This window comes from Pararge aegeria, chromosome 4, assembly GCF_905163445.1.
Source record: "Pararge aegeria chromosome 4, ilParAegt1.1, whole genome shotgun sequence".
Classification (NCBI taxonomy): Eukaryota; Metazoa; Arthropoda; class Insecta; order Lepidoptera; family Nymphalidae; genus Pararge; species Pararge aegeria.
The window spans coordinates 16502378-16646556 of record NC_053183.1 but is presented as its reverse complement, the minus strand read 5'-3'; the positions used below and the strand labels follow the sequence as shown (position 1 = coordinate 16646556).

Genomic DNA, 144179 nt, shown 5'->3' with positions numbered 1-144179 from the left:
GTTTATTTTGTTACCTAATTTTAAGATTTTTTTTTATATAGTTTAAGTTGTCAATGTCAAGTTTTTTGTGTAACTCCTACTTTATATGTTAAAGGATTTTATTTATATTATTTTATTTACATCTAACTAATTATTACAAATGAATCCTGCGTATTAATCGGATCCTTTATTGTTTGTGATAAATTTTATCACTTTTAGATGCTGATAAAAAATGACAACATCAATCATCATCGTATCATCCAATTACAGGCCAACTACAGAGCGCGGGCCTCCTCTCAGAATGAGTAGGGTTTAGACCGTAGTCCACTAATATTGGTAAACTTTACACACCGATGTTTCCCTACACCGTTGAAACACGTGATATTTAATTGTTTAAAACGCGCATAACTCTGAAAAGTTAGCGTGTAGGGAATCGAACTCGGTCCCCAGAAATAGATGCCACTTTTACACCCACTACGCTCCATCGCTTCCATTTCATCGTTTTTAAATATGTTTCAATAAAATTTAATGAAATGTAGATCAAGCACAGCACACTTATTTACTGCCATGAATTGCTTTGCTTTCAGATTTACCTACTTAAAAGAAGTTTGATTAGTCCAGGCTACGCCACTATTTAAAAGTATTGCACTAAGAAAGAAAGCTGATTCTTCAATTATTAACAGAGACTTAATCCTAAATAAGTAACGTGTAATCTAAGGAGATTCCTAGACATATATCAACCGTGCACCAATAGTTATCACCTTAGAGTTGGTGTAACGTTTTTTTTTTACAGGAATCGGCTAAATTTAAAAAAATCCGTATTTAATCTTGTAATTTTTTCTGTAGATAGAATAATAATTGCGTTCATTTATTTGTTGAGACTATAAAGTGATTTTAAATTTAGTGATTAGCTTAAAATGAAGAAAAAACGTTTGAATATATGAATGATAAATATTTTTTTCCCTAATTAAGTGTCATACACTTAGTTTAATCGTAGTGTCAAATTTATCATGTCTGCTTCTACTCGACACTACAGTACAGTCATGACGTTGCTAAAAATATATGAAACATGATTAAAGTTGAAAAACTTTCATTACTGTCTCAAAATAGAACACAGTATCTATTCGGTAGGAAATTCTTGTTTAAATTATTGATAAATGAAGTTTTAATAAATCTCTCAACCTTCTTTTTTTCTATTTGACTCACTAAGAGGTCGAAAAGCGGAGCCTTTACAATTGGACAAAAAGTGGATAAAAACCTAACCGTGGGTAGGACGACGACTTCACTTTCGGGAGGCTAGTTCGAATCCTAGCACGCACCTTGTCTAAGTTACGTGAGTTTCAAGCAATTAAAATATCACATGCTACAACGATGAAGGAAAACATCGCGAGGAAACCTGCATGCCTGGGAGTAACCTGCTGCCTCCATAATGGCATAATCCTCAAAGGTGTGTGGAGTCCACCAATCCGCACTGGGCCAGCGTGGTGGACTGCGGCCTTAAACCCTTCTTAATGTTAGAGGAGACCCGTGTTCGTGGGCAATGGGTTGATATGATGATGATATTGATGCAGTCTACGGAGGTAACGGGCTAACCTATTAGCGGTCTGTTAGCGGTATGGCAATAACATTTTATCCAATACCTCTAATCGATTTCTACGCGACGTAGTACCGGAACACTAAGTCTCTTAGCGGCACGTCTTTGTCGATAGGTAATTGGCCATGGCCGCCTCGCACCAGCCAAAAACAAATTATTGGGAGGGTTTAATAAAGCGATTTAAAGAAATAAACCTAATTTAAAAGCTGGTGATGAAACTTAGTTATCTACGTTCTAGTTTCACCAGCCTAAAAATGTCCCACAGCTGGGCACTGCACCCCATACCGCCCCAATTGGGCTATTAGTATAAGTCGTTTTTAATAGTATCATTGTATAAACATCAGTTATTAATACGTAGATGAAAGTAAAACCTACCATACCTATTTTAATAATCTCGCCATCCCATCTCCATCCATTGAAATGCAACCCATTTAAATCAAAACCAATCTGAAAATTCAATTAACTTAATAACACCGTTCATACCTTTTCAGATTTTGCCGCTCGATCCCCGATAACAACACACAGATCACCTTTAAATATCTATTTATATTTTTAAATGTAGGTTATAAGTCCGAAATAGTTTTTATTAATTTTTAAATTTAATTATAACACACTATCACTGCGTAACTTTTTATTTGCGCGGCACAGAACGTTCGAATTTAGAATATGAAAGTTCGCACATCGACCGCGCGGGACATATAATACGTCCGTTCCGGGGCGACAGTCGCCGATGAATGAACCGCGCACCTGTTGTGCCTAGCTTTACTGAAACTGAAACGCTGTAAAGGTCTGTACTGGCGTTTTCTTGAACTTTAACGATGAGGGATATGTTTTTTTGTAGGTAGTGATCAAATTCAGTACGCTTATTATGACATATGGTATTTTAACTCGATGTAAAAAAACACGTCGCTCGATGCTTCGTTGCTGCGACGAAGAATATAAATTTATTTCAAATAGACTCGAACATGTCTGTCTTGGTTGAGATACCTACGATTTGTAAAACAGCTTGCAATTGTAACTAACCAACATTCTCGATTATTTTTAATTGAAATACAAGTAGGTCGGTTGTTAAGTGGTGAAAGCCTAGGATCTAGTAAGTATATATAACATGTTTTAACGGTAAATGAAAACATCCTTGGGAAACCTGCATGCCTGAGAGTTCTCCATAATGTTCTCAAGTGTCCGTACCTAAAACCCTTCTCATTCTGAGAGTAGACTATAGACGGTAGTGGGTAGATGACGATGATGGTGAAAAGCTGATGAAATATGTGTTTTATTAATAATTATTAAATATAATATTGTAGCCTGAAGTTGATGAACAATCTATTTACTATTTATAAAATGAATATATTTAATTTTCGATCTGTAGATTTCGGTTTTTTTTTAATTGTGTAAAATATTTAATATGTATAATGTATACATCATTTTGGACAACATTATTTATTAAGGAAAAAACGGTACTATTACACATAAGAGCAGTTTTATTTCACATATACCAATGAAGTTCCCACAACTTAGTCGAGAGCTAGTGACTCAGAGTTTATTAATTTGGGGCATATTATAACGTCGTTTTTTTAACCAACTACAAGGTAAATAATAGGTATGAATTTGACGGCTTGTAGGAATCGGATATATCTTGGGAGAAGGGTCCTCGACCCTTTGATACTTTGGCTTAAACTCCAACATCAAACGAATTAAGTGGTTCTTCATAAGAGGCAGAAGGAGGCAAGTGTTCAAAAGATGCGATGAGGGCCAAATTTTTTTTTTTATTACGCAGATGATTTTTATAATTTGTATGTTATTGACGGAACTAAGCGATGTTTTAGAGCTAGCATGGGTAAAATAGCATCCTTTCCATGCGTCCGTCTGTCAGAACGATGTAACTTCTAAATTAGCATAGTAACTTTAATTTCATCACTTGCTTTAATGGTGATGGAAAACATCGTGAGGAAACCTACATGCTTGAGAGTTCTCTGTAACGTTGTCAAAGGCATGCGAAGTCTACCTATACGAACTTGCCAAGCATGGTGGACTAAATGGTGGACTCTACTAAACCCATCTCGTTCTGATAGGACATCCGGGCCCTGTAGTAGACCGGATTAGTTTCTTAAAAATGATGATGATGATTAGAATAAAGCGTTATTTTGGTATTATTGGTCATTAAAAAAAAATCCTCGACACTTGTCTTTGTGAGGCGTATGTTTTTTTTTACAGTAAGGTTTCACAATACACCACGGAGTAGGCAGTGTTCATAACTTAAGATTTATGTTAAGTATTTACCTGAATGAGTGGTGACGTTAAAGCCCGCCAACCGGCATTCGGGGAGCTTGGTGGGTTTAAGCTCTTAATCTTTCTTAGCTATGAGAGAACAGGCCAATGCCTAGCTGTGGGACATTAAAAGGGCATTGATAGTGTTTATGACGCTTAGATTGTAAAAGTAAAACCGTATCAAAAAACGAAGTAGGTACTAAAAGTGTTGGGGTATAAAAATATTTTTATTTATTTTCATCACGGACAGCAGAGACGCGGTACACGCAAGCCAGTGTAATGTCACTATTAAATCCCTTAGGGGATTTCGGAATGATGAGGGTGTGATTTTTCCATCATAAATGTCATAAAATAAAATATTAAGAGATGTTAGTTGACATTCGAGCTAGAAAAACCGTAGTGGCAAATCCGTAGTTTTAGGCCTGGATGATAGACTTCACACGCTTTTGAGAACTTTTTCTTTTCTTTTCTTTAATTGATTGATTAAAAAGAAAAGTGCATGCCGGTGATAGACCTCAGTCACCCTGAGACTCCCAGTTATTTTGTTAAATTCAACCGCATCAAAAGCAAAAGAATAAATTTTTCTTTTGTATGGAACCGCAAGGTCGGTTCATTTGTAGAGGATTAGTGCTGTTTTCAGCCGTTCGCCCCAGAAGAAAGGGTAATATGTTCCGAGAAAAAAGTCTGTATCAATGTTGGTAATTTTTTGAAGAAATATGTCTTAAGTTTTAACTTTTTAACTGAGATGGTTATTTTTGAAGTTATACTTCTTTTGGCGCGTTAGGGAGAAATGATGAGAGTAAATTTTTGCAATGCGCTAACACACCGTCACAAAAAACCGACACCCTGAAATTAGCTATAAGGTTTGACAGTGTACACTTTGAATTGTCAAAGTCTGCGGGCTCATTCTGGTGATATAATTGATTCAATTGTACAAAAATCTCAAATTTTAATGTTGAGTGGTTTTCCGATAACTAACTCAATAACTAGTGTTCCACGTTTAATTATGTCAATTTCTTAAATTATGTAGAAATACATTTTTTGTGATATTTAAAAAAACATTATTTAACTAGATAGTGCGTTATAATAAACTTTCAATGTATGAAAAATCTTTTTTCTATTGTTAGTTACAAACGTAGAATAAGGCGAAACGTAACATTTTTGAAAAGATTTTTATTTTGTTACGTCAAAGTATAACTTCTAACGAGTGTATATAAGAACCCACAATTTTTTTTTATTGTATTTGGACATAACACTTCCCTAAATTCATATTCCAAGACCTTAAAGATCATGTAAATCTTTTTGCAATAAAAAAAAAAAACTACTTTTTACTACAAGTGTTACACAGTGAGGCTAGTATTTCATGCGAACATTTAAACCAGTTTAAAAAAATTGTCACAATGGCTGGATATAACCAGATATTAACTTATTCAAAAAAGTTTCGCCTACGGAAATGAAGCGGAAATCTTTTGTATTACTACAGAGGCCTGCGTAAATTAACTTATTTCATTGCAAACGTAGATATAAGACAAGACAAACGCAATGTCAATGTATGTGTATAATGTAATTGTATACAATTTTACAATAAATTACCGATTGATATCTTGGGGATGTCACAAGAAGTTCAAAGTTTGTATTAAGCGAAAGCTTATAGAAAATTCCTATTATAGTATAAAGGATTACGTATACGATAAAAAAGCTTGGGTGTAAACAATTGCTCTAACCAGGTTGCTTCTTAAATATTTTCTAATGACAATGTGAGATGGTGATAACAAAAAGAACACCCGGCTAAGTTTGTTGTGGGCTTCTTCTTAGACCAGGGCGCGATTGGAACCCTCATAGCTTTAGTTTTAAGTTTACGATTGTAGTTATCGCCATCACTACTTACTGATATGTACACATTTTGTATATAATAACGCATCAAAAGTGCCATCTATGTGCCTATTTGAATAAAGAAATATTTGACTTTGACTTTGAATATATGTGCGAGTTTATGCTAATCTCTGAACACTCAATGTTGCTTTGTTTATAGCCGGTGGGCTCCCACATATCATGCGGTGGTGTTCAATCAAATTTTACATTATATGGGAAAAAGTTGAATGAATGAATGAATGAATATACTTTTATTGTACACTACATACACATATAGAAAAATTGTACATACACAAATATACCTATATGTATGTATACATAAATACTATAGACCTATACAATGAATATCAATAATACATAAATATACAATATTATCGAACCCCAAACGAAACAGAAGGAAATAGGCATGACTAAAATAAATAAATAAATAACCTTACCTCCATGCCCTAGTAGGTAACATCTGATAATAACTGTTACGCTAGCTTAGCACACGGACCCACGTTCACGTAACATGGTACTAACCACGCTACTATAATCTATACTGATAATAAAACTGTAACTGGAAGATTTCTGTACATTTAATATATTTTGAAAATTTTGACCGGGGGATGCTTTATAATCGATACTGAGCCCAAAACAGTTTTTTATATAATTTTTGTTTGTCTGTCTGTCCGGGCATCACGTGAAAGGACTGAACGGATTTAAATAAATTTTGGTATAGTGGTAGCTGATATACCGGGTCAACATATAGGATATCCCGATAAAAAATAAGTTCCCTCCGGGAAATGGGATGAAATTTTTTATCAATTTTACTTCATAGCTCCGTTAAATTTCGACTGATTTTTGAAATTCTTTTTTTATTTGAAAGTGTATTTTTTATATTAAGCATGTGCAGTCTAATTTTAATGAAGATCTGATAAATATTGTCGGAGATACAGGACATAACTCATCATAGATAACAGCAAGTCGCGAGGCATATGGGACAATGATCGAATGCATGCGTATCATCTTACTAAATACTAATATTATAAATGCGAAAGAAATAAAGTAATATAAATATAAAGTTTGATTATATACATGCAAATTCATTTTTAAAATATTCAAATTGAACCTATCGCTTAGAAGTTACGACGGGTATAGAATAACACGTACGGCCGCGAATAACATAGTTTGGAAATAAAACAGGCCCACCTGGTAGGTAGCGCTGCAATTAGTTTCTAGGTTTTTTTTAAATATTAAAAGAATTTGGTGCAGACGAAGTTGCGCGGGTCAGCTAGTGTTTATATATAAAAGATGCAGTATGTTAAAAACTAAACTAAGGTTCATTTTTTATTCCTCTACAAGTTAGCCCTTGACAGTAATCTTACGTGGTAATAAGTGACGATGCAGTTTAAGTTGGTAGCAGCGGGCTAACCGGTTAGGGAATATGGTGGTCATACCCCCAATCGATTTCAACGCGAAATCGCGTTGAACCCTAAATCGCTTGGCAGCACGTCTTTGTCGGTAGGACTGTAACTCGCCACAGCCAAAGACCAGACCGGAGAAAATTCAGAAATTATAAATTCCCAAATTGCGGCCGGGAATCGAATCTAGGACCTCCTGCTTAAAGTCACAGCGCTCACATTTGCGCCAGAGAGGTCGACATAATGCTGATATTAAATTTATTAACATTTTTGTTCTCTAGATGTGTTGTTCTTCTTGTGTCGGTAATTTTCGTGTTATCATTAATAACCTATAACCGGTCTACTAAAAGGGTGCGGGTGTCCTCTCAGAATGATAAGGGGTTAGGCCGTAGACCAGACTCATTGTCGCATGTCTCTGTTTAACACAATTTAATCTCATATTTTATCATAATAAATGCAGCTGTTTTGCTTACTAAATCTGAGCTCCGAAGCTGGTTTGCATAAAATTAAGTGTGCATTTAATGTAGCCTTAGAATTAATTCACACGAGGCGAATTATAAATTAAGGCTACACCGCCCAATAAACCACCTAAAAGGATATATTATACCAAAGGTTTCAGCTATATTCTTTAACTAGTCGTTCCTCAGTGTCAAATAAATGTTGTAAGGTAATGTCAGAACGGCCATAACTACTTAACTAACATCAAAAGATTGTCATGATCGTACAGATTCTTGTATGGATTGATATTTCATGCCTAAAAATGAATGATCATTGTATGTTATTATTCTATCCAATAATATATTTTCTATCTAATAACGTGGACCAGTATATTTCTAAAACGTAATAATTCAGTTTGACGGGCCGTTAGAAAAGCGCACGCGGATGTAACATTCATTATTTCAGGCTGAAATCTTATTATTTCTGTAATAAAAAGCTTTCTAATTTCGAAAGAGTTATTAAAATCGATTTATCCATCAATTAGTACAGATTAAAGATACTTTTATTACTAAAACTAGCACTTAGTATCGAATTTATCAGTTCAGAATTTCCGTTTTACCTTTTCCGCGAAAGTAGTTTAGGTAATTTTTGCAAATTCAAATTCAAATTCAAATTCATTTATTTCAAGAAGGGCTTCTTTATAAGCACTTTTGAAACGTCAAGTATGTATGTTTGTAGTGACTCTACCACCGGTTCGGAAAGCAGATTCTACTGAGAAGAGCCGGCAAGAAACTCAGTAGTTGCTCTTTTCCACCATCAACATTTACAATCATTTTTCTATCTTGCGGGAGATGAAAGCGAGGCTTGCTGCTTCCAATCTACCTTGTCATTGAGGAATTCATCAAATGTATACTAACCTCGCTGTACTAGATTTACACATTTTTTAAATGTATGCATTGGTAGGTCAAGAATTTCCTTATGAATGTTGTAAAAGCGTATACTCAACCCCACAAAGGAGTTCTGCACCTTTCGCAGACGATATGCAGATAACATAACACTAATTTATGACCGTTTCTGGTAAGTCGATTGTTAATTTCAGCTTTTTGTTTATAAAGAGTAATATTTTGTCTCACAAAGACATATCTATATATATAAAAGAAAGTTGTGTTAGTTACACCATTTATAACTCTAGAACGGCTGGACCAATTTTCATGATATTTGATTTTTTAGGTTCCTCTTAGACCGGAATAGGGTAATAAGTATTAAAATATAACATTCAGTAAGAAAAAACGATCTGCAGAACGAAGTTCGCCGGTACAGCTAATATCATTATAAATATATTGCCAAGCTACTGTTGTACTTCTATACGTTGAAACAATGTGTTAGAAGTCATAACATTAAATCGATGCATTTATTAATCACAATGGTGCTTGGAAGCAGGTCACTCCAGATTAATCTTTCACAAGATAGAATAATGTTAATCGTTGATGGTAGAAAAGCGAGACTAAAGAGTTTCTTGCCGGCTTCTGCTCCTTTCAAACCTATGATAGTGCCCGACAGACGTGAAAGAAATGCATTTGAATTTGAGCACGACAGATGAATATTTAACTTATCTTTTTCTTTGTAACATGTCTATTATTTCTAATATCATAAAAAAATATTTTTTGTTTCTATACTTACCCTCGTTCTAATGATTGTTTCTTGTTATGGAAGATCAGTTTCTTCTCGGCTCCAGCCGTTCCAGCGTTTACAGTAATTTTATTTACCCTAATCAACTTTTTTTTAAATTAATATTAAGGTTTCGTGAGTATCAACCGATTGACGTTCTCTACTGTGCATTGTATGATACTTATACTTTAAGGTTTTCACCGTTAAGTAATACAGGGATTATTTCCTATACAAATTCTGTAGGTAAATGTTTTGAGGTAACCAACACAAAGCTAGCAGGCGCTCGCTACGAGCCTTAACTTTGACTCTCAAAGTGAATGGACCGTGAGTTGGAGATAGGGAATTCAAGTACACATTGTTCTGACTTTGGAATGTTGGTCACAATGTTTGTGTATACTTAATGTTTATAAGTATTTAGTTTGATACGTTCTTCACTAACACTGTCAAACAAAAAATCTCGTGGGATAGGTATTATAGTTTTTTGAGTATTGAAGATAATTAAAATCATCTTTTAATTCATTCATTTATAAATAAATTCGTTCATCCAACATTGGTTAATTCGTTTACTGTGGTGGGTTAATGTATCGTTAGATATGTTTAATTATTATCATTTTTAAGCCTCAGAAACTTAAGCCATATTCCATTGCTTGATATTTATTTTCACCGTGAAGTGCAGTAAAGTGAAGTGAAGTGAACTGAACTGAAGTGAGCTGAGCTGAGCTGAACGGAGCTGAGCTGCGCTGCGCTGAGCTGAGCTGAGCTGAGGGATTTTATCATCATTAATGCATTACCGGCCCACTGCAGGTCACGGTTTTGGACACTTGGCCAAGCTGTTGACCTGTTGTATTATCATCATCATCATCATCACATCAATCCATTTCCCACTACAGACTACGGGTCTCTTCCCACGATGAAGGGGTTAAGGCCGTTATCCACCACGCTGGCCAGTTCGGATTGGTGGACTCCACACACCTTTGAGAACATTATAGATCTCCCAGGCATGCAGGTTTGCTCACGATGTTTTCCTTCACCGTTGAAGGAAGTAATATTTTTACTACTCAAACTATTGTTATATTATTACTATTGTTGTATTGTAACGATGACAAAATCATTAAAAGGGCAAGAAGGCATTGACCTAAAGTTCAGTGTGATCGGGATCGTGAGTAAAAAAATACAATCCTATCGTCGCTAAGGGGGTTCTATTTCTTTATTTCATTACTAGCGGTCCCTTGCGACTTTGTCCGCGTATAAGTCAACCTTTAAAAATATGCTTTCGCGGTATTTTTCTTATAATTTTTAAAGGGTCAGAACCTTGTCAGCTGCATGCAGCGGAAGCTCTCCAAATGAAGAAAAACCTCGATTTTGAAATATTCTTATTTGGTGTTATGAATAATGTTACAAAATTGAGCTTAGCGTTATGATATAAAGCTTATAACGTTCCTCGATGATTGAGCAGGTTGCTCTCTTTCACTATCATTTTACAATTATACCTTGTGAGACTTGTGAGAGATAAGAGCGGAGCGACCTGCTTGCAAGCAGCCTTCGTTACGTTTAACATATTTAATTTTACATTAGCAAGGAAAGTTACTGAAAATTGCAGAAACACTTTCCAAATTTTAACGTTTAATGATTTTCTGCTGTAAAATGTATGCGATAAACCACCGCGAAGGTAATTTATTCAGAACATTACCTATTTCCCTGACTACCGGCTTTGTATTCCGCATCCAAGTTGCGAACAGAAACTGATGTAATCGGTATGACTCTATAGTAAGTGCATACGTCATAGGTCTAATCAATATCATATTACTGAGCATAGGTCTCTTAAAGGAAATAAATGACATATTTATTTACCACTACGAGTTAATCCTTGACTGCCAGGTAAGTGAATATGCAGTCCAAGACGGTACGCCGGCCTGTTAGGTAAATAAATAAATCTACTACGAGAATACACACATCACACACAAAGTAAGCGTAGCTTGTGGTTTGGGTACTAAGATGGCTGCTGAAAATTTTTATGAATAATATACATAAATCATCATCATATCGACCCATTATCGGCCCACTACAGGGCACAGGTCTCCTCCCACAATGAGTAGAGGTTAAGGCAGTAGTCCACCACGCTGGTCCAGTACGGATTGGTGGACTCCACATACCTTTGAGAACATTATGTAGAATGCAGGTTTCCTCACGATGTTTTCCTTCACCGTCCAAGGAAGTGTAATTTTTTATTACTTAAATCGCAAATAACTTAGAAAAGAACTCCCCCCCCCGGAAAGTGAAGTCGACATCCTACCCAATGCGCTATCACCGCTGCAATATACATAATTAGTTATGTACAGTTTAACACCCAGACACTGAAAAACATTAATTATTGCGATCATCACACAAATTTTTTCTGCTTGTAGGAATTGAACCTACAGCCTTGAACTCAGAAAGCAGGGTCGCTGCCCACTGCCAATCGGCCGTCAAACCACTTGACATGACAGCTTGATGACAGTTTCATCAAACCCATACCTTTAATCGGTTTCTATGCGATATCGTACCGGTACTCTTGGTAGCCTCCCACCATACCAAACCGGAGAAAATTCTGAATCTCTGCCGGGTGTCATATCCTGGACTTCCAATTGCCACAGCGCTTCACACTGCATCAGGGAGATCGTCAAAATAAATGTGCATGGGTTTGATAAAGCTGTCATTCCCCTAACAGGTCAGCGTACCTAGAACAGCTTCTTTACTAGCAGGTGAGATTGTATCAAGGACAAACTGATGTAGTTAAAAAAAGCTGCCAACGAGCGATTTAGCGCTCAGTGCGTATAAACCTTTTAGGGGTATTGGTTCAATTTAACTGCCTCACTAAATACCACAAATTCACAATATCATACAATTGCGTTACCAACTTGCATACGGAACCCAGCACCGGTAGTTAAGGAAGTCAGTAACGTTCGGATATTACCTCCGAGGTAATTTATCGTGCTACGTCGAGCCCTGCGCCGCATACTGGCCTCAATAGATAGCGATAATAGCTTTCTGAAAGCAACCATTTGTGTATTGGCCTTTTAAGAACAGTCTTGGAATTTGTTTTTGTTTACCTCCGTTTTCTATATTCGATCTATCTGTAATCTGATAATAATATTTTGACGGCTTCGTCTTCGTCATCGTCTTTGAAATGTTTGTGTGATGAACATTAATGTTTTTCAGTGTCTGGATGTTTATTTGTATATTATAAGTATTTATGTATATTATTCATAAAAAATTTTCATCAGCCATCTTAGTACCCATAACACAAGCTACGATTACTTTGGGGCTAATTGGCGATGTGTGTAGTGTCATAGTATATTATTTATATATAACGCTGCAGAGTTAAACAAACAATTGTTTACTTGAACGCGATGATCTCAGTAACTATGGGATTAACCTTTTTAAAAAATAATTTCAGTGTTGGACAGCCCATTTATCGAGAAAGGCAAAATATATCATCACGCTATGACCAATAGGAGCAGAGCACCAATGAAGAATGTTTTAAAATCAGGTTTTTTTTCTCCTTTTGAGAGTTTACGCTGCGTGCAATGCGTAAACGGTTAAAATTTCGATAAAATCATGTATGATATAAAGTTGTTTCCGCGGCAATACTACTAAAAAACGGAAGTTGCTTGTTATATGTTACAGAGACAAGCTGTTGTCCGCGACTTCGTCCGCTTTTGGTATCTTCGTATCAAATACGTAGTTAAAAAGCGTCTCACTGTTCTGATCTGTCAAAATACTAGATAGTAAAGTTTCTGACCACACTCACAAAATGTTGGTATATTCATTAAAAACATCTCCAATATTAACTGATTAGTTTTACCTGAGCCATTCGTATATCCAACCAAAACAATACGACCTATGCAATAATCGTTGTCGGAATAATAAAGAAAACGTCGCACACGAGTAGTTTAGCAATAATCGTAAAACTTGTATGAAGAAACCGCTAGTGGCTAAAGTTTGCATGGGTTTTCTATATCAACATAATAAAGTGCGAACGAGGGAGTGAGTGGACGCCTTCCGTATAGTAACGATTAGGTGGAAAAATAGTTTTTATTGAGGCTGGTGGTATAATGGGAAATGCTAACTTTAATTTCGTGTCAACTCCACTAATATTAACTCTTATTGTGATCTAGTACTGTTTGATAATGTAATATAATGCAGAATATGGGGCTTAGTAAAAGTGGTTTCCATTTATAACACTTGTTCTATATTCGTGCAGAGTTTTCAAATATTTTATATAAAATAAATGCCCGTCATTGCATTGTTTTTATTTTTAAACGGGCTCTAGACATTTTCTCGACGGGTAATACACAAGGACAAAATTTTTATTTTCTTCCACAGTTTTATCCATTCTTAGAGCATCCGGGGCGTCCGGGGGAAAATAATATCCAGATACATTTAAACAGGGGTAAACTTCTCCATTTTCCTGTTTGTATGATTTGGCATGAGGACTAGCACTTTTTATCCGTATATAGGGTTTTGTCTCTAGGCCTATGAGCTACGTACTGATACAGCTTAATATGAGGATCACAAAACAAACAAATATATTATTTTAAATATTGGTTTGGTATTGTAAGTTGTGGGCAAAATATTATAGGTGTTGATGTATTTATTCACTTCATTGCACAGCCAAAAAGGTTTACAAAAGGCGGACTTTATAATACATTTTCTACCAGCCAACCTTTGCACGTTATAGAAAAACGAGTGAGGCTGCAGTCGGAAGTTTCGATTACACCTTATCTCGTTTGTCTTTGTCAAGAAGAAATTTTAGGAAGTAAAAAAGATACGTGTATATTTATATCTGAACATGTGTTCCAAATTTAAATAAAGGCGTGTAACGAAGAAGAGAAAAAAAACTAAATACATAAAATAGCAAGATATAATATCAACTGAGAATTGGTACTGATAATAATATGATAATGATGATTAGTCAAACTCAAAAATATCTATATTCAAGTAGGCCATAGGTGGCACTTTTGATGCGCACATGAGAATTACACGTTAGTGAGATGATGGCGATAACCATATTCGTAAACTTAAAACTAAAGCTACGAGAGTACCAAACGCGCGCTGGTCTAAAAAAGAAGCCCAAAAAAAACTTAGCCGGATGTTGTTTTTTTGTTATAACCATCTCACATTATCATTTAAAATTATTAGAAGAGCAACCTGGTTAGAGCAATAATAAGCAACCTGGTTAGAGCAATAATATATTGAATACGGATGGACTTCACACAAAGATAATAAGAACCGAAAGATTACATGCATTATCTCTTTGAAGCTTAGAAGATGAGGCCGTATTTGAAACTCAAATGTTATTTAGGTACATCTTAAGTTACCGATTGGAGCAATCAATTGATTTGAGTTCAACAACTAGGTCACATAATACTCGGTAACCAATACATCACTTACCAATGTTACAGACATTAATTGATTGCAAATGTAACGAACAAAGTTACAAAAAAAGTAGTAATGTGATAAATTTCGTTATTTTATATTAAATTACTAGCGTACCCAGCCCGCTTCGCCGGGCTAGATTTTGCTTTATTTCTCTCCGTATTCATTCTCTTCTATTCTCTTCTCGAGCGGGTGAAAATCATTATCTACAACCATGTACACCCAACAATGGAATATCATCCTAGTAAATAAAAGCTGTATTTGACAGTTCAAAAATAGGAGTGATCTGATTGTCACCAAACTTTACAGGATTACTCGCCAAGTCAATCCGAAGATTCCCTGAAAGTTTCATTGAAATCGGTCCAGCCGTTTCGGAGCATATACGGAACATACCCAAACACTTTCTCTTTTATATATATATATATACATTTATGTATTCGTGAAAGTCATGAACTAGGATTCATGCGAAGAAATCCGTTATTCTTATGTTTCAAAATAGTTATGTTCATGTTAAATGTTTCTTTCACGTAGCAGCTTTCGCATTATTGACAGCCGACTGGCGCAGTGGGCAGCGACCCTGCTTTCTGAGTCCAAGGCCGTGGGTGCGATTCCCACAACTGGAAAATGGTTGTGTGATGAACATGAATGTTTTTCAGTGTGTGTTTCAATGGGTGTTTATCTATATGTTATAAGTATTTATGTATATTATTCATAAAAATATTCTTCAGTCATCTTAGTACCCATACCACAAGCTACTTTTACTTTGGGGCTAGTTGGCGATGTGTGTATTTTCGTAGTATATTTATTTATTTATTTACTTATTTATTTATTTATTTATTTATTAAAATACCAGGAAATCAGGAATATAGTAGGTACGTAGCATCGAGTTCTCTTTCGAGGGAGCTACTCCTACTATAGCTAAAGCATACATACAGTTTATATTTTCGATCATCGGTGTCATTGCTTTTATTTTGGGTAAAAAGTCTTGGAAATAACCATATAACTCTGAAATATAATGCCATGTCGCGTATCGAACTTGTTCCTTCTGTAAAGAAAGCTAAAGTCTTACCTACTTGGCAGTCACGGTGAATTCAAATAAAAAATTGAAGCTGCTAGATTTATCCATGCAAAATGAGTTCGGTTTGGAATAAATAAATAAACAGGAAGTCATTTAATCAGTTATATATATTTGACGTTGTTTTTATTTTTGAATATTACTTTCTTTTTTTTTCTTCTACAATTTTACTTGTTTACTTTATACTGTTAAATACGGTGTTTGTGTTAGTTTTATTTGCTCATTTTTACATTTTATTTCATTTTTTTTTTCAATTTTTTATTAAAAATTAACTCTTGTTATAGTAATAAAACAACGGGCGACGCGGTTGTTTGCTCAGTTTGATACTGGAGCAGACTGAAAATCAGCGCCGAGCATTGTTGCTAATGCACATCATAAGGCTGAGTTTGCCGCCATTTGCCATATTGTTAATATTAATTGATAAACATTTTGTTAAAAATCTTGTATTAACAATAGTTTATGGCAATAAATGATTTTTATTATTATTTAACTTATATCTTTAAACGAGCAATTCTTGTATATATATAATTGGAATCTCGGAATCGGCTCCAACGATTTTCATGAAATTTAGTATACAGGGGGTTTCGGGGGCGATAAATCGATCTAGCTAGGATCATTTTTTAGAAAATGTAATTTTTTTCGTGTTTTATCGATAAATATATACCTATATATAATTGGAATATCGGAATCGGCTCCAACGATTTTCATGAAATTTAGTAGACATTAACCGTAACCCCCGTTGCGGGGGCGATAAATCGATCTAGCTAGGATTCATTTATATTGGACATACGACTATTTTTTTACTCGACTCATTCGCGGACGAAGTCGCGCGGGTCCGCTAGTTATTATTAAATGAGAGAAACGTGAATACGTATCTATTTTCAAGTTAGAAGATGCATTAAGTACAATGTAGAGCGAACTTAGTACCGGACAATATATAGAGATTAGCATAGGAAGTGGCCTACCGTTTTAATATCCTACCCGTTCCGGGCGAGCTGGAATATTAAAACTTACTTGGATTTTATAACAGATGGTATAAAATTTGTAAAATCAGAGTTCCATGTATGGGAGATATAAAATTTTGTTTTCCTTTTTCGCAAGATTAACGATTTATTAGGTAAGATGAAAGTCTTTAAGAAATATGGGTAAAAATAAGATCTCATATACGATTTGACAGAAGGTATCTATGGAGCCAACGTACTAAAACAATTAATAATCCTCATCAGAGCTATGCAGTACTGGGCCTTAGCTTGTGTCAAGAAATTATCCTATTCAAAATGGTTCGAACCTGCTTTCTTTGAACTCTGAATTTCCAAAATCCTCAAGTCCATCTCTGCACCATAAATCGACCGGCTTCTATGTCGTTTAAGTCAGATAACCACCATCTCACAATAATGCAAAAAAAATGGTTGTCTGTAAAGTCGGCTTACTGACGATAGTTGAACGTGACAACGTCATTAGAAAAAAATGATGGAATGGTTGCATTTTTCAAAAGAAAATTTTAATTTTATTTGTTTGATAGATATTATCGTTGCTATAAAAAATTGACACTATTCACTTTTCACTGCACTTCATCCTTGCCGAAAACATGTAAATGTATTATTGTATAGAAGCTGTCAACGCGGACGCATCGCTCACTCAAGTAGGAGAGAGACAGATGTCGAACGCGGAGGCCGACTGTGCCTCTTTGTCGCTCGTTACGCGCTCTCGCTTGCACTTCAAGCCTTGAATGGAACGTCTCCGACTGAGGTAACGCCGCATACGTCATGTTTTTTCGTGCGTGCAGCCGGCTCCATCGAATTATAAGACGTTGTCACGTCAAAAAAAATTGCAGGACTCCAATTTCACGATGTGGTTAGTAATGATGGAGTCTAAGATAGTTACAGGGTAGCCTATTAGGGGTACTGGTATTATTATTAAACCAAAAGGTGCCCCTAATCACGGTTCTATGCAACATCGTTTTGAGTTAACCACTATCATAATTTCTACTGAAAGAAAACAGATACAGCCCTAACATCATTATTAGGTAGGTATCGCTTAGCGTAGGTACTATGCGCGTGTTGGTCTTTTATCTTCCATAGTATTGTTATAAGTAAACTCTTGGAATGTTTTGAATTAGTTTGTATGGAAAAATAAATATATTTCTTTTGATTTAATATTTTTACAGAGTGTTTCCTTATGAAATATACTTATGCGCCCTTCAACGGTATTTCGTAATTCGGTTACACTTTATATATAACGCACAAGTTAGCCCGCTACCATCTTAGACTGCACATTACTCAACTAATAAAAAAAGAAGTAAAAGGAAAAATATCTATCTTTGCAAGATTTTTTTAATGGTAATAATTGACGGACCAAGCAGTTGGCGCACCTGATGGTAAGTGGAAAAACATCGCCCATAAATAGAGTAACACTTCACAAGGTCTGCAAGGAACAAGTCCTGCAACATGCCGCCCTGTGTACCATTTGAGGCTAAGTCTCAATGTCTGTAATTACACCGACACCCACGCTCTTCAGACTAGAACACATCATTGCAACAATTATTTTTTTTACGCCATTTTTACTTTATTGGCACACCACTACACAGTTAGGAAAATAAAGGACGAATAGAGAGAAACACAAACACTGGAGTAGAATACAAAAGGCGGCCTTATCGCTTAGAAGCGATCTCCGCCAGGCAACCTTAGGATTAGGACAACAAGAGCGAGAACAAATAGGTGGTGTAAAATTATTATAAACCTACATTCGAATAACTACATACGAAGAATGCTGCTTTGAGGCAGAAAATAGCATGGCGATAGTCTTTTCCCGGAAGAACTCTGTCACAAAAACCTCAACTACTAAAATTTACAGTTCTTTTGTTGACGTCATATGTGAAGCGTTTTCGCACATGGTTACGCAGTATCCCATCCAGAATATAACAACAAGTAATAACTTCGGCAATGTATCTAAAGCCTTTGTGAACAGAACATTTCAGTGGCTGTAATCAGATAAGCGGGCGCAACGTCTCTTCAGGAAACTTAATGGAGAGGCAAAATAGTTTTTCGATAATGAATGCTGGAAGTGAAATTTTACGGAAACGCCATTTTTGTTATAAACGGACAATAATTATAATTGCAAGCATTAAAGCATCGGGTAATGTTTAAGGGCCATTAGGTTTAGTGCCTTTATTTACCATAATATGAACATATTTAAGTGGAACATGCGCGAAATATTTATTATATATGCTCGAGCTATTGATGATGTAAAACTGTTGAGTTTTTAAAACAAGGGCTGGTTTCCCGGGCTAAAATCCTATGTCCGCCAAACATTCAGTAATAGGTACAAACACACTTTTCTATAACTATGCGGGAATCTTACGCAGTACCTTAAGTGCCTTTATTAATAATCTTGGCATAACGTCGAAACAATTAAGCAGTGTTTTGTTGCACTTTAACTGACAGGATGTTTTAAATATCAGTGCGTGATAACATATTGCAACGCTATTCAAACGTTATGCCACGCTTATAAATAAGGCTCTAAGAGTTTGCTCATACGTTTGACGTCTATGTTACGTCACTGATGACCAAAAAAATCGGATTCTATCTCCGGCGGGTAGGGAATTTATAATTTCTGCATTTTCTCTTGACTGGTTTGGTGGGACACTTCACTTCGCCGTGGCTAGTTACCACCAGTGGCGTGCATAGAAGGTTCGCACAGGTTATGCAGATAATATAAAATAAAGAAAATCTCTAGTACGAGTTATAAAAACTAAAGGGTAGGCATTTTTTACAATGCCGATCCCTGAGTGTTGTATAACTCGTACTCGATTATTTTTTATTGTAGTTATATTATCTACTCACTTAGTGCATACCCTGTTCACCCTCAATGCACGCCACTGGTTACCACCCCATCGAAAAAGACGTGCCGCCAAGCGATTTGGCGTTCCGGTACGATATCGCGTGGAAACCGATTAGAAGTATGGGTTTTTTAATAAATGCCTCCATCTAATACATTACCTTGCTACCATTTTAAACTGCATCATAACCTACCATCAGGTAAGATAGCAATACAGGATAGTAATAAACAAAAACAGTACCCAGCATATCGTACTCCTTTACATTCAACTCGTAGGACCTACTTTAAAGTGCGGTACACCCATCCAGTTACGAAATTCGATCAATATTGCTTAACCAACGTAACGTTTCGATTTGCGATATTGCTACTGGCCCCCACCACCTAGGTAATACGATCTATAAGGTGTAAATCGAAAATGTGTGCGCCTAGTTTCCTCGCAGCGAGAAACGTGCACTCCACAATCCAATTTGGATATTAATCCTTTGGGAATACACTTAGATACGATCGAATACAACCTACTTTAAGCCTTATGGCTATCATGTTACTGATCATTATCGCTAGCTCTTTAATGCATGCACTAAGATGAGATAGTTTACAGTTTATTTTACTAGTAGGGACGCAATTATAGTAGATAAACTACCAGTCTATCAATACCTGTAGGTACATGCACAAGTATTAAAATTATACTTGTTATTTTAACTTACGAGGTAGACTTAGATGTGTGCCCAATTTTACAAATCAGAGGTACCAAAAAAAAAAATTGGTGTCTAAGAAACACCCTGTATAATATTAAGCATAAAAACCCTGCGACTGATCTGGCGCGGCAATATCCGGGAGCAATATATTTACTACCAAATAAAATATTCTATGGAAAACATTATTAATTCATCAGCTATTTGAGTCCGTCTGTTTTTTTTATCTGGGTATAGAAATCGGATGAAATAATCTTTGTATTAGGTAGCCCATTTATTGAGAAAGCTAAGACCTGTAAGTAGTTGACTCTTGTGAAACTGGGAGGCACGGCTAGTATCTTTAATTACAATTATAACCATGCATATTTTATAGTCAAGTATTTTTTTATATAGCTATATTTGACGTTATAAGATTTAAATTCAAAATTCAAAGGCCTAGTAGGTCGGCCTACTTTATAGGCACTTTTGAAACGTCAAGTATGTCTGTTTATGGTGATTCTACCACCGGTTCTGCAAGCAGATTCAGCCGAGAAGAGCCGACAAGAAACTCAGTAGTTGCTCTTTTGTGACATCTACATTTACAATCATTTTCCTATCTTGTGGGATATGAGAGCGAAGGTGGCTACATCAAATCTACTTGTGCCTTGTCATTATTCTAGAACCCTTTATTCTGGAACACTTGGTGGCAGAAATAAGCATAGCGGTAGTACTTCCCGGGATAAGCTCTGACACTTAAAGCTCTACCGCTAGTATACCAAATAAAACTTGGCTCGCAATCGCCTAATTGAATATAACGGAATCATTTTATTCATTCATTCATTGACGTATCATTTCCCCTCTTTAAATACTAACTTGGTGACAGCATGACCACCTCGAGAGTAGATATACCCTATCAAACAATAAAATAGTCTTTCAATTAGTCTTTAATCGATGGACAAATGATTGGGAAACATCCATATCCCTATCCCTACTAATATTATAAATGTGAATGTGAGTTTGTTTGTTACGCTTTCACGCAAAAACTACCAAACTGATCATCAAGAAATTTTGTACACATATTTCTGAAGGTATTAGAAGTAATATAGGATGCTTCTTATCCCGAAATTAAGCTCAGTTCTCTTGGGAGAGGGGACGAAAGTGTTTGACGATGTAACATCAGGTTTAGATATCCTAAAAACATAAAGTGCTGCCACTTTTATGAGGCACATGTCTTTTGAAAAACAAAAACAAAAGCGGACGAAGTCGCGAGCAACAGCTAATAATAATTTTCCGGAATTTCAATGAATTAAACATATTTTAGCTAATTTATATTCTTTGTTGAACTTTGTGGCGTTGCAGGGGGTAATCTCGGGATATTTTTGTGTTGAATCGTCCATTTATAGAGGAAGGATACAGGCTATATATAGTCTAGCATCACGCTACAACCAATAGGAGCGGAGCATCAATGAAAAAAATCTTGCGAAAACATATTCCTTTTGAGAGTTATGGGTTAGCGGTAAAGTTACTCCAAAATAACGTATTGCTCAACTCTAAAAGTTATAAAAAAAAACAATCCAGGACAGTACATTATTTCCATCTTTAAAGGTTGACTCTAACGCGGACAAAGTCGCAGAGGACCTCTAGTAGTGAATATGAAATGCACAATTCATACAGTAAAATTCACATTTCAGCAACATCTGCACAGCAATCGCTAAACATTAAACAATGCATAGTGGAATTTAAAGTGGCAAGCTGGCGCCGTTAATTCCTTTGAGATTCAAAGTTGAGGTCCTCTCGTGTACACAAACTAGCTTTGAGCGCGGCCTCAACGGAACGTTTGGGAAGAAACTGCTATACTTAGTATGAATATTGTTCGGAAGGTACTCCTTGATTTAAAATCTAGATTTGCTTGACCAGCCTCTAATATTTATTTATTTATTTTTCTTTAATTGGAAAACCAACAGTTATAGATACTAAATAGTTAACAAATTGATTGACTTAAAACTAATAATTGGTTTCCACAGATAAGTCTAACCCAGCAAAAACGCAGCAAACTATAACTAAGTATTAAGTTTACCTAGCATGTAACAGTTTATCTACTAAGTTGCGACGTACACTGTTCATATTACCATAAAATAAGTCAATTTCGGGGTCATTGTGAACAGAATTAAGAAGGCGAGAGACACGGAAAATCTATTCTTAGTTTTAGTTATTTCATTTAAAAAAAAAAAACTTTTCTATGATTAATTTTCTATAATTTTCTATAATCATATAGTTAAAAACAAACGGAACCCTCATTTAGCCATTATTGCATGCACGTCATTGTGTCTAAAAATGTGTCTAAAAACAATGAAAACGCCTTCACAATTGCGGAATGTTGCTAGCCCAAAAACATTTCCCATTTTCCCCATTTTATAGTAAACGCTTTTATAGTGAACATTAAAGGTTATACTTACTCAAGTGCTGATGGTATTGTAGTTACTAAACGCCTGTTCGAGGAACTCTACTAAAGTGGAGTGGTTTTTGATGCTTCAATATTAGTCGTATACATGGTTTCTGGGTTTAATTAATTGTGTGCTTTTAACATGCTTTATTATTTTTTTATATTCTTAAGAGTAAAAAAAATACAGGATAGTTATAAGGCTACAAATAAATAATTTTTGTTTGTTAAGACAGAAATCAATACCCATCACATATAAAAAACGATCGTCCTTTGTTACTTTGGCTGCTTTCCTAGTTGAAGAGCGAAACATAATGTTATGCAAATACGAGTTGCTTTAAGCTCAAGTATTTCCTTGAAATTCAATTAAAGACAACGTTTAAAACAGCTATCCAATCGGAATGTTGTGTTTATACAAAGAAGAGTCAAAGACTAAAGTATTTCACAAAAGAAATCCATTTCCCATACATTTGTAATGAATCTAATATTATTAAGATCTAGAGCGATATTGAGAGAAAAAAACCTTTTTGGGTATGGCTCTCAGAGCAGCGGAAACTACATGTCAATTCCGTAAAGTTTATTCACAATTCGGCAAAGTGCAATCTTTTGGTTTTTTAAAACTACCTATAAAAAAAGCCTTTGACCTCCTTCTGAGTACAGCCCAAAATACTAAACGTAAAAATTTGAAAAGTTTAAAAGAATATTCTTGGTATATGTATATATTTAGTAGGCCCTAGCGGAAAAAAAAAATATTTTCAAACGATATGAAACTAATATCTATAAAACTTGGTATTTGAATTGTAAATAAATAGTTTTTCTGAAAACGTTTATCAAGATATTTTTAGAAAGTAAGCAATAAAACAGCGATTTCAACTTTCAGTTAAAAATAAAAAAGGGTTTTAGAGTTTTTTTGAAGTTTCATTCTATAGGCTAATGAGCTCATTTGCCGCTCGCCAGCTTCTCTTGAGAGCCGGCGGGTAGCTGTTGGGCTAGCTACCCGTCACTACCCAAGCCTCTCTACGGTCTGAGGGGGGGTTCAAGCTGTCCTGATCCCCTCCTCGCTAGCGCGGGAGCCTCAACATTCGGTTGGAGTGGTGACATGCCGTGGTGGTTTTTAGTTCGGGTATACCCCCTTTAGAGGGGGGAGTACCACATATTTCAGCATTGCAACAATATACTGCTTCGCGGCAGAAATAAGCATGGTGGCAGTTCTCCGGACGAGCTCTCCGAAAGCGTTACTACTACTGAACGATATTCACAGCTGACAGAGATGTTTTAGTTTCCATTTATATGACTTTCAATCTCGAGTAAAATGTGTCAAAAAAATATATATATCTACCGCTTATTTCGTGGCCGCACTCTAGTAAGATATGCAAAGTAGCGATAATGCCTTTGAATCGTTTTTCAAAGCCATCGCGATCTTCGAGGGCCATAAAGCGCTCGGATATTCATGAGCAATGTTTAATTTGATCCACTTACGCATTACATTTATAAAGTGTTTCACGGAAAGCCTTGTAGTCATTATTTCCAAGGACTAAGAAGCACTTTGGGGTCTTATAGAGCAGACACCGAACTTTTCATTTCATCATCAAAATCATGATCAATTAAAGCTACATGTTGGGCAACCTTCTTTCTTAATGGAGAGAGGGATATTGAGCTGAGACCACGACGACGCTTTGAAGAGGGTTGGAGGTATTCCGAGAATCAGTAGATTAGCTGTTTTAATGGTGAACTTGTTTGTAGCCTGGTAGTTCGAATCCCAGCAAGCTCATCTAACTTTTGTAAGTTGTGTTCGTTTAAATAATTAAAATATCACTTGCCAGTCACTAGCTTCAACCTATTTTTATATATATATTTCTTGTGTGCGTGTGTATGTCACTGAACTCCTCCTAAACGGCTGGACCGATTTGAATGAATTTTTTGGTATACGTTTGGGTGGCACCCTGGATGGTTTAGATTCACAAATCAGCCCCACAGATGGCGCTGGGGTCCGCTTGTTATATAATAAAGGACTACCTAATCCATAAAAACCTTTCGTGTGAATTATTGCTCTTACCAGGTTGCTCATCTAATAATTTGAATGACAAAGTGAGATAGTGATGACAAAAAAACAGCCGGCTAAGTTTGTGGTGGGCGTCTGTTTAGACCAGTAACTTAACCTCGTAGGATTTAGTTTTAAATTATATATCATATAGAATTTGATTATCGCCATCATCTCATGCCGTGTACACATTTCTCATGTAATGTACGCATCAAAGGTGCCATCTATGGGCCTACTTGAACAAAGATATTTTTGTCTTTTGCTTTTGACTTTGACAACGGTGAAAGAAAACATCGTCAGGAAAACTGCATGCCTGAGAGTTCTGCATAATGTTTTCAAAGGCGTGTGAAGTCTAAAAATGTGACAGTGTACATTGGTGGACTAAAAGGCACGCGTGGTGGACTAAGGCCTAAACCCTTCTCAACGTAGTAGGAGACCCTGCTGGCAGTACCCGCTGGGCTGGGAATGGGTTGATATAAAGATTTTGTTTGACTGCAGATCACGAGCTCCTGGGTTCCATCTCGGAGTCGAGCCAATAAATACTGTTGGGTTATTCTATTAATAAATTCTCAGTACCAAGCCCTGAGTTTGAAAATCAGCGATGATTCACCCCCGTGCATCGGGGAACGAGTTGAGTGGTCTGTCCTGCGTCTTATCTCTTTCTTATCAGATCGGCAGGGTAATAACGTCTCGCACGACAGGCTTGCGACCGGCGTAAACTTTGCAATCTTTGCTGTAAAACGTCATTTTTGTATTTTGTTTTATGCAAAAGTTTGACAGCAATTATCACGAAATTTACGCCTGTCGCAAGCCTGTTATGAGATACGTAATCACCCTGAGGATCTGACGTCCCATCGGACTTCGAGAGTAAGGCAATAGAGCGTGCATACCAGTTTGTTCAAACTCTAGTGAACTATAGTATTTCCCATGTAGCTGGGAAAACTCTGTGTAGATTGACCACTGCGGCCGAAATTTCTCAAATCAAGTTGTTTAAGTAACCCTAGGTTCAAGACACTGTCATACACCTTTCAAGTGATATATGTTCTGAGCTTCTCAAGTATACAAGAGAAAACATGTGCCAAGTATCGAGATATTAAGGTGTTGATGATGTATGTTTTTTGACCTAACTGGCACAGTGGTGACTGCTGTGGTTTTATGAGTAAATATATAAATATAAATAAATATACTACGATAATACACACATCGCCATCTAGCACCAAAGTAAGCGTAGCTTGTGTTATGGGTACTAAGATGCCTGATAAATATTTTTATGAATAATATACATAAATACTTAGAAAATGCTTATAAACACCCAGACACTGAAAAACATTCATGCTCATCACACAAACATTATCCAGTAGTGGGAATCGAACCCAAGGCCTTGGGCTCCGAAAGCAGGGTCGCTGCAAACGGCGCCAATCGGCCGTCAATGAGTGGAGGTCCTGTGTTTGATCCCGGACAGGGACAATTTACGAATTCATTATTCCTGATTTTTCTGGGAGCAAGTTGGGAGCCTAAAAGGTAAGGAGGGACAAGTGGTAACTATCCACGTTCGACCGGATAGTTACCACTTTACCGAGAAATACGTGCCATCAAGCGATTTATAGTCTTGTACAATGCCTTATAGAAACCGTTTAGGAGTACGGGCTTAATATAACTACTAAACTCTCAACACGTTAGCCCGCTAGCGTGTTATTCTGCACCACCTGGTAAGATAGCAGTCAAGGGCTAACTCATAGAGGAATAAAAAAAGTATTTGTATAAAAACAGAAGCTTCCAAAGTTAGAATGAAACTAAAAGGCATACTAAAAATGGGCCAGCCTGCTTTTAATTTCGTATCAATCCACTATTGTGATAAACATGATAATTTCTCGATACAAAGCTGAACCTCTTCGCAACGTACGTTCAATCAAGACTGCCATTGATGAGCTCTTGTCACGCTATTATAGAAAGAGATAGCAATAAAATTGCATAAGCTAGACAAGGATATATTATGCCAGGAAGGAGGGGAATGAAAATAATGGCGGCAGTGCGAGTTGTCGATTATATTTATGGTTCCGTTTTTATATTATTGCGTAGGAAAATGTTAATGTATTTATATGTCCCAAAACCATAATAAAGTTACTCGAGTATGTCGTAAGCCAAATATAAATTGTATAATTCATTTTCTATTCTGTATCTACAATTGATATATCTTCTAATGATAAAATGTAGGCTTTTAATACATAAACATAACAAGACAGACTTTTAATACTTGAGCGTACACGCAGATTATTCCATAAACGTTAGTCCTATTCGAGAAGCGTAGTGAGTTTAAACCTCATGTTTAATGTTTAAATCCCATGACCCTTGGGACGTAAAAAAACTTTTTTCTTGCATGTATTTTTTTATGATGGCAATAATTAATGATTTTTTGGTCTGAGACCAAGCAAACGGCCTACCTTATAGTATGCAGGGAACAAATCCTGAAAAATGCCGCCCTGTGTTCATTAACCTGAGGCCTGTGCCTGTAATAACCTGTTTTTTATATTTATCAATACTATTTTTTTATTTGTGTAGTCTGGTTTATGTATTAGTATGTAGATATTCGTATGTATGTACTAAATAGTGTACCCCACCTATATGTTTTCTTTTTAGTTTCCTAATCCTAAGGTTGCCTGGCAGAGATCGCTACTTAGCGATAAGGCTGCCTTTTGTATCCTGCTTCATTCTTCATGTGTTTGTTCTTTTTTTTTTGTCTCGTTTTTGTGAGTGGTGTACAAATAAAGAGTATAAATAAATAAATAAATAATAACACTGGAAACCACGCCTTTCATACCGGAACACAGCAATGCGACTTGGCAGTAGAAATAAGTAGGAGGTATTAATTCCCCGGACGAGCTCTGTCCCAAAAAGCTCTACTACTACTACTAAACTATAATTCCATTATGGTATATTACTGTGTTGCCAGTGATGACCTATGGTTCCGAAACATGGTCGCTAACTATGGGCCTTATAAGAAGGCTCAGAGTCACTCAGCGGGCGATGGAGAGAGCTCGGAGCAGGGGCGTGCACTTCATACATGCACAAAAGCACTGCATACCCAAATTATTTTATAAACCTCGTATTGGAGGGCAATTTTTCCATTTTATGCCATGTATGACTACTTTATGCATACCCTGGTCAAAAACCCTGTGCACGCCACTGGCTCGGAGTATCTCTACGTGATAAAATCAGAAATGTGGAGATCCGTAGGAGAACCAGAGTTACCGACATAGCTCAACGAGTCGCGAAGCTGAAGTGGCAATGGGCGGGGCACATAGTTCGGAGGAGGGATGGACGTTGGGGTCTCAAGGTGCTGGAATGGCAGCCCCGTACTGGTAAACGCAGCGTTGGTCGACTCCCGACGAGGTGGAAGGACGACATTAGGCGCGTCGCAGGTAGCCGCTGGATTGAAGCGGCACGAAACCGTGGAATTTGGAACTCCCTACAAAAGACCTATGTCCAGCAGTGGACTTGATGATGATGACTGTGGATATCGTATAATTCCTCATTACGTATAATTTACGTTCCCTACTTTTGCCATTTTTTTGTATAAAAAATATTCTTTTGAATATTATTTTGTTGAAAGTTAATTTTTTTAATACAGCAATCTCAGCCACTTTATATCTTATTATCTCACACTATAGGTTATCCTAAATCTCAACTCTTACAGGTACATTTCGTGGATGCAGCTGAACTAACTTGTAGTTGAGCTACATCCACGGATTAGAAGCAGACATTATTTTCAGTGATATACAATTAACGTTAAACTTCACTTCGTCCATCAAAAACATAAAAGTACAAATTTAGAGCCAAGTTTAATGGGAAGAATATGGGCAGTTATCGACATCACTGACAAAATAATTGCTATGGAATTGCTATTTCAATAAGTCGTAAAAATTTCTAACTCCAACCTATATATACAATGGCTATACGACTACCAAGCTGAACGACAAATATTAACTTTCTAGGTCATCTCAAGGTAAGTTAAGTATATGCTTGGTCAAATATGTCAGTCAATATAAAAAACTGGCAATTTAACGTTACAACGTCAATAATCATTGGAGAATCTGTATTCATGAAATTTTCTCAGGAATCTAGTTAATGGAAAGGAGTTTCAATAAGAAAACTAAATTAAAAGTGCTTAAGGCAAAAGTGGCCGTAATGGTTAGTGTAATATAACACACGATTACTGCGTCCCCAGTTTTGGAACTTGGCTGGCACACTCCCGCGTGTCTTGATTTGCGTTGCGTTCCGACATGGTAACAACAATAAATATATTTATGAGTGCTAATGAGGTTTTGGAAGATAAAGTAAGGCAAAAAAGGTACATATATAAGACCCATAGACGCATTTTGCAATATTTTTGCTTAACATTTGTGCATTGTTAAATAAATATATGGTAAGGTTTGTAGGGTTTCAGAGCAAAAAGTGCATAGAAGATCTCTGTGGTTTGGTGTACAAAAATTAACGAATTTTTTTACATTGCAGATTTTCCTGATTTTCGCAAATTATAAGAAATTGAGCTTAATGTTCATTGTACAACGATAAATTAATCGAGGTACGTTATAAATTAGATGAGCAGAAAGTCATACTATTTCTTTCATTCACGGAACCATAATAAGGAAAAAGTATGGTAAAATAAACGACTACTATTTCTCCACCCGATAGTAGTAGTACTCGCTTCAGAGCTTTGAAATTTTACGGTTAGTAATAAAATAACAAGGTAATAGCTAAGTTATTGGCAATAAGTTAAATCGTTCCAGAGCGATTTTAATCCTTACGTCATTAACAATAAGGTGAATTTTTCCAAACCTGAATTGTTAATACATGCAAAATGCACTACGAGGAATAATGAGGGATATAAGCCTTTATAAAACATAGGTACTTTACTTTATTTCTAGAATTAATGAGAGTTGGAATATTTATATAGAAATCGTAGAGCTAAATGGAGTCGCAACTTTACTATTTGTCGTTAAATTCCTACAAGATATTCTTCATCATGATGATGACGATGCTTCCGGTGTTCTTGCAAGACACAGAGTGCTACCAACATCTAAGTATCCTAATTTAAAAGATGATATGCCAGATCATTTAGAAATGGGCTACTAGGACACTATGAAAAGTATATCTTAAAAGATTCTACAAAATTGTTAAAATTTCACAAGTAACTCATAGTACATTAAAAAAAAAATATCAACCCACTTATAATAACTGAGCATCACAAGCAAGCAATAACTGAACATCTAACTTCAATCTATGTGCATCTGACCGTGAGAGTGAATGAATAACATTTTCTACGACTTTGAATATTTTTCTGTTGCCAAAGAAATCATTAATGTAAACACAGCTGATGGTATGGTTGTCATTGCGTAATTTTTATGAAAAGGATTGAAGTCCACTGCTGGACATACCCGCACAGGTAAACGGTCGCCATTCCAGCTCCTTGGAACCCAACGTCCTCGCTGAGCTATGTCGGTAGCTCTGGTTCTTCTACGGATCTCCTCATCTCTGACTTGATTACGTAGAGATTCTCCCAACATAGCTCTCTCCATCGCCCGATGAGTGACTTTGAACCTTCTTTTTATATCCCATAGTAAGCGACTTACTATGACTGCAAAATATACTATTATATAGTTTTGCAACTCTGACGAACAATCACAAGTTTGCTATTATTCTCCAGAATTCAAACTTCAGTATTTCCGTAGAGTCGAGATATTGCACCGCGTAATTTGATCGCTGTCCTCTGCGACCAACTTGTGCAAGTTAAACAATCAAACTCTGTGGTCTTGTATTCAAATCAAGAGACGTTACAGTTCAGGAGTTTGAGTAGTGGTCTGACTTTAAGGATTTAAGGATTTACATATAATTTTGATATACTACCGAATACTAAACCTATGTTCAGAATAATTTCAATAATTTTAATGTGAGCAGTAGTAGAGTTTTTTGTGACAGCTCGTCCGGGGAAGTAATATCGTCATACTTATTTTCCACCAAGGAGATTTGTTGCGGTATTAGCGGTTCTTATCTAAGGGGCGTGTTTTTAGGTATAATTACAGTCACATAAGTCTTAACACCTACGCCTCAGGTTGATGAATACAGGTATAACACCTTCCTAAGCCTCAAAGTGATTGCCACAGTGTGGAATGTTGCGGAACGTGTTCCTTGTATGCCTTCCAAACAGTGGCGGGCATAGAGGATACCCTCTATGCCCGCCACTGTTATAAAAAAACTGTCTGTGTTATAAAAAAACTTAAGGATAGGCATTGTTAGAGTTATAAAAAGCCTACCCTTAAGTATTTATAACTCTTATTAGAGATTTTCTTCATTTTATGTCATCTGCATACCCTGTGCATACCCTCTATGCACGCCACTGCTTCCAAAGTGTTGCTCTGTTTAAAGGCAATTGTTTTCCGATGCCTCTCCATCTCCTTTTTTTAAAACCTGTAATGAAAAAACCGCATCCGAACGGGCTCAGTAATTAAGTAGACACTTAATTATTTTATATATCCATCTATTTAACATATATACTTTCAAATTAACAAAAAAAAATCAACACATCGTGCTGGGATCTGTGAGGTAGATTTGTAGCAATTGATTACGCTGATATAATTGCTAACATAGTAATAACAGGTTGTATACTAACAAATTAAATTTCAATTACAAAATCTTACTTCAACGACAGATAAATTAAAACAGAATGAGTTACTATGTCAGAAATGCATTTACGCGTATATAGAACCGTGAATAAATAATAAAAATATATATTACAATGCCACAAGCTTTTTGAGCGAGTGAAAGAAGTGGAGTATGGAGAATGGAGTATCTTTAAATTGAAATCCAAGGTAACATGTAATGTGGGGTGCCACATGTTATGTCTGAGGGTGCTAAGGGTTCCGATTCCTCTGAGGATGAGAGAAGCATAAAGGCCGGTGTACTCTGAAAACATCGGTTAGCAATTTCTCTTATTATGGAATATTGTTAACCAATGGCTACTGACTCGACGAAGTGAGGTGTCCAGCAAAGGCCACAGTGGATAGACCCAGGGGGTGGAAGGCTGGTCCAGATATGGCACTAGTGGGCGTGGGTGAACAACCAAAGTTCGCTGTATACGCCGTTCTTGATAGAATGCCGGTAGCAGAAGAGTGTAGCACCTCCACCAGTTAAAAAAGTCTTGCTCCTGGTGTCTTCAGAGGACTATTGGGTATTGGATATTGGTTGTCCATCACCTACAGCACGGTATGTCAGTAAGCTGGCGTTTTGTTGTTCCGGCACACCTCTGACTAGTGAATCTACGAGGCAGATCTGTTTTGGCGGACAGCCGCTTAAAAACTTATTGTGTGCAAAAGCGTTCCCGCAGTTGCGTCCGTCGGTGAAAGAAAAACGTGGAGTTTTAGGCGATAAGATTCCGACCTCTTCTACGCCTCCCGTGGCGCCGCTCTATACCATGAGTATTTCCTTTGGATAAAAGGAAGGCTACATCTAACGTAGTATCCGTTTATACCATATAAACGAAATAGCAATATGATATCTGCTCTACAACGCCATCGCATAAGTGAAAGAATTTATAGCGTTAAAATCATTGTTAAGGTCAGCTTTATGGGGTTTTTGTAAACCCCGCGCCAAGGCCCTGGGGCCCCTGTTAAACTAATTAAGGTGCCCATACCGCCGACCTTAACAAGGATTTTTTCGTTATAAATTCTTTCACTTATCTTCAAAGTAAATATTTGACAGTAGCAATGTTTGGTACAAAATAAGAGCGGAAGTATTTTGAAACATAATATTATAGCATGAAATCTCTTTATTAGGAAACTCTCAAATGAGAGTCACCCATAACTTAAAAAAACACATGAATGATTTTGACTTAAGACTAATGTTACAGTAATTTAGTTGTAAGTGAGTAAATAATTAAAACCTCCTCAAATTTGATTTATGCCAGATATTTTATTAAATCGATTAGCATTTTACCAAAATTTATTAAATCGATTAAGTTTTAAATAATAAATAGTTTTGAAGAAATAATTAATATTATATTAGATTATCAGCCAATATTCATGAAATTGTGCTGGAGGGTATTTTGACATGAAAACAGGAATATAATAGTCTAGATGATGTCACGGTATCTTAGTCGTAGTGATGTCGTACAAAATGCATGTATTGTTGGAAATTCAGTTTTGGGGAGTGCCTTCAACCGTGCTTAGGGACTTGCACTTGAAAGTCCTCTTGATGGTAAAATAGCGGAACAGACTTTAATATAATTCTATACTTAGAAAGTATTAGAACTTAAAATGATCTAAACGATTTTGAATACAGAAAAACTAATCAATTTTATAAATAAGAAAGAATTTTGGTTTCCGCATTTATATCAACTTTGTTGTCCCCTTACTCGTTCCTGGTATAAAAAAGAATCTATAAGTTTACTTAATTACATCAAGATCAGTGGAGTAATTTAAATGAAATTATGACATTTTTTTTAAATGTAAATTTATTTGTTCACCTATAATTAAAATAGCAGATAAGGCGGACCACTTTTGTTTTAGACCTGTTTAAAACCTGTGCCAGAAGATCTCGCTCTTCCATTACAAACACATTTTTATTTCAATTTATTTTTATATTACATTTTTTTTTTTTTACATGCGAATAAAACATGCAGTTGGGTGTAAGTATGTTATGTGTACGGGCATGTAGGTGTAGGTATGTGTGTGTATATATGTGTGTGTGTGTGTGTGTGTGTGTGTGTGTGTGTGTGTGTGTGTGTGTGCGTGCGTGTATGTGTATATGTGTCGTGTGTGTGTATATGTTTGTGATAGTGCTTGAGAGCGTGCGTGTGTATGCGTGAAGCTAATATTTATTACTTAAGTAATAAAACTTATTGTTTAATAAGTGAATAATTACCTTATTGTTTAATAAGTGTATAATTAACACCTGTTTAGCAGTTGCAAAGGATTTCCGTTTTTTCATTTGTCAGTGATTGTAACCAATGAGTAATATTTGTTTTACAATCGTAAGACAAAATAACTTAATGGTTTTGGTGTAATGGTTTTAGTATATATTTATATAGTATTTGGTATTATATATTTACTGCTTTATTAATTATGTTATATATAAGACTGCATTGTTTTTTAAATTATTGTTTACTAGCAAAGGCCGTTTTAGTGATTACTGAACAGACAACAGTTTTATTAGTTCTTTTATTAAGAATACTTCGATCAATACGCAGAGTTTTATGTATTTTAAGAGTTGCATTTAAAACGTATAATTTTCTTACTGATACAGTTGAGTACTGAGACAGTTACTGATTTCATATAATAAGTCTGTTAAGAATCTACATGATTTAAAGTTCATAACTTTCAATAAATAAGCCCTTTTTACTTCATTGAATCTAGTCATAGCGGCACCTCTCCATAAAGGAATACAGAAGGTCATGATTGATTGGAGTAATTAAGGTAAATATAGGTAACAGACACTTACTTCGAACACTTTGTTCGGGGCTTCGCCCGCTATAACATTAAACTTGCACCAAACATCTAAAAAGTACGCTACTTATCTCCGATTATAATGTCGGCCACGGATGAGATAGCCGTCTGCAGTGAACTCTATATTATTTAATCAAAATTGGTATTTTAAAAGTTTTGTCCCTTTATTTTTTTTTATTAATAACTATCAAATTTATACCAAAATGAAGATACCCTGCGTATTCCCCGGCTGTTCTTGTATGGTAAGTACCTTTGGTTTTAAATTATCACTGCACGAATATCTAGTTAACTATATTTAAGAATCTAATTCGGCTTTGTTAAAAAGTAACACAATGAAATGTACAACATGAGAATTTTGACTTATAGTCAAATTTTTATTTTTGCTAAATATTATTATCATTATTCTTCAGTTTAAAGCAATCAAACATATATTTTATCACACTTTTCAGTTTTAATTACAAGTTAAGAGAAAAGATTTAATTTAAAGATTCATTCTAAATTGCACATGCAGGTCTTAAAGCTTGATGGTGTAAGGTGTAAGAAGACTGTTTACTGGTTTGCGCATTTGAAATTCTAACAACCAGAATCAGAAAGCAAAGGAAACTCACATTAATTAATTTATTATAGTGTCATTAAAAATGTTCTTACTAAAAAAAGCACTTTTACACCAAAGAGTATACAAACAATCAGCGTAGAACGTACGTAGAGTACTACGTGTTGTTAGGTAAATACACCTGCTCTGTGGTCAGATCTTCAATCCTCATATAGGTAAATAAAGTGTAGTATTTTAAAAATAAAGTGTAGCTCTTGCCTTTTTTCTCGGTATGTCAGAAGCCGCAGGAGTTACGTGTTGGCCAATATTTATAAATTAAACATCTTAAAAGCGTCGTAGTTTGAACATCAAAAGAAAAATGTGGTGGACCCTGAATTTCAACTATAAGTTACTGTACATTTAATGTTTTATCAATATTAGGATAATTATATTCAGAAATAGAAAATAGACCGCATAGCATAGTAGAATAGCATAGTTATTTTTTGCCTAAGAGTAGCCGATATGTTTTTTAAAGGATTCTAATTGTTATTATTATTTTACTACAGTTCATATTCTGGTTTAGACACGCGGTTTCAGTATAATCTTAGATTTACCACATTTGGTTTACTTTAGTAGAGGTAGTAATTTGAATGTTTTGAATTAGATTATATAAATTAATAATAAATAATTCTTTTACATACGATGAGATATGTAGGCAATTAAATTTATACGTCATTACAATTCAGTCAAAAATAATAATCGGTGAAATCGTTCTTCTAAGAATTAGTGACATTTTGTGTTTTATAATCGCAATCTGAGCGTATCAAATGTAGTTATCGGCATACATTGATAAGCATTAGTAACAGCAAAATATGTAGAGTCGTACATTTTGTTATTTCAACATCCGACATGATAAATAAGTATTTTAAGTTAGAGTATATGTCTGTCTTAATGCACATGTAATCATCTCAAACGAACGGACTAATTTAAATGCAGTTTTCTAATTCAAATTCGAAATGTGACACACAATGTGCAACACATGTAGTGTTATGCAAACTGAAGCTTATAACTATAATAAGAAATTTTATGAAACAAAACCTAAATTCCTATAGTCTAAAACGTAGTGTCAAAACTTTTATATCTTAAAATCCTCGGAACATAATATCATCATATCAAACCCTTACCGGTGTACTACAGGGCACGGGTCTCGGTTAAAACGCACATAACTCTTAAAAACTATCGTGTCATTTTTAGATCTCGGTCCTCCCCAAAGGGATGCCGAAACTTACCCACTAGGGTCTTGGCTATCACCGCTTTACTAAGGCCTACTAAAAAGCTAAATAGCAAACAAAAGAATCACAACGGGCAAATTATCAGCTGCGCGTATATTTTCACACTTATAATACATCTAAGTATAATATGAATGTGGGACGCAGGTCGTTAGTCTCTTCTAATTATGCTCGCGAGCTATTTCGTACAATGTTCCAAAATTTTGAGCTTAATTTGCAAACGCTGAGTCGTGTTTCCAACAGTTTTGTGAATAGTCAATTACCTTATGTGGTACGATGTGTACATACATCGGTACCGGAGCCGATTAAGACTTAACAGTTACAAGCTGGTTGGATAAAACTGACTATTTCAGCATAGTATAATTACTTGTCAGTTAGTTTATGTGTGTGTGTGTGTGCTGGTGCGTGTGCGTGTGGGGCCGTGTGTGTGTGTATGTGTGTGTGTGTGTGTGAGAGAGTGTGTGTGTGCGATGGTGTGTGTGTGGTGTGTGTGTGTGTACCTACACTGTGACATAGTAAATGTAATAATCACTATCAACATCAATCCAAACGATTGACGTCCACTACTGGACATAGCTCTTACGTAGGGAGTTCCACAATTCACAGTTATGGGCCGCTTGTTTCCCGTGGGTGGCTAGTACCAGTCTGCCTCCCAAATTGCTAACCTCATGCAATGTTCGTGGCGCACTCTGCCGTTCAACTGACGAGACTCTGGCAACCAACAAATGGTGGTGTAACCCCTTCGAATTGGCCAGACTCAATAAATAGCACAGACCGGCGTCGGGCTGCAGCGACGCCGGCGCGATCAGTATTATATACTATTATCGAGCAAATCTTTGTATGGATGTAGACGAGCAAGCCAGAGATCTTAGTCCACGACAGCTTCGCTATTCCTTGCTCTGGCAGCGGTTATGGCAACGGCGGGGCAAGGGGTGTCAAGAATCTCCGGAAGAGATTCCGCTGCAAACCCCGACGACTGGACCTGGCAACATTTAAAATAATTAATTTTGACGGCCGACTGGCGCAGTGGGCAGCGACCCTGCTCTCTGAGTCTTCTGAGGTCGTGGGTTCGATTCCCACAACTGGAAAATGTTTGTGTGATGAACATGATTGTTTTTGAGTGTATGGATGTTTATCTGTATATTATAAGTATTTATGTGTATTATATTCCTTAGAACCCATAAAATAAGCTACGCTTACTTTGGGGCTAGATAGCGATGTGTATTGTCGTAGTATATTTATTTATTTAAATTATCATCATCATCAAAATTTTACAAATAATCATATTCTCCTAAATATAAAGTACAAGCTGTTGCCTGCGGCTCCGCACGCTGTTTTCTGATTTTTCATGAAAACTGCGGGAACCGTACAGTCTCCCGGCATAGAAAGCAGCTTATCTAAACCTAGTTAATGTATCTCCATTCCAAAATACAGTAAAATTGATTCAGTAGCTTTTGCATGAAAGAGTTACAAACGTCCATCCATCCATCTATACAAACATTTGCATTTATAATATTTGTAAGATGTAGATCTTACAAATATTATGCTCGGCTGTAATCGCCTATTCCGTACGCACCGTCACTTGAATGGGTCAGGCAGAGTCATGCCGTTTTTGCTACGTGTTGTATCAATTTTCGTGACTTTCGTATTTTTGCGAGGTCTTTGTGTTAAACGATGCATCATTTTCCAGAATTCCGTTAGGCTTAATAACGTAATTACAACTGTGTCCATTGTTCTGCTGATTTGAATCAGTGTTTTCCCATATTTGTGATGGACAACGCGTTTATTTCATATTGTAATCAATTAGCTAGTTAGTTGAGACACTACAGTGTTTATATAAAAATATATTTTTCTGATTTAATATAATTTATAGACAAGTGCTTGGCTCACGCCTCATGGTAAGTGAAATAGCAGACCAATGTAGAACATGTGGAAGATGAGTTGACGTTAGATTTGAACTTTTGTACTTATATTTTCAACTAGTAAACGAGGTAGTTTTGGGACACTCGGGTCTTACAAATAAATGTGGCATATCGGTTTAATGGTTTTGTATGCAGTGTTTTTACACTTTATGACATTTGGAAGGTGCTGTCTATAATTGAAGGCGTAACAAAACACTTCATACGTATATATTTTGACGTTATGTGTCCTTAATAATACGTAAACTCTTTAAGTGATAACTATAGGTGAACGGTTGATGTATGCCTAGGAATCTCTTTAGATTAGGCGTTACTAATTTAGGCATAGCTTAGTCTGTCGTTAGTGAATCGAACATAAATGTCTAAAAAGTACTTCAATGTAGGAATTAGTTTAACTATGTCACGTAAACTCACTAAAAAGAAAAAAAAATCATTAATAAATTAATAGGTTTAGCGACTCTATTCCTTTTTAATCTCAGATAGGGCTCAACAATAAGTGAGTTAACGTTTATCGCGTATGTCCCTCTCGGATGTATGAGCGTAGAGTGGGACGGGTGGATATTGTGATAACACTACTAAATTTCATAATGGTAGTAACATTCGCATTCGGACGCAAGGATACATAAGTGGGGCACACAAATTGGTCGGGAGTGTGAAAAGGATTTGTGAATTTTTTTGGATACATTCGAAGCAGAAAATGGTAAATATTTTATTATTATTCACAGATTTCTGTATGGAACTTAAACACGACGTGATTCAGAATTTGGTTTAGGTAGCACTCTTTGAAAATTCTTTTTTTTCTTTTTAATACCACTACCATCACTTCAGTCGATTGAAGTCCACTGCTGGACATTGGGCTTTTGTAGGGAGTTCCATTGTCTACGGTCCCGGGCCGCTTGTTTCCTGCGGCTCCCAGCGACTCGTTTAATATCTTCTGTCCACCTCGTTGGTGGCCGACCAACGCCGCTTTTTAACAAAGTTTTCAACAATCTCGTGTGATAGAAATAAATTATTGTCTGCGAATATATTGTTAAGGAGGTAGTAGCACGCATAGAAAAAAAATATTTGTCCAAGATGTACTAACCTAAAAATTTCAATATTTTTTTAAATAACTTTAGAAGATACTATAAACAATAAATACATGGAGTAAAATCAAATCATAAAGAAGAATTTTTATTCGATTTTCATATTTTGTATTTATAATCATGCTTAACAAACGAACGATCAAAATACGCATATTTTTTTTCTTACTATGTATCCATACCAAAAGCTATTTAGCATTTTTAAAACATAATATAACATAAAATGTTATATTAATACAATAACTTATTGCTATCATGTTATTAATTTTGGCAATACTGTTAAGAGCACTGCAGAACTCAAATTTTATTGATACAACAATTTGGATATTTTTGCATTGAAATTTTTAGTCGTCTCATCTGAAATAGCACGATTTTATGCAGGAAAAAAAAAGTGTAAACAAGTGCATTTTATTTTATTTAAAGTACTACAGTCTATATCTATATATATCTTGTATATAATTTAAATTTAGAAATAAATAATTAAAATGTAGTTAATGTTTTGTTTTCAAGTTTATCTACATATCCAAAACAAGTTTTTCTTGCGGCATTGGCCAAGTATATAATACACAATAGTCGATTGATAATTTTGTAATCTACTCGTAAATCGAATTCAAGACCTCTTGCTTGGAACAATTTCCGCAGCTTCGCCATAAGAGTTTAATTTAAATACCATAAAATCAAAAGGGCACCAAAGTTAAACATGTGCGACTGCGTATGGTTTTTGTAAGAAGCTTCCCCGAAATGCTAATTAAATTTTTAAAGGCCATGGATACAAATGTCAAGACACGGCGGCGCGGTGATCCCAACAATTCTTTGTTCACGTTCTTTTGTTTGTTACTATTATTAAAACCGATGCTTGTGCAAACATACACTACACAGCTTGGGTTTCAGGGAAATAAAATAATAACTCTTTAACTCCATTTTAATTCAACTGAAATTCTTCCGATATATTGTTTATTATAAGGCGATATTTAATGTCCGGCTGATCCATTCATTATATCAATGTTTAAGCGCCTCGCTTTGAAGTGAAGTAAAAGGACTTGTTTTATTCACTTCCGCAATATGTAGGCATAAAATAAATTCAATAAATAAGTAATGTAAATTTGTAGAATGAATGTAAATAAATGATATTAAGAATCGATCTTATCCAAAATCATCTAATGACACATTGAACTTAGCAGTGCTTTCCTTTCCCTACACTTCCCTTTAGACAAGGAGGGAACTACAAAATAGAATCAGCCGTCTGAAGATTTTTTATTAGATTTAAAATTACCTTAGGGCGTAGATGGACAAAGGGCATCAAACGGGTCGCAGAGAGCTACTAGACAAAATTGTGGAACAAAATCCCTATCCCTACTAATATTATTTATGTGAATGTAAGTTTGTTTGTTACGCTTTCACGCGAAAACTACAAAACCAATCTTCATGAAACTTTTTATACATATTCTTAGAGGTATAAGAGATAAAAAAAAAAATTACGTAAGATAAAAAAATGTTTGTGAAAAAATCTCAAAATCTCATATTATACGACTATAGGTGTAGACTTTGTAGTAGTACGCTGCCTCCCAAAATTACGTGGGCGAAGCCGCGGGGCACGTCTAGTAGTAAATAAAATAATAAAAGTAATCGGAAATTTGTATTTATGTAAAAAATAACAAAATAAAATTTGTTACTTATAAAACAGAAAAAAGTAATTCGCGCATAATATTTTATATTCTTATTGATGCTTATAATATACCTATGCATCCAACTTCCATATAATTGCATATATATAATGTAGGAACTTAGTTAAACGTAATACTATACTTTTTGCAACTACCACTCATTACAAAACTTGTAAAATCACACGTGGGAACTTAGTTAAACGTAATACTATAATTTTTGCAACTACCACTCATTACAAAACGTGTAAAATCACACGTGGGAACTTAGTTAAACGTAATACTATAATTTTTGCAACTACCACTCATTACAAAACTTGTAAAATCACACGTGGGAACTTAGTTAAACGTAATACTATAATTTTTGCAACTACCACTCATTACAAAACTTGTAAAATCACACGTGGGAACTTAGTTAAACGTAATACTATAATTTTTGCAACTACCACTCATTACAAAACTTGTAAAATCACACGTGGGAACTTAGTTAAACGTAATACTATAATTTTTGCAACTACCACTCATTACAAAACTTGTAAAATCACATGTAAAGTCATCAATGGAGAAATTGAGTCAACGGAAAAATTGGAGAGCTTTAATAAGGTTGATAGAGGTTGAAGTGACGTTTGACAGCAGTGATTGCAAGATTTACGCCTGTCGCAAGCCTGTCGCGAGATAAACCCAGCCGAGCAGATCATGGAGCTTTCTATTTCTTTGAATATTTAAAATGTCTTTAAACAAAAACCCTTTTAAATCAATGAGCCACTATTATTTTGTGGTTCAAATTTGAGTGAGTTAGCAGCAACAGTGCCAAAAAAAAAACCCGTCAATAAAAAACAAAGCGAAAAATAAATGCCTGATGAAAATAATATAATCGGAGATTTTTGAATTTTGTAATTATTGTTTTAAATCAGGTTTCTAGTCCATTGTGAGTCAATACAAAAACCTAATTGTATCTTAATGTCAAAGTCAATTAACTAATTTCGACTTCTAGGTTAAGAATAAATGATCAAAACTCATTGCCTATTTAGTACTAGACCAAGGTCAACATGAGACACGAGGTCCCAAGTTAGTTTTCCCGACTCATTGCGGGTCAAAATATTGATACTGCTGCAAACATCTCAGGGGTAAAAAAATTATCGCCGCCTTGGATAACACGTTAAACCGTCATCCTAGATAACGTATATTTATTTAAATTATCTATGTATTTGTATCTTCACATCTGGGTATTTATGTATATCCATTAAAACTCTTGGCACTATACCGTTCTCTTGCTGTAAGTCCTATCTACAAAGGTTGCCTGTAAGAGATTGCTTGCAGCTATAAGGCCGCCTTTGGCTGTCTACATTGTGTACTGTATACTCCTTACTGTTTCTTTTCCTGTATATTAAGCGTGCAATAAAGTGTTGCTTCTTCTTCTTCTAGTTTAATCATCAAAGCCTTTTTGACTTAAAGCCGTCCTCATCGGGAGGTTTCGCCCATAATCACAACGCTGAGCAGACGGTTTGGTGTTTGCAGTAGATGTTAGAAGTGGGACAGACATCGCTACTGCCTTTTCTCAGCTATATTATTTTTAGTCGGTTCGTACTATATCTGTTGAAAGAGGAGAGGTAGTGATAACTGTATTATGTCTATCTACCGTATTCTGTCTACCGTCACCACACGGTATAAGACCGCCAAAGATCTGAATCTCTCTGGCCCGTAGCAATGGAGGCCTGACCTTATAAATGGGGCACGTTAATAGGTTGCGGATAAAATATAATAAGGATGATTTAACAGCTTCCTATAGGCGACTAAACTTCGCACAGTCCTCTTCCCTCTTTTTTTTTCTTTTATTATTCCATTCATAGCTGCTTCCGCTTTATTTGTTCGCGTTTATTACGGATGTTAAAAATCCCTTGGGAACAGATTGCTTTCCTTCAATACAAGGTAGTCTATGGTACTCTAAGCCAAAAATGCCAAAAATCAAGTCGATTAATCGATAGGGCGTAAAGTAAGGAAAAATAAACAAACACTCATTCGCATTTATTATATTAGTATGGATGGGAACCCATTCATAAGCCAACATTAGTAGTTAAATATTAAATACCTAACATTATGTAATTATTATGACGGACGTGAATTTGCAATATTTTTATATATTGCAATACTGTTACTTATTATTATTATTTTGTTATTTAATTTATCTTTTTATATTCTAATAACTGGGTTTATACCTTTCTATAAAGATTATTATTATTATTATTAATATTATTATAATTATTATTAAAGTAAGGCAATACAATGAAGCGGTAATAGCGCATTGGGTAGGAGCTCGATTTAACTTTCGGGGCGCAGAGTTCGGATCCCAGCAAGCATCTCTAACTTTTCTAAGTTGTGTGCGTTTTAGGTAAATTTCACCAGCTGAAGGAAAACATCGTGAGGAAACCTACATAGTGTTCTCAAGGGTGTAGAGTCCACCAATCCGCTCTGGGCCAGCATGGTGGACTAGGGCCTAAACCCTTCTCATTCATTCTCTGTAGTGGGCCGGTAATGGGTTGATGTGAATGAATGAATACTATTAAAGAACACAGATGCGATTCTTATTATTCAGTACAAATACGTTTTTTGGCTACGATTAATACCTGGCCAGGTGAGGACCGGGCCGTAGCCAGGTGATACCCGGGGCCCTTGGCCAGGAAGGTATAAATCGTGTCCCATTAAACAAAGATATAGTGTTATCCGAGCGTATTCTTGGTTAAATATGCTAGTTATATGACCCAATAACAAGTACCCAAGTACACCCGTTTCCTAATATAGCAGATTAGTGCAGTCGTTCCACTTGATCCTTAATTAATATTGCTGGGAACGGCGGCGGTACAGAGCTTAAATACTACTACTTAAATTATACTAGCTGTTGCCCGCAACTTCGTCTGCGTTTGATTTTGTTTTTTGATGTGGCATTAAATTTGGTTGTAGGTCTAAAAAAAATTAAAGTATTCAGTATCGCTAAGCCTTAAATGAGGGGTTTGCTGCTGTCCACAGAGGAGTTCTGTCCTCTATCTCCAAACACAGCGTGGGAAAAATTAAACACATTATAACCTCTATAGTACAAAAATAATTATTTAAATTGGTTATTAATTGTCGCAGTTATGGTGTAAAATCGTCGAACACTTTCATCCTCTCTCCCAAAGAAACCGAGCTTAATTTCGGGATAAAAAGTATTCTATATTACTTCTAAAACTTCCAAGAATGTGTGTACAAAGTTTCATGAGGATCGGTTAAGTAGTTTTTGCGTGAAAGCGTAACAAACAAACTTACATTGACAATTATAAAATTTGTAGGGATAGGGATACTGATAGGGATTTCACTGCAGACGGCTTCACCTATTGTGTCCAACATCCCGGTAAGAAACTTTTGCATCAACTTATATTAATGATACTATACTAATGATAATTATTTATGCATACAGATTACAGACATAAATAATTATCATTAGTTTTTTTTAATACTTACTATAACTTTAAAACAAGAGTGTATAGGCATCTTCAAGGCAAGCGCGCCCCATCTTAGGCTGCATCATCGCTTACCATCAGGTGTGAATGCAGTCAAGCACTAGTCTATATATTTAAAAAAAAAATGCCAGACTAAGCGTTTAAAATATATTCAAATTTAAAAAACCCCCGACTTCTAATATCTTGAAAATCCATTAACTATCATCCCTTTACCGTGTCCATTTTATTTGATACCCATATTGTGGGTGTTTTGAAAAAATATGTAATCCGCCATTTTGTAGCGTCGGCCATCTTGAACCGATTTTCATCAAACATAGCTATACCAATAATGATTCACGATCACGGTCAACGATACCACAGACCGAAAGAGACACACACACACACACGCGCTCGCATACGCACGCACACGCAAACACTCAAACGCACACAAAACACACACACGCACACATACAAACTCACACACACACATACACAAACAAACACACAAATACATGCAAAATCCACACGCAAACACGCATAAACACACGCACACACACACACACACAAACACACACACACACACACACTCACGCATTCACACGAGCAGAAACATTTTTTACTGTTTTAAATTCATATTATTGTACTTATAGCCATGTGAAAGGGTTAACGTAGACACGTCACAAACGTAATGTAGCTACTCGCAGGCATGTTAGGTTCGGTGTAAACAAAGCCTTGAGTTATATTGAAAGTGGCATAGGCCACATAAGGCTTCTTACAGACAGTACAAGTTGTTCGAAATTTGACGTTAGGCCTAATTTTATATTCCTCACGGATACTCTGATATAAAGTAATTCTTGCCTTCCGAACCGATGGTAGACTCACAACAAACAGACTGACTTGACGTTTCAAAAGTGCTTATAAACTAGGCCTACTTTGAATAAATAAATTTTAAATTTTGAATCTTGCATGGAATGCATGTTTTGCTGTGTGGTACAGAAACTAAGAAGAGTAACTGTCCTAACAGCTATTTAAAAATATTCTCGGATAATATAACTATCTTATACAATTATATTAGGTGAACTGCGCAAAATTATATGTAATAAAATGGAATTACAGCGTTATGTACAGCTATAATAGGCGCTAACTTCTAGAAATAAATATTTTTTGTTAACTATGTATATAATGAGGGTTTTAGTCCAGTGGGTAGGACTTCGACTTCACTTTCGGGGGGCTGAGTTCGAATCCCAACCCACACCTTTAACGTTTCTAAGTTATATGCGTTTTAAAATATCACTTGCATCAACGGTGAAGGAAAACATCGTGCGGAAACCTGTATGCTTAAAAGTTCTCCATAATGTTCTCAAAAGTGTGTGGAGTCCACCAATACAAACCGGGCCAGCGTGATGGACTACGGCCTTAACCCCTTCTCATTGTGGGGGGAGACCCGTGTCCTGTAGTGGACTGGTAATGGGTTGATATGATGAAAATGGTGATGATGATATGGATAATATTATTTTGTGACAAGTTGCTATTGGTTACTAATTCGTAAGAAGCCTTATTACTACGTTTGAAGAAACGGTTGGCAAGTTTTGTTTACCCACTTCGAGATCCCACAAATGGAAGAGGAAATGTTAAGTACGCACTTGCCTAAGTGCTTAAGAAAATTGATGTTTTTTATCGTAAAAACATAACCAGTTTCTTTAGCTAATAACAAAGTCGCTAATATTTTTAAAGTAGTTTGATGTCTTGTTTAAATAAAAATCGACAGAAAGGATGACTACCAATCTTTGTCATTTTAAATTTGCCTTATGAAAATAATTTGACAAAATAAAAGGCTTGGAAGGTCACTTCTGTGGGATGCAACTTGTGTTGATACCCTAGCTGCATCACACATCCAGGCCACTTCGTCAATGGTAGGTGCGGCTGCTTCCAGTGCCGAGCAGGCCAAGAGGCGTTAATATGAAAACCTGGATAGCAGCTTCATTTTTGTGCCTTTTGGAGTAGAGACTTTGGGACCGTGGGGTCCGGAGGCAAGAGCCCTTTTCAAAGAATTATCGAAAAGGGTTATCGAGTCTACCGGTGATCCTAGAGCGGGCAGTTACCTTGGCCAACGAATTAGTTTGGCCATCCAAAGGGGCAATGCTGCCAGCATCTTGGGAACTGTGCCTCGCTGCGATGGTTTCGAGGACGTTTTAGATTTTATTTAGTTTTTAAATAGTTTATTTTAGGTTATATTTATAATTTAAATAAACTTAAAATATTTTCCAAAATAAAATATAATTTTCCTACCTTATATCACAAATAATGCTGTCTCGAGATTGTCTAACAGTTTATTCAGAGAATTTATTGAAGTACTAATATTTACAAAAAAATACACTAATCAGCAAGATAACGGGAGAAAGTAACTGTATTTTTTCCTCAACCATAAAACATCTGTGAGATACTTTATGCCAGATTACAATCTAACCCAGTTACTTGACTAATGGGTAACTTATTTTTAACTTAAACTTCTACGTCATAAAATATAATATTTAATTAAATCCGCCAACAGTTATTAGATACATAAAGTGTATTTTATTTTCACTGTTAGTATGTTTCACTGGTTCCAAAGGTTGATGTAAATAATTAGGCCAAATAATCTATTGAGAATTGTTTTGTTGAGTTCATTTTTGTACGGACTAAAATCTAATCGGTATAGATAAACGTCTATTTCACTATCCTGTCCACGATAATATATATTATACACATAAAAATATAACAACTATGTTAAACAAAAACAGAATAATCTAGTTTTATGGTAAAGAAAACGGAGTAAATGCCCAGAATTAAGGTTAGGCTACACTATAGCTTCCCAGTCGCGTCCTCTTTGCAACCAATAATAATATTCTTGATCAAACCAGAGCATCCAGTGATTGGTCGAAAATTCACACATCACAGCGTACGCGTCGTTGGTTGGCTCTAGCTTTAAAATTTAAAAGAATATAGATTCAAATTATAGATTGGTCTTATTCTATCAAAACTATTGGATACAATATGTAATCTAAGTAAACCAAATTGCGTATTATCATTTGTCATTATATGAAACAATTATCTGGTTTGGGAGGCTTCTGCCGTAGCTAGTTATAACTCCACCGACAAAGTCGTGCTGCTAAGCGAATTAGCGTTCCGGTACGATTTCTTTTAGAAGCCGACTAGGGTGAGGAGTTTAATATAACTGCTATACCTCTAACACGTTACCCCGTTGCAATAACCAGCAGTAATCATCACTAACCAGCAGGTGAGATTGGAGTCAAGGGTTGTAGTGGTATTAAAAAAAAAAAAACGATAAGATTGCATTAAATATAATGTACAGAATGCGTAAAGTAGTTGTTACAATTTATCAAAATGCTATTATTCTCAGGTAAACATGATTTCCGAACTTATGCCTTTTTCCCTAACGACTAACAAGGCAATTCCTAAATAAGTAACGCATATACTTAGGAGATACATAGTCTCATATGAACCTTTCTCCAATAGTTATCACCTAAGAGTTGGTGAAACTTTTTTTTCTATAAATCATTAGCCATTCGATTCAGGCGATGCCTAGGAAGTGTAAACAGCAATACTCTCTTAGCATCTTGCTGACATCATAAAGTTAATTCAGTTTTTATTTCGTTGAAATATTCCAACGCCTTTCTACCATCGCACTGCAAGACACCGGGCGGGTTTTCCATCCCTGTGTTGTTAATATCCCAAAAACTCGCAAGAAGCTATTTGCATCTTTTTCTTATACGCAAGGTTTCAACGTTAAATGTGTTTCCTAATTCTTACAACCTGGGTATCTCTAAAACAAGAGTGAATAGGTATCTTCTAGGCAAGCACGTCCCATCTGCACTTTCCATCAGGTGAGCTTGTGGTCAAACGCTAGTCTATTACATTTTTAAAAAGTTTGGGTTTGTCAGTAAAAAACAACTTTTCAAATAAATTTCATTTCATATTCAGCAGATTAATAGTGTTATCAGCCGTCAAGAACGAAAAACAATATAAGAGTCAACGTTAAGGCAAACGTAAATGAAATATCAATTTTTTTATCGAAAACCCATTACTAGAAAAGGCGGAAACGTATCGAGTGCATTAGTCATTGATAAATCTGTTAGGAAGGGCGAGGGGACGTGGGTAACTAGCATTTATATTTCTGCGAAAATGCTCCAGTTATTTCATATTCTTTTTGTGGTTTATCGATCCAGCCAACAAAAATCCAACAAACTTAGATTCATTGCGTCTTTAATAGTACAGTTAATGCTCAACATAAAAACAGAAATAAAAAGTTCCTGGGAACTAGATTTACCAGGTTAGCTCAATGAGTTGTGAAAATGACGAACTAATGATTCTAACTTAATTCTAGTCCTCGTCTTATACCCATTTTCACTACACCTAGGAATCAATCAAATAAAATAAATAAAAATAAATATACTACGACAATACACACATCGCCATTTAGCCCCAAAGTAAGCGTAGCTTGTGTTATAGGTTCTAAGATTACTAATTAATATTTTTATGAATGATATACATAAATACTTAGAATATAAATATAAACACCCAGACACTGAAAAACATTCATGCTCATTACACAAACATTTTCCAGTAGTGGGAATCGAACCCACGGCCTTGGGCTCAGAAAGCAAACGCTGCAAACTGCACCAATCGGCCGTCCCCGGCAATGAAATACAATAGGAAAGTTTTTTTCTATTGACATCGCCTAAATCGCAGTAGGCATTCAATTTAGGTGATGTCAATAGAAAAAAACTATTCACCAACTCTCAGGTGATAACTATTGGTCAAAAGGAGAGGTATTGACGTACCTAGGGATATAAGCTATGAAGCGATAAGGCCGCTAAATTGTAAACGTTGTTTGTAAAAAAAAAAAAAAAATATCTTTATTTTCAAAAGATTACAAAAATCAATTTCTAGTGGTCTCCACAATAGGTAGCCTGTATCGTGGAGACCATGAAAGACTTCTCTTTTAGATTAACATAGGACTAGGATACTTCCTTTTATGATCTAAATATTTATATATTATAAATACCAAGATACAATTAGATATATACATTGATTTAGGGTATAATAAATAAATAAATATAAATATATATATATATATATATATAAATAAAATAAAAACAAAGAAAGTTTTGTTATACTTTTCTTTTTTTATGTACTTTTGTGGTGTGCAATAAAAGTATATTCATTCATGCAAAAAAATTTAAAAGCTAATTTACCTATTTTAATATGCATTGCTTTGTACATCGTAAGTGAAATTTACGACGCATTAGTCTCTTTAGAACTAAAGCGTACCTCTTATTTCTCTAAAATATAGCTAAGATTTTAGGCAACCTCACTTAGTCTATGCAAAAGGAATATAATTAAAACTATTAGCTAATTCGCTACGAAACAAGTTGGGTGCTCAAAAGACTTTAATTACGATTTACTACATTAAAAGTGCTTACTTTATTAGATAAGGCAAGAGCTTCTTTGGCCTTAAACTGTAAACTGTAAACTGCTTTTTTCTTTTGGCCTGGGAGATATTAATATTGACCGTTCTCACTATCGGATTCAAAATCAGGCAGTTGACCACCCCTAACTAAACAGCAAACTTCAGGAAACTCGCTACAGAAGCTTCATCGGTTCCCGTTGTATGCTCTGTTGCCTCTTTATAGAGAGTGTGCTGAAAAGCTTTTTGGAACTTTACCCCTTCTCCTATTATCAGATCTTACCATGCGTCAAAAATCCTACTAACATTAAAAATGTAAAGTGTGGATGTTTGTTACTCAATCACGCAAAAACAGCTGAACGGATTTGAACGAAATTTGACAAGCATGTAGCCTTTGACATGGAAAAGAACAAAAGCTACCTTTTATCCCGATTCCGTAAGTAGTTCCCGAGGGAAAATTGAAAATTGTTTGCGAGCTAAGCTAGAGGCGGGCAGCTTTGAAATATGGTTTGCATGTCACCTATGCTGTGGAAAAGGACATGCATTTTCTATACCGAACACTAATAGTAACCGTGGTAAGATTAAAAATTGTTAACGAGCGAAGCTTTAGAACCAATTCTAAAGTCAACGCAGGTGAAGTCGCGCGCATAAGATAGTGCGTATATAAACGTCTCAAAAGTTCGCACAGCATAAGAAATTAATCTGATGGTGTATAAGTTAAAGGTCGGTAAAAAATTAAATCAGCTCGATATTTTTTTTTATAAAAAAATACTTTCTAAGGGCGTTCAGAGCGTTGTGAGTCTTCATTATGTAAATTCGTAGTCAAGTCTAAAATGGCAATTTATAAATAAAATCATGTCACTCTAAAAAGACGGAAATAACTTTTGATAAAACTGTATGAGTAACTTGTGATAACGATGTTTGTTCCTTGTTATATGATTCTGATTAGCTTTAATCACTTTTTTATGTTGAATTACTTACTCGTAGGTATTGTTCATAAAATTTCGTTATGAATTTGGTAATCGGCTTACGATAATATTAAAAGTGAATCAATGATTTGTATAAGAATTTTTATGATTCTAGATAATTTCCCAATTAAAACGCCACGTTGCTTAGTTAAGTGTATTTTTCAACAACAAATAATTTTCTTTATTTTCAGAGTAAAATCTTCAGATCAAAATCAAGTGATTTCGAAAACGAAGCTTTGGAAGCACACAACGAGTACAGAAAAGAACATGGAACACCACCGCTGGTTTTAAATAAAGAAATTAGTAAAGTAAGTCAAAAATGGGCAGAGGAGTTGGCTAAAAATGATAATATGGCGTATAGTGTAAATCAGACATACGGAGAAAGTATTTATTGTGGCTGGACTCCAGACCCAAATGTTAAAATACGGGCGAAAGATTGCGTCGACAGATGGTACAGTGAAATCAATGACTATTCTTTCGGAAAGGAACCCGACGTATTAAATTGTGGGCATTTCACACAAATCATTTGGAAAGGCACTAGAGAGCTTGGAGTTGGTAACGCTAAAAGTAAATCCGGTAAACTGTATGTTGTCGCCAATTATTATCCTCCGGGCAACTTCAGTGGCCAATTCGTTAAAAATATTCCGCCACCTGGGGCTTTACAATTCCGTTCAACCTCAAGTTACAGTTCTACAAGTACCCCAAGAGAATCTAATAATAATTTGGCACCTCCATCTCCCAATCATAGAAACAGCAAAAATCTAAGTGATTATGCGTCCGACTTGGTCACAATATTCAGGTCAACATCAATATCGGACAATAAGTTTGAAGAGGAATTTCTGCAAGCACATAATGAATACAGAAGTAAACATAAAGTACCACCACTTGAGCTTAGTAAGAAGCTGTGTAAGTATGCTGAAGAATGGGCCAAGACTATAGCTAAAAAGGGCAGAGTAGAGCATCGAGACCAAAACGAATATGGCGAAAACATATTCTACGCTTGGTCTAGTGACCCTAACTTTATACTAACTGGAAGGGCCCCTGTAGATAAATGGTACAGTGAAATAAAGTGCCACACATTTGGGAAAGAGCCTGCTAATTTAGGCTCCGGACATTTTACCCAAGTCGTATGGGAAGACAGCAAAGAAGTCGGCGTGGGCGTTGCCAGAACTAAAGAAGGTCAAGTTTATGTTGTGGCTAATTATTTCCCACCCGGCAACGTAATGGGAAGTTTTGGAAGTAAAGTTCATCCACCTGCTAATTAAAATTTCGAGCCAAGTAAACTGCAACCAAAGACTTTTTACATTCCAAAGAAATAAATTATGTTATTTAATTATTCAGTATTTTTAAACATGTTGCATTTAGACATGAAAAAAGTGATATTGTAGATAAACTATTTAAATATAATTTGATATTACAAAAATAATAATGTAGATAATAAGGTCCGAACCACCCGAGTAGCCCGAAAAGTATACAATAAGACCTCACAACAATGTAAAGAATAATATCAGAAATAATTTAAAAGAGCACGTCAACATTATGAACAAAGACAACTATAAAGTATTATGAAGATTTATAACGTGACTACTCGTAATATTAACTATAAATTTGGGCATAACATATTGTACGTCCTTTGTTTTTAATTGCGGGTTCCATTGGCACTAAAACAGTTTCAATTTGTCTAAATTTGATCTTCTGTCTGTTGAATTCTACTTAACTGCGAAAGAGTTCCCCCAGGGCCCCAAGTCTGCTATTTTACAAGATTTGTCATTATGACACCATTCCATTGTAATCCAATTATCATTGTGCCAAAAGTTCGTAGTCTACTAAATTCACAATGGTCTTACAATTGGATTGTAATTGGATGATAATTGCATTGTGGTAGAAAGGGAATCAGTGTTGCCATTTGCTCAAAATGTGTTTGAGAAGTAAAATTTAAAAAACTACCATTAATTAATAATGTCCAATTAAGCGAATTTTTGATAAGAAATATTTTTAAATGTTATTGATTTGTGTTCTAAAGACGAACTTTGTATCACATTTAGTAAAACAATCGAAGGAATCCAAAAAACAAATATTTTGTGTGCCAAATTTTGTCAAAAATAATTATATTTAATCTGTAACTGTCAAATTGACATTAAATTTCATTGACGTTATTTCGTGCTAGTGAAAATATATAAATTATAATCAAAACAAACAAAATGCTCAACAAAGCAAACTTCGTCGCTGCTTTTGGAGAGTTAGACAGATCAGCCTGGACACTGCGGCTGTACCAATAACGGACGTTGCCCTGCGAAGCGGCATTGGGTTGCGTACCTACGCTCAAATTTTATAAATAAATTCCCACAGAAGAGCGAAAGTAAGTAATGAAATCTTGTACTGTTTAAGCATGATATGAAGTCTAAGTAGGTATCAAATTGGTGTGTTTTTTCAACAGTATCTCTGGTAATTTAATTAAAAAAACACAAAACTATGGGGAGTAATCAAAAAATCAATAAAATTCTTAAATTCTTTATTCATGTACGCATATTACAGGTGCTTATGAACTTGTACTTATCATGGTGGTGCTAACTACATTTTTTAACTTAAAACTAAAGCTAGAAAACAATAGATTAATAGGACAAAACACTATGTTTAACCCTTGGAACACATATACTCATAATATATGCCTTTGTCCACAGTATTTTGACAAGAGCCTGCTGCAGTGCCCAACCTTCAAGCAGACCCTGGTTTACTCGTTGAAGTCTCTGTGAACCAAGTCCTTATGTGATAGAGCTGTCCAACTCGGCTCTAATCGTGAACAAAGTGATTTGCTGTTATCTGTTGAAGAATTCTGTCCTCTATCTATAAGGAACTTCATCAGATAAAATAAATAATTCTTGGAATGAATATAAAAAGGGTAACAATAAAGGTTTGGATTTCAAAATGAAATTTGGTATTTAAAGAAAAAATTATATCCTCCTGCTTTTATTGGAAGCCAGCTGAAGAGTCTTCATTTTTTACATGTATTAATTTGTAAACTAAATTACTGTAAATAAAAATCATTGTTCAGTGTCTTATCTTTATTAACTTGTATTATTTGTCTCCTCATAGATTTATAAAAATAATTTTAATAACACACAAAAGTTAAATGCCTCTTGCAGAAGAATTGCTTTAATTGTGTTGTGGCTTTATATTGTGCCAAACACAACATGCATCTGCAATCTTGCCAGCAGTGATTGGATTATAATGCATACTTGCTCTAAACAATCACCTGAAAAAGATATTTGGAAATAAAACACTTGACCATCAAACTATGTACATGATTTACTACAGTTTTCAATCTAGGAGACCCTAACATGCTATCTAAAGACAGCATTTTATTTACTTTACCTGAGACATTCATCCAATATACTTTTACAGCGCTCTACTGTATTTCATACAGTCACAAGTTTCATGCATAGAGTAGTGTGGTGTCCCCTCTATAGTATTTAAGTTGTGGTCATCATAGTTTTCAACAGAGGAAAAACTCACCTGAAAATCCAACCAATATTAACCTTGACAATTAAAAATCTATATTGGAATTAATTAAAAAAACCTAAAATAAGTAATACCTAAAAAAAACCTCATGCCCCATTATCATTTAATGGAGTTAAGTGTTGGCTGAGTGGGTGACTCTGCCACACATTGGAGTTAAGAGCAGAGCCTGGGTTGCAGGCACAATATATGTATTTAAATCTGAGTCACAGATTGTTAAATAAATTGAAGATTATTGGCTAGATATATCACATAATATTAAAATATGAGTTCAATATTAAAGTTACTATTATAACAGTTAGGGAATAGAATACCTTAGTGTTATAATATTGCCTTTCATGAACATTTGGCCTTATTATTGCCACATGTGTCCCCTCTATGATATCTAAAGTAATTTTTTTCATAGAAGCTGAAAAAGCATTCTTCTTGGTAAAGTACTCAGCATATAACTGGCAAAATATAATTTCTTAACTTAGCCTTAATGGCATCCTTATCACTCTGGACATTTAACACTTTTTATTAAATTTGGTGTTAAGCACCTCCGTTCTTTGTCCCACAGCTCTTGAGGCAGTGATCGGAGAAACATTGTGGGGGACTCTCTGCCCAATCGTTATTTTTTAGAGCCAGATGCATAAAATGCTAGTGCTACCAGTAACTGCAACAGAAATACTAGCATTACAGCCATACCATCATAACATATTCTGAGATATAGGTACTATACCTAATTAAAAAGCAACGAAAATTAAAGTTGTTTTCTTACCTTTGCCTCCGTCAATATTTCTTCATTCCGACGTGGTTTGGGAATGCCTAAGTAGAGCGAACTCCCACACTTGACTAATTACAGTCTGCTTCCCAAGCAACTGCTTTTTTTATAAATTCCGCATCGGGAATATCCTAAAAGTCGTCTACATTGTTTCTTAGCAAGCTGAGGGCTCGACGGCGCCTGCTACGCTCAATCAAATGGTATTGATGAACATAAATAGTCTTAGCCAACTTAAAAATATTCCACCTTAATCTGAATATTATGATCTCACACTCCACAATTTAATTGTAATCAACAATAATATTGCTAAAAGGCAATGACTGCAGAATGGCGTCTCAATTGTCTTACAATGATCAATAGAACTGTCAAAATATTAGCAGACTACCAATTCGTGCGATCATTGAATTGTCATTGTGCAGCAGACTAGCAAATGTTCATTGAAGTGTCAGTGGTCTTCCATCGGAAAATCATAATGACACCATAATGACACCATTGTGTTAGCAGGCTACCAAATATGCCAAAATTGACAATTATGAAGTCACTGATCGATCACTGACACACAATTGTAATAGCAGACTTGGGGCCCAGTTGGATCCGGTGGACAATCAACAACTGTTGTTGGTTTTGTTCAATATGTCCCAGCTCAGATGGTAGCAACTTTTAATAATTGTTTAATGTGTTTTCGACTGCAAGTCCTTTTAAAAGTAAGTTTTATTTTGTTTGTTATGATTTAAAGTTACAATAAATAAAGGCTTTTAAGCAAGCAAGTTTTAAGTTCATTAAAATGTATTTAATAATTTACTACGCTAAGATTGTATTTTTAATTTAGATTCCGATTCAAGTTTCAACAAAAATTACAATATAGTAAAACACTGACCTTTATTTGGTCAACTAGTAGTGGCCACCAGTGATGTAGATAAAGCACGGCATGCTCATCGCTCAAAATTTTCTCACAATGTTCATTTTGTGGACAAAAAACTCCACCACAGAAAACTGCGCCGTATTATTATTTGAAAATATGATCCATTTTTAAAAGACTTAAATATTCCGAGTAATTCATTTTCCTATGCTATTTTTTTTTATTGGTTAGTGCTCTTGGATATTTCAGAATAAAGTTTATTCTTCATTCAATCTACTTCAATAATTTTTCGGAATTTATCACTTCATATATTGAGGTCCAATAACCGGAGTACAAATAACCTGATAAATAAACAGAGGTGCATTAGTCACGTGATGTGTTAATAGAATTTGGGAGACTTTTTCAACACACCCTACCTACTTTCAAATAGGCCTGTTTTTAAAGTGGGGAATTCTCACAGATACAACCCAGGGAGGCGAATTGGTTAAGTTGGACTCATATCGACTAAACATCTCAGTGGTACTACTCGTCGCCTGGTGGCTGGGACACGGCAACGCTTTCGCAGACATCCGTGACTCCACATATCTAGCTGTTTAGGCTCAAGTTAAGGTTGGCACGCATTTAGTATCAGTGTTACCCGTTTCACTATTTAAATTACAATGTAGCATATAGCTCAGGGAACTAGATATTGGGGTACCAAGGTGCTAAAATGGCGCACCGTAAATGTAGCGTTGATCATCCCCTAGCTTCAACGACATCAAGCGTGTCGCTGGGAACCGCTGGAAATAAGTGGCATTTGAGTGGTAGATTTTAGATCTCCCTAAAAATACCTAGCAGACTCAAGCAGTGGAGTGATGATAATGGTGAACGTTGGTAGCTGACGCCTAAGTAAGTTGAATCATTTAATGAAGTTAACTTGAAGAGTTCATTTTGTGAAAAAAATGGTTCATAAATAATGTAAAGTTACAGCCAACCGTAATTAAAGCAGCAGGAAGTTTTTTCAACCAACTTTGAAAAAGGAGGAGGTTTTCAATTCGACTGTATGTTTTTTTTGGTGTGTTTGTTACTCGATTACTCCGCCAATTATAAAAAGATTTTGATAATTAATTTTCTGAGAGTTATACTTCAGAGGTCCCATTTTAATGTAGTGAAGATTTGTTGAGGGCCTGGACCTATATATAATTTGAGTATTTCTCAAACGAACTTAAGCATCTTCCTTCAATAAGCACCATATTATGGTCAAGTGGAACTGATGATGAAGACTAAATATTTTTTTGGGGACTTTTATCCTCGAAGATATGCCAGTCCCAACGTTTTTATTTCTTGCATTTTATTGTTTTACTAATACAGTTTTTTTTGTACTCCTTTCAGTTGGTAGCTTTGCAATTATGTCTTAGCTATAATAGCCAACTTTTTTAAGTCTGTTGAAAATACTATACTTTTAATCAGTTTGAAGATTATAGTCGTACGACTAGTAGCACGGGTTTTTTTTAACTTTAAAATATAAGTATTGAGTCTAATTTTGCTACTGTTCAATTTCATGGTTTGCTAATCCAATTTTACATTAAACAAACGTAGAATCAAACTTAAGTAATATCACGAAACATAAAAGCAATTACCTGAAAATATTTCGCTCAGTGGTATTCAAACTTTAACGTATTAGTGGTAAAGTACAAAATTGCTTGATCCGCAATTGAAAGATCGTTTAAGACATTGTTAGTTGTACGGAAAATGAGAAAAGTCTCTTTAGATGAAAGTTGAAATAATAAAATTACTAAAATGAAGTGTGTTGTATATTTTGTGTGGCTTATCTTTTTGGTAAGTTATATTATGAAAAATATTTAGGATAATGAATATTGCAGCTGAATGGTATTTTTTTTTTTTAATTCTTCAAGTTAGGAAGATGGAAGATTCATTTGAACTTCAATTATACAAGGAACGGCTAAGTGCGAGATGGATTTCCAGTAGAAGGGTTCCATCCCAAGCAGCAATATATAACACTACAAAGTATTAACATAATGATTGTGCAAAATCACCAAAAGTCACGTTTCTTGTATGGAGACCGCGTTTTATTTGTTGTTATAACGGCAAACACACATTTTGACGGCCGATTGGCGATTTCTGAGTCCAAGGCCAAGGTTCGCTCCCACAACTGGAAAAATGATTGTGCGATGAACTGGAATGTTTTTCAGTGTCTGGGTGTTTATATGTATTTTATAAGTATTTTTGTATATTATTCATAAAAAAAATTATTCATCAGTAATCTTAGCACCTATAACACAAGGCACTACGCTTACCCCGTTTTACCACAGAACAGCGAGACACCGAGAGCGGTGGCATCCTGATGTGGTTGATATCCCATCAACACGCATGAAACGTTTTTTTATCCACGTTTCTGATACGTGCCGCTAAGATGTGGAACGCCCTCCCGGTAACTGTGTTTCCTGCCACGTATAATTTAAGTACCTTCAAGGCTAGAGTGAATAGGCTTTTTCTAGGCAAGCGTGCTCCAACCTAGACCTCATCATTGCTTTCTAACGGGCATGATTGTCGTCAAACGCTAGCCTATCGTTAATAAAAAAAAAAAAAAAAACTTTAGGTCTAGATGGCGAGGTGTGTATTCTCGTAGTATATTTACTAGGCTATTACCGCAATTTCTTAGAGCCAATATTTAAATTATAATATTTCGTTAGTTGAAACCCTCTGACTAATAGAGGGCAAAGGGGTCGAAATGATATCGGTAGGGATTGTTTTTAATATTCTTCGATATTGTCGAAAGGGCGATAAAATAAATATTTGATTGCGAGCTTCATATTGGATTATTCTTAGAATATTAAAATTAATATTTATTTTAGAACAATATGTTTCTTTCTCAAACGAAAGTTATACATCCAAGGGATATAAAAAGGTTCATTGAGATGATACAAGTAAGTACATTTTATTCGTAGATACAATTGTATATACTCGTAGTTCTAGATAAGAGGGTTTGATTTCAGAATGTCCCTCGAGGATTCAATTCTTGGTCTATGATAACAAAAATACATGATAACATTGTGCCGTGTGGTGACAGCCGATCAGAATACTGTTGTCACCACCCTGCTTTTCCCACGGAAGGGTATATAACGGAGTACGCAGCAATGTCCTCTGTAGTACAACTTCCATGATCCATCTACTGTGATCTCCAACCCGTCTGCCAAGCGTGGTGATTATGGACCAATCCTCCCGTTAGGAGAGTCTATAGGTCCAGCAGTTGACTGTGACGATAACATAAAAATATTGTCTTTAATCAGAAAACATCCAAAAGAATTCATAAAGGTTTTTAGTTAAAGACCGGATTCACTAACTGTATATCCAAAGAGGCTTATTGAGTTATGCTAACTCCTGTTAAATGTCGCTTCGAGACCAAAAGTTTTAGGCATGAGAGTTTCAGGGTCGACTCGGAGTGCATAATCATGTTAGACGACCGAATCCTATTGTAAACCAAACTAGATTTATGAAATGGTCTAACGTAAATGAACAACAAACTAAAAGCGTCTAAAGTAAAGGAACGTTTTCTATTAGGGCAGCCTAAAGTAATTAAGAAACAATGAGCTTATATTAACTTGTATTTATACAATGCTGGACAAAGGTATTTCCAACCGTACCTTCCACCAGTACATATCAAGTGTCCTGTCGTGATAAAGTTTTGGTAATAAACGGATATTGTAGTTTTTTTGACGAAAATATAACTGTGAATTACAATACCATGCAGATTAATTTAGAAAAGGTTAATCGAGTTATATTTAGCCTCTTTCTTGTTCAATCAATTAAGCATAGTTAAGAGCAATTTCATTGATTGTATGGTCAGTCTGACCTAGCAGTTTTTACCTTCATTCATTCAAATTTGATTTGATTATAAAGTTCGCTGAGGAAATGTAATGACAAATAGAACCTCAACTGAGAGTTTGTTAATATTACTTTAAGGAAGATAATAAGAGAACAAATGTTCATTTCTACGTCCATAAAACATACAACTGATAGTATAATTGTATTCCTTTAGCGTCGGAATTGGAGAGACTGCCTCCTATACAGGTTAAATCTTAGTATAGGGTAGGTACCACGATAGTTCATTTAACTGACAACTAATGTGACTTTTTGTGAACCACTATAATTGTTCTTGTTTCTGTGAATATTAAATCCATAAGAAAAACAATATCATCGAATCCCATTACTTTTAGAGACGTCGCTACGTCACTAGTGACGAAGATATTTTAGATATACCTCAATCTGTAGAAGATCTTCCTGAAGCAGAACCGATACATCCAGGTCATACCTTATTGCGACCTTCAAGAGGAATGTTGAAATCTTCAGTGAAATTTCCCCAGAAGGACACAGGAGACACTGTAGTATATGGAAATCTTAAAAATCTGGGAATAACGTAAGTAGGGGAAATATGATGAACTCTAAAAGCGGATCTATGATCACAAAGCAAAATGAATGAATGAATGAATGAACATTTATTATACAACATAGCTAAAAACAATTTTTAGATGGCACAGATTGATCTCTTCCAGGCTAACAAAGACATAACTTTTACTGGAAAAGAAAAACCTATATTAATACCTACATATTGTATCAAACTTGGTTGATTGGTTAAACAATATTAAATTACAATAAAGATACACCTCAACCCTTCACTTTTACATCTCAGACTTAAGGATTAAATGGTTGTTTTAGATTTGGAAATACGAATCAACGGCTGCTTTATTCAGACTTTAGAAAAACAGACAGTATACTGGTAAGCATATGAATTGAAACCTAATATTAACTATTCTTTAAACACTTTGAGAAGTTAAAATTGATGAAGAGGTATCAAGATTTATTGCTTGATTGATTAATTGCTAAAAAAAATAATGACTTTATATGAAAGAGGTGAAGGATACGTTGTTAACGTCCTTTGGTCAGTCTTTCTATATCTGCACTCTATGGGTTAATTACGAGTATACCAAAAGGTCACAAATTATACATTCAGGCAGTGTAGTGCATCAGGTGTGTTTGCAGAGAACAAAGTTAATAGCTTCTTCGCAATTATTAGGAAAAATATCGCGTCCCTCAAACTTAGGATCGAGAGCAGCTCCAATACTGTTCTGATATTGTTATGAAGGTTATAGTTGACAGGTAGGATAGTGTTTTCAAAGCACACTGGATGACAGCTTTAGTATTTAGTAACATAAGTTATAACTAACATAGATTTTTATTGTGAATTACTAATACATGGACCTTTATAATCAGAAAAAAATGCAATACAATACAATTATACTCTTTCGCAGACATATTTGCTAGAGAAAGCAATACGGAAGATTCAGAATAAGAAACATTCAACTCTTCACGATAGGTTTGTCGATTAATTATTGAAATGTACGTTTTTATTACTTTCATTGCTGCAAAATCTATCGCCTTAGTTTTTTATCTGTTTCATTTTAGTTATGGCGCTATTTTTAACTATGTTGAACTGCCTCGTTAGTCTAGTGCTTAGGATATTCGAATGCCGATCCTAGGGTCAACTCGGTCGGGTCAAGAAATACTATTGGGTTTTTTTATCAAGAAATTCTTAGTACCAACCCCGAGTTTAGATATTGGGGTTGATTCACCCCCGTGCCTCGGAAAGCACGTTAAACAGTCAATTCTGCGCCTGATATCTCTCCTCCGGTCATGTTCGAGCTGCCATCCCATCGGATTATGACGAGTGAGCAAATGGAGAGCGCTCCTGTTTTAGCACACACACTTATGCACTTATAATATCTATTAAAAAATCAATTTATAATATATATTTATATTAAAAAAAAAAGTGTGTGCACTTATATACACGCGGTTATACTTCTTTGGCGAAACAAGATAAAAATCTTTTCAAAAATTTTATCTTTCGCCTTATTCGACGGTTGTAGAAAAAACTACACTAACAATAGAAAAAAGTATATAATACATTTAAAATTTTATTATAACGCATTATTGAGTTATCTCATTATCGGACAACCAAATTTCCCTCAACATTTGAGATTTTTGTACTATTGAATCGATTGAATCACCGAAATGATACTTGACAATTGAAAGTGTACACTGTCAAACCATTTCTTTTTGAAAAACTAAAATGTTGACTGAAGCTAACTTCAGGGTATCGGTTTTTTGTTATGGTATGCGCGCGCATCGTAAAAATGTACTCTCATAATGTATCTCTAACGCGTCAAAAGAACTTCAAAAATTTTAATCTTCCTGCACATTGGCACCGTGGCCGAAATCGGTCGGGGAAACTTTGTTATGAATGAATGAATACATTTTTATTGTACACGAAAGAAAAAGAGGAGTTACAGAGATATAAATACAGAGCAATGAGAGTACAATTTGTTATTTATTTTATTTATTTTATTTAGAATACTTTATTGCACAAACTTAGAAACAATACAAGAAACACACAAGAAAACAAAAAAAAGTTAGTAAAATTAAAAATAATTTAAAGAAAATAATAATAAAAAAAGTTAAATACAGTTGTGTGCAAAGGCGGCCTAATTGCAAAAACAATCTCTTACAGACAACCCTTGGTGAAAGTAATAATAGAAAACAAGAGGGACAGTGCAAACAATGAAACATACACAGACAAAAAAAAAACTACTACTACTACATACTATATAACATACACATATAAGAATTAATAAAATAAACATATATACATATATATATAAGAGAAATGGTAGATCGAGACATATATATATATATATATATATATATATATACATATACATATAATAAACAAATGTATATACCTCATAGTAATACAATCTTTTGTACTAATACTACCTACTCATAAACACACTCTGCTAGGTAATACTTAAACAATCTGCTTTTGAAGATGGGTAGGGATTTGGAATTGCGAATTTCAGAGGGAAGGCTATTCCACAATTTGACGGACTTACTATGACTGTGACTAGCAGGGATATGTAAACGATTGTCAGCACCCGATCTTGGATTTGTTATATTGATATTACCTTCATAAAACTATCCTACTGCCACAATGTTCTCATCTGGCATCGCCAGTTTCAATCAAAGGTTTTAGCGCATCGTCCCTTCTAGTTTATTTACGGCATCGTCCTATGTCCAGAATTGATTTCTACTTTTCCTTTGCCCATCTTCAGGTAACTATTGTGTTATCTATTGTTTCGCTTTCTTTCTATTTTTCCTTGTCATACTTATTTGTAGTCTTTTACGATTTCAACTTTTAGATCTATGTTTTTTGGAATAAGTTGTTACGTAGATTGTTCAATTTCCTTGGTATTGATATTGTACTATAACTATTTCTTTTAATTTAATTAAATATACTCCATCCATAAAATAACTATGTATTATAGAATAAAGCGTGTTTTTATTTATTTTTCAGTAATCCGGTGGTACGTTATAAATAAAACATTTCGTGAAGTAACTTTTATAAAACGATATATTTAAAAATTAAAAAAATCTTTGCAGCGTGACAAAACTAATATTTATATGTATGGTGATCTTGAATTAAATAATCTTGAATAAAGAATCTTGAAAAACCTGTAATTTTTAATTCAAAAGATAAGCATTGAAAACTACAAGGGCCTGGAAATTTGCATAGAGTATTTAACATTATTTTCATCTTCTATTTACTCAAATACATTAAATAAAATTGCTTTTCATTCCAGGTTATTATTGAAATTGACCCTACAAATTTAATGCAAATGGCTAATAACCATTCGTAAGTAAGAATATAAAAGTACATTTATTTGTATAATTTACCGTCGTCATGAATTCTTTCAGTGCCAATGTTACCGTCACTATTTCTTCTTTATCATAAATATCATTTGACGGCCGACTGACGCAGTGGGCAGCGACCCTGCTTTCTGAGTCCAAGGCCGTGGGTTCGATTCCCACAACTGGAAAATGTTTGTGTGATGAGCATTAAGTGTTTTTCAGTGTCTGGGTGTTTATATGCATTTTCTAAGTATTTATGTATATATAATTCATAAAAATATCCATCAGTCATCTTAGTACCCATAACACAAGCTACGCTTACTTTGGGGCTAGGTGGCGATGTGTGTATTGTCGTAGTATATTTATTATTTATTATTAATTACCACCTAATGCAAAGTACGCCAATCATCGGTGTCTCTTTAAAACAGCTAATAACACTAATTGGTGGCATGTTACGTGTGCAGATATCATACATTTTAAGGAAATTTACTATGGCAAACTATGCATACAGATATAGCTAGCTCATCGACGTGAAATTTTGTTTTTCCCAAATAACGCAGGAACCATAGATTTTTCCGTTTTTTTGTTTGTTTTAAGTCTTTATTTCACACACACATCTTAATATATATAAATCTCCTGTCACGATGTTTGTCCGCGATGGACTCCTAAACTACTTAACCGATTTTAAATTAAATTGGCACACCGTGAGCAGTCTGGTCCAACTTAAGAGATAGGATAGCTTAGATCTTTGATTATAGTCGCAATTTTATTTTATTGCAAATTATTTGTCTTTAATTAATTGACAGTCACATGTTATATATATATATATATATATACTACTATACTCATTTAAGGCTTAGCAATACTGAATACTTTTAAAAATAAAATCAAACGCAGACGAAGTCGCGGGCAACAGCTAGTTTTATATAAATTAAACACAAATACAGAAGAAACTTAAAATAATAAAAATAAAATAGAGCGTGCAATGGCGGTCTTATCACTAAAGCGATCTCTTCCAGACAACCTTTGACGTTAGAAAAAAAAAGGCAAAAAGTTGTAGAAGGCTTTGGGTTAAACCAGGGTATAATATATCTTTATTCCAAATTTCAGACAAATGAGATAAGAACTTGCGGAACGATGGACTAACAAACATACTCACATACGTACGAAGATACGCGTTTATAATATTAGACCATTAGGCAGAAACTCTTCAATAAAAAGGGTTGTATGTAAATACAAAACATTAAAATATATTGAAAGCCACATTTCACCAGTAGCTTTTTTAGCTATTGCTTTATGAACAAAAATAAGAGCTGAGGACGTCAGATAATTTTATTGATAACTAAATGTTAAAAAAAACTCACTCATTTGAATCCGGCCCGAGACCGTAAAATATGTACGTCCACTATTGGACATAAATCTTTAGTTTGGTATTTAAACCCCACGGTCTTGTTTGTGTATGCGAAAACGAAATAGACTTATTTTTTTTTTTTATTTTACAGGTTTAAGGAAGAATCAGAAGAGGTAAAGAACTTTTGTGTTATATTGCGGCCAGTATCTATTTATATTGGTCTATTTATATTTACAGATCCAAGTTGAAATTCAATTTGATCATTTTGAATGATAGGCTAAGAGAAAAAAAGGAGTTCTTTCTTGGGAACTTGAAGTACCATAGAACCCGGTTTTGAGTAACTAATCTATATTTCTTTCGGCCTCTCGGTATTTTTTTTTATTTTTTTTATTAGACTACAAGTTAGCCCTAGACGGCAATCTCACCCGCTGGTGAGTGATGATGTAGACTAAGATGGTGGCGGGCTAACCTGTTAGGGAGTATGGCAGTTATGTAAAACCAATACTCCTAATCGGTTTCTACTCGACATCCTACCGTAACACTAAATCGCTTTGCGGCACGTCATTGTCGGTAGGTTGGTAACTAGCCACGCCGAAGCCTCCCAGCAGACTAGACCAGAACAAAATTCAGAAAAATATAAATTCCCAAACTGCCCCTGCCGCGAACCTAACCTAGGGCCTTCCATTTAAATTCACAGCGCTCACTGTTGCGCCAGGAAGGTAGTCATATTTATGAAATATATTTTAAAAAAGTCCTACATTTTTTAAGTAGCACTATCCTTGTAACCAACAACGGGGTAGTTCAGATTTCAAACTTGAGTATATTTTTACAGCAGTTGGATATCGAGAACAACGCCAGCGAAGCCTTAGACGGGTAAGTTTATACGAATTTATGTTCCAGACGGAACGCTTGCAAAGTTTTCCCAACTTTTATTCTCAGGCCAAATACAATAGCACCGCAGATGAATCGATGGAAAACATTTATTTCTTCCAAGGCTTTAACTTTACTTGGTTGCGTGGGATATCCTATTAGAAATTCATTGCACACTGCTGCAATAGTGACGTAGGAACCCTAGTAGCCGCAAACTGTGCAAAGCCACACGTGGCCTGGTCGGGATTCTTATCGAGTGTCGTTGGACAGTCAAGTCAGACCACTCCAGTGGCATTTTGCAATTAATTATGGCTTAAAATGGCCTGCTTTTGTGCCTTGAGCTCAAATACTATTCTTGTCAGTGGTTCTACGTGGTTTGTGTCCCAGACATGACAGTTATTTTATTAGGTGCTTGTCATCTCAGATATTCTAATATCCTATAGTGATTTCCATAGTCTTCAAAGCCTTGATGCTAAGGCTGGTAACAAACGCTAACTCAAGTAATTTAGGAAGCTAGCACACCGAATCTACTGTTACTATACAACGAAACGATAAGACCGCCTTTGCGCATTTTTATTATTCTTGTAGTACTATTTCCAATGTCTATTATCTTTATCCCTTAATTGTGTGCAATAAAAAATGTATCTATCTATCCATATATGTAAGTGTAGTGTGTAGTATAACGCATTGTCCAGCACTAAAATGACCTCGGCGCATTTTGCTAGGTCAACTCGTATGGATAACGTCATTTGAAGTTTCAATACCTACTGAAAGGTTTTGAGCCTTTTCCCCTACTTGCAGCAATGTGAGATTGGAGCGTCTGTCGTGCAATTTATACAGGGCGGACTAATTACTTTCCTTTCGTTTTTACGTCATTTAAAAAATAAATAGTATCCTGTTAAATAAATTCTGTTAAATTATTTATTAATCTATCATTGATTTAATATGTTATTACTGTTATTTATTCAATTTACACATTATACATAAAACAAATACAAACATGGAAATTATTAAATTGAATAATATTAACAATAGTTAGTAGATGTCTTTTACATCACAAAACAGTGTAACATCTAAGTAAAAAACAATCCAATTTTCCATTGACTACTGAATTAGTATAAACTGTGTTTATACTAGTTAGTAGTATTTTCTTTCTGTATTTAGTATTTAGCAGTGAAGTCCGAATCCCATAAAACTTGAAAGGTAAAATGAATAAAAATAAATTACATTTTTATTCTATAACACACCAATACAGAAAACAAAGCTTAGCGTAAAACGGACTGGAACATGATGTTTGCTATATTATTAAAAATCCCTAAAAATTTGCAACGAAAGCATATTTATAAAACGTCTGTTTCAGTATAACCATATTTAATAAAAATCATTGAACTTAATAATTACATAACTTTTTCACTAAAAACATTGAAGTATATAAATTAAACTATAATACTTTTTAATGGTACTAGAATTCTTTGTTTTTTAAAAGTATTAAAAACTGTGTTTGTGCTGTACACAATCATTCCTAGACCACGACACAAGAGATGTCCGTAACTTTTCAGTTCTTACCCAAGTGGGTAAGAACTGAAAAGTCACGGGATGCCCTGCGAGTATAAATGTAGGTAATCGAATTGGTCATTCAATATTTAGTAACGATGCTCAACATTCTACATCGAATACAGATACAAACTCTTGGGATGTATGATATCAGTATTTCTGTTTTCAGCTTGAACGAGGGAAACGAAGATATTATTTCAGTGGGTAAATTGCAAATACTATCGAGTACTTTTTCAAATGTAGAATAATAAAAGAGAGTTATTATTTAGTTTTAATAGATACTCATTTTTGAGTGATAATGTGAGATGGTGAGGACTTAAAGAATACTCTGCTGAGTTTCATAAGTGTTTCTTGTACCGGGACGCATTTAGAAACTTCATAGCATACATTTATTCGCAAAGCATATTCATTTCTCTACATTCGTACCAACTGCAAGTCAGTTTTAATTGGCTTTATATTTCTACAAGAATATTTTGTCGACCTCACTCGTTGAGCAATGAAAGCTGTGGTTTTAAAAAAGGAACGCAAAAGGAAATGAGGTGCCGGGTTCTATTACCGCAGATTGCAATATGGGTGTTTATAATTTCTGAATATTGGTCTAGTCTGCCTCTTCGGCTAGCTACCACCACAACAACTAAGATATGCCACCAAGAGATTTAGAATTCCCGTACGATTATTCGTGAACAACCATTAGGGGTATGGCCATACCCCGCGTTTAGCCGCTACCATGTGAGACTGCATCATCACTTACCAACAGGGATATTCTAAAGTATACCATCTTACAAGCAACAGTTTGCACAGGTTTTTTGACAAGCTGTGCGAACTTAACCAGCGGCATTTATATTCCGTACGCAAAATAGTATGTTTCCGCCCACCCGACGTAAACGGTGCGTACGTAACATTTGCTAAATAGATTCCGTAAAATCCATACTAATATTTTAATGTGTTTGTTTGTTTGTCCTTACTTTACGCCCAACAAAAAAACGACTCTGCATAGAGTTAGTTGAAACACCGGGTACTTTTATCCCCGACAAACGAACGGTTCCTACGGAATTTTTATAACGGCTTTTTTACGAATTCCGTGGGAACCAAAATTAGTATTTTTTTTATTTAAGATATAATACTTTTCTACTTTAAGGTATACTTTACATTTAACATTTAATTAAGGTTTTAGTAAGATTTTGCTAACTATAGTTAATACACCCATCTAATGATATAAAATGTATGTAATATAATGTATAATCTGATATTAATATAAGATTTATATAGTGACTAAATAGTTATGTAAATCTGAAGAACTTTTATATTTTATATCAACTTCAGTGATTTTCAAATACTGAAATGCACACAAAAAATTTGGTACATATTTTTGTGTACATTTAGCATTGCAGAAAATAAAAAAAAACAAATCCGAATAAACGTGGACGATCAACGCGGGCAGCAGCTAGTGAACTATAAATTTGAATTTTGAATTCATTATTATCAGTTACCGGCAACAAGGAGAAGATACGGGCCGAGTAAACAAAGCAAGTTTAGAGACCGGGAATTGTACTCGGAGACAGATACGTCGGATTCGTCTTCGTCTGGGTCCTCGGACTATGATAGGAATCCAGGAAACCCATATAGCGTTTACAAAGATAAATATAAACAGAATTGGATGTGGAATCATTTTGTAAGTGTTCGAAATATTTTTGCAGTAGTAGCATTATATAGTTTTACAAGCAGGAGGTGCCGGGTCGGATTCTTCTACATGCCGTCAAGTAAGAACTAAATAAAATGATACGTCAAGAACAAAAAGGTATAATAAATGCTCTTAAAAGTAATATAACATTATGTTAGTCACCAAAGAATTACTACGGTATTCACTCAAACGCATACATAATTTGTCGCTAAGTCTATAATCTGGATGGAAGGAGAAAATAGCAAGTGATAATATTAAGGGTTCGGTTTTATTTGCTATTTTATTAACGGTATGTATAGTTTATTTTGACTTCAGATGGGCGCAGTGGGCAGTGACATTGATATCTAAGTCCAAGGCTGTGAGTTCGATTCCCACAACTGGAAAATTATCGTATAAGAACATGAATGGTGTTTTTCTGTATAATAGAGTCATCTTAGTACCCATCACACAAGCTACACTTACTTTGGGGCTAGTGTGCGATGTATGTACTGTCGTAGTATATTCGTCTGTGTAGTATAAGTACCTACACTAAAGTCTTCGACCAGTGCTTGTTGCCAGTGATGACCTTGATCTGAAACGTGGTCGCTTACTACGGGCCTCATAAGAAGGATCAGAGTTACTCAGCGGGCGTCAATCGGTTGAATTGATGATAACGATGATCTTACATTAAAATTTTTAAGCTACCATAATTTTATGTCCTTATATTTTATTATTATTTCATATTAGATGGATGGAAATCACATGAACGTAAATCCATACGCCCCACAATTAAACAGCCTTGGCCCTTCCGGAGCGTCGTTGTTTTTTGGAAGGAAATGGTGGTATTACAATCAGGTCAGTAATTATATAACCTCTATATCGTGAGCCTAGTCTTAACTCTAATATTTCACACTTGGATAACTTTAGGTACGTACTGGTGTGGATGTACGTAAAGAGTTAAATAATGTAGACACGGAAAACTTACTCGTAAATATTCTATTAAAAGTTGGAAAACCAAAAGTGCACGCCTCATAATCTCATTCATTACAATAAAATTGAGATTATTTGAAAATTTGTAAAAGTATTAATTAAATAATTACTAAACTACATCTAATTATACCGTTAAAAGTAATACCCTTCTATTCCTCAAAATACTGAAGCCTATAAAAAAAACTCGATAAGTGAAGTATATCGCTCGATATCGTGACCACAAGATACGGGATCTGCAAATACAGACACACGGACGTCCAAGACAGAACGTTTTAAACAACTTTTTAGTTAGTTTAAATAATAAAAACAGATATAAAAATATCATAAGTGTTGAAAATAGTGTTTTTTCTCAATATTTGTCTATTTATATTCACTTATAAAAGCAATAAAGAATAAAAAAGTGACATTTTTAGTTGGAGAATCACTCAGTGTGCGTAAACCCACCTCTACGCTTCGCTTATGAGGCGTGCAATTGTATCACTATTATGTCATCGTAGGGGGTGTCAGCAAGTGGCATAATAACAGACATTTAAGTTAGGCTTCTATAGTAATCACGTATGTGTTGATATAAAATCGCGTATATATAAAGTAGGCAAAACAGTTACCCTTCTACATAAATACTTTCAAAGTTAAGAGTGTGTGTGAGAGTAAATACACAAGTTTAATATTGAAATTTAGTAAAATTTGCAGTTCAATAACTTATGCGTAAATAAACCATATTTAAATCATACTTGTTTTGTTTGTATAGTCCCTGTACAAACATAATAAAGAAAGAAACATTTATTTTTATGCCATAAGCCTTTCTGATTATAATACCTAAAGAAATATATATGTAGGTGATCTTGAAAATCGATGATGTAAGACAACGACTTTTGTTATACGTTCTAGATAGAAATCTACAACGCAAAAATTTTATCAAAGTGAAAGATAAATTCAAAAGAGTTTCTGGAAAAATCTGTAGGTACTTGATGCAACTGAAGTAGCAAAATTTAACCAAGCGGGCGATCCTTGCCTCAGCTCTTTGATGCGTCGCAATTTACCGACATTTGGCATTTGGTCCGAATAGACCGAGATGTGACGATGTGTTTCGTCAGGTACGTTGCGTCAAAATTCTTCTCCAAATCCCGAAAATATGGTAGCGGCATTACTTACAGTTGCCCACGACTTCATCGAAGCTTGTTTAATTCTTTTTCTAATCAATAAAATGAAACAAATGTAAATTATAATAGTATTCGCTTAAATTTTTCGCGAGTATCATTTTCTGGGCTACAATGTCATAAGTTCGTTTACAGGATTTTTGTTAAGTCCCACTACAGAATCTTTCTGTAAAATTGTACTCTGTCAATCTATAGGATATTTGTGTTCAAGGCTTAAGCCAAAAATAATTAAAATCTTTATATATATATTTCTTGTGTGCGTGTGTATGTCACTGAACTCCTCCTAAACGGCCGGACCGATTTAAATTAATTTTTCGGTATGCGTTTGGGTGGTTTAGATTCACAAATCAGCCCGCCAGACGGCGCTGGGGTCCGCTAGTCTATATATATAAAAGAGAAAGTGTGTGGGTATGTTCCGTATAGGCTCCGAAACGGCTGGACCGATTTCAATGAAACTTTCAGGGAATCACTCCTATTTTTGAAGTGTCAAACTGTCAAATACAGCTTTTATTTACTATGATGATATTCTATTGTTGGGTGAACATGGGTGTAGATAATGATCTTCACCCGCTCGAGAAGAGAATAGAAGAGAATGAATACGGAGATAAATAAATGATTTAATATATTATAAGACTTAAATTAAAAATTTAATGATGTAAGTTTATTGTTTAAATAAAATAAAGCAAAATCTAGCCCGGCGAAGCGTGCTGGGTACGCTAGTTATTAAATAATACTCATTATCTTAGTATACTTATCATAGGTTAGACACTCTATCGAACTCAGGGCAGATCCTGAATTTTTATCTGGGAGTTTTCGTGTTCGTTTATTAGTATCCATAAATTAGGATCTTTGTGACGTCATGTGGTGCATAAATCACATTATGATGGAACGAATGCCAGCAAACGTTTATTTCATGTCTCTAAATCCCACTAAACTTCTTCCGCCTACTCTTTTATATAAGAATACAGATCCATGTACAAAGATGCTGTAAGACTAATAAATCCGCTGTGAAAACAAATTTGGGAATAATTTCAATATCAAAGATTGTTTATGTTTAAGTTGCAAAATCTTCTACGCAAACAGTTTTCCAAATGGAAAGATAAATTTTAAAGGCCCTCGGCGAAAGCCCTCCGGCTGAAAACGTCGGTAACTAACTTGTGAATTGTATAATTGCGAAATACCTATTGGATTGTTGTATTTATCGGAGCGTCAGGAACACCAAATCGGATATAAACGACATTTGGAAGGGACTATGAAACCACTAATATAAATTATCACTAATACACGATTTGGAGAATTTATTACAAATTCAAATCTTTATTTATAAAACAAAATTACTGACTGATCTATCCACGTAGGTACAGCTCTAACTGCGGCACGGAAAAGGTTGAAATTTGGTAAACAGTTAGCTTTTATAGTTGAATTAGACGTCCGCTATAAGCGATTGTTGAATATTCGCCCCATTGTTACGTATGTACCGTATCGCAGTGGCGTGCGTATAGGGTATGCACAGGATATGCAGATGGTATAAAATTTAGAAAATCTCCAGTACGAGTTATAAAAACTTAAGGATAGGGATTGGAAGTGTTATAAAAAGTCTACCCTTAAGTATTTATAGATAACTTTTTTTTCATCTTCCTACCCTGGTCTTACCCTCTATGCACGCCACTGCCATATCGCCATCATCTCACTACAATATAAGATTTCTTAATGTAATGTACCTAAGCATCAAAATCCGTCTATGGCACATTTGATTACATCAATATTTATTGTGGTCTTTGGCTTTGACTTTGAAATAATTTACTTAGACGCAAATCAAGTAGAAATTTTGCATCGGTTCCACGGTGCCGGACAAATATCGTAAATCGGCCTGAATGGACAGCGCAGATATGACGTTAATCAATTCCCTGCTGTGTCTAGTCTTGGTAGATTTGTTTGTTAGTCCTTTGTGCACCCGCAATCGATGATACCGCCAATGGCTTGTATACAGGGTTTGCACAGTGTTTGCACTGAGCGGGCAGGGTTTGCATAGTGTTAGCACTAAACGTTAGATATAAAAAAGTAAAATTTAAAACTTTCTGACACAAAATATGAACTTGGATTGATTGACTTGATTGGACTTAAGGAAGTTAATCAGAACCCCTCATCAAGTAGAAAAGAGCTGATGATCTTCAGACGCGTGAACAGATTTTCATGAAATATGACTAAGAACACTCGTGATAAAATTATCCATGGCAAAAAAAAACTAAACGCAAATCGATTCATCCGTTTGGGAGCTACGATACCACAGACAAACACGTTAAACTTATAAAACCCGTCTTTTAGCATCGGGGGTTAAAATAAAAAAAAATCTGAGGGGTAGGTATTGCACGAGGTATAAAAAGCCAACGATTAAGTTTTTATAACTCATACTCATTTTATATCATCTGCTCTCTTACGCCACTTGATACAGAGTAGGTATAGATCAAAGACTGACCATACGCTATATATTTTTAATCGAATTAGAAAAGGAGACGGCTTTGGGCATTAAAAACATCATCAATTGGCAATTCAGTTGTGTTTTTATGTATACGGGCACGGAGTTACATATAGGGGTACATATGGGTATATATGGGTTTATTCCGTTATGCTCCTATTTCAATTTCATATTTATCCGATGAGTATTTCTGGAGACAGACAACAAAAAAAATTACAGTAAAACAACTACGGGGAAATATGCATTGTTTGCGCAATAACACAACATAAAATCACGCCTGTACACTCGAAAAGGTTACGTAGACACGCCGATGTATTCAATATATCAGCGTACAGCGATATTTTAGGATCACAAGCGGACAGACGGATACCGGGGGGTTGGTAAAAGGTTCCGGTTGGCATGCTACGGGTACGGAACCCTAAAAATTTAGTAATTAACTGATAACTGTTTTTTTTGTTTTCAGGATGACTTCCAACCGCTTAGTTAGCGGACTAAAAGTGTAAAGGAAATCGTTTAAATATTTCTTTCTATATTAAATGTGAAAATAAAAAGTGTTCTTAAGCTGTGTGTGTTATTTTGATAATTTGATAATTCTACTGCTTTATATAATTTTTACATTATACGTACAAAATATCCAACTGTATTCGTCTGGTAGAGCATACTGGATTACTGACCACGAGATCCTAGGTCATTCATTGAAGTTTTTAAAGGGACAATAGCTGATCGCCATCTTAACAAGCGTCAACAGGAAGAAGAGTCACAGGGCTTGAAGACAACAAGGGAAGGTGGACGTTGACCTGAGGGAACCTCCTGCGAGGATTTCGGCTTGGCTCGTTGTATCTGTCTTTGGTGGAATTTAAACTAGTACTTAGTCCGAACGCCCCCACGTCCGTGTGACGTCAGACATCGGGGCCCGGGGACTTTGTGCAGGTGATGTGCGCGTGTGTCCTAACTGGGACACATTTTCGGTCCTTAGTCTGATTTACGGGAATGGAAAATAATACTTTTATATCTAAATTTCCTTCTTAAATCAGCACAAGCCCGGACTTAAAAATATTGTCGTGTCAACTGAAAGTATGTTTAGCAGTCAATCCCGGGTATAAGGGCTAATATATTATCGTGATAATAATTGTTAAAACCACATTGGAGCTACGAGGTGGGTCTAAGCTTTTATCCCTCTATCTGATTAACGAAAAGGCAAAAACCTTAATCCACGCAGACAGAATCCCGAGCCATCAGCAATCATCCAATTAAAAGGATCACTAAACTGAAATAAAATGTTAGCCATAAGGTATTTTTTTACACCCCAACATAAAACCGACAGGGTATATTATAAGTTTGACATATAAATGTATATGTGTGTTTGTATGTCATCGTATTTTCCAAACGGATGAACCATTTTTTTTTTGTTTGAAAGGTGATTTTGTTGGAAGTGTTCTTCGCTATATTTGATGAAAATCGGTCCAAGATGGCCGCCATCACAAAATGGCGGATTACATATTTTTTCACAATTCCCTCAATGTGGGATAAATAGAAAGGAATATTGTAGAATAATGTACACGCTCACACATCACATGAATCGAGTGGTAGTTAAAGCAAAATTCAGAGCGCAGCAAATAGCTTTAAAAATTCTAATTCATTTGTCCTGGATTAAAATAAAAGCGCTCATATCCATGCAAGAAAATATGTACCTATATAGCTTAGTAATGTTCTACTGCTGAACACAAGCCCACTTTTTCAAAAAAGAGTACCTTCTTTAAGAGTTAAACTTAAGATTGTTAACTTGGAATACTCAGCATACGTCCGGTGTAATGTCGCGCGGAAACCGATGAGGGATTTTGCTACTTTACTCCCTAACAGGTTAGCCCGCTACCATCTTAGACTGCATCATCACTTACCACCAGGGGAGATTGCAGTCCAGCAAGGGCTAACTTATAGTGAAAAAAAAACATATTCAAAATTTCATCTAAATTTTTATCCAAACCTAATTAATATTTTTTAACTATTACTGCTACAGCCTACAAGTTAGCCCTAGACTGGAAAATCACCTGGTGGGCTAAGCTTTTAGAGTTATGGCAGTTATATCCCTAATCGCTTGGTGACATAGCTTTGTTCGACTGGTTTAATATCTTTATTTTCTCAAAAGAATCCCAAAAATTCGCTTAGTAGAGAAAACTTAAAACTATAACATGTTGTGAGCGTACACTATAGAAGGTACATATAGACCTATAAACTATAGTATCAAAGCATAACAAATAAAAAAAATGCAGCTAAAAATAATGTTCGTATAAGTTTAACAAAGACCATCGTTTACTGGAAACGACTTATACTGACATATTATTTATCAAGTAGAATTTGGATTTGTTCTTAAAAATAAACGTAGATTTGGCTATATTATGAAAATTAAGCTTAATTTGCTATACTCCGCGAAAAGCAGGAGAAGCTTATGTTCATAATATACCCTGACGGTAATAAAAAAAGTTTTCACGTTCACTGGATATTACGTTTGAGCTAAAACCTAAAGAACTTGTAATACCTGGTACCATTCTTTGAGGTTCTTACGAAGCCTAACTATATCCACTAATCATGAAATCCGCAAAAGTTGAACCTTTTCTTTCCGAAGGGAAAATGTCACGAGGATTTATGGAGAAGTTCCGTCACTTTTAATCCGTTTTACAATCAGCACGGAGAGCTATTTTTTTTTCACTACAAGTTAGCCCTTGTCTGCAATCTCACCTGGTGGTAAATGCTGCGCTGAGCATGGAGGCAGATGAAACACCGACTCACGTATTGCTCCAAAGTAGAGGAGTAGCAGAGCAACGCGCAGCATACCTTGGCTCCCCAGCATCACTCCCTGAAGCACTTGGCGACCTGGGCGGCCTGCTAAGCTTCTGGAGTGAGCTCGGCTGGCTAGAGTGACCCAGCAGGGAGCTATACCATTGGCACTGCATACAACGGAAGGTTCCAGCCAACCAAGTACGGAGACCAGCCCAGTGAAAGAAGAAGAAGAAGAAATGAAGAAGAAGAAGAAGAAGGACTAGGCAGGGAACCTTCATAACTGGTCATTGGTTCCATGGCCTGCACATTGTGGTGTAAAATTTTACACTTTTTAATAAAAAAACTGTAATTTTTTACATCGTAAGTATAGTATATATAGTAAGTAGTAATAACTAATTTGGTGGTAGGTTCGCTGTATTTGTTATCCTGGCATTCTAAGTAAAATTAAACGGTATTAAAATATTAAATCATTAAGCATAACCAGCTAAATAAGCTCCGCCTATATAGAAATTAACAGATTAATAGTTGAAAGCCTCTTGAAATGACTGAATAAAAATTCTATGCTCGCTGAAACGTCATACTGGATGGAAATATTTGTGATCTTCCGGATCTTTCCTGCGTCAGATAAATCTAAACTCAACCACGTGTACCGGAATAGATTTTCAGTTTCCTAAACAAATTGAACATGCCACGGCGCTTTGTGTACCCATTGAAGCACTTATACTTCCTGCAAAATAACGTCTTTCTCCTAGGAAACTATTTATTGAACGACAAATGTTTGAAAAGAATCTCCCCTCTAGCATCAAATGGAGAAAGAAGGTCGTAAAATATCATCCTGATTTCGTACTGTAATATTAGAAATGCTATGAATATGAAATGCGACGTTTTTCGGGCCGTTTATAACTTAAAATTGGTATGCTCTTAGAAAGGTCAAAAGTGCTATACGCTCGGGCTACCTCTACATAATTATGTACCATACGTGTTTATGATGGTTCGTAAGACTTTATAAAGATAAAAGGAAATTAATTAATAAATAAACAATAAATAATGTTGTGTAATACAAAAATAAAAATACCAACTTTACGAAATCACAATATCCTTAAAAAAATTATAAATTATAGTCGTACAATTAATATTTTTTTTTATTTTATACATGATTACTACATGACTTTTAAATTACTTTATACCAAAATTTTCTTTAACTGCCATCGACATTTGGTGGTGACGACCACCTTGAATTAAAAATTTGCAATAAGTGTATAATATTTTACTAATCAGGCCCTTTCATTTTAGAGGGAGTTGTGAAAAAATATGTAGTCCACCGTTTTGTGGCAGCTATCATATTGGACTGATTTTTATCAATCATAATAGCTAAGATCACTGCCGGCTAAATCGCCTTTCAAACAAAAAAAAACTAAATCAAATGTATTTATAATAGTATTATAATTGTATTTCCCGACGGGATTTAAATACAATGCCAAAGACAGACTCACACACACACACTTACACGCGCGCACACACACACACACACACACACACGTTTGCGTCGGGGCGGAGGTTAAAAATGAGTCAGGTTTATTTATTGATATTTGAAACGTTCAGGTCAAATGTCAAGATGAAATCTGCTAAACTTTTATCTCGGAATTAATGCTGGAATGTGAAGCCCGCCAGCTTTAATATAAGCGCGTTATGCTCGAACAAAAAACCTCTAGCACATTAGTAAGTGCGGAATAAAATCTAAAGGGCCTTGAAAGGCCAGACTCGTGGATTTGTCAACCGTTTTACTATAATGGTCGCTCTCACGCCTCTATCTTTACAGAAAGGCAAAATCCTAAAACTATAAAAATGCTTCCACAATATTCCGTTTTTAATAAAAATAAATATCCTTTATTTTACCTAGATAATGATGTATATTAACGTTTCACTAAACCAAATCTCATAGGCAAGCTAACGATCACGATTTTTTTCAAAAATAGATAAGTTTTTAAAATAAGTAGGTACATTACAATGAAGATTTTATTAAAGGAATAAAAGAAATAAGGACCTTACTTTTATTTAAAATCTTAATCTTGAATTTGGTTAATACATCTCACATAGAAATATTATTTTGTAGCAGAAAATCCCAAAGTCTTCGAACAGTGCGTGTTGCCAGTGCTGACTTACGGATCTAAAACGTGGTCGCTAACTATCGGCCTCATAGGAAGGCTCAGAGTCACTCAGCGGGCGATCGAAAGAGCTATGCTAGGAGTACCTCTACGTGATAAAATCAGAAATGAGGAGATCCGTAGAAGATCTAGAGTTACCGACATACCTCAAAAAGTCGCGAAGCTGAAGTGGTTATGGGCGGAGCACATCGGTAGAACCGATGGACGTTGGGGTCCCAAGGTGTTGGAAAGGCGCAGCGTTGGTTGTTCCTACCGAGTTGTTCAGACGACATCAAACGCATCGTGGGGAGCCGCTGGACACAAGCGACCCAGGTGATGACGATGATGATGAAGATGATGATGAACAGAAATCCATCCAAAATGTATTTCATCTTTCTGAAAGAAAAATGCGTTAACTGAGTGCTAATAAATTGTCGATAGATTTGTGAGTGCATTTGACAGTAAATAATACGAATAACATCTATCATGGTTGACGACTGAGACGAAAAAACATGATGAATTGAAAGCCATCGACGTTTGTCGAGAATTTGGGATCAAATTTACGGGAGATTTCTATTATTTATCAAAATATTGGAAACCAGCCGACCTTGAATGAACAAAAAAGGCTAAGGCCCTGAGACTTGATAAAATATATTGATAATAAATTTGTGCTTGACCGTGATTTTTACCCGAAAAGTTAGTGAGTTAAGTAGTCTACATGATAGTTTTTTATTATTTTCTTGTTGTTTCAACAGTGGTGGGAGATTTGGCCAATTTCTTATTTCAATTCGTTTCAACAGTTGTCAAATTTCACCTCCTTATAAGTGGGAAAATTTACTTATATAAATGGAGAAGTCAATTAAAAAACGTCAGTCAATCGAAGAATTTGTAACTGCTTGTGAATAGAATTTGTAAACAGTTACAAATTCTAGCCAATGTCATCTCAATAATTTGACATCAAAATAATGTGGACCTAACAAAATGGATCACAAACGTGGACCATTTTGTTTAGCAACCCATTCAATACCCGTCATGTGAACATTCAGTAGCCTTAGAACAAGATTTGCTCGCTCGCAATCGAGAATTCGTTTTCGAGTATAGTAATACTTGAACACGAAGTAAAATGGATAATATTATAATTACGTTAAAGCTCAAATTTGTCTACAATTCTTAAGCTTGGACTTCCGATAAAACGTTTATAAACCGAATTTGCGACATTTTACTTTGATGATGCAGAGTTTAATACTCGAACTCGATTGCGATCGAGAAAATCTTGTACTAAGGCTACAGGCATGTTCCAGATATTCTAGAGTGAAACGTGTAAAAGACCGGAAGAACTGAACGCGAGCACGTGTCGAGGCGCGGGTGGTAAATGGATCGATTCGAAAATTTGACATTTGACAGCTTGACACTTTTACACATTGCACTTTAGAAACGTGTTTTACAAAGAATTTTATTTCATTTTTCGATTCAATTTCTTCTACCTACCAGGTCCGCTACCTTGCGTACGTAGTATTTAAGTGTTTATTTTTATTAACAACATACAAGTTATTTACTAGTGAAATTATCTATATAAAGTACTTACATAGGCTTATTTATTCAACTAACTAAATTATAAAGGTATTTTTTTGTGGAAATAGGAATCGTGACATTATTAAACAAGTTTTTTGTGACACAACTCGTCATCCTGGTTTGCTTAATTCAGGCATTGCTGTATTCCGGTCTTAAAAACGCGGTGGCTGGTGTAATTACAGACACATGCAGTTAACAGCCACGCCCCAGGTTTATGGACAGAGCGCGGCAGTTTGCGGTGTTCCTTGCATGTCCTGCGAAGTACTGCTCTGTTTATAGACAAAGGTTTTCTATTAACCATTAAACACGGTAATTATTACTATAAACAAAACCTTGGAGTCAAAACCTTTAGTGAATCTGTTCCAGCTTATCTTTGAAACAGTTGGATTGGTTTTGATAGAAGTTTGACAGGCAGGTTAAAGATAGGTCACTCATTCCCTCTCCCAAAGCAACCGAGCTTAATATCGGGATAAAAAGTATCGTATATTACTTCTAACACTTCCAAGAATATGTGTACAAAATTTCATGAGGTTCGGTTTAGTAGTTTTTGCGTGAACAAACTTACATTGATATGTATTATATTAGTAAGGAAGTGCTGTCGCGGACTTTTTTTAGTGTCATACATGTTTTTATCGAAACTTTAACCGTTTTGCGCAGCGGACGTTATCAAAAGGAGAAACCCCCGATTTTGGAACATTCTTCAATGGTGCTATGCTCCTTTTGGTCTAAGCGTGATGATACTCGTATATAGCCTTCCTCGATAAATGGGCTATCAACCAATGAAAGAATTTTTCAAATCGGACCTCCTTCCTGAGATCATCGCGTTTAAATGAACAAACTCTTCAGCTTTAAATATTACTAAAAGATAAGCTGCTAGTTTTGTATCACAATAACTAGATAATATATTACTTCAGTAAGTTTTTAAACCTTTTTTTCTCGTTGGGAAATCCTCATGGATACCAACGCGCCACGGGGAGGCACGGTAATTATGTCGGACTCTTACCGACTACATTCCCACGGTGTTCCAACCAGCCGCCTGGTAACTCGACCACGGGAACGCTTTCGCACACAATCGCGATCCAGCTAGCGGCGCCCGCCATTGCAGACCCTCCTCTGAGCCATACAAAAATTATCCTACAATTACCGAAATCGCAACGGGAACACAGGGTGCACAGGGTGTGCCGAGGACGTATCTCCAACGGGTGACGGAATCCCGCATCCATCGTCTTTAAACCTTATCTAAACTATAAGAAGAGCCAGTTTTGAAATTATGAACTTACAGACCGGCTGTTCAATTTTATTATTAATTTTGTATAAACGTACTTCCACAGGGTAGCAATACAAATACGGCAATAGCTATTTCACGGTGTTTGAATAATAATGGCATTCTAAGCAAACGGAAAAGTTTAACTGCTAAGCGTTTTAGTTAGAATGGCTTAGTAATAACAAGCATGCGCTCTGAAAATGGCATCAAATACCAAAGTTTTCTTATTGTTAACAATTGTAAGTAATTGAAACATACACTTTCACTCGTAACATTAGTTCCTACTCGTACCTTTCTAAAAAAAGGAAAACGGAGAGCATATTAAGCCGGTCACCATTTAACTTCTGCGACCAAATTCTCGAAGGTGTTACCACTACTCAGGGTATCGCGGAACAGTTCTTATAAGAGCCGCGTCCATTAACGTAGGTGTTAGGCCTCATATGCCTGTAATTACACCGGCAACCAAGCCCTTCAGATCGCAACACAGCAATGATAGTTGGCGGCAGAAATAAGCATGGTGATAATACTTCCCCGGATGGACCAGCTCTGATCCAAATAGCTTTTCTTGTCGGTACTCCAAATTCAAAAATTCAAATTCAGAATTCATTTGTTTCAAGTAGGCCTAATACCTTTTGAAACGTCAAGTATGTCTGTGTGTAGTGACTCTATCACCGGTTCTGAAGCCAGATTCTACCTACCTATTTTTTTAATATATATGTTTTACATTTACATAAATACATCCATAAGATTTTTTTTTAAATATTATTGATTGTACTTAAAAAATTAAATATGAGTGTGAGCGCGCGCGTGTGTGTATGTGTATGTGTATGAGAGTGTGGGTGTGGGTGAGGGTGAGGGTAAAAGGGGGTATCCTATCCCCCTATTGCCGTGCTTAGCCAGGGATAAAACTAATGTATCCAACCCGTTAGTTTTATCCCTTATCAGGGGATATAATTTTTGTCTCCTGCTACGATTAGGATAGCCGAGTCCCCTTATGGTATCATTCCAGCCCTACTGAACGGAAAAGAATACATAAAATGTTATTGATCCATCCTAATAATCGAGCCCATTAAATTGATCTCTCATGCAGAATAATATAATTGGAACTGAACAATTTCAGAGTGTATTCCAAAGTAATGGCGTCAGCTGGCAACGACAACTCGAACATATTGCTGTAAGAACTTTGTTACCAATTTTCCTCACATATTATCTAATTTGATTTGCATATGCTGCTCTGTACGTCGAATTTAATAACTGGATATACATAGCTTTCAATAAGATAACATATTAGAAATTTCAACAGGATTCGCATGGGAAGATCGAAATAATATATTGAGCCTTTATTATTTTTATTCTTAGAAAACCAGACTGGAAAATGAAGGTTTATACGATCGCATACCTGCAGTAAGTACTTCAATTACAAAAAAAACATAATCATTAATATCTGTTGTCTATAACTTCGTCGAAAATATTTTACGTTAATGGCACGATCTTGTTAAGTATGCATGTAAGACAGGCTCTACGAAACGAAAATTTTTTACTACTATTATATAAGCATTTTTTTTACTTACAATTAAGACGGAAGTTCTTGAAAATTTTGTTTGTTAACAATTGTTTAACTTATTGAAAAATTTACTTTAAATAAAATTTCCAACAGGAATAAATTATTAATAGTGTTCAGAATACACTATATTTTTTTTCAAATAAAAAAAATCAATATCTTAAATAAATTAAGTAACGTGCCGTACTCGCTTGTGACGCCGCGCTTGCAATCTAAAAATTTCGCACGCAGACCTATTCAACGCAGCGTTAAATTAAAATTATAAATAATGGAGATAGAGTTGCGGAGTTCTGGTTTCCGGTTGGAGTTTTTTTATTAGAAATTTCCTCCTCTTTCAGAATCTTTTTTTAAATTTGTTAAATATTAATAGAGTATGAAATATTGGCAAAAACCAGAAATGCCATCTTTAATTGTTTATAACTTTTGTAGATTTTTTTTGTGCTAATACACGCTTTTGGCGCCATTCTGGATCCAATGAGCTATCGCACATAATTTTTAGAGCAGTATCTCTATTTTGTATCATTTTCAACTTGTCAACTAGACTAATAGGCAACGGAGGCGATTTGATAAAGAGTTCTAGAGAGGTCAGAGGCAGTTACCTAATCGATAAACAATGTGGCCGAAATAGAATAGAATACGTTTAATGGTAACGGTAGGTTATTAATACGTGTCATACCTATGTACTCTCCCACCAAACCTGACCATTGAATATTCAGAAATTATAAGTTCTCGGATTCCCCTCATTTTGTTCCTTGTAAACCCAAGGTGGGAATTACGGCTGACGCAATAAATTACTCGGTTAAGGCTTCCCCGATGTTACTTTACCTATTACAGGTTTAATTGTTGAAAGAACAATTTATGAAGGTACATTGCCAAAATCAGGGACCTGTTTTATGACTTTTAAATCTGTACTGCTTCTGAGATCAGATCTTCCAAAACACACTATGTACTCCCGCATTCATCATCATAAGGAAATATGCATCCAAACCTGGACAAATGTTTAGTTTTTCTTCTGTTTCTGGGCTCGTCTCTGTACTTAGTTGGCCGGAATCGTATATTTTACGTGGTGCAGGACATAGATCTTTTTAAACAGCAACAATTATTTCTACAGCTTACAGCCTTAAGCCTCTAATCGATGCTGCTTCTTTCTGGAAGTCGTCGCTCCACCAAGTCCAGGGAGCTTATACTCTGCTAGCCAATTCATGGTCTCCACGTGAAAACCTTTCGACTTTCACTCCTACTCCTCCTACTTTCGACTACGCCCTCTCACACTCAATTATATTCATAATATGTGGAGTCAAGAATACACTTATTACGGCGAACTACAAAGGAATTAATTCGTTTTTGTATGGCTGGTTATTAAGAGTCGCGCACGCAGATAAAACAAATCATGAGATAAAACAAACAAATCTTTCCTCTTTTATAACATTCTTCTTTGTTGCGTTTATTTGTTCATAAGATTGAGTACAGATATGGGTAGAAGAACAAGTATGACACCATGCATAAAATTTTGCGAGAATCCGCATGATAAAGAGTTATGATTTTCAGAGAAGGTTTTACCAGTTCGACCCCCGAGAGTTATCTTCTATAGTAGGGGTGCCATCACAAGCCAGTCATTTGCCAGAAGCGGAACCTCTCCAACCAGGTCACACCTTACTGCGACCAGCGCTGGGTATGCTCAAGTCAGCGCTGAAGTTTCCACATAGAGAGTTGGAAAATGGTGCTGGCGTTTATGGGAATGTTGAGAATTTGGGTTTGAAGTGAGTTTGCGTATTTTTCCAATGATTATAATATGAAGTTGTGATAGCGCATTGACTTCACTTTCGGGGGGCCGAGTTCGGATCCCAGCACACACCTCTAACTTTAAATTTATGTGCGATTGCTTCAACGATGAAGGAAAACGTAGTGAGGAAACTTGCATGAATGAGAGTTCTACATAATGATCTGAAGGGCGTGAGAAGTCCACCTATCTCTACTGAGCCAGCATGGTGGACTAAAGCCTTAACCCCGTGCATGTGATGATGATGATGTTTATATTATTCGACTTACAGGGAGTCACTGGATACAAGCAGCAAAAAACTAAAGCTGGTGAAAATTCATACCACCTACCATAAAAAAAAATCCCTTTTACTAAGCCATCATTGACCCTCTGTCCGTCTATCTATCTGTTAGTTTGCTATATCTCATGAACCCTGATAAACAGAGTTAAAAAGTTTACTGGATTTGTACTGCTGTTGCCACTATTATACAACAATTCATCATCATAATCATATCGACCCATTACCAGTCCTCTACAGGGCACAGGTCTTCTCCTATAATGAGAAGCGATTAAGGCCGTCGTCCACCACGCTGGCTCAGTGCGGAATGGTGGGCTCCACATACCCTTCAGATCGTTATGTAGAACTTTCAGTCATGGAGGTTTCCTCACGATGTTTTCCTTCACCGTCGAAGCAAGCGATATTTTTAATTACTTAAAAAGCACATAACTTAGAAAAGTTAGAGGTGCTGGGATTCGAACTCGGCCCCCCTAAATTGAAGTCAAGCTCCTACCCACTGCGCTATCACCGCTTCCCATACACTTACACACTTACATTTGATACAACAATTAATAAAAACAAAATAAAGTTGAATATTGAAAGAGGTCCTTTTTATAAGAAATGGTTTTTTTTTTCAATCTCAAAAATAATACTGTGTTGTGTTTCATGCACCTTGGTATAGAACTAAGTCAGTTCCATTCCCCTTAACTAGCAATGATATATCCGAAAAAACTAAAACAAATAAATATGCCATATTTTTTATGGCATTTTATGTTTTAAAGTACCAGGGTATTAGAACCCTCAAAAAATAATAATTTTTAAATCTCTCAATAAATAATAATAATTATAAGTCTCTAGAGTGTATTATTGTCAATTTGGATTGAATTCGAAGTTACTATTCAAGAGGAAACCTGCTTCATTAGGCACTAGACATTCTATACATAGTTATTACTTAATTCATACAATTATTAATAAATGTTAATATGCTTCCGTACTGCAGATACGATTCTCTTAATGAGCGGGTAATGTATTCAGGCTTCAGGCGATTCCCTTCGGATTACATTATGGTAAGACTATTTGTACGGTCGAGTGTTTATATTATATTTCTTTTTATTATCACTTTATTTTACCAAGGAACTTTGACCTGTTTGAGACTGTGCAATAGACAGTGGCGTGCATAGAGGGTATGCACAGGATATGCAGATGATACCCTCTATGCACGCCACTGCCAATAGATAAGGGTATATATGCACCACCTACCTATTTCCTGTATTTGTTTTAATCGCCATTGGTTGCCTGGAAGAAATCGCTATGAAGCGATAAGGAGGATTGTACACGTTGTTTTGTTGTACTTTTTTTAAATGTATTTTTGTGGTGTGCAATAAAAGTAATTTCATTCATTCAAAAGTGATTTAAGTCGTTTACGGGATTGATATGTCTTCATCAATAACCTTTAACACTGTTAGACTAAATGCCTTTTCCAACGGGAGGGTTGCCCATGATTATTACGCTGGGCAGATGGTCGTAGCAACACAGAGGACGATGCTTCAAGTTCTCCGTTACATTCCCTTAGTGTCATGGACAACTGTATTCTGATCTGCTGTCCCCACATGGCACCTTTCGGTTTGGAGTTTAAATATGGAACAGATTTTTCCTCGTGGTCATTATCACTAGCAGTGAAAAAATCTGTTCCATATTTAAACATATTATCGATAAATAATAGTTACAATACGCCACATAATCTTGCCAACTGACATTGTAGCACATTGACTTAATATTTTAGCTACTTAAAAGCGTGGTGGATTGAAGCTCTGAAAAAGAAGGTTTTTACCCAGCAGTGGGAATTAAGTAGCACCATGAAATGCATAACTTTCAAACAGTCCGTACCAGGCCAGCGAGTCCACCAATCCGCACTAGGCCAGCGTGGTGGACTACGGCCTAAACCCCTTCTCATTGTAGGAGGAGACCCGTACCCCTGTAGTTGGCTTGTAATGGGTTGATGATGATAATGACGAAATGATTCCTACTTTTGGCAAGGATGTGACAAAAAGCATGATTAGAAAACGTGCCTAATTTTTTTTCAAATATATTATGGACATAGCGTTCTTGTCAAAATGTTGTTCTATACTTCAATCATCACTTTGACGGCCGAGTGGCGCAGTGGGCAGCGACCCTGCTTTCTGAGTCCAAGGCCGTGGGTTCGATTCCCACAACTGGAAAATGTTGGTGTGATGAACATGAATGTTTTTCAGTGTCTGGGTGTTTATCTGTATATTATAAGTATTTATGTGTATTATATTCATAAAAAAATATTCATCAGCTATCTCAGTACCCATAACACAAGCTACGCTTACTTTGGGCTAGATGGCGATGTGTGTGTATTGTCGTAGTATATTTATTTAGTATATTTATCACTATTATGACTGAACAAAATGAAAAAAACTTATAAGTACTTTTTTCATATACTTATTTTTTTTTATCATTTTTAAAGGTAATACCGTCACAGTTGCAAGATAAATACGAAAAGCCAAGGTAAAGCTTGAATCCAAAATCTAATAATGGTTTAAATGTAATTTTACAATTGACTTAACAAATAATTAAAACTTTTAAGGTTCAAATTAGAGTCAGCTGTATTAAATTTGGTAAGAGACTTTTTTGTTTTTCTCTATTTCTGACACGTTAATATTGAAATGTGATTATTTAGTAAACGAGAAAAATCCTTTATACCCAACAATATTTATATACCTATAGAATGTAAGGTTTCTATTTTTAAATTTAAAATAACGTTATTATTTCTGTGTAAAAAGGTTTTAATCATGAATTTTCCATAAAGCAGGTTTAATTTAAATTCAACGTGAACAAACTCTGAATAATAATATTTTCAAAACGTTTCGTTTTGAAAATATTATTAATATACTATAGTAAGGTTAGTACTTTATCGTCTAGTTTTATTATAAATCTTCGAGATATTCTCATTATAGCTTAAACGATTTCGTTTATTATCCTATGTCTATGCATAGGAAAAAAAAGGAACGCAATGAACGACGTCGTAGGATTCTATTGGTCCACGTACGGTTTTTCACGCAGTTGTGGACGCATCTAACAATTTTGCTTTGTTTAACGCCATCTTGACACATCGCATTTACAATAAAACAATACATAAATTTACACACTAAAATAACTAATATAATAAATAAAATAAGCTCGTATCACTCATGAGTTATATATATATATATATATAGATACAATCATAAATATTTATATATATTTACGATATATAAATGCACATATACGAAAAACATAGCATTATTAAATGATTAAGGATTATTATTACTATTATTACTATTCCACAATAATTCCGTTGTCCCCAGGACAGACAGGCAAAGGCGAAAAATGAAATTCTAAAGATATTAAAGAAGTTGAACATCCCCGCGCTCAAAGGGTAAAACTTAATTACGATTCACTTTTGACGCTATTTTCTTTTGAAATTCCTTCATTAGCCCCAGGAATAGAGGGTAATAAGATAAAGGTCTTTATTTTCAGAGTCAAAGTGTTCGTCGCTACTGTAAATGAAAATTATTTTGTAAGTTTTTACAGTTAATACCTACTTCATAATAACATCTTTACACATAAACTGTAACTGGTCGAATTGTGTACATTGAAGACTATACTCGATAATCGTGTTTTTTCATTTTTATCTGTATGTCGTCCGTTCGTCTGTTATTTTATTCATACAAGACACTTATTGTGCATTGGGAAACATATTCTTGGAGGTAATAGAAGTAATATAATTTTTATTCCGAATAAAAAAAGTTTGGCTATTTTACACAATATAAAAAAATTATAGAAATGTTCTTCGTTAACCTTTAGCATATAAATCAACTAACAATGCGATTTCGATTCGTCCTATAACGATTACTATGTTTTGTAAGTGACAGGAGGAACTGAGACTGGTCAGACAGTTCTTTTCATATATTGTTTATGCGAATAGATTTTTTATAAGAATACACAACTTAAAAATTTCAGTACAAAAACAAACGCAGACGAAGTCGCGGGCATCAGCTAGTAATCTATATATAGTAGCAAAAATATTATACATTTGACTGGTATTAGGGAATTTACGAGTAAAAAGCAACTTGGTTCATATCTGCCTTCATGAATGTAGACATGATCTCTAATTCCGATATATTTAATTTATAGGGGAACTCAGGAAAATCGTCGGCAAAAGAATCTTCTTCGTATTTGTAAGTAATCTTTATAAGACCTGTACCTACAGATTAAAATATTAGATAATATCCTACAATCTCACTTGAGCTTTGCACATGGAGCTTCGAATAAAAATAGAAATGAGACAATTTTTTTGACGTGACAACGTCTTATAATTCGATGGAGCCGGCTACACGCACAAAAAAACATGACGCATGCGGCGTTACCTCGCTCTGAGGCGTTCCATTCAAGGCTTGAATGGCAAGCGAGAGCGCGGAACGAGCGACAAAGAGGCACAGTTGGCCTCCGCGTTCGACATCTGGCTCTCTCCTACTTGAGTGAGCGATGCGTCCGCGTGGACAGCTTCTATACAATAATACATTTACATGTTTTCGGCAAGGATGAAGTGCAGTAAAAAGTGAATGTGGTGTCAATTGTTTATAGCAACGATAATATCTATCAAACAAATAAAATTAAAATTTTCTTTTGAAAAATGCAACCATTCCATCAGTATTTTCTTACGACGTTGTCACGTACAACTATCGTCAGTAAGCCGACTTTACAGACAACCAATTTTTTTTTAATCTATCTACATTTAGGCCTTCACTTCATGCTCACCTTGTATTATAGTAAGTGTGATGCTAACGGGCTAACTTGTTCGGGAGTATCGCAGTCTCTAATAATGCTAAATCGCTTGGTGGTACGTCTTTTCGGTAGAATGGTACCTAGCCATAGTCCAAGCCGCCGAGAAAAGTCAAGAGAAAAGTCAGAAATTATGTATTCCAAAACTGCCCCTGGCGGAGATCGAACCTGCGACCAACAGTAGAACAACAGCGCTCACCGATGCGCCGGGACTTCCACTGGTTGAAATAGGTCTTTTGTAAAGAGTTCCAATTACCCGGGTTTGTGTCCCTTTGATTGGATGCCAGCGGCTCCCTGCTACACGCTTGATGTCATCCGTGCACTGCCACTTTAGCTTCGCGACTCTTTGAGCTTATATCGGTAACGCTGGTTCTTCTATGGATCTACGTTTTAGTGCTTAATGTTGGTATCTATTGAGATAATTTACTTTTACTTACAGAAATGAAAATGCACCTAAAGTAAGTCTTAAAAGTTATTTCTATTCGAATGTCAGAATACCGCTTGTCTGTGATCTAACCTGATGATGATTCAAAAGATTCATTGTGACCTATGTACAGCTACACAATTAAAATGATCTTATCGAAATTTAAAATAGGTTGCATTCTGAAGACGCAAAAACTGATGCCGTACAACAAACGGTTCCCGCGCTATTAAAAAAATACGATAAAAACGCAGGCAAAGTCACTGGCTACAGCTAAATAATAATATGTGCCTATCTATTTCCTAAATGAGCCAGTGATGAAGTTACATTAAACCATTAAAACGTATTGCTTTAGGGAAAGGAGATTTTTTCTATCAAATTCTACCCGAGATTGCCGAGATGGCGGAAAAGTTATTTAGATAAGCGTAATTTAGACTTGACGCAGACCAATTGAAAACGATCCAGTCTGTTGATAAGTTGGCGTAAACTTCTCCCTCTTCAATTTTATTTACGTGAAAGATTAAATGGTAATGGAATTAATATGTATATTATGTTTAAAAATTAAAGAAACTAAGATAAAGCCTTCATTTTTTTTTGTTTGTTTGTAAGTTTCTTTATTTTGTCAATAAAATGTAACAAATGTTAAACAATACATATAATAAGTTCTTATTGCTAACGTAATCTAATATTTTTTTGTTGTTCAGGCTAACACACCTTTGTAAACATATACAATGAGTAAATAAAAATACAATAACTTAAACTTAACCTTATCACCTACGCAAAAATAAAAGTAACACTTTTTTACCTTTTATAAACGTGCTGCTCTCGAAGGCAAGCACATTATTCACACTTATTCAAATAAATTTAACTATACTTATAACTTGTACTATCGACAATCTCACATAATACTTATGCGTAGCTACATAGTTTTTAAGTAAAAACAAATTTTGGTATCAATTAAAATATAGCTTACTTTAACAGTACGGGAAAACATCGTAAGGAAACCTACTTGCCTGAGAGTTTCCCGTAACGTTCTCAAAGTCTACCAATCCACCCTTGGCCAGCGTGGTGGAATATATCTAGATCTAATAGAAAAAAAACTTTAAACAACAAAACACAAAAGGAAAAACACAAATAAAACAGTAATTGTACTAAGTGCTTGAGTGCAAAGGCGGCCTTAAAACTAATAGTGACTACGGTCTACGCCCTTCTCCTTCTGAGAGGACACTCGTGTACCTATAATAGGCCGGCAATGGTGTGATGACGTATATATATATACACTTCGAAGAAACATCACTTTTTACCTTAATTTGAATGTTTCTTTCTCACTTGTCCCATTCATCAAAGTGAGATACTCGCCAAAGAGTACGGTCATAATCATAGTCACTTCAACCAATAGACGTACAGGGCTGGGCACACTGTCTTTTGTAGATGGTTCCAAAATCCACGTTCCTAGGCCGCTTTTGCAGCGGCTCCTAGCGACTCGTTTGATGTTTTCTGTCCACCAAGTTGGGGGCCGACAAATGCGTTTACCGGTGCGGGCATTCGTCTATTGGTTCTTCGAGCTATTTGTCACTTGTCGACTCGCTGAGCTATGTCGATAAATTTAGTTCTTCTCTGGAAAGAGACCAAAGAGTATACTTATGTATTTCCTAAACGTTATGATAATGGTGTTTTGAAATTAACCATTTCCTAAATGTTGTTATAACATTGAAACGGGTTTTTAATTAATCACGAGGTGTAAAAGTATAGGATTTAACGCAAGGATAATGCTAACTTCGTCTCGGGTGATCCATAATGCCTCGTTACGCTGGTGATTAATCCTAGTGCCCGTAACGTAAGACATTGCATTACCTCCTTGTTTAAAAATCTACTATTATTTTTCAATTCAGTTGTTACAAGTAGGTACATCTTATTCTTAAACATTTTGACGGCCGATTGGCGCAGTGGGCAGCGACCCTGCTTTCTGAGTCCAAGGCCGTGGGTTCGATTCCCACAACTGGAAAATGTTTGTGTGATGAACATGATTGTTTTTCAGTGTCTGGGTATTTATCTGTATATTATAAGTATTTATATGTATTATATTCATAAAGATATTCAACAGCTATCTTAGTACCCATAACACAAGCTACGCTTACTTTGGGGCTAGGTGGTGATGTGTGTATTGTTGTAGTATATTTATTTATTTATTTATTTTATTTATTTTGGCTGTCTGTGAGCATCACTCATGAGTTATTTGTGTAGGCACGAACTATTAATACAGTGCATTAGGTATGAACGCATGAAATAAATAGCGCTTGCTCTCAGCTGCGACCTGAGGAACATTTATAATATAACTAGCTTTGGCCCGCGACTTCGTCTGCGTGGACAGAATTGAATCCGAAACTTCGCTTGCTGTCCTTTTCCATAGCATAGGTGACATGCATACCAAATTTAATGCTGTCTGATTCGGCTTACCGCGTACACAATTTTCAATTTTCCCTCGGGCACTACTACGGGATAAAAGATCACCTATGTTCTTTTACATGCCAAATTTTATACAAATCTGTTCAGCTTTTTTAGGTTGATTAAGTAACAAACATTCAAACATCCACACTTTCACATTAATAATATTATAGTGGTAGATATAACTGACTAAAGTAAAAGTAGCAATTGTCACAAAAAAGACTGAAGTAGCAAATACACCACAAAGTTTAAAAAGAAACACCCACCAGACCAGAACAGAGAAAATTATCAATTTCCAAATTGATAATTTCAGAATTTTCCGGGGATTGAACCCGGGTCCTCCCGCTTATAAGAACAGCACTTAAAATACATTACGGGCGTAAAAAAAATCTCAGTAGCTAAGTACAACTCGTGCCACGTAATTCGGTCATAAGTTGTCTCCCTATAATCACCACGATGAACAGACAGGTCGGTGATCGCTTTAGATGGTATACATAGTAGCACTGAGAACGCTACTGTCCGTGCTCCGTTATATCCCTTAGTCGCCTCGTACGACACCCATGGTCAGATAAAGAATGGTGACAACAGTATACTGATCCGCCGTCACCACACGATGTTTAATTATGAAAGATATCTTCTGTACTGTTGAGAAACGATCCTAAATTCGTTCATTTATTTTAATCCTCAGCCAATGTTCAAAAATACAATCAAAGAACTATTACGAGCGAGCCAAGATACAGTTCCTGAAATGAACGTACAATTAAAACCTACAATTGCTGAAGATCGGAACCACGTACAATCGGAAAAGAAGAAGAAGGTATCTTGGATGGACGCAATGGTATGTGACCAAAAATTATTATTTTTTTAAATTTTCGTTAATAACCGATTTATTTTCATGTTCTGCGTTTTACCGGTTAAATGATTGAACGAACAGAATTGCCATAGCTTACCGTTCTAATTGAGCGATGGATTTCATAACGTTCAATAAACCTAAATTTATCGGTTTATATATGCCAGTTTAGTCCCTTAGATAAATGCCTAGCCCAGTTCGTGGCGCGTGCGAGTTCTATTTCGCTGTAAAGAACTAAAACGGTACAAATAATACATCTTTTGAAATAGATTTGTGGCGATCTTATAAATCGAGGTTTTAAAATCGAAAAAGCTTAATGTTAGGACTAAAACTCACTGAGATGCCCATAATATGACCACACTTTTGGCTAATTCCAAAGAAAAAGTAAGCAATTTAAGAAAAATTGTGTGCATGGAATAACTAATGACCATCTAAACTTTTGCCGCTCCAGATTACCAACTCGTAGCTGCGCATAGCAGCGCGCGCCGCAAATCACAGAAAGAAATGAAATTTAAGTTTGTAAAACCGGTTTTTTTTAATCGATTGAGTGAAATTGCATAAGAATTGGTTTCTCTGTTAAAAAAAGGAAACCAAATGTTTATCGAAATGACTTTAACACCGGGGTTCACCGGAACCGCTTTGAAATTTTTTTCGGTTTCCGAGCCTTATTTGTTAGTAGGTATATATAAATTCTACCTTTTGACACCCTTTCTCATAGAAGACATAGTTTTGGACTATACACACCATTAACGAGCTAACTAGATCGGAGATACTGGGTAGGGCTCAAACTTTTCGGAGTTATATCTATGCCGATGGGCGTTGGAGTCCTAAGGTGCTGGAATAGAAACCACGCACCGGTAAACGCAGCGTGGTCTACGGATGACATCAAGCGAGCAAACTGTCTCTGGAAGGCATTGAAAAAAGGCGGACCGTGGGTTTTGGATCTCTGTACAAAAGACTTTCGTCCAGAAGTAGATGTCTATCTCTAAAATATATCAGTCAGCTTCGTAAATGCCTGTCTATTTATACTGCTGCACTTGTGATTCCCGATTCTCTCTCATGCTACCAAGCTAAAACTTTGTGTGTGACCAACGCCTCTTTTATCGGGAACTTTTGCCATCATAATAAGTTGCAGGAGCCCATATCTATCATGCCTCAGCACGTGCTCCAGTTATGCAACTCTCCTGACCCCGACGGTAAGCAAAAGATCGCGTTGTTGGTTAACGTTAACTTCCACATTGGATACTTTGTTTTTTTTATGACTTTAAACAGGCGTTAATAGGCTGCAGATGACGGTGATAAATATGATGACATTTCTAAAATTTAGTATACTTCCAGGATAACTTCGACCACATTCAGATAATGCAGGAGGCACCAGAGCTAAACGAGCTGATACCAACGATGGATGACGCTCAGATTAGAAAGTGGTGGTTTTATAATGCGGTAAGTGTACATTTCTGAAAAGGTACTTACCCAAATTCTATAAGTACTTATACCTAATAATAAAAAAGATGACTTTCACAATGATCTGTTAGATCCTGTGAACTCGTGGTAGATCTGATAGCCAGCCCAAAATCGAGAGGGTACTTATCTTGTTTACATGAGGAGTTCCTAACTCGGACTGAATAGCATCACCTGAATCAATAGTATGGAGTTATGTATCAAATACAAGAGCCCAGTAGTAAGTAGCTAGCGTAGCGTAACTAGTAGTAGTACAATAAGTTTAGACATTCCTACATCCACTGTCACCATATTAAGACTGAAGAGACGTAGGATAGCTCAAGCAAATGCTACAAAAATTTAACCAACATACTAATAAGGGACAAAATATTATTATATAACACCTTTGTACATTATGCATACCTACTTGTAATTATTTTATTTCTAATTAGGAAGATTACCAGCCGTTTTCAAGAGAACGTTACAAATAAATGAGTATTTTTTTATATACATGGTTATTTTATTTTAAATTCCTAAATAGTTTTACTTGTTAAATTATAGCGTCATCTATTGTTGATTTGATGAACTACTTCGGGAATTACTTTTGCGTGCCATCTGTTATGTATTGCTGAAACAACGTTAGCAAGCTGTGGAAAGTTAACAAAGAACCTGTAGCATTGATGATGTGCTTCTGAAGAATAAGTATAGATGGCGCTTTTGATCATTGAGTTCCGTTCTCTTCGAAGATCTTCATCAGATCATACCAACTTAACGAGAGAGCGACTATTAACAAAGTCTTAGCCGATAAGTACTTACGAATCTCATTACAGAATGTGGATGGGTATGCAAATTACCTACACCTTTCAAATGATTAGCACTGTAAAAGCATTTTAGATGTGTAAAAATTGCCTGGTGTGAAAATGAAGTGGTGCTAGCCGAGTGACTTTCGGGAGGCCGAGTTCGAATCCCAGCACGCACCTCGAGGTTTTCTAAGTGAAACTTGTTTGAAAATGTCACTTTCTCCAACGGTGGAGGAAAACATCGTAAAGGAACCTGCATGCCTGAGAGTTCTGCATAATTTCAAAGGAGTGAGTAGGTAGTCCACCAATCCGCACTGGGCCAGCGGAATGGATTACGATCTATAGTCTTCTTATTTTAAGTGGAGACCCGTGCCCTGTAGTGGGCCGGTAATAGGCTAATATGATGACTACTTAGAACCAGTAACATATTAAATCGATGCTGCAAACTGATAAAATTGACAAGCTATCCACGAGACAAAAAAACCGGTTAAATCTTCAAATAAATAATCAAAAAAGAGTACCTATAATAAATAATATGGTTGCAACGCCCAAACATGACTTTATAATAACTTACTTTTTAGTTCGATGAAAATACATCTACTTATCAAATTAACCTTGTGATGTATTTTAACTTAATTTACATGAGTAATTAATTAACTGTTTGTATCGTTATCTAAGCTCTACATATAAGAGCATATTAAAATTTGACATACATAATAAAAGAACAAGGTGAAAATTAACGTATACATACAATATTAATAGTCTCGTTATGCTTTTACACTTCCGTACCTACAAAATGTGTCAAAATAAAAAAATCCCCGACGCGATTTCAGTATAGTGTACTTTTTTTTATTATTGTGTTCCTTCCTTTTTTACTCCGACATCCAAGACTGTTTTAGGTCGGTACTATAGTTGGCTTTTTTTTTTTGCCTGTTTATACTAAATGTTTTGGACTAAATACGTATTAGTAGTACACTTATTATAAGTGCAGTGCGTCAAAGTTATTTGTTAATTAAAGTAATGTAAATAACAATAGTTTTCTTTCTTTTTTTTTGTCTCTGTTCTCTTTTCTCTGCTTTTCGCATTTTTTTTTATTTAGCTTAATATATAGTGAACATTATTCTACTTGTCAAGCCCTTTCATTTGATACCCATGTTGAGGGACTTGTGAAAATATATTTCATCCTTTTTTGTAGCGGCGGCCATCTTAGATCGGTTTCATCGAACATAGCACATCGGTTCTTCCGTTCGGAAAATACGCTGCCATAGACATACACATATACAGGGGGGGTCACGGGAATAGGGCCAATAACAAAAAGGCATAAAAATTTATATTTTAGGAGTACAATAATTTTATTTACATTTTTTGGTTGAGAAATATCTACAATTTCAAGTTTTAAAAATTACATCGCGCATATGGTGTCCATCTTGTTCATAGCATGAAGCAAGTCGATCCATGAAGTTATCGTGAACGCGCTGCAACAATGGTTCATCAATTGATGCGATGTTTTCTCTTATTGCATTCTTAAGTTCGTCCAAAGTTCGTGGTTTTGATTCATAAACTCGTGACTTGAGGTTTGAGGTACCCCCAGAGGAAAAAGTCACACACCGTCAAGTCAGGTGGCCTTGGAGGCCACAGCACATCCCCAAAACGTGATACGAGGCGGTCAGGAAACATTTCGCGTAAGACGTTCATTGTAACAGTGGCAATGTGAGGTGGTGCCCCATCTTGTTGAAAACTTGTTGTCTTTGTTGCCTACTTTTGGCCCTATTCCCGTGACCCACCCTGTACACAGAGAGACATCCAACTTATGTCACTCGTCGTTTTTGCGTCGAGGCTTAAAATGGAAATGGAAAGAAACTGTTGAAAATTTAAAGCAATCTAAAATCTAGCCTCGTCAGTTTAGCGGTTAATATGTCTGGCTGCAAACCTCCTCGCCGCACCAATGTCATTGAGCAATTAATGATCATTATTATCATTAGTGATAATTACCTGGACTGTTAACTTAACGTTAGGTAACAGTTTCAAATACCTGTCCTAAATGTCGTTATCTGTCATAATCTTAATATATATAAATCTCCTGTCACGATGTTTGTCCGCGATGGACTCCTAAACTACTTAACCGATTTTAAATTAAATTGGCACACCGTGAGCAGTCTGGTCCAACTTAAGAGATAGGATAGCTTAGGTCTTTAATTATAGTCGCAATTTTATTTTATTGTAAATTATTTGTCTATGATTAATTGACAGTCACAACTCACATGTTATTTTTATATATATACTACTATACTCATTTAAGGCTTAGCGATACTGAATACTTAAAAAACAAAATCAAACGCAGACGAAGTCGCGGGCAACAGCTAGTATATTTATATATTTCCTATTATAATGTTAACGATAACTTGAACAACAAAAAAGCTTGGGTGTGAATTCCTTTAACTTCATAGCTTAATATTAATTTACTGTGAGATGGTGATAACAAAAAAATACTCGGCTAAATTTGTTGTAGGCTCTTCTTAGACCAGGGGGCGTAGAACACTCGTAGTGTTAGGTTTTAGTTGGCGAATGAAGTTATCACCATCACCTTACAATTATGTAAACATACATGTATGAACGCTTCATAAATGCCTGTGATAGGCCTACATGAATAAAGATTTTTTTATTCAAAAACCCAATCGGGTGTATCCGTACACCGGTATTTATCGTTCAGCGGTCGGTATTATGAGTAGGAAAGCTAAATACAAAATATTATGGGTGAGTGGGGGAAGGTCTAGAAAATTATGTTTGTGTTGCAACTAGTACTATTCATAAAACCAGTTCCGCACTTCATTGTTTTGAATTTGAATTTATAAAAAATTCAAAGGTCCCAAATGTACAGAGATAATTCCTGAACCATACAACTCCGTTGGGGGAAATGAAGAAGTGGAGAATGTGGGACTTGCACCACAAAGAACTCTATGTGTCCCTCGACAGACCTATAAGTGATCTGTGAGAGTATGGGATTCACTTGCGTATTCACTCAATTGAGTATTGCGTGTCCCATCGTCACGTCGTCGTCGGCGTAGGCGCTACCGAATCCTCCAGGGAGGCGCGCGCTAAATAACAGGCCGTCTTCTCAGGCCTGTCGTTTTTTAAGTGACAAACCTGTCAGTAAATGCTAAATTGTTTGTCTTATTTTGAGTCAAGGAAACATAATATACATAATTATTTTTATTTAAATTACGCCTAACCTCATACTCTGTAACTGTAATGTATCTCAGACAAATTACCTAGTTTTCTGTTTTTTTCTTAAATAAGAACCGTGCATCGTACTCGGTAAATGGACTCGACTGGATGGGATCCGGATGTATGTGTTGTGTACAATCAACGTATACCTTGAACGTGTAAACTTGCGTAAACCGTTTACGGTACACGGAACTGCTGATAAGTAACGTATTAAGGTGCCCCGAGAGGCAAAGCCATTTACTTACTACTGGAATCTAGCTACTAAGAATTTCTTGTTAAAAATCATTCCTAGTAGGGGCCGAATAAGAATTTCTTGTAACAAATATTCAATATCTACCTATTAACCTAACAATTTGGGCATGGGCGTTCCCAGCTTCTAGTTAAGGTCTGGGCAAGTGAGATTTTTTTAGGAACGTCCGCGGCTGTTTTGTGAAAAAATTTTTAGAGGGCCCTCTATCGATACTGATCGTTTTCACCTGTCTGTTGGACTGTAACACATTTTTTAAGAGAGTTTATACATTTTCTGTGAGATTTCCACATAGGTACGCCCATGAATTTTGGGCCTAATCCGACAATTTAATTGATAGTCATACTGGCATCAATTTTTTTCCTAGACCAACCCTGCAAGCCCATAACACCTGAGCTAAACGTAGCTAATCGTATAACCATGTTAGAAAATGGAAATTTTACAAAAAATAACTGTTAAACTATTGTTATGCACTGTTGTTAATACATCTGTTCTGAAATATGATGATGTCACGATACCTACACTGAATATTGACTGAATCATATACAACTGTGTTTAAAGTATGCAAACGTTATATTTAGTTGACAAATTATAGTCTCTAAAGTTAATCTACATCCACCGCGCCACAAAATAGGCCAGCAAACTGGTCCATCCATATACGTACAGAGTTGAATAAGGCGCTCACATTTAAAAATGAAGAATGGCAGATAATTTATGCCTCTTCCCGACATCCTTTAAAGTCATCGGTTTTTTTTTAAATCCCACTACAATATAACTGGTAAGTAATAATGCAGTTTAAGATTAATTTACTGAAATGGTGATAAAAAAATAAAAGTCGCGTTTGGAACGCTCGTAGCTTAAGAAGAAACATTTTATTGCACATATAACTTACAAGAAAAGAAACAGTAACGAGTATGCAGTAAACAATGTAGACAAGACTTACAGCAAGAGAACGGGATAATGCCAAGATTGTTGATATTATATAGATAAATACCAAAATGTATGGATATGGATATAATTTAAATAAATATACGTAATATATAAATATCAAATATACATAATATATATAAATATATTACATACCTACATAATATTTAGGTTTAAGATGTCGAACGATGTTATCACCTTTACACAATTGTGTAAACATTGCTGCATTAATCCCTTCTCTTTGTGGGAGGAGAGCCGTGCCCTGTACTTAGTTGCCCGGTAATAGGTTGATATGATGATGATATGTATGACCGCTTCAAAAGCGTCTGTGATAGCCCGATGAGAACTTCAAAAGCGCCTGTGATAGCCCAAAATGAATAAAGAATATTTGAATTTGAATGGTAACGGGGTAACCTGTTACGGTATGGCAGTTGTAATAAACTCATACACCTATCAGTGTCTACGCGACATCGTACCGGAACGCTTATTTATTTATTTATTTATTTATACTCTTTATTTGTACACCAATCAGAAAAACGAGACAAAAAAAAAGAACAAACACATGAAGAATGACGCAGGATACAAAAGGCGACCTTATCGCTAAGTAGCGATCTCTGCCAGGCAACCTTAGGATTAGGAAAACTAAAAAGAAAACAAATAGGTGGGGTACACTATTTAGTACAAACATACGAATATCTACATACTAATACATAAACCAGAAAATACTATTGATAAATATAAAAAATAAATATACTAATACTGTCTTAATATACCATAAATACTTAAATATAAGTTTGAGTAGATAAATAAATAATAATAGTCGTCTTTACGAGATAATGAGCCTTAACAGCATTTTTAAATATGCCCAATGACTTCGATTGTCTTATGATCAATGGCTTAATCGCTTAGCGGCACGTTTTTGTCGGTAGGGTGGTAGCTAGCCACGGCCGAGGGCTCCCACAACCACAGCGCTCACTACTGTGCCAGGGAGGTCGCTCCATCTGACTGGAGGGACATCCTACGAAGCACTAACTAGCACACAGTCTCCAGAACTGCAACAAGCCTGGCCTGCCCTTATTCTATGCTATGTCGGTGATTCTGACGACCTTCCTGGCGCAACGGTGAGCGCTGTAACACAAGTAGGGGATTCTCCGTAGTGGCAATTGGGGATTTTATAATTTCTGAATTTTCTCTGGTCTGGTCTTAGCGATTTAGTGTGCGATGTCGCGTAGAAACTGATTAGGGATATGACTACCATACTCCCTGGCAGGTTGGCCCGCTACCATCTTGGACCGCATCATCATCATCAATGTTTTCTTATGTCCCTCAAAGATCAACTCAAAATACACTTCATTGAATGCTAAGTACCTTGGAGTCAGTGGCGTGTATAGAGGTTATGCACAGGGTATGCAGATGATTTAAAATTAAAAAAAATCTCCATTACAAGTTACAAAAAACTTAAGGATAGGCTTTGTAAGAGTTATAGAAAGTCTACCATTAAGTTTTTATAACTCGTACTGGACATTTTCTTTATCATCTACATACCCTGTGCATACCCTCGTCATTGCTTGGAGTTTACTGATGAGGCCAACTATTAAGGTGCTGATAACGAAGTGATGCGTAGTCAAAGGCTGTTCCCAGTATCAAATATAGGTTGGCACTCTAAAGACCAAAGTAAACCTAAAACATTATAAATTCGTTGTCACTGATCGTTGATAAACTTTAGGAATAGGAATTAGGAGTAGAGGACTAATTAAATTATAGACATTCAAGACTGATAACACTCAATATGTCTATGAGCTGCTATAAATATAGTCGATCTAAATAGCAATGATAAAATAACTGGGTTATTTGTACAGAGTATGGAAATGCATTTTGTGATGTAAGTTTTGATACTTATATTATCTTTACATTACAAACATCATCCCTATCAGCCCTGAGATTAGAGAGTGTTTTAGTTAGAGCACAGACCCAACACTCTTCTCTAATACGGATTGGTGGGATTTAAAGATAGCTATCACGTTTAAGTACTGACCTCTATTATTTCCGCACTGGTTGTCCTTATACAAGTTACAACTGAATTTATTTCCCTCATTGCCAACTCTAGAAATGTTTAAGTATTTCTTTTACATCTATTCGTGATGTTTAAGTGATTCTAATTTTAGCTTCTTTTGCTATCGTATTACAGGTTCAAATTCAATTTTGGCCTCTAGCAGACACTTATGAAGCGTTGATACATAATATAGCTCATAAGCATTATATGTACACAGTCTAAGTAATAAATGAATAATTATGAATTAAATATTACCATTTTTTTGAGGTGATATCTACATTTAAAACTAAAGTTTACAATTAAAGTGCCAAATCTGCATTGATGAATGAAGATTACTAAAAGTTTATAGGCAGAGGGCGCTGTGTACAAGTAACAAACTACTTGTCAGTTTTCACCAGTCCGGGGTAATGGGTCAATCACTTGGTATGTCTTGGTATGTAATCTGACCTAACAACCTGACCTGTGGTAACATGTTATATGTATTAACGCTTCATAAGTGCCTATGATAAAGTAAATATGAAATGACTAAAACATTTTTGAATTTAAATTTAGAATTTGAATATGCGTCAAAACTAAAACTTACTTAATATGTTTGAATTGTTTGGTTAAATTTATTTTCTATAATTAATAATTCATTGAGACATGCATTGTTGTGATGTACACAACGATACACTGTTTTATAAATCTAAAAAAGTTACGAAAAGTACAAATTTAACAAAGAGAATTAACAGAGATTTAGTAGAGAAATTTATAAGAGACTAGCTGTTGCCCGCGACTTCGTCTGCGTTTGATTTTGTTTTTAAAGTATTCTGTATCGCTAAGCCTTAAATGAGTATAGTAGTATATATTTATATATAACATGTGACTGTCAATTAATTATAGACAAATAATTTGCAATAAAAAAAATTGCGACTATAATTAAAGATAAGCTATCCTATCTCTTAAGTTGGACCAGACTGCTCACGGTGTACCAATTTAATTTGAAATCGGTTAAGTAGTTTAGGAGTCCATCGCGGACAAACATCGTGACAGGAGATTTATATATATTAAGATTAACTGTTTGTTTGCTTAAAACGTTTGGCGCCCTCTAGACGGAATTAATTGACAATGTACTTCCCCATTGCGGACATATCAAAGAACAGAAGTCTATCTAGTGAGAAAATAAGTTTATGTTAGTGTTTACAACCCGACCGACAGTTTAACGCGGCTAAGGGTGTGGACAACATCCCAAATACCGGTTTTGGCCCGATCCGATAGCCGATAGTTGCTAACCAACCGCTAACTATACATACTACGAAATATCTACATTAACCTGTTATTAGTTTTAAGTCAATCAATCTGTTAACTAGTTAGTATCTACAACTGTTGGTTTTCCAATTAAAGAAAAAAAAAAAAAAAAAAAAAAAAAAAAAAAAAAAAAAAAAAAAAAATAATATGATTAATGGTCATAGCATACCGAGAGACCAGTCAGTCCATTTTACATTTACACAACGCGAGGTAAATTCATACTTAACTCTGCCATGTCAATCAAAAAGGCTACTTGACTTTTCGCTAAAACAGAGTTTTAGACATCTTGCCCTGCGTCTTCAACCTTGGTCGACCTACACATCTTACTCGTGTAAGATGTGTAGGTCGACTATATCTCTCCATTTCCCGTCTCCTTATGGAAGAGTAGATTTCCTTTTGCAGATACACTGACCCCAAGGTTTCAAAGGGGATTTCCCGGAGCGATCTCTTAAAATTGAAATCTGTCTATTTTTTCAACTAGGTACATATGAATTTACGTTGGGCAATGATTCAAAAGGGAAGGAAGCATCAATGGCCGGAATTTCGTGGCATGTACCTCTAACTTGTCCGAGTTACCTATGTACGTTTTTAATATAAAAAATTAAAATATCACTTGCTTTAACGGTGAAGGAAACATCGCGAGGAAACCTGCATGTCTGAGAGTTATCCGTAATGTTCTAAAAGGTATGTGGAGTCTACGAATCCACACTTGGCCAGGTAGACTGCGGCCAAAACCTTTCTCATTTTGAGACGAGACCCGTGCCTTGGAGTAGGACGGTTATTGGTTTTTAATGATGAACGATAAAAATGTTCTCAGTGTGCGCTTGCCGTAATGCGTCCTCAGATAAATAAATTATCTTGTTTTATAGAGATAGCAAGATTATTTCTAAGTGGCTGAGAAAGTGAGCGATCATGATAAACATGGTGTTTGTAACTAAAGAGCAGAATAATGTGTTTATGATAATACTCGATAAATAAAACTAATACAAGACAAGGACGGGTGATTTTTTTCCTCAAAAAAGTTGTATAAAAGACAAAGTAGGTATGCGAAAATTCTATAAATTTTTATTAGCCTCAGCGATTCCAATAATGGTGGTAGTGACTTTGGTTGTTCTATATTTAGTGTACGGCATGTAAGTAAAGTATTTAATTTAATTTAACACGTAAATAAAATACCAAATTGTATAAACTGAGCAGTCAATTTTCTTCCAAGAACTCTATCTTTTCTCAGTGCCAATTAGACTTCTTTCCCATAAAAATTGTTTCGTATTAATTGAGTTAGTAGGAAAATTGTACTACAGTATAAGCCGGTCCTTCTTTTAAAAAATGTAAGCGTTTATGTAAACAGTTTATTTTTAACAATACTTATTTGTATGTATTAATTCTATATTGAATATTCATCTGCCGGTTAGCCCTGAATATTTGTTCTGTTTAATAAACTTATTATTATTGTGGAGTGCTTATTCCAACGTTCTTATTATGACTAAGAATATTTTCTTTGATTTGATGTAGATTATACTTTGTTACTTCCTCGTTCTCTAATAAATCTAGGTAATTATTTCTGTAATAAAGAATGTGCTTATTGATAAATAATGAAATAATATTCCAATGCAGTTATTTTTTGGCTAGTACACAGTTTAATGTAAAATTAATTCTATCTCAGGGTTAAACACATATCCTTTTGCTATCCAAACACAAATACATCTATTTTTAAATCTTTACATAAATCGAATTAGTAAACACATAATAATAATTACATTATAAGCTATGATAATAATAATTACTGTATATATATATTTCTTGTGTGCTTGTGTATGTCACTGAACTCCTTCTAGACGGCTGGACCGATTCAAATGATTTTTTTGGTATACGTTTGGGTGGCACCCTGGATGGTTTAGATTCACAAACTAGCCCGACAGATGGCGCTGGGGTCCGCTAGTAGATGTATAGATTTTAATTTAATTCATTTTTTAAATCTAAATTACAAATTAAGAAGTTATTTGTCAAATTCGCAGATAGTCCGGTGAAGTTAAAAGACTAAAGTACAACTGGATAAAACCAATTATTCAAAGACTAAAACGCGTTTGTAACACTCATATTCATTTGTCCGATTTCATTTTTTAACCGATTTTTTTTTTAATATTTATAGAGTTGAGCCAGCTAATTTAGATGTAAAGCAAAAACTGGTCATAGATCAAGATGGAGGTGCCGATGACGCAATGGCTATATTTATGGCTTTGCTGTATGAAAAATATTATGACGGGTGAGTTAAATGTAGAAAAATCTAATACGAACAAGAGTCAAAAAGTTAGGTAATCAAATTTTTTTTGTACAAATAAAATTATCATAACTCCAATAGTCAGCTAATGAAACCTACAGACAAAGCGTTTTTATTGTATACCAAATTTTTGTAAATACGAGTAACTAAAATTACTTACTACAAATTTTATTAAGGGGTAACTAAGATATATTTTTTCGAGATAAAATTATAATAAACCGATTTCGAAAGTGACTAAAATGTAGGTCATATGAAGAAGAAGACAGCTAACTAAGGAGTTGTTATAAATATAACCAAAATATTATTTAATATAACCTCCAACAGGTTAGCCCGCTACCATCTTAGACTGCATCATCACTTACTAGCAGGTGAGGTAGCAGTCAAGGGCTAACTTTTAGTGGAATAAGAAAAAAAAGAGTGTGTGTACTTATGTACACGCGTTAGAAGTTATGCTTCTTTGGTGTATGGAAAAAAAAAACTAAAATGCAGTAGTGATTAGCGATAAATATTAAAATTAATCAAAAAGATTTTATTTAAACAAAAAAAGTTTTATTAACGTAATAATATTTATTTATTCACACTGTTTGTACGGTTACGAAACACGTTCTAAATATTAATTTACATTTTTGGAATTAAAGGCGTTTGTAGAGACTATCTCACCACACGGAAGGCAGATTCTACCGAGGCAAGAAGATCATAAGTTGTCTGATTCCAACATCAACTTTTTATAATTTAACATTCATTATTCTATCTCGTGAGAGATGAAAGCGGAGCCGGCTGCTTCCAAGTATTCCTCAACCCATTAAGGAAACTCTTAGCAAAACTTTACTTGAATTGTTTTTGCAGCGATGCTTCTTATGCATTTTGAATAAAACACGTTTGGGGACCTACTTGCAAGAATAAATAATCGAATTATTTTGTTTTTAAGTTAATGTAGTTTTAAGGTTTTTTAATATTTTTTATTTATGTTTTTTAGCTCATAACTCTGTCATTTATTAACCGATTTGAAATTATATATATATATTTTTGTTTGAGACGCTATAAGTCCCATGTGGTCCCATTTTCATCAGGTCGAGATCTATTGAAGGGATCCTTGAGAAATTGAGGAATATTATATCGACACCTATAGCGTTTGGAGAATTTTTTTTAATAACATGAGCATTTGCTATCGAATAGCACCATTTGGTCAAGTAAAATTGATGATGAAGACCACGTATGGCCCCAGAAACTAAACAATAATATGTATTATACTGGTTGCATTTTGATTATGGTATATACTAGGTAAGCAATTTGTGCTCATATCAATTAAAGAGCTGATGGTGAAGTGCCGAGAGAACTCTTCAAGCATTACCGCAAAAAAAAAAATATTTTGACAAAAAAAAACGACTATTTAATACAACTAAAAAGCAAGAAGTAAATATTCCCCACAAGATTTTTAAATCTGTGTCAAGTAAAGGAGATTGGAGAAATTATAAATAGCACCTTACAGATTCTCCTGCTTTTCGTGGATATACCTGCTCCACTAGCAAATTGTCATAATACATAATGGAATTTCGTTGAGCCTGCTTCTATCCAGTAAAACGCCTGTAAGAAAATATAGATTGCTGTTTAAAACGCAATAAAACTATACAGCCTTCAATAAAACGTGTTTTGTACTAAAAGTCCAACGCACTGACTACAAAACCTTTAAGGTACTTCCTGGTTACCTAAAAATAAAGGTTCTGCATAATTGACAGATAGTTTTTACTTTAGGTAACATTTAATTTTATTAAATAATAGACTAAACGGTTTTTGCTGATGCGTCTTTTATATTTCTCGTGCTGTTTGTTTGTCCAGTTTAATCTTAAACTGATTCAGTGATACTGCAGTTACTACATCTTTAGGGAAGGTATAAGTGCCTCTAATAAGGTCTACATGAATAAAACATTTTTGAATTTTGAATTATTATGCCTGCTGAAATCCAAGTTTGAGACCTTATACCTCTTAATCTGGGGTTACTCTGTTTTGAAATATTTCCTCAAAATTTAGAATTTCAATGAGATCGGCTCTTTCTCGAACCCAACTCTACTACTTTGTAGGTTTCACCCATATATATATATAGTAGAGTTGGGTTCGAGAAATATATATATATATATATATATATTTAATGATGGGACGCCTGCCATTGTCACGGACTATTCCACCCTACTCCCCATGTTTGAGACATAGTTTTACCGGTGTCCCGACAGCAACCCCCCCCTGAAACCTACCAGTCTCATTGGTGAACCTTACGGTTACCCCTATAGAGAGATTGGCTAGGTCCTCTTCACTTATTCTATCCTTACCTTGAAGTTCCCATCTTACCAGCGCGTAGATGGGGCACTCAGCTATGAAGTGAAAACTGGTTTCTACCTCACCGCACTCTGGACAGGATTTTCTACAATTCTCATTATTGTTAGTTAGGTACTACCATCCACAGTACTGAATATTACCTACCGCGAGAATAATACAGTTTATTTATTTATTCATAAGACAAAACAGCAATGCTTTGTAACAACATGAATAAAAATTTAATAAAGGAAGAATTAAATATGCGGTTCGAGCGTAGATAGCCTATTAGTTAACTTCATCTTAACCTCCATTTCTGGGGGACCGAGTTCTATACCCGGTACTAACTTCTAACTTTTCCGAGTTATGTGTGCTTTATATTAATGCCACATGCTTTAACTAATACGAATATTTTTTTATTACGAACTAATTTAGACGTTTAACGTTTCAGCGGTTGGAATGAAAATTCTTATTCATCATCTTTTAACTTTTTAAGCTCTAAAGTATCTTCGAAAAAAACAAGATTTTTATAAAATAAATAAAACTATCTCTCAGCACGGCTAGCATGGGAAGAAGATAATTATCTGCCCGGGGAAAGGATAAACAATTATCTTCTCCCACAGCTTTATCATCTCTCAGCGCACAAGTGGAAATATATCTATGTATAATATATGTATAATAAAAAACATAAAAAACTTCTCATATTTAATTTTCCTGTGCTTTAACAGGTGAACAGGTTAATCGGGGGATATAATATATTTCCCCTGCCTGTGCTAGCCCTGCAGGTCTAAGTAGGTAATTTATATTTACTAATTCTATTATTTACAGACCTACAGTGGTAGCATTGACAACAACACACGGCAACGTTGGGGAAGAACAAACCTTTAATAATACCCAGAGAATACTCAGCATTGCAGATAGAAGAAACGTATGTAATTTTAATCAACTGCATAAATACATAAAAAAACATTTATATGGATTAACGAGTTTTCGTTTATATATATAAAAAACTGCATTAACAGCGGCTCAAATTCGATGCATTGTTTAATATATATTACGCCATAATAGTTTAGTAATAAAGCCAATAGCTAATTATAGTATTCATAAAAACGAAAAGCTACTCACTACTTTTTGCACAGAACAATACTTTCCGCATAAAATGTGAACCACTTTTAAAGTTAAGAGGGTTCACGAATTCCTATGGTAACAGCAAAAAAGTTATGGCGCTCGATAATATTGTAAAGTAACTCACAAAAATGTATATACGCGCACACACACACACACACACACACACACACACACATGCAAATGCGATGTCAAGACTTTACTAGTAGTTTTTTATTTTTGAAATTATCATCATGAATTCAAATAAAAGGGTGTTATCCTAGTACTTACCACATTTCCATCTGGTCCTATACACTACAAGCTTTCACTACGTTAACAAATGTTATAGGCGGTGAATCCCTTGGCTGCAATCTCACTTGATGGTGAAGTGATGATGCAGTAGTAAAGATGGTAACGGGCTAATCTTTTAGGGGTCTAAACTCTTCTCATTCTGAGAGGATACCCGTGCCCTGTAGTAGCCCGATAATGCGTTGGTAGACCATGTATTTACATGGTGACTCTATATTAATTTATTAAGTAAAACCAGTTATATCAAAAATTTCCTGAAAATATTAAAACAACGATATAAAATATTAAGAATTAATATATATCGCATATTATTTTAATTTGTTTATTTAAAAACAATTTATTGCTAGCAATTTTGCTTCTATGGTATTCCTACCGTTAAACGAATTCGTGTGCAATAAAGTGTAAATCTACCTATAATTATTTTTACTATTGTGTTTTGGTTTTAACCATTAACACGTTCAAGTTATTTTTTTATCTTCTAAAAACCTGTTAATAGTCATTATACTGCCCGTATAATGTATATAGTCATTAAATAGCAATGATTTTAAAATATTAAAATAGTTTAAAACTTGGTTCATCGTCATTATTACTACAACCAACTGACGTTCACTGCTGGACATAGGTATTTTCTAGGGAGTTCCAAAAACCTCCCCACAACTCGATTGATGTCGTCTGTCTACCTCGTTGGGGGCGTACCAACGCTGCGTTTACCTTAGCTGGTAACTATTTTATAATTAAGCTTTTGACTTACCCAAACATGCTATAAGGCTATTGGGATATTAATAAATTCATGGCTCTCAACGTAGAATTTAGTCTGAGAAAACAAACGGCTAAAAAAAATGAACAAGCTAGTAAAAAAAACATTTTCATTCAACAGGTTCCAATCTTCAGAGGTAGTACTAAAGCATTGATCGCCGGCATAGAATCGGACTATTATTTTGGTTATGACGGCCTCGGGGACAACGTGACAGCCTCTTATAAAGCTATTGCTGCTGAAAAAGAACATGCTGTGTTCGCTCTTATACAACTGTCCAAAAAATACAAAGGTAACATGGAATACTATATAGGTTTGTTAAAGATTGGTTTAGTGTTTTTTTTAATTCAAATCTTACCTGCTGGTAAATGATAACGCAGATGAATTAACCCCTTACTCCTTATAGGTTTCTATGTGACAACGTAACGGAACACCTACTAAGGGATTTAGCCTTAGGGGCAAGTCTTTGTCGGTAGGGTTGTAACTTGGCTCCGCTGAAGCCTCGAACCAGACCAGGTCAGAAAAAAATCAGAAATTTTAAATACCAAAATTGACCCGGTCGGTAATCGACCCCGGGAACTCCCACTTAAAACCACACCGCACACCGCTGCGCCAGGAGGTCGCCATCGACCTTAAGGAAAGGCAAAAAAATTATATTGGTAACCAGGACTGAAGGAAAATGGCGGTGTCCAGTCAGTGCCCCGGAGAGCACACTTTCTATCGATATCACTCAAATGTTTTATTGTTATTGTTATTATAATTAAGGATTACGTAATCACATCCCGTTTGGACGCACCCTAAAGTTTTTTATAGTCCATAGGTTGCCAAATTTATGCACAAATACGGATTATACAAATAAGGTGGTCGAAGTCCATTTTTATGCTCTTAATGTCTTTTTTAAACTCAATTTGCATAATCGTTTGGTTGTTTTAATGCTCATATCACATTGAAAAATACAATTCCTAAATTATTGTATTAATAAAATCATTAAATAAATTTAAATTTTTTTCTCATTTTCTACAGTGTCAATTATAAAAAAAAAATTATAAAAAAAATGTTACAATTTATATAATTTTATTATTAATTTGATGGTTTATGTGAACTTTATTTTATTGGATACAAAATATCACTTATTTTTCAATCATATGTGTAAAAATATAGACATTATTATACCGTCTATATTTTTAACTACTTTTTTATGGAGGTCATTATATTTTTTAAATTATTTTCGCAAAAAATAGGATGAAACTCCTAAAAGGATCACTAGGCAAAAATGGCTGATTTATTATTTAATAGCACCTATTATTTTTTAATCTATTTGTTATTTCTTGTCATTTCCAAAGGTAAGCTGACAGTAGTCGCTTTGGGTTCACTCACAAACATTGCATTAGCCATCAGAATCGATCCTGACTTCGTATCAAGACTGTCGCAGCTTTATGTTGCAGCTGGAAACATTTACGGTAAATGTTTTTATTTTAATATTTAATGTTCCGTGCTCAAAGAATGCCTACGGGACCCTAGTTTTGGGTCCCCACTCACAGTTAAACCGTCGCAGCAACCGATTGCACGATGATCGTAGCAATTTATCACTTTGAAACTTCCGTCCACACGCCTACAAATGAGCACGCTTGTGATATCGCTTGCGACCGTTTGTCTCGAGTATGGATCCCTTTACATAAAACGCAGTGTTTATAAGCCAGGTTCAGAGAGAAAAGGGTGACGCTTAAGCCTTCAATTATCTTACATTTACCACTTCAAGGTACTTTTGGCCTATAACTCTTTTAAACCCACATTAGAATGCCAAATTAATAAATCTTTTCATACATTAATTAAATTACGGCTCTTGAGTTATTTATATGCAAAATTCGCCATTTTTTGAAAATAGTCAAGGAAGATATTTTGCTACTTTCTGGTATCTTCATTTTATTACAAAATTTTGTAGCAGTGATAGATTATGGGTGAATGTGTCAGTGAAATATCTAGGCACATAACTTTCGTTGGACTACGCCTTAGATATTTGGGTGGTTGGAATCTCACAAATGAAATGGTTGGTTTATGCTATACTTTATTATCCGTCATCTGAGACAGCAGTGGGATAACAACAGACATAGAAAATATAAAATATAGATCAGTTGTCCTCAGCAATATTATATGACCGAATCAAGATAATAATATTATTATTATTATCTTGATTCGAAAATCATTTATTTGTAAAATATCAAGATATTATTAAACAATATAGCCAGTTTGTAAGGCATTACATTCTACTAAAATAAAAGTGCCAAAATTACTGATAGTTACAGTTGGGACATAATATAATATAACTAAAATTAATAGTATTTTTATATTTATTACAGATCAAGATTTCACCAAACCAGAATTCAATGCAGCCATGGATCCAGAGGCATATCAAATAGTAGTGAACAGTTGCAAACCGGATAAATTAACTATAATACCGTTTTCTCCGATCTTAAAATACCAAAAAATAAGTAACGTACGTACCAACCATCACATACAACCTACTATTTAGACCTAAAAAAGCTGCCTTTTTGGTCCAGTGGTTAGCATGTCTGATCCCGGCTCAGGCCATAAACTATATAAGGATTTGTGTATTTTCTATTAGACAAACATGGATGGCACGGACAACATTCTAGTAGAAGATATTTCCCAGCTGTGCCATTATAAATTTTGTATATGTCACTATTCATATTATTGCAATTTAATCTTGCGCTTATAATGCACTTGGTGACGTAAATTTAGACACCTCTTTCAACAGGACTGTCTTTTTGTGTTACAATGTTAATGGAAATCGGTATCGTTATTGGTGACTGCATAGTTCTACATAGCTCAGAAGACAAGATGGACATTAGACATTAGGGTACCAAAGTGCTGGAATTGCGACCTTTCACAGGTCTGCATAACTTCGGTCTGCTCCCACCAAGGTGGACAGATAACATTCAATGAATCGCTGGTACCATCTGAAAATAAGCTTGGATTTTCGAACTCCTTAAAAAATACCTATGTCCAGGAATGGATGATAATGATAATAGGTGCCTGGCTCACTTAGAGGTCTTATGATTTTCACTTCTGTTCAATGCTTTGTAAAACACGTTCTATAGACAAACTGGAAACTCTAAAGATTCACCATATTTGTATATCCGTCCAACCGTTTGCGGTTTAATTCAGAGTCTAAGAACTAGAAAGCTGTAAGTTTTACTAGAAAGCGGATTATTATTAATCACGTTAACAAACTGGTAAAAAATCATTTTCAATGTTTTCATTCTAGGAGTGGAGAACGGATGTACTAGGTTCCATACGGACTAAAATAATGCGAGCTCAGAACCAGTTTGAACAGATATCAATTAAGAGTACCAGCTTCTGGAGTCTTCTGGACCCATCTGCGATGGCCATAGTTTTAGAAGAATGCACTGTCGTGGAAGAAGCTCTTTACTCTAACAACAGTATTATTTTATGTGGTAAGATTTTTAAATTTTTCAAATTCAAATTCAAATCTTTATTTGCGTGATTGCAGGTTAACAAATTTGATCTTATACTAAAACATAACAAGTTACATGCTACAATCTGCCATTCTATGGCATGCAAATTATAATATCACCTTAATATTAAATAATTTTTTATGATATCTTTTCTTTAGATGTTAATATTTTTTCATTTATTTATTTATTGAAACATCTTTATTGGGTATTATAGGATAAATTAAGAATATTCATATGAAAAAATAGAAGGAAAAAGTGATCTCTTCCAGCTTACCTAAACGATAGAAACATGAGAGGCGGGAAATCGAAATTACAACAAAACAGTACATAAATTTACACACTAAAGTACTTACTATTAATAAGAAATATGATAAATATTAAGAGTATTATATATGTAATATAATTGTAGAATAATTATAAATATTTATATATAATCTTAATATATATAAATCTCCTGTCACGATGTTTGTCCTCAATGGACTCCTAAACTACTTAACCGATTTTAAATTAAATTGGCACACCGTGAGCAGTCTGGTCCAACTTAAGAGATAGGATAGCTTAGATCTTTAATTATAGTCGCAATTTTATTTTATTGCAAATTATTTGTCTATAATTAATTGACAGTCACATGTTATATATATACTACTATACTCATTTAAGGCTTAGCGATACTGAATACTTTAAAAACAATATCAAACGCAGACGAAGTCGCGGGCAATAGCTAGTGTATATATATATATATATATATATATATGCATTTTTATTAGTTTTAAAAGTTTTTATTCAAATGTGTTCAAAGTGTATACTTCAAATGAGAACCGTTTCTATTTTGATATTATTAAGAATTTATTATTTAAACGGCCTCACATACAATTTTCGGGATATTTAATAAAAATCCTGAAATATTACCTGCAATTATTGCAAAAAGTATTATTGCAATAAGTATATAGTATAGTATTAAAACAGAAAGTATGTTTCAAACTATTACTTAATACTTACTATAATAAATAAATAAATAAATATACAACGACAATACACACATCAGTATCTAGATACTGATGTGTGTATTGTCGTTGTATATTACTTTGGGGCTAGCCCAAAGTAAGCGTAGCTTGTGTTATGAGTACTAAGATAACTGATGAATATTTATATGAATAATATGCATACATTCTTAGAATATAGGTACATATAAACACCTAGACCCTGAAAAACATTAATGCTAATCACACAAATATTTTCCAGTTGCGAGAACTAAACCCACGGCTTTGGACTTAGAAAGCAGGGGCATAACACGTGTTTAAAAAAAGATAAACAGACTTCCATGATTTTTTTTTCAAAACCTAGTAGCTATTATAATATCCGTCAATTTAGTTAAGGTTAACAACCGAATCAGGTCTACATTTTGTAGTAGTTATATTTGAGATGATACAATAGACATCCAACCTCGAGCAAAAGCAAATATATATGTGCCTCAACAAAAGTCATCCTCTTAAGATTTTATTTCACATTTTGCAGGTGATTCAAGGGGTATCAACACAAACAAGTTCACAACTTTGGAAGAAGCGAATGCACGAATAATAGTCAAAGTGAAGAAGGAGCCATACAAAAAATTCCTATACAATTTATTTTCCTCAGATTTAGAAGGCAAATACTAAATCTTAGAATTCATTTCTATATCTATTTTGTTTATACCTATAATGATAATTTAATTAATGTTTAGTAGTAATATTTAGGACCCAGACAAGATCAATATATATATAATAAACAAATAGGTATATACTTCTACGACAACCCTTTGGAATTCGATACCTGCGGCTGTTTGGCGGGCTATTATCATTATATAGCTTCAAAAGCGATTTAAACTTTTGTTAACTGTGTGCTCGTTGGTTATTAAGTAATTTTGTAAGTTTATAGCATAAACATATTCTTAAGTAATTTATTAACATGAATAGTTTAAGTAAATAAAGTTACCTTTATTATAAATAACTAGGTAGACCATTTTACTGAGATGGAGAGTAACATAAGTTACTTTCAGTCCTGGACAAACATCAAATTTCCAAGTGGGATTTAAGGGAATAGTCGTTTATTTTTCACGAAAAATAATGATATTCCCACAGAATTTGTTAAAACTCGTTATAAGTGCGGATAAAGAATGCGGGCAACAGCTAGTTCCTTATTTTTTTTTTAATGGTCATAAATGACGGACCAAGCCGATGGCCCATCTGGCAAATGGAGAACTATCGCCTATAAACAGAGAAACACGTCACAAGGAGCACGTCCTGCCACATCTCGCCCTGTGTCAATCAATTTAGGGCTAGGTAGTATGTTAAGCCTCATGTGCCTGTAATAACACGGGCACTCACGTCCTTCGGACCAGAACACAGCATTGTAACAACGCTGCTTAGCGGCAGAAATAAGCATGGCGATATTACCTCCCTGGACGAGCTCTGTTACAAAAAGTTCTACTAACCCTTTCTAAACAAGTTAGCTGCTCACGTGAGTGCAAGCTTAACTAACCTGCGATAACGCTCAGTACAAATTTAGAAACGTCTGTTTACTTTTATTGAATTCGAATTCAGGCTACAGAATATGAGGAAAGGTTTATAACTAGATTAATATAAAGCGGACTCAGCGCCACACCCCGGTGTACCCCAACCTCCAATTTAAACTCATCGCTTATCCCAGCCAAACTTTGTAATGATGCTATGTTTGTTTTGTTCTATTTACTGGCATGAGTTACACTGCAATTACAATTTTAGAATGTTTGCCTTCTAAAATCATTAGCAAAATTATTTAAGTTTCTTAAAAATCATGGACTTTTATTGTAGCGCCTGTTCAATAAACTTCGCACTCTCATTTGCTAAGTTTTAAATCGATATTGCGAAAAGGCGTGTAGATATATAATGAAGGAAAGTCTTCTATAAGGGATACAGTATGTTTGTATTTTTTTAACCTTGGACCAAAATGAGAGACTTTTATTTGAATACTTGAAGATTTATTAATTATATGAAGCTATTACACAAATTAGTATAGAAAACTGTACTTACAGAACGAATATTTCATTTACTGTATGAATTCAGTTTATTTTGAATGCAAGTTTGTTTCGATGTAATGTCAAAATTATTTTCAATAAATTAAACACCTAAAGATTTCAACTTTAAGACTAGAAAAGACTTCATTAAGTGGCGGTGGTAGTAAAATTGCGAAATTATTATGTATAAATGAAATAGATACATAAGAATTTTGTTTTGGAAACTTGTTCTGAGATGGCATTATGATATCAGCTTTTATCTCTATTCTCTACTTAAACGAATAACGTATCGCAATTTATGACTGTGCTTCGTTTTATAGTCATGTTTCACTTGAACAAGTTAATAAAATAACAACAATTTAAAAAGGTACCAGCTTAAATTATTTATATAATAAACTATTAATATACACTACCTTCGGATAACGTATTTCATAGAAGAGAGTTATAAAAATAAATAGAATTAAAAATATTGAGACGTGTTTTAAGACAAAAATTATAAGATTAGAATGTTAAAAAACAATGGTTCCTAATCTCAATATCAGCGTCATCTACCGACTACGAGTGCCTAGCGTGAGATGTTCTACCAAAGTTTACTTATTCGATCGCATGAAAGTTAACTGCGTTTTATAAAGACTCTAAAGAGCGCCATTGAATATTTATTGTATTATAACCAAAATACATCATTAGAAGTAATTTCAACCGTCTAACTGTCATGATTCATTAGACTAGTGACAGAACAGACAGACGGATGGACGGCGGTGTTTTAGTAATAGGGTTCCGTTGTGTCTTTTGGGTACGGAACCCAAAAAGACATCGAAATCGGACAAACCGTTCGGGAGGAGAAAAATTACAAACACACTCACATAGATTATATTCAAAGCGGACATTATTCCTTAATACGTCCCGCCCTGAGGCAATATTTGACAATATGCAGTCTATTATAATTAATAATGAAGTGTGTGTGGGTCTATATAGTCACATTATTTACTAACTACCCTAAATTGTTAGGAATCGTCCTTTAGTCTCCATGTAGGGATCTATTTATAGAGATATACCGATAGCCAACACACGCAACTTGTAGATTTGTATATACCTATTGAACGACTCGCTGCCGTCGGCACCCGTAAGCATGACGCATCGCATTACATTTTCGTCCCTAACGATTATTCATGAAAGTAGACAGTCTGCGATTGCACGCGTTCTTTGTTGTCTTCACCCAAATAATATTTACTTGAACTACAATGCAGTGTCAACGGTATGTACAGAATGTATATTCCTTTATTAGTTTTGTTTTATCAATTAGCTTTGCTTGAGCATGTTATCAAAGTAATTGTTATCAACATCTGCTTTTATTTAGTCAGTGAAAAGCCGGATAACTATTCGTTGTTTTAATAATTCAGTATCAAAATAACTGATATTTAAACTATTAAATATCACTTACAAAATACACCTTTCTAACACATGTTAGAAAGGTGCACAATGTAAGTTATGAAGGCTAGTTACAGTAATGATTTAGTGAACACTAATAATTGAAAATTCCACAGTTTTCTGGGCATTAATTTGGATTGTAAGATTCAGTAGGGTGACCCATAGAGACATAACCGGGTAAACTAAGTGCAGCTGCATAGGCAAAAAATGATTAGATTGTCTACCGACGCTTGTTTATTTTGCGTTATTTCTTAGTTTGATGTCCTACACTTCCTATCGGATCTTGTTATGGGAAAAAACTTCTGATATCTTATTTATTTCATAATGATGAGGGGGCTTAAAAGCACCCAGCACAATTATCTGTCAAAAGATAGTAAAATGAATGTACCGAAAAACGAGCTTGACGTTTTAAAAGTGCTTATAGTAAGTTGTATATAGTAGAAGTAAGTAAGACTATTTTAAATCAATTTTGTTTTTAAATTAGGTTTTTTTACTCTCGGCGTCACTTTTTACTGAAACATTATGTTAAATCATTCCTGGTTAATGCATTTTGAAAAAATTTAATAATTCATAATTCCCTTTTTTATTTTTACTTTATAATTTAATATGATAGTCGAGTTTGATAATTAATGCATTTTCCTAAAACAAGCATAGTATGCTAAATGATAACCCTACCTCAACTAATATAGATCTATGTATGAATATAGACCGCGTCATATTTTGGTTTATTTTAGATGTGGAGTACAATAAGTACATTCTTAGTTGTAGTCTGCACGCAAACCTTTGTGGTTTACATCTGTTAAAATACCCACATGTTAGATTCTGAATAATTTCGGTCAATATAGATCTTCAGAATTCTGACCTTGCTTCGATGACGGTTTTATTTTAAAAAGCTGTCTGTCTTCAAGTCTTCAATAAATTACCTTCATCTATATATTTAACGTATCTTAGTTTCTATAAGTTGCAGTTTGGAATTTGCAGCCCACCCAAGTAAACGTCACATATATGCAATAAAAATGGATTTAAAAATTAAAAACCTGCAATTTTTTAAACATTATTTTCGTTTCTTTGTAGTAGGTAAAACTAAGTGTAAATAAAATTCAAAAAATACATAATAATAGTAGCTATAGGACCTTCCTTAGAGCTAAAGCAAACGTTGTGAGAAAAATTAAGTTTAAAGTAACGTCATGTCAGGTAACAAATATTCACGCCTATTTCATTTTTATAATTTTTATTTAAGAAGTAATTATTTTAATAGCTGACTTCATTATAAATACAAGTTAACAAGTAAACGACAAAAAACTAAACTAGCTCACCCTAAAAGTAATGGCGATCTCACCAAAGAATGTAATAAGTGCTAAAACTGCGTTTATATCCCTCAAAATAAAGTACAAGTCTACTGGCCAAGAGGCAGTACTCGCCGTTTAAGGCTCTGTACAAAACTGACATATCTTATTCTAAATGCACCTATGGCTTAAGTTAAATACTCGCATATCGCAAACTATAACACCAAAAACATTTTACACAATCAAAGTATAGTGGGTTTCTTCTTGGATCAAGATCCGTTTATATACTCAGAGCTTTACTTTGAAACTTTCAAATACCGCGCAAGTAAAATTAGCACAGTTTTTGGAGGTACCTTAAACATCTGTCTGTGTAATTTTATACTAGGAAATCATGTTTTTTTCATTGTGAGATGGTGATAACAAAAAAAAACACCCGGCTAAGTTTGTTGTGGGCTTCTTCTTAGACCAGGACACGTTTGGAACCCTCGTAGCTTTAGTTTTAAGTTTACGAATGTGGTTATCGCCATCATCTCACTACCGTGTAATTCTTATGTACGCATCAAAAGTGCCACCTATGGGGCCTACTTGAATAAAGATATTTTTGAGTTTGACTTTGACTTTGACTTTGACATGATTAATCTGACATTTTTGTTAAATATAAAGGTTCACACAAAATAGATTAATAGATTTTGCGTAATAGGGTAAAACATTGGTAATGTCACATACATAATATTGTTACTTATGAGCTGTCACCAAGAAATATAGACGTCACCATCAAATCACAATTTAAAAAAGATATGATATCTGTTTTTCTATCATCATCATCGTCACCCTTTACCTGCTCACTACAGCGCACGTGTCTTCTCTGACAATGAGAATGGTTTAGGCCGTAGTCCATCACGCTGGCCCAGTGCGTGGGTTGATGGAGTTCACACGTCTTTAAAAACATTATGGAGAACTCTCAGGCATACAGGTTCCTTCACCGACACTAGATTTTTTTTGATTTTATTAATCAGGTGTAACAAGAAAGAAAGAATCTTGGTGTGGCAACACCGCCTATAACAGCTGTTCAAAGATCTCTGTACTTTATTTTGTTATTTTAATTTATTTTGTGTGTTTTTAGTGCCCAAATCCAATTTAATCGCCTAATTTATATAATAAATAGTAGTATATATTAATAGTTTAAGTGTTAAAAGTGCGTAAGAAAAGTTTTCGTCGATGTAAACAAAGTGACAGTTAGGTTAGTAAAACTTGAATTTTAAACTTCTGTTTTGGTGTTTTTAAAGAGTGCTAGTAGCTGTTTTGGCTTTGAAACAACTATTTAGCGCATAAAAAACACATACGTGTATATGCAATTGCCCGTTATCCAAGTGTAACGCTGCAATTGTTATAACAATACACTGCAATACCGAAACCTACCTGTCATTTCGCATTCTTTGGGTGATTACTCCTTGTTTCATTAATTAATTAATTACAAAATGATGACCCGCAGAGCCTTAGCGCGCCAGGAGCAATCCAAATTACAATTGGCCCTGAAAGAATTAAAGGCAAGCAAGGAGCTATGCACCCAATTGAATAATGAAAGAGACGAAAACGAAAAGGAATTATTAGAAGTCCTTGGGAATAATAATAGACTAAAATTAGAACTATCGGATTTGCACATAAAGTATGTAGACATTGTAGAAGAGCGGGATAGACTTCAGTTATTAGTAAATAGGTTTGATGAGTGCCGTGCTGAGTATGAGGAGGCTCTGAGCCAGATTACTACCCTGCAGCGGGAGCTAAGTGATGCCCACCACCAGATCACCGAACTGGAAGATGCAGCCCATAACACAACAGCAATACACACTCAAAGCCTATATGAAGAATTAGTTGATAGGGCCCCGCAGTTGGTTACTGCTGCTGCTGACATGTCTACTGCTAATACCAACTTCTCTAATTTATTGAAAGTCAAATCAGATACAGTAGTCAATCCCTGCAGCAGTAGGAAACTAAAAAAGTATATCAAAGTTAACCGATATATTAAAAAAACACAGAAACTGTTAAAAGTACATAAAAATTCTGTTAAATCTCTGAAACCAAAGAAAGAACGTTTAGAATTATTGAATGAAATTAAAATGTATAGTTCACAGTTAGAAAGTAATAGATTAAGTTATGAATCTGACACACAAATCCTAGAAGCACAAATAGCCAGATTACAGACTTCTTTACGTACACTGGCAGTAAAGTTTGATATGTATCAAAGGCAAATGATATCTGAGTACACACAGACTTCAGATGAATGGCATAAGACAGAACAACCCAGTGGTAAATTAACTTCACTATCTACCCATAGTTTTGATAGTATAGGCAGTCATCCCCAGTTTGTGTCATCAGTGTCATCACCCTCTAATGTGAGAAAGGTGTGTGTCAGGTTAAGTAACTCAATATCACAAAACATAAATAGTCAAACTTTGAACTTTTTGAAAAGGTAATGGATGAAGTGTTATTTAAAATATCAAAGTGTAATAAAAAGTTAATAATATGCGGAGATTTTAATGTAAACATTTTAGAAAATAACTCTTTAAGTATAAAGTTATTGAATTTATTTAAAACTTACAATCTATCAAATATGTTCATGGAGCCCACAAGAATAACTGCTACTAGCGCCACCTGTTTGGATAACATCTTTACAAATATAATTCCTATAAGCAAAAATATTATTAGTAAATTAGACTCTGATCATTGTGGTCAAATTATTCAATTTGAAAATGTGAAGAAAAATGTTTCTAAACGTAAAATAACATTTGTTCCTGTAACATCCAACCGCATAGAGAAAATGAGATATAGCCTAGTAAATGACCTCCCATTCCTACCCTCAGGGGCGACTCCAAATGCAATGTACAGCTCCTTTTTCAATACCTTTAATAGACTATTTCATTCTATATTTACTAGTAAGTCGGTTGTGATTACTGATACATTAAATTTTAGTGAGTGGGCGACAGTTGAACTTCATAAAAATAGGCAAAAGCTGTACGAATTGTATGCTGAACGTCAATTTAACACTGGTGATAAGTTTGGGGATTATGTTAAATTGTTTTCCAAGAATTTTAAACGCGCTTGCCACTTAGAAAAGACGCGATACATCAAAAATAAAATTAAAAATAGCAGCAATGCAATCAAAACTACTTGGAACATAATTAATGAGGAGACGGGAAGAGTAACACCACGAAATATTAACTTTAAACTTAATGTAGATAATAAAGCCTTAACAACAGATTTCGAGGTGGCTACTGCTTTTGAAACCTTCTTTACCAACATTCCCGTCTCCACAACAGAATCATTAAACTCTTCACCAGATATGGCTCTCTCTCTATTGAAGGAAAATGTGCCTGAGTGTAACCATTCTTTTAAATTCACGCATGTTAGTGGCTCTGACGTTATTAAAGCCTTTAAATTATTAATTAATAAAAAAACAAATGATCTGTGGGGCATTTCCGTAAACGTTGTCAAATCATTAATTGATATTGTTGCACCCGACTTAGCCTTAATATTTAATAATTGTATAGATTGTGGTGTGTTTCCTGACTTAATGAAACTTAGTAAAATAGTTCCATTGTTTAAATCGGGTAGTACTTCTGACCCCACTAACTTTAGACCAGTATCCGTACTACCCACTTTCAGTAAAATCTTTGAAAAACTCATTTTAAATCAATTACTTTACCATTTTCATAAGTATAATTTACTTCATATTAAGCAATTTGGTTTCACACGGGGTCGCTCAACAATCGACGCAGGTGTTGAGCTAATACAAAACATATTTGAAGCCTGGGAGGAGTCACGTGATGCACTTGGTGTGTTCTGTGACTTATCTAAGGCGTTTGATTGTGTTCAACACGAAACGTTAGTTAGGAAACTACACCACTATGGAATTCAGGGTGTAGCTCTAGACTTAATGAGTAACTATCTACGCGATAGAATTCAGAAAGTCGACGTGAATGGAAAACGGTCTAATGGATCAGTTATGAAAATAGGTGTCCCACAGGGGTCTATATTAGGACCATTTCTGTTCCTTATTTACATTAATGACCTTCCTTACCTTGCCAAGGATAAACACGGGATAGTTCTGTTTGCCGATGATACATCACTGACTTTTAAAATAAATCGACGTGAACTAGCTTTTGACGACGTAAACAACTCTCTCGCTAAAGTGGTACAGTGGTTTGAAGCTAATAATTTGGTTCTTAACGGAAAAAAAACCAAGTGTATAAAATTCACTTTACCTAATGTTAAACACATGAAAACCACTGTACTACTTAATAATGAGGAACTGAAACTGGAGGATACGACAGTTTTTCTAGGAATAACGTTAGATTCTAAACTTCAATGGGGCCCTCATGTAAATAATTTATCGAACAGGCTTAGTTCTGCTGCCTATGCGGTAAAGAAGATACGCCATATGACCGACGTAGAAACTGCTAGACTGGTATATTTTAGTTACTTTCACAGCATTATGTCATATGGAATTTTACTTTGGGGTAATGCTGCTGATATTAGCACTATTTTCGTGCTGCAGAAGAGGGCTGTTCGTTCTATCTACAAAATGGGTCCGAGAGAGTCATTGAGAGATAAATTTAAAGATTTTAAAATAATGACAGTGTATAGTCAGTACATATTTGAAAATTTAATGTACGTCCATAAAAACATTTCTAAATTTAAGAAAAAATGTGACTGCAATAATTTAAACATTAGAAGTAAGAATAAACTTACAGTGCAATATACTAGGTTACATAAAATTCATAATTCGTTTAAAGGAAATTGCATACAATTTTACAATAAACTACCAATTGACATCTTGGAGATGTCTCTTAAAAAGTTCAAAGTTTGTATTAAACGTAAGCTTATAGAAAAGTCCTATTATAGTATAAAGGACTACGTCAACAATAAAAAAGCTTGGGTGTAAATTATTGCTCTAACCAGGTTGCTCTTCTAATAATTTAAAATGACATTGTGAGATGGCGATAACAAAAAAAAAAAAAAAAACACCCGGCTAAGTTTGTTGTGGGCTTCTTCTTAGACCGGGACGCGTTTGGAACCCTCGTAGCTTTAGTTTTAAGTTTACGAATGTGGTTATCGCCATCATCTCACTACCGTGTAATTCTTATGTACGCATCAAAAGTGCCACCTGTGGGCCTACTTGAATAAAGATATTTTTGACTTTGACTTTGACTTTGATGTTTTCTCAATTAGTTTCAAGTAACTTGCACTGTGTAAACACTCCAGCATTGATATCTTAAACAAAATGATCTTAATACATGTTCCTGGTAGTTAATTGTGTTGTGCAAGACCGATATAACCTAACAAAACCGCGATCAAAATGTATAATATATTATGTTTGTGTTTCGTGATTCTGTGTACCTTCATGTCCATGGATGTTTGTAATTGTGAAACGTAAGTTTAAGTATCTATTGTATTTTGTGTATCTATGTGATCGTTATTATTGTGTATATCTTATAAAGTAGCTTCCTATTTGACATCTTTATTTTGTGAACAGTTTAGTTTTGTTTACTTTTTTAATTAATTATAATGTAGACGTATTTATAAAATACTGCATGAGTTAATACTACATAATAATTATACTATATATATATATATATATATATATATATATATATTTATATTAATATATATACTTCAGTGCTAAGTGATAATCTATGTAATTGTATTGAGATATATTTGGGTTTGCATGATATAATAAATTAAATTGAAAACTCGGAATTTTGTGTCAAAACAGTCTGTCTTTTAATCTCCTAAACATCTAAACCGACTTTCAAGTAACTCTCACAAGCCGTCAGAGTAGATGATTATATTTATTTCGGTAATACAAACTTATAGCAGATGTACTTATTTTTCAAAGTTACGTACGTTTAAGGCAATTAAATTACACTGGTTTTATCTGTGAAGGAAAGCTGCATGCCTGATAGTACTCTATAATGTTCTTAAAGGAGTGCTAATCCCACCAATGCGTTACTGCCCAGCGTGGTGGACTTCTACCTAAGGCCTTCTTATTCTGAGAGGAGACCCGTACTCTGAAGTGGGCAGTGTACCGATGAAGTCGCGGGCATCTGTTAGTAAAGCGTCCGTTGGTACATTGACATGACATTCTTATCAACTGTATCTATTACCTACTTTATAGTCTATTCATATATTATTATTTAGTAATAATTAAGATATAGTCGATTATAAGTTCTATTTGTTTCTAAAATAAAGTGTATATATGAATATCACTTAATTTGGTTTCTAATGATAAAACTACTTAACTTACATTCGTGTGAGTTTAAAATAGATAAGTAATAAACTGATTTTTATAATTTATACAAAAACAAAAAGTGTAAATACAATTATTATTGTATGATGTATTCATCATCATTTTTATTTTACGAACTATACTAAAAATATTATTATTTCAATTATTATTATTTATTACTTATTCTTATTATTTTCTTTGCCTATGGATGTAACGTGGGCGTCAGCAAATTGTTCTTACATTTTATTTACGAACTTAGCCTGAAGTTGTAAGAAAACATCTCATACTTAGACATGCCGACCGATACTAACAGTTGATACTAACAGAACAATCTTGGAGTTGGCTGTTCTATATAGGTCTAACTGAGCCCATTCCGCATAGTCACTTAAAAGTAGAGGGTAAGGAATAGTGGGCAAAGCAACCGCTTAATTCAGTTACGTGATTCCATGTCATTGGTAGTTTATATCCTCTTTATCTCTCACTGCACGGCTAGCATGGGCAGGAGACAATTATATTCCCGGGGAAAGGATAAAAATGTATCTTCTCCCACAGCTTTATCAACTCTCAGAGCACTGGCGCACAAGTGAAAATAACATCCAAATAATATATGTGTAATAATAAACGGGGGCTAACATCTCCTATTCCATGTTCCCGTGCTTTAGCAGGTGGACACATTCATTATATCTCTTGTCAGCGGATATAATCGGGTTATATAACTTTTGTCTCCTGCACATGCTAGCCTATCTGATACCGAAAAAGGTTTTCGTTTTTAAGAAACACCGCAAAAGTTTAGTTCCACCATAGAATTGCGAAAGCTCGAAACAGTCGGCTTCGTTAGGTGGTGGATCGAATCCGAAACGCTGGCGCTCGGGCTTCGGGCACGCGAGCGGATTGCACTGCATTGAGAAATGGCCGGGCGCTCTATTCCCGGCAGGGCGGATGGCTTACGCTGGCTTAGCTTGAAAAACTGTTTATATGGCAAAAGCAAGCCAGCAATCGCTGCCAGCCTCATTGCCACTCAATGCTGTCCTCGTATGAACTTCATCATCAAAATCATCATCGACCCATTACGGTCCCACTACAGCGCGCGGTCTCAGAATTAAGGGTTAAGGCCGAAGTCGACGTATCATATCCGTGGTGGTAGACTTCACACGTCCTTGAGATTATTATGGTGAACTATCTGGCATGCAAGTTTCCTCACGATGTTTTCCTTCACCGTTAATTAAAGTGACATGTAATTGCTTAAATTCAAAACGCATATACGCTCCGAAAAGTTTAGGTGCGTGCCGGGGATGGTACTCGGCCTCCGGAAAGAAAGCGAAAGCCTTACCCACTATGCTGAACCAAGCCTTACTTCAAAAATCTACTGGTGCCTTTGCAAATATTCTCGAGCTAGATTCCCTTGACAATCAGGTGAGACCCATCAGTGGTCTGATTGCATTATTATACTGTAAATCGAGCGGGTTTTATATTGTTTAACAACGGTCTTCTTTTTGCAACGGTCTGCAGGGATACATCGCCGAAAATAATCATAGACAACGACGCAGGCGGGGACGATGCTATGGCAATATTTTTAGCATTGTTATATGAGAAACATTATAACGGGTAAGTTCCAAATTCAAATTCTTTTATTTCAGGAAAGTGGTAAAATTTTTTTTGTATCACTCATGCGGGGAAAGTAGTATCTTGACGCTCGCTTTTGCGGATGAAAAATAACGTTTGCCCATTTTAAAATTTGAGTGCGACAAGTACTTTCCCGGCATGAGTAATACAAAATAGAATGTGCAACAAGTGCGACACCCACTCAAGCGAGTGACCGCACTCGCTTCTCTCGTGCGTTCAACTTCGCTTTCGTGGGCAATCGACAACTTGTCGCACTAGTTGCACAATATACTAATATACTCACCTATATACTCTTACCTGATGATCACTGATTATGCACTGTAAGATGCTAAGAGGCTAACCTATAAGGCGTGTCGTAGTAATACTTAAGGTTCCTATATAGGAACGGTGAATTACTTGATCGCAAATCTTTATCGGTAGGATGGTAGATAGCTACGGTGGCACCAGACTCAACCGGGGAAAAATCTTAAATTATAATATATATTCTTAAATTACCTTTGCCCTAAATCGATTCCGGCACCTCCCATATTATAATATGCTACAGCGCCAAATAAATATAAATCATAATAATTTGATTTAAAAACTTTATTAACATCAAAAGTTGCCCCATAGTTCAGATAAGATGGTATAAGTCCGAAGACCAAAAGAAACATCAGTGAAATCCATGATAATTGCAGAGAGTTGTCTCCTATTATAATATTGTGAGTCAAAAGTAATTAAAATTTGCATAATTAGCAATAAGATTTGAATCTAAAAACCTAGTCTGAGGTGGTAATAGTAATTGTGTGGTCCAAAAATTTATCTCAATTGAGCAAATACTTATCCAGAAAAGTAGGTACATACAAAAAACTGGCGAGTGCGAGTCAATCTCGCACGCCGTATTCCGTACGTAAACTACAAATAGGTTTTCAACAAAAGTTAAATAAACAATAAATCAAATTCTGTTTCAGTTCAAAATTAATCGGTTTAACGACTGGAAACGGGAATACAAATGAAGACAACGTATGTAGAAATAATCAGCGAATACTTAAGGTTGCTAAAAGGCAAGATGTAAGTGTTAAAACATTTTATAAAGAGCTAGCTGCCGCCCGTTACTACATCCGTGTTAGTTTCTGGTTTTAAAAAACCTTCGGGCACTGTTTATCTTCCCAGGATAAAAAGTATACTATAGCTGTCTTCTAAGCTACCTCCATGCAAAATTTAGTCAAGTTCGGTTGATTTGTCAAATTGCCGTCTAAAAAGGAAAGTATATATGTTAAATTAAAATATCGTATGTAACAAAGAGTTACAGTTGTGATGAAAAAATATCTTCGATCTCGGATATATTGTTGGCGTCAATTTACTTACGGTGGTATGAACGAATGTACAGGCTTTTTTGTCTGTTGTCCAAGGAACCCACATGAATACCATACTAACGTCAGTAGACTTCAAAGCCTTAAACACCTGCGCAAGTTTGCCTGTCTGGCTGTATTCTACAAGATACGTTTCGGAGAGTGTGCTCAGGAGCTATTTGATTTGGTTAAACCATCTTCTTTCTACCATTGAACTGCGAGGTACAGAAAGAATCTGCGCCGTTACGTTGTTGAAATATCATCAACACGTACGAAGCGTTTTGCTTCTTCCTTTGTGATCCGCACCGCAAAGGCCTGGAATGCCCTCCCATCTTCCGTCTTCCCCGATACCTATAATTTGGGTACCTTGAGTGGATGAGCATCTTCTAGGCAAGCGCGCTTCATCTTAGGCTGCATCATCACTTACCATCAGGTGTGATTGCAGTCAAGCACTTGTCTATATATTAAAAAAAAATACTTTGGGGACGACGTGGTCCTAAGTTATCAGGGTTTTCAGTCATCATCAACATCATCCTAACTTATCTACCTTGTTATATGTATTCTTATGGTCTGCTTTATTTTTTCTGTGGTCTACAATAAAAGTGTATTTATTGATACAAATTGACTCAACACCACTCAATTAAATCATGTGAGCTTTATGATATGTGTCTTAAAGACAACTCTTTATAGTAATAGTATTAAGTATACTTCCTGTCGAATAGACAACTCATATCAAACAATACTATAAGGCATGTGACATAAAGCTCACAATAACTATTGTGTCCTTTATTTTCAGGTCCCTATATACAGAGGTTGTAAAGAATCGATGGTGATAACTCCTGAGGCCGGTGATTATTACGGCAAAGATGGTTTGGGTGATTCAGACGAGGTTGTCACTGGTTTAGTCGATGCGAAAGAGCTTGGTGCAGTTACAGCTTTAATTGAACTGTCGAAGACGTACGAAGGTATTGATTACTAATAACCTAATAATAGATCCTAAAACAGTCCGAGTAAAGTTCTTCTATCTTAGGACATATGAAATAAAAAAAGCGATGAAAAAATGTAACTAGCAACAACAACGCACCGACAAAAGAACCTTGAACCGGACAGTCAGTCAAAACGATACAATACACTTTATATACTAAAGCATTAAACGCATAATATTTTCGCTTACATGTATCATAAATCTTGGGCATGGAAAATAAGACGAATATTTGTTAAATATGATAAACTAATCCTTTGTTTTAGGTCAACTGAACGTGATAACTCTCGGTACTCTTACAAATGTTGCTATGGCTTTAAATTTAGACCCCAATTTCTTGAATCGATTATCTCAACTATACATTGGTGCTGGACATATTCATGGTAAGTGTATTTATTTTTGTAATACACTTATTTCCTTGTTCGGGAACTATGATGCGCTCGGCCGTAATAATATGAAGATCTTCCTCTGAGCTGGCGTTGTGTTTGCGGACCAAGGTACCACCATTCATCTGGGAGTTATAAGTATGGCACTCACTTCGACAACGTGATGTAGGGTTTTCCATGTACATAAGTTGATTTTTGCCATGGCATCTAGTTTTTGGTATCATGGAGACACCGAAATATTGTTATTTACACAAAATATTATGAAGTTCACAATGTAGTCTAAAGGTAACGAAATCTTCTAACTTATAGATTATATGTCATATTATTCTGTATTATCATGGAATGAATCCTGTAGTTACATATTCATTTATTTCCTTTTTACCAATTTATATAATTTTTCTCTTTTCATTGTTGCCTTCATCTCAAACTTTACTATTCATTCTGTCAGCTGTCACCTTATTCTACTTGTATACATATTATCAGCTTTGATACGATTATTTTATTTTGTATATTTCCTATTACTTTGCATTGCGGGCCATAAAAGCTTTTTTTTTTGTGTTCCAGATGAAGCGACTCCAGATCCAGAGTTCAATGCACAAATGGACGTGGAATCTTACCACGTGGTGATGAAACATGCAACTCCTGATAAAGTGACCGTTTTTCCTTTCTCACAAACAATGCGTTATTTGAATTTTAGTCGAGTAAGTTCTTTCTGAAGTTGACTACTCGCCTGCTTGCTATTATCATCATCTTTAATGTTTTACATCAAGCTATCTAATCGCAAACCTAAGCCTTGCATCATTTAATAGAAATATGCAAGCCTTTGCGCATTTTTATTATTTTTAAATTTATGTTTTCAATTTATATTATCTTTATCCCTTAATTGTGTGCAATAAAGAATTTATCTATCTATCTATCTATGAATGTAGAAATACGGAGAAAAATTAAACTATCATAACCCAGACACAGGTTCCTAAACGTCATCTTCCGATCAGCTGAAGAGATATCGACGTTATTGTCTTTGTAAAGGCTAATTGAGGCTGCTTTATACCTTTGCATCAATTTCGATTGAACTTCTTTAAGGTAAATCATATTGCGTCTGTAGAAGACTGCAAGTAATATAGTAGGCCAATCCTTCATGGAGAGTGAGAATAAGAAGACATCGGTAGCTCCTGGCATTTTAGCATCTTAATGTTTTACAGGAGTGGAGAGAAAACGTATTAGGAGCAATTGATACTGATATAGTCAAAGCACAGAATCGATATGAAAAAGTTTCACTGCAAAGAGGTGATCGGTGGCAAGCTCTCGACCCGGCCACTGTTGCTATTGCCTTGAATCCTGAATTGGTCGAAGAATATAGGTATTCCAAGAACGATATAACATTATGTGGTACGTATTTTTAATATGCTTATTTGTTAAGCTAAGTACCCGGCTAAGTTTGTTGTGGGCTTCTTCTTAGACCAGGACGCGTTTGGAACGCTCGTAGCTTTAGTTTTAAGTTTACGAATGTGGTTATCGCCATCATCTCACTACCGTGTAATTCTTATGTACGCATCAAAAGTGCCACCTATGGACCTACTTGAATAAAGATAGAATAGAATAGAATAGAAAAAACTTTATTGCAACACAACAAAAAAAGGAAAATACAAGGAAAACAGTAATAGTACTTAGTGCTAGGGTGCAAAGGCGGCCTTATCACTAAAAGTGATCTTTTAAAGGCAACCTGAGCGTACGAAGCCGATAAAAGAGTGGATAATGGATGGTGCATAAAGTAAGTTACAAAAAAAAAACAAAAAAAAAAAAAAGAAATGTAATATAAACTTACATGAACATACATACTACATTTACATATTAACTACACAAATACCAACATAAATTTATATATACTATGATAGATATATGTGATATATATTTATGCTATTATAAACTTACATACTACTCAATTACATAGATAAGTAATAATTCTTTAAGCGATGTTTAAACAGGTGAATGGTTTCGGAATGACGTATTTCCCAGGGGAGCGAGTTCCACAGTGTTACAGCTTTAACAGTGAATGACTCGTTATAGCGCTGAGAGCGAGATAAGGGAATCTCAAGCTTGTTGTCATTCGCCGACCGGAGACTGACAAGATGCTGAGAGAAGTAAAAACGCTCTTTAAGGTAAAGCGGAGAGATAGGACTATATAGAAGAGAAAAAAGTAAAGTAAGAATATGGATATTTCGCCTATCATTAACAGTTACCCACTTGAGTTGCTGACGGTAATGAGTAATTTGGTCAAATTTCTTAAGCCCAAAGATAAATCTTATGATTAGATTTTGGAGCCGCTCAAGTTTATTAAGAAGGTACTGGTATACCCCAGGTATATCAGAATAACACGTGTCTGCGTAGTCCACTATAGGAAGTAAAAGAGAGTGGGCCAGACAAATTTTGGTACGAATAGGTAAAAAGCATTTCCACCTTTTAAGCCTACCAATTACAGCGTAGATCTTGCGACTAAGCTCGGATATTTGAGGACCCCAGGAGAGCGTATTATCCATGATAATACCCAAGTTTTTAACAGAACTGATGAACTCAAGTATAGCGCCATCAAAGACTACAGAAGGAAGAGACGAGAAGCTAACTTTAGAGATTTGCTGCCGGCTGCCGATTAAGATGACCTGGGATTTACTAGCATTTATAGACAACCCACACGATTTACTCCATGAACTAATTAAGTTCAGGTCCGAATTCAAACGAGTGATAGCCCCCGATATGTCATCAACAGAGGTTGACGTATAAATCTGCAAGTCATCAGCATAGAGATGGAAAGACAGCGAAAGCAAATCTGTCGATGAGTTTATAAAAATGGAAAAAAGTAGAGGAGAAAGAACACCACCTTGTGGGACACCAGCACTGAGACTGCACCAAGAAGAACACTTACTATCAATACGTACACACTGTTTACGGTCATAGAGGTATGAACGAAACCAATTTAAATCATTACAGGATATATTTATGGAATCAAGAATAGCCAGAAGAATTTCAAAATCTACTGTATTGAAAGCATTAGAGAAATCGAGCAATGCTAAGACTGTTACTTTTTGTTCATCCATACCGCATCTAATATCATCGCAAATTTTAACAAGGGCTGTAGTAGTACTGTGTCCAGGACGAAATCCAGATTGATAGGGACTTAAAATGTTATTTTTCCTAAGAAATAGAGATAGTTGCCCATGAACAATGCGCTCCAGGACTTTTGACAGGAAAGGTAAAATAGAGATAGGCCTATAATGAGAAAAAGATGAAGGTTGGTTAATTTTCGAAATAGGTATGACATGTGCCAGCCGCCACACATTAGGGAAAGAGTAAGAGAAGAGAGAACTATTAAAGATATGGCAAAGTACAGGTAATACACAAGCAAGAGCTAGCATAATCATTTTGCGACTAACACGCGTCATCTAATATTGTTACTGTGGATAAATGTTTGTTAAGGGCATCAGTATCAATATTGAAACCAGATACGGATAATTTATCCGTATCTGGTTAGTTAGCGAGTTCTAAACTAAATTGAATGTGTATTGGGGGCACATAGCTAGAAGGACTTAAGACAATTGGGGTCCCTAGTGCTAAGGAGATGACCCCGCATCGGAAAACACAGTTTAGAAAGACATGCCAAAAAGTGGACAGACGCTTTAAAATAAATTATTATTTATCATTTAGCCCCGAAAACCAAGCAAATCTGCAAGTCACAATATAAAACTTGTATTATAGCTTCTTACTTTCTTTATTTGCTGTAGAATAATATAGCCGCAGTTTTTGGACATTTGTAGTTACTAAGCGTCATTGACAACGTATTACGCTAGTAAATTGCAGAATTGTAAACACCCCTTCACATATCTTGAACAACTCTCAAGCAAACAGGTTTCCTCGCGATGTTTATCCTCACTGTTAAAGCGTTATAATATTCAATTCCTAGAAGGCTCATCGGTGACCTAGTCAATAAAAAACTACAGTTGGAACATCGTCGCAAGGTTGCCTGCCTTTCGGTATTCTATAGGATATATTTCGGAGAGTGTGCTCATTATTTGATCTAGTTTCCCCCTCGTTTTTTTACCATCGAACCGCGAGGCACCGTAAGGATCTGCATCCCTACGTGGTCGATATACCGCGGACGCGTACTAAGCGCTTCGCATCTTCGTTTCTGTCCCCACCGCTAGGATTTGGAATGCCCTTCCATTTTCCCCAGTGCCTACAATATGAGTACCTTCAAATCAAGAGTGAATAGGCATCTTCTAGGCAAGCGCGCTCCACCTTAGGCTGCATCATCGCTTACCATCAAGTGTGATTGCAGTCAAGCGCTCGTCTATAAACATAAAAAAAAACATCAAAATAAACATAACTCCAGAAAGTAAGAAGGTATCAAAGTCAGAAGTCAAAGTCAAAAATATCTTTATTCAAGTAGGCCCACAGGTGGCACTTTTGATGCGTACATAAGAACCACACGGTAGTGAGATGATGGCGATAACCACATTCGTAAACTTAAAACTAAAGCTACGAGGGTTCCAAACGCGTCCTGGTCTAAGAAGAAGCCCACAACAAACTTAGCCGGGTGTTTTTTTTTTTTTGTTATCACCATCTCACAATGTCATTTTAAATTATTAGAAGAGCAACCTGGTTAGAGCAATAATTTACACCCAAGCTTTTTTATCGTTTACGTAGTCCTTTATACTATAATAGGACTTTTCTATAAGCTTGCGTTTAATACAGTACTACAGTACAGTATCGAACTCGGTACTCCCGAAAGTGAGGCCGACGTCTTTGTTAGCTACTAGGCTATCACTGCATTTTAAGATATCTATTATAGCTATAAAAATATATTTATTTACAGGTAGCCAGCGAGGTATCAATACAAACGAATTTGTGAATAAAGAAGATGCTAACGTAAGAATTGCGTATTCTGTAAAAACAGAAAAGTATAGACAATTTCTTTTAGACATTTTTGCCCTCGAATAAGCTAGAATAGAGCTAGAATTCATAAGTTGTAAGAAAACTGTCGATTTCTACTGTAACCTGAAAAAAAAAGTACAAATAAATTCATTTCAGGCGTTCATTGTTTTATTTAAGACTTAAAATACGTTGGGTACATATTTTAAAGAGCAAACATTCCAGACAGCTGGGTTTAATAACTCTGATAAGTATTGATTCCATTGGTATTCTAAAATTCTAAATTCATTTATTTCCATTAGGCATAGTATAATCAATTTTGAAACATCAAGTCTGTCTGTTTATAGTGACTCTTACACCGGTTCGGAAGGCAGATTCTACTGAGAAGAAGCTGGCAAAAAACTAAGTAGTTGCTCTTTTTTAACATCAACTGTTTACATTTTTCATTTTAACATTTATTTTTCTGTCTTGTGAGAGATGAAAGCGGAGCCGGATGCTTCCAAGCCACCTTGCCATTAAGAAATTCATCAATTGTATAGTAACCTTGCTGTAATAAATGTGTTTTAACACATTCTTTAAACTTATGCATAGGTAATCCAAAATTACCTTAGGAATCATAATATAAAAGTGTATACTCAATCCCACAAATGACTTCTGTACCTATCGCAGACGATATGCAGATAACACTAATTTGTGACCATTTCTTGCAAGACCAATGTATTAGAATAGTGCTTGTCGTTACGCATCTCCGAGAAATGGAGATAACTTTGAACGGACAAGGTATAAATATTTTTTCTAAACTATAATATACTTTATATATAAATAACTGGCGTTTATGGTTGGGAAGTTCTCCCGGCGCTTCACCAGCAGGTACTTTATTATCACACGCATAAATTGCTTACCTATTTATACACCATATCGAAAGCGCAATTAGTGTAATGCTTACTATTGTATACTTTTAGTTGGCCATCCTTGGTCTTCCTACAACATTTGAGTTCCCTTTTTCAGCAAATTAAAATAACTGTAACTGCCTATGAGGTGTGGCATATCAAACAGAAAAAGAATCATAAAAATCGGTGTACAATTAGCGGAGTAATCGCGTAACAAATAAACAAAAAAACATACAGTCGAATTCAGAACCTCCTCCTTTTTTTAAGTCGTTTTAAAATACATCACGAGGTACTCACAACATATACTTCAGCCCCATGCAGTGTTCTCAAGACAATAGTTTTACAACGAATCTCTTGAGAGAGGCGACCGTCATTGTGTTTTTAAGTTTGTTCGTTAACCAACAAAAAAGTAGTAGCTAATTTAACAAATTTGTAAATCTCACTAGAAATTTACGCCTTCACAGATAAGCCTCAGAGACAGAAAATAATGTACATCTAAAGCATGTGAAGTATTATTTCGGTTTTCATTCACAAGTAGTATTTTGTTGCTCGGTTTTGCTCGACCTTCAAAATAGATTCCCGCAGGATGACACAGTGATTCCCTCGGCTTTGTCCCGGAAATTACCCTTTGTGATAAATGAGGCATCGGACGTGTGACCCGTTTTATATCAGATAGATAACAATTTTTGCTAGCCCCATATGTAATACGGGTTAAATATCAATCAATGTGACTAGCTAGCTGGACATGAATGGATGTCATGTTAAATCGTGCGCATCGAATGTTACAAGGTTTCCGTTATGAGTAACTAATAGAATATTTAAAAGGTTTGAACCTTTGAAATAATAAATAATAGCAGCACACATTGTTAACCCACGAACCCGCAATCGTGCAGCGTGGTGGGCCTATGTTCTCAAACCGTCGCGTCGCTTTTATCAGAGAAGAGGCCTGTGCCCAGCAGTGGGACGTTTATTGGCTGCGGATGTAATGCATATCTTCAACCGACTAAAAAAAAGGAGGTGGTTATCAATTCAACTGTATGTTTTGTTTTGGTATATTGGTTACGCGATTACTTACTCCGCCAACTATAAACTAATCTTGGTAATTTTTTTGTTTGGTATATCATACCTCAGAGATGGTATTTTGGTGAAGATCTATTGAAGGAATCCTGGATATATCGAGAGAACTCTTCATATGTATTAGCAATTTGAGTATTCTTTAATGTAACCTAAGCATTTTCTTAACACTTTTAAGTCGTTGCCGTGTTAAATATTTTGTAGAAATACTTATTCCTTGCATTTTAGTTGTTTTAAAATGACAATTCTAATTTGTTAAAAAAAAAATAGTTTGACTTTTCGTGTTCGGTCAAAAACAAAAAAAAAACGAACGTGGTTTCGAAGACGTTTTAAATTTTATTTAGTTTTACAAAGTTTATTTTAGGTTATATTTATAAAAGAAATATAATAATTTTCACCAGTAACATAAAAATAAAAAACTATTTGAAAATGTTCAAAGAATACACCTTCGTATGTATTGTCCCACTTGAAAAATTATTAACTTTGAATATACGACGCCCCCATTTTTGCCCCTTTTTGTAATATTGGAGTGTTCAATTCAGTTGAGACAGACGGACGAAGTACCACAGGAGCCCAGGAGGAGAAACCCGAGAAAACTAAATACATAAATTAGGTTTATATGCTTAACTTCACCTAAAATGGTTTCCTGCATAATTTGAAAGCTAATAGAGGTGCAAATGGGATGGAACCTGAGTATTACCTGTTAATATACAGTCGTAGCTCGAGGACGGTCATCTCATCTCATCTGAGGGTAATCGCATTCAATCATTACTTCGTACCAGAGATAAATAGGGCTGCTCAACTCAATTTATCTTTAATTCTCAGTGCTAAAAAAGATCAGCGTAAGTAAAAGCGGTTAGCTTTTTCAGTAAGTCTGTGTTATTGCAACGTTTGAACGGACAGTTTGACAATGCGAATTTTTCAGTCGTCCGAGTTTTGAATTATTATTAGTTTTTAATTAGTTATTCTTATCTAAAATACAAAAATTTTCGGTAAGAAGTTACTTAGAAACCACTTATTTTAACCATTAACCATTTTATCTTGATTTAGAAAAAAGTATATGTACTAAGTTACAAATAATTAAGTTTTCATACATGTAAGTAACCAAATTTTTTTTTACTAAATGATATAGTATAGATTAAGCAGCTATCGCTGGGTGACTATTACTTTCTATAAATACTCGCGTTAACACCAGATTAAAATATTTTAAACCCTTTTTCTTAAGTGTCTACAAGAACAATCCTAAGTACTTCCTATTACAATCCCATCGTTCGCATGTGCCGCCTTATAATAATTTAGTATCAAGTAATAGCAATATTGTATTTTTAACAAAAGGATATTTTTTTTTAAAAATCTAATTATTAAGCACTATTTCACATAGCTATGTGGACATAGCTTTAGGGAAATTATATATATTTAACTTTTTTAAACTTTAATTTTACTTACTTACTTTTTGTTTAATTTAATTCCAAGTTGTGTCCACATACTTTGGGTTGTAGCTTAGAACAAAACTTGTTTTCACGCATCTACCTTTAGTTTTTACATGTTTTGTGCCTAATAACAATTAACAATAAACTATTGCTTGTGTCAAATAGTATAACAGGATAGAATAGACGCATTGCAACGTTGAAACCGACATATTGATTGCAATGTGGAGTTTTTATTCGACAAATTGTTGAATCACTAGGATTCTTAGGAAAGTCAAAGGTATTAAGAAACCACGCATGAAACTTTACCCCAACTTAAATTTTATTTAGAAAATAAAAAGTTATAAAGAGTGTCTAAACAAGAGCTCCATCGTTAGAGGTCAGTTAGCGTTCTGGGATTCGAACTCGGCCCCCCGAAAGTAAATTCTGTCACCCTGGGCTATCACCGCTTCAATTTTGATCGGTTGCTTAGTAAGGGGAGCAAAGAAAGGATAAACAAACACACTTTTGCATTTATAATATTAGTCTGGATAATATAATCAAACTTCTAACGAGACATCCCTAGCATGGAAGGTCATTAATACAACTTCGTGGAGTTAATATTGAGCCATTCAACAATTTTTAGGATTACAACAAAGTACAAATCCTCACTTGTATTAAACTTTAGCTGTCCGCAACTTCGCCGCATTTGTTTTGTTTCGATCCCTTGGGAACCGTGTGTTTTCCTGCGCTTGAAAGTATGTCCAAGTCTGACAGAGCTTTCTTGTAAAGATCGATTCAGGTTTTTTTATAGTAATAATGGATGGAAAAATGAAGCGGTGATAGCGCAGTGGGTAGGAGCTCGACTTCACTTTCGGGGCGCCGAGTTCGAATCCCAGCACGCACCTGTAACTTTCACGGAGATACCACGTACCACCTAATATGGCTCTTTCCATCGCTCGCTGAGTGACTCTGAGATTTCTTATGAGGCCAATAGTTAGCAACCACGTTTCCGATCCGTAAGTCATCACTAGCACCACGCACTTTTCGGAGGCTTTTGTCTTTAGGCACTGATGGATTTTAGACCAAACCAAAAAGGCCTGAATGCGAAATATCCAAAGACCATAAGCAAAGAGCTGCTTTTATAACAGGATCTTATTAGGATATATAAGATATACACTCGGTTTTTCAATTTTAGAGTTTCATATTTCAAGAGTATACGATCTGATATTTCAAGATTGATTATACGATCTCTTAGCTAATTAGGCATGTCTTACAAAGTGGTGCCATGTGCCTGAACCTGAGGCATAAACCTTGAAACTGGAAGCAATGCTGTTTAACGGCAGATATATGCATTTTAGATTTATATTAGTTTTATTTAGTTATTTTTGGATTTAATCCATTTATATATTTCATTTTTACACAAGTTATCTTATCTTCGCAAGGAAATGTAATCGCAAAGCTAGCGTGGTGTGGCCCTAGCTAATTTAAACTCACAACCATCACAACTAATCACAGAATCCAATTAAAATCGAATCACGTTATAAATTAGGCCCATCAAATTGCGATGAAGCCATAATTATTACTGTTCGAAACTTCGCTAATTATTCTTAAGTCACATTATATCGGGTGATAGTAGAATATTGGGGGTAGCTGTTTTGATATTGCGAAACACATGTTTTCTATATTGTAGCTACTGGCTGTGCTCTATTGTTTCATCCACGTGTCCCAAGAAAATATAGACTCACGTATTAATTTAGAAACGGGTTATGTCAAAGGAAATTATGTTTCTGATTTGTTACTTCTCTTCTCATCATCATCATCATCATCATCATCATCATCATCATATCAACCCATTGCCCGTCCACACAGTCTACTACAGGGTTCGGGTCTCCTCCCACAATGAGAAGCGGTTAAGGCCGTAGTCCACCACGCTGCATTAGTGGACTTCACACGCCTTTGAGTGCGTTATAGACTCAGTGGCGATATTACCATACAAGCCGAAAAGCGGTGCTTGCGTTCCAATAAATATCTCTTTTAAATTTGGCTCGACTATTCCGCAATGAAATTCACAAAATAATTAACACTTGATATAAACACAATGTTTTAACTTTTACTCTTTGTTTAAGTTTCTGTAAGCACAACGTTACTCTGGCCGGTAAACTCTGTGGTAGCAACCAGACGAACGCGATAGGAAGCCATTAAGCGCCGCGCCGAAATATCACTATCGTGCTCTTCACGTGTCTTCGTACGCGATCGGATATATCGATAATGCATTCGTATTTATATCAAAATACCCACCAATTCCATGTCATGAACATTGGTTAGTGATCAAATGTTTAATTATTTACCCACTTTATTAAATTACTGTAACACTTAGAGCATGACTAGTTAAATTTGTCCTTTAGGTAACTGGACTTGCTCAAATTCAAAACCCTAGGAACACCACTGGTTATAGAGAACTCTCAGGCATTCAGGTTTTCTCACGATGTTTTCATTCATCGTTGAAGCAAGTGATGTAAATAAAAAAAGTAAGAGGTGCGTGCTGGGGTTCGAACTCGGCCCCCTGACAGTGAACTCGTGAAAGTCCCACTGGGCTATTACCGCTTTATATACCTTAGTTATGCAAATATCTGTAATAATGACTTTTAAATACAATTATTCTTACTTTAATTATGCATTCCGTCTTTATGAACCTACCTCTATTGTACTATACCTACTTTGAAAACCTTTTCAACGATTGTTAAATGTTTAACTAACGCACACCCATTTACCTATCTCGCTTTCAAACTAATTGGTAAATAAGTTCACTGAATAAATTTCTGTTTCATAAATTGAAATTGAATTATTCATTGAGTTCATTATTTCTTTTCAATGCTCATAGAAAAAGGATAAGACTTGGACAAACTTAGTAGTTGTAGCACGTCGAGATTAGAAATTCAATCAAGTATGTAATTGTCTTAGCGTTGAGCTGAAGGACACTGAAGTTTTGTTGGTCCAGTCGTTAGCACGTTCAAATACGGATCACGAAGTCCTGGGTTCGAATCCGAGTAGGCCAAATAATTTGTTGTATCAATAGAATGCTGGTAATCACACTATTCTTGTTATCATATGGCATTCATCCAACTAAAACATGGGGCATAGTAGGGTTCTGTGGAGTCGCGGATGATAGTGACGAATTTATTTTTACAGGCATTTTGCATGAGTTTTCTATTGAAAAGAACCAAAACATATTATCAGGTTCCCTTTAGATAATAAAAATCGACGCGAGCTACGACTTTATTAACATACTTTCATTAACGACGGCCGAATGGTGCAGTGGGCAGTGACCCTGCTTTCAGAGTCTGTAGCTGAGGGTGTTTATGTGATGGACATGAATGTTTTCCAGCATCAGGGTATCCCTTAGGGTCTTGGGGTTTCCCGCGACTTCGTCTGCGTTTGATTTTGTTTTTTTGATGGGGGAATTAAAGTATTCATTATCGGTAAGCCTTAAATGAGGGGTTTGCTGCTGTCCGCTTAGGAGTTCTGTCCTCTATCTCCAACCACAGTTTGGGCGAAATTATATTACTTCTAACACTTCCAAGAACATTTGTACAAAGTTTCATGAGGATCGGTTAATTAGTTTTTGCGTGAAAGCGTAACAAACCAACTTACATTGACATTTATAATATTAGTAGGGATTCAAAAAAATATTCATCAGTCATCTTAGTACCGATAAGAAAACTACGCTTACTTTGGAGCTAGACGGCTATGTGTGTACTGTAGAAGTATATTTATAAAGAGTGGTTTGATACATTACCTGGTAACCACTCAATTATATGTTAGCTTTATTGTGTGGCATTATAATTTAGCAGCAGTACAGCTTTTTGAGCCAGAGCTCGTCCACGGAAGTTATTGCACCATACTTATTCCGGCTGCCAAGCAGCATGGCTTATGTGGTTGATATTCCATCAACACGCACGAAACGTTTTTTATCCACGTTTCTGATACGTGCCGCTAAGATGTGGAACGCCCTCCCGGCAACTGTGTTTCCTGCCACGTATAATTTGAGTACCTTCAAGGCTAGAGTGAATAGGCTTTTTCTAGGCAAGCGTGCTCCAACCTAGACCTCATCATTGCTTTCTAACGGGCATGATTGTCGTCAAACGCTGGCCTATCGTTAATAATTAAAAAAAAAAATGGCTGTGTTTTAGTCTGAAGGGTGTGGTGAGTTTATGGATGTGTTTGCTGGTGTATTTATAGGCACTTAAGGATTAAAACCTACGCCTCAAGTTGATTGATACAGGGCCACACTTTGTAGCTCGTGTTCTTTGCATGCCCTGCAAAGTGCTGCGCTATTTTTATCGATACTTTTGTACATACCATCAGGTTGACCTTACTCACCACTAAGTTGCTTAGTCCGTCAATTATTACTACGAAAAACTCAACAAAACCGAAAACGCAAAAAAAATATCTAGTTTCGGACGCCATCTTGGATTTGGGATTTTTCATGGTGTTCTTAATCTCTTTCCATTTATATCCGTCTTGGGGTTTAAAATAATATGTAACCAGGTATTATGTATCGGTAAGTTTTATTGGTTTTTTTATTACACTACAAGTAAGCCCTTGGGATCTGACTGCTATATCAAGTGGTGGTAGGTGATAATGCTGTCTAAGATGGTAGCGGGCTAACCTGAGTAAGTTAGTCCGGAACACTAAATAGGCACGTCTTTGTCGGTAGGGTAACTAGCCATGGCGGAAGCCTCCCACCAGCCCAGACCAGAGAAAATTCTCCCCTACCGGGAATCGAATCCGGGGTCTCCTACTTAAATTCACATCGCTCACCGCTACGCCAGGGAAGTCGTCAAAACTTCTGATTTGCAAGAATCAATACTACACCTAATTGTATTATCATGAAAACCGAAGGTTTATTAAACCCAATTTCACATAAATCGCCAACATGACGGTAATGCAATTTAAATTTTAAGATTCGACCCACACTATGGTTAGCAAGGCATTGCCAATAAAACCTAAAGAATTTCGTTATTATATATAGCCTATATTTTTATTATATATATACTATATATAATAAATATAGCCTGGAGGCTTTGGCCGTGGCTGGTTACCACCCTATCGACAAAGATGTGCCGCTAAACTATATACAGATTTGCCTTCTACCATCTCAGACTGCATCATCAATTACTAAAAAAAAAGTTACCTGAGGGATCTCAGCCTAAAGGAATTCTGTACCTTTTGCATGCGATATTCAGATATCACGTAAGTTTTTATTATTGTATATTGTAATACTCAGGCCAAAAACCTTTTGAAAGCTCCTTTCGAAAAATAAAATATTTATAGCCGCATTCATTTGTTTCGCAGAATAAATGTGAACTCCAGACGATAGACTTGTATAAACTATTCAAAGACTTTAACCAATTGAGTTGGAATTCAAATTAACAATTCGAAACTGTTCCAGGAATATGCCAAAGAAATTGTCTTGAGACCGAATTCGCTTTCAAGCATCTCAGTAATTCACTACTTACTATCGTTATTAAAGTGGAAGCAAACATTTTTATAGTTACCTACTACCACAGAATTAAGAACACGCAGAAACCGTGTACACGTCAAAAACCACTCCACTTTAGTAGTGTTTCTTGGTAAGTAACTTCATTAATTTAGCAGTTGGCAGTAATTATTTTACCTATAATGTTTAAAACGTTTACCATAAAATTGGGAAAATGGGAAAAGTTTGTCAGCTAGCAACATATCCCGGTTGTGAAGTGAGACGTGCTCGGGGCGTATTCTTGGTTTTGGGCACAATGCACTGCATAAGCGTTGCAGGATTTCACTTGCAGCTGTTTCTTCTGCCTGAGGTT

The 144179-nt window shown here is 35.3% G+C and overlaps 4 protein-coding genes and 2 long non-coding RNA genes across 10 annotated transcripts; 5 read left to right on the top strand and 1 right to left on the bottom strand.

Moving 5' to 3' along the window:
- The first annotated feature begins 37819 nt into the window (after positions 1–37819).
- Positions 37820–52320, top strand: LOC120637708 (protein PRY1-like). 2 transcript variants are annotated; one of them, XM_039909666.1, is made up of 2 exons: positions 37820–37920; positions 50784–52320. In XM_039909666.1, the coding sequence occupies exons 1-2, from the start codon at positions 37918–37920 to the stop codon at positions 51855–51857; spliced, it is 1077 nt and encodes a 358-aa protein (XP_039765600.1). In that variant the 5' UTR covers positions 37820–37917; the 3' UTR covers positions 51858–52320. The 2 variants fall into 2 exon arrangements, with proteins under 2 accessions (XP_039765600.1, XP_039765599.1); XM_039909665.1 differs by lacking the exon at positions 37820–37920 and adding an exon at positions 38503–38641.
- A 1727-nt stretch (positions 52321–54047) lies between these two features.
- LOC120637713 lies at positions 54048–55136 on the bottom strand. Its single transcript, XR_005659450.1, has 3 exons — positions 54869–55136; positions 54423–54763; positions 54048–54105 (listed from the first exon to the last, which is right to left on the bottom strand). It is a non-coding gene; the product is annotated as an uncharacterized LOC120637713 (long non-coding RNA).
- A 3455-nt stretch (positions 55137–58591) lies between these two features.
- On the top strand, positions 58592–95413 carry LOC120637551. Its single transcript, XM_039909376.1, has 20 exons — positions 58592–58657; positions 59948–60147; positions 60447–60507; positions 61040–61104; positions 63139–63148; positions 63425–63477; positions 64976–64997; positions 65657–65697; positions 67418–67448; positions 68735–68920; positions 69656–69763; positions 84399–84610; positions 85887–85953; positions 88258–88328; positions 88430–88469; positions 89087–89130; positions 90174–90192; positions 93289–93438; positions 94789–94893; positions 95343–95413. The coding sequence occupies exons 1-20, from the start codon at positions 58592–58594 to the stop codon at positions 95379–95381; spliced, it is 1590 nt and encodes a 529-aa protein (XP_039765310.1). The 3' UTR covers positions 95382–95413.
- Positions 81465–82705, top strand: LOC120637712. Its single transcript, XR_005659449.1, has 3 exons — positions 81465–81528; positions 82410–82463; positions 82649–82705. It is a non-coding gene; the product is annotated as an uncharacterized LOC120637712 (long non-coding RNA).
- Positions 95414–104352: 8939 nt separating the features above from the next.
- LOC120637709 (probable uridine nucleosidase 2) lies at positions 104353–115432 on the top strand. 3 transcript variants are annotated; one of them, XM_039909668.1, is made up of 8 exons: positions 104353–104467; positions 105579–105692; positions 108843–108942; positions 110305–110473; positions 111525–111641; positions 112539–112675; positions 113468–113657; positions 115194–115432. In XM_039909668.1, exons 2-8 carry the CDS (start codon positions 105649–105651, stop codon positions 115331–115333), a joined length of 897 nt encoding a protein of 298 aa, XP_039765602.1. In that variant the 5' UTR covers positions 104353–104467; positions 105579–105648; the 3' UTR covers positions 115334–115432. The 3 variants fall into 3 exon arrangements, with proteins under 3 accessions (XP_039765602.1, XP_039765603.1, XP_039765601.1); XM_039909669.1 differs by having other exon boundaries at positions 104353–104471; XM_039909667.1 differs by having other exon boundaries at positions 104353–104562.
- A 2452-nt stretch (positions 115433–117884) lies between these two features.
- Positions 117885–135116, top strand: LOC120637711 (probable uridine nucleosidase 2). Of its 2 annotated transcripts, none has more exons than XM_039909671.1 (8): positions 117885–117964; positions 127219–127314; positions 128283–128382; positions 129460–129628; positions 129912–130028; positions 130596–130732; positions 131234–131420; positions 134899–135116. In XM_039909671.1, exons 1-8 carry the CDS (start codon positions 117951–117953, stop codon positions 135021–135023), a joined length of 945 nt encoding a protein of 314 aa, XP_039765605.1. In that variant the 5' UTR covers positions 117885–117950; the 3' UTR covers positions 135024–135116. The 2 variants fall into 2 exon arrangements, with proteins under 2 accessions (XP_039765605.1, XP_039765604.1); XM_039909670.1 differs by lacking the exon at positions 117885–117964 and adding an exon at positions 124689–124853.
- The last annotated feature ends 9063 nt before the right edge of the window (positions 135117–144179 follow it).

Bases quoted from the DNA above. Each gene is read 5' to 3' on its own strand.
- LOC120637711 (XM_039909670.1), top strand. From the start codon at position 124,780: ATGTATAATATATTATGTTTGTGTTTCGTGATTCTGTGTACCTTCATG. The intron at 128,383-129,459 runs GTAAGTGTTAAA...CTTTATTTTCAG, and splicing joins AGGTTGCTAAAAGGCAAGAT to GTCCCTATATACAGAGGTTG. The intron at 130,029-130,595 runs GTAAGTGTATTT...TTTGTGTTCCAG, and splicing joins TGGTGCTGGACATATTCATG to ATGAAGCGACTCCAGATCCA.
- LOC120637551 (XM_039909376.1), top strand. From the start codon at position 58,592: ATGTTTCTTTCTCAAACGAAAGTTATACATCCAAGGGATATAAAAAGG. The intron at 84,611-85,886 runs GTGAGTTTGCGT...TCCGTACTGCAG, and splicing joins GTTGAGAATTTGGGTTTGAA to ATACGATTCTCTTAATGAGC. The intron at 94,894-95,342 runs GTAAGTGTACAT...ATTTCTAATTAG, and splicing joins AGTGGTGGTTTTATAATGCG to GAAGATTACCAGCCGTTTTC.
- LOC120637709 (XM_039909667.1), top strand. From the start codon at position 104,474: ATGCGAAAATTCTATAAATTTTTATTAGCCTCAGCGATTCCAATAATG. The intron at 112,676-113,467 runs GTACGTACCAAC...TTTTCATTCTAG, and splicing joins AATACCAAAAAATAAGTAAC to GAGTGGAGAACGGATGTACT. The intron at 113,658-115,193 runs GTAAGATTTTTA...CACATTTTGCAG, and splicing joins CAACAGTATTATTTTATGTG to GTGATTCAAGGGGTATCAAC.